The 144179-nt window shown below is 39.5% G+C and overlaps 2 protein-coding genes across 2 annotated transcripts; one reads left to right on the top strand and one right to left on the bottom strand.

Moving 5' to 3' along the window:
* The first annotated feature begins 78366 nt into the window (after positions 1 to 78366).
* Positions 78367 to 83076, top strand: LOC127425327 (interleukin enhancer-binding factor 2 homolog). The gene is made up of 14 exons (XM_051671180.1): positions 78367 to 78472; positions 78972 to 79031; positions 79129 to 79171; positions 79265 to 79369; positions 79578 to 79655; positions 79778 to 79880; positions 80019 to 80084; positions 80247 to 80363; positions 80448 to 80526; positions 80621 to 80708; positions 80805 to 80866; positions 82232 to 82346; positions 82417 to 82507; positions 82607 to 83076. The coding sequence occupies exons 1-14, from the start codon at positions 78468 to 78470 to the stop codon at positions 82756 to 82758; spliced, it is 1164 nt and encodes a 387-aa protein (XP_051527140.1). The 5' UTR covers positions 78367 to 78467; the 3' UTR covers positions 82759 to 83076.
* A 4761-nt stretch (positions 83077 to 87837) lies between these two features.
* On the bottom strand, positions 87838 to 125659 carry LOC127425321 (disks large-associated protein 3-like). The gene is made up of 10 exons (XM_051671171.1): positions 124613 to 125659; positions 111671 to 111891; positions 110914 to 111016; positions 108526 to 108715; positions 103246 to 103754; positions 103035 to 103129; positions 98273 to 98748; positions 96808 to 96899; positions 88685 to 88831; positions 87838 to 88142 (listed from the first exon to the last, which is right to left on the bottom strand). Exons 1-10 carry the CDS (start codon positions 125657 to 125659, stop codon positions 87843 to 87845), a joined length of 3180 nt encoding a protein of 1059 aa, XP_051527131.1. The 3' UTR covers positions 87838 to 87842.
* Between the last annotated feature and the right edge of the window lie 18520 nt (positions 125660 to 144179).

Genomic DNA, 144179 nt, shown 5'->3' with positions numbered 1-144179 from the left:
ACTGATCATGAAACAACAGTTGTAGGTTAATTAGCTTTATGTATTAGGATTATCTAATATTGACATCCTGGTAGGAGCATTGTTTTCTACCAGAAAGTCACCATCTGAGCTCAAGGACAAATGTAATCAATAGCACAGCTCTCCAAGTCCTCTTATATTACAGAGCACATGTTACTAATAGTGTGAGATGTCTCTGAATATAAATGGATCGGGATTAACTGAAAATCGCCCCTGCGCTGACAACCAGTGATCTCTCCCCAAGAACAAAAATCCAGCTCATCCCAAAACTGATTATGAGTGACTTAAAACCAAAATTCGTATGAATATTTTACAATACTAAAATTATAAATAAGGTACATTTCACAAGCAATGAAAATAATGAACATTGCTCATTAAATATTTGTACACTGTAAAAGCAGCTAATTGAGGGCTACTCATGGAGAAAAATGGATGTTAATACATGCAACCAACATTACTCCCTCTTGAGTAGTCACATGTTCACTATTAGGTGGGGCATAAAGGCTAAATATGCTGTTCTGCTGCAGTGGCTGCTCTTTTCGTCCATCCTGAACTCCACTACCACCTCATGCAGTTCAAGATAAAGAGAAAAAAAAACAAACAAAAAAAACAACAACAAATACTCTTGATTCTACATCAGTCAGTATGTTTACATGCACTAAAAGTTCAATTTCAGTCAGACTAAAACAATAATTTGTCTGTTTAAAATAAGGCTAATCTACCGGTCTCATAGAATCACATCACTATTAATGCTATTAGTCAATACATTTTTTTAATCACGATTAATCACATATTTTATAGTTAATTGCAATTAATCATAGATTTTTAAAATGCTGAAATTTAAATCTTTGTATACTTATTTTCCTGTCAAATGCATCTTGTTCCTATTTTGAAAAGAAAAGCAAACAATATGTGACAATAATATTTTATAAACACTTTCCAAACAAAGCATTCCACAGTATAAAGAAAACATTATTAAGAAATGCACTAAAATAGCATCAATTCAAGTAACATAAAAAGTAACATATTTCCCAAAGTGTAAGTGGGAGGTTGACTAATTGAAAGAACTAGCCCCCATAGGTTGCCTGTTCATTGCAATAGGCATCAAAATCTTTTAAAACCTCATCATCCACAATGTTAATCGAGGCTTTCCACTTTGCTACAGCAATCGTGAAGCCGCATTTACATGATTCACACTACTTTAAACTCCACATGAAAAGAGCTTGCAGAGAACGTATTGTTTTTCTTTTAGCGCTGGCCATGTAATGATACTTCCTCCAAATTGTCCGATAATGATACTTCATCCAAATTGTCTGATGTAAGAAGTTAGCGCAACGCAACCCCAGGGAAATGCTGAGGCTTCACTCCAGCAAGACATGTGAATGTGGCTTATCACAAGTCCCATCTAGGTTTGTTTTGTCCAGAAATGGATGATTAAGAGGTCCTTTCTCCATCACTTGTTCATTGACACAGAATCACTGTTGTGTGTGTGTTTGTGGTGTGTATGTCAGTGTAATGTCCCTTGACATACTGCAAAGGTTCTGCCCTATTCCAACCAGTGTTTAGAACTTGCTCTGAGCTGAATAAAATGTCAGAATCTATTGTCAACATTTGTAAATGCATTTAATTAGTTAAAGAATAATTAATGTGTTAAAAATTTTTAATTAATTGCATGCGTTAATGCATTAATTTCAACAGATACAAAAGACCACAGTATGAGACCCGAAGACCACGCGGGTAAAATGTACCATAGGAACATCACAAAATGACATGGTTGCTTCAGTAATTGCATTTTTTATCTTACGTTTGCTTTTTATGACACTATCGGTAAGGTTTAGGTTTATATTTAGGGTAGGGAGGTAGGTTTTGTTGATTAAAACTCAATAGAGCATTAACCTTAAAAACCAAATCTGTTTTGGAGAACATTTAACTCCTTTTTATCACCACACAGTGGATATTTCACCTTGGATCTGCCATGATATGTGTAATAAACTACATAATGTATTTTTGCATAAATGTTGTCATGCAATCTAAATTGTTTTTTTGTTTTTTTTCTCCCCTATTTCTCCCCAATTCGGAATGCCCAATTCCCAATGCACTCTAAGTCCACATGGTGGCATAGTGACTTGCCTCAATCCAGGTGGTGGAGGACGAATCTCAGTTGCCTCCGCATCTGAGACTGTCAACCCACGCATCTTATCATGTGGCTTGTTGAACACGTTACCGAGGAGACATAGCACGTGAGGAGGCTTCACACCATTCACTGCAGCATCCACGCACAACTCACCACGTGCCCCACCAATATACACATTATAGTGACCACGAGGAGGTTACCCCATGTGACTCTACCCTCCCTAGCAACTGGGCCAATTTGGTTGCCTAGGAGACCTGGCTGGAGTCACTCAGCATGCCCTGGGATTCGAACTTGCGAACTCCAGGGGTGGTAGTCAGCGTCTTTACTCGCTGAGCTACCCAGGCCCAGCAATTTTAAATTTTTTATGAGACTGGAAATCATGCTAGTCCCGATTTTGGTGAAGTTGGACTAGCAGACCTAGATAATGCAACTGTAGCTTGGCCTCGTTTAGCATGTATTCACGTTAAGTGGACCACAATGGGCCTTGCCGTTGTGCACATGCATTGAAAATCAGGTGACGTGATGTGTTTTTAACACTTGCCTAGCAGACGTGATTTCTTCAAATATTCATATTCGTATTGTGTCATGTATAGTTACAAGCTACAGACTGTAGCTTGACTGCGCAAAAACCTTGATTATCATGTAGCTCATTTATAACTGCACATGTAAACTCAAACCTGCAGAGGCCTCCAATTCAGACATAAAGTGACTTGAGTAGGGCAAATACAAGCAGTAATACCTTCCAACGTCACTCTACAGCAAAATCAACTCCGATGACTTTGACATCTCTTGATGATTGGCCAGAATGGACAAGGCATTGAACAGGCTTAAGAGACTGAATTACCTCTCAATTTCTAATAAGAGGAAGTTCTGAAATATAGAAAGGCTATAGCAGCAGGCTGGAGACCATCGAGGTTAATAGGAGCCAGTTGTTTCTCCTTGCGGTGAACACTGGTAATTGATGTGCTGAGAACGGCACTCTAAATGGCAGACACAGAGTAGGATTGAACCAGCGAGTGATGGAGAGAGAAAGAGGCAAATGGAGACAGCTGCAGACTGGTAAAGCAAGTGATGGACTTAAAAGGGCACAAGACGTGTACTCTGTTAATGTATACTGATGTGCAACTCCAGAAACTATAGATACACTCAAAAAGTTATTGTTTGTCTGTAATCATACTCTGCATACTGGTTCTTGTTGATTTAACATTTATGATCTGCATCAAAGCAAGGCATTCCTAAAATGTGGGTCATGCAGCTTCCCATGTTCTGCATAGCAACCAATGAGCAGCAGCGGTTAGGGACCAGCATCCACTCACAAGTGAGCACACTAGACAAAAACACACACGCCTGCTTTATGCTAATATGTGGGAGTGTGCCTACTACAAAAAGATACATGATCAAAACACATTTATCAGCATGCAAAATAACTTGAATGTGCATATACTACCTGCTCAAGAGTTCAAGAGCTTTAGAGTGGTATTGAATGTAATTATCAGATATTAGTGTGGAACAGTAGTGAGGTCACTAAAACTGGACACATGTACAGTAATTATGTCCATATGGTGACAGATGGTTTACGGGTGAAGAGAGCCACCCATTTTAATTATCTTGTCTAACACACACGTGCACAAGCACGGATATGCATACAGATTATAAGGACATAGAGAAATTGAGAATGCTTTGATTAGAGGAAATGTTATCTGGATAGTTTGTCAAGGTTGTTTTAGCTAAATGTAACTTAGTTTACATATTCATGTAATGCATATGTTTAAGTACAAGTAAAAAGTAAACAGGTATGGTGTGCAGTAGGAGGGATACTGGAGGAATCAATCATATACTGTGAGTTAAGAGGCTATTTCCCTGTAAGATTGTGATAGGTCGGATCAAATGTAACTTCATTTAGAATGTGATTTAAACATTTAGAAGAAACAAATTATATGCACTCTGGTTGATTCACTGAATATCCTGCATTAACACCTGGCATGTGGTATTTAAAATGTCAGACTGCTTCCATTACTGCCAGTTGAATGATGTTAGTGATACATTTGACTTGTTGAATATGCATCTCTTCATATAGCTCAACTGCATGTGTGTTGTTTGAGATTACATGATCCAGCTCATAATTAATTCATTACTCAGCAAGTTTCTACAGACCTGCTGGCTCGCATATTCTCACCCCAGATGCAAACAGCTATTTTAATATGGGCGGTCTCTTGTTTGTTCCAAAGTGTGTTATTAAGAATTTGCTGTTAAGCAACTGATCACCTGATAATTTTAGGTATTAGATAATTATTTGGGAAAACATTAAGTGGCTCTACATCTAGACAGTAAACACCAATTTTCACTCGTGTGAATGTTGAGACAAGGATAAACACAGGGCTCATTCCTCTTCATGCCTTCAAATGCTGTTAACATGGTGGGGAATGAATAAATGGTATATTAGAGTAGCCTACAGTATGATGAACATATCTGTACTATTCTCATTAGCTGTACATTACTTTTTCATTGTTTTCTGGTCCTAATTTAAACATGTTTTGTCTCTTTCATTCTCATTGCTGATGTTGACAGAATTCATCATCATAAACTTGACGGACCATAGTCTGGGTAGACGGCATATTTAATTTGATGTGAATGAAAATTAGTCTGTGAGTGATAGAAGCACAACTCGTTACTAGTAAACTATAGCGGAGTAAACTTCTATAGTGGTAAATGGGAGACCACATCAAAAAATGTATTTTTGCATTCCCATTTGCTCAAAAAAAAAAAAAAAAACATCCACCATTAGGTTTTCACAACTGTACAAAAAAAGAAGAAAAAAAAAGAGAGAGAGAATGGTAGATCACGACAGACAGAAGAGAGAAAGATGCCAAATTTACTGTCACTCCTTTAGCAGCTGTAACTGAAACACCTTTGCAGCATTTTAATTAATGCCAGGGTAATATAGCACAACAAATAATGTTTTGAATTTACACTTAATAATAAAAAATAAAAAATAAAATTATAAAATGTTTGCTAGATTTACACTGTTAAAGGCGGAAACATATCACAGTCTGTGAAAAAGTTTTCATCCATTTAAAAAAAATATATATGTTGTCCACCCTGACTAAGGTCTATATATGCATTTCCATCTAAGCCATTTAAGAAACATCAACCAAGAAAATAAATGTAATTAATCTAATACACCTTTAGTGTTAAGGGGGTTTGTTCGCAATTTATGAGTTTCATTCCATTCATGCCTAAAATGTTTATCTTTTACCAAACTTGGCATGCTAAAAAAGCAAGCACAAAGAACTGAAAATGCATTAACATCTGAGTGCAACTTACTAGTTTAAGCAGGACAGTATTTCATCTTTTTCTAACCTGGATCATAGATCTTACCCTAATCCCTAAACCATAAAAACTCCACCACATTAACAGACTATAACTCTTTTGAAGTCAGAAGAGAGATACAGCTCTTTATAGGCAATTGTGCTGGGTGACATCACAGGTCAGAGCTAAAAAGGAAATTATAATGCTCTTCAGCCCTGACTCTGCACTCCAGACACTAATGCAGCCATTAATGTGGCCTATCAAAAAACACTCTAGTCCAGCAAATATGAAGTAAATCAAATTAATGCCATGGTTTCCTCTGACCATAAGGGTGCGCTTTTGCATTTCAATTGATCAGACAACTCTGTCTGCACACAGAGCAATTATAGCAATCTATCATCGGAGTGTCTTCAGTACCCTTTCAATAAATGTGGTTTACTGAAACCACTATGAAGTTCAGAAATGTCCTTTGCAATGTGTCAATCAAAGAGATGGAAAGAGTGATTCTGGTGCAGCTTTGCCTCTTTATCCTCGTGCGACCTTGAGTGAACATGCTTGGACGTTGTATTTTGGCTACGCTATACACAATGCATAATTTAAATCCATTTAAACCGACTGATCTCAGTTCAAAAGACTCTTTGCTGTCAGTAAAGGATTAAACTTTCAACATACAGAGATACGTGACAAAACAACATGGCATGAATCACAGCGAAGTTTGTCTTTGAGACAAATGCCAACAAAACTACATCTGGTAGGAAATCTAATTACGTTTTTACATTGAAACCTGTTTGACTCGAAAGATTAGAGTCTCATCATTGGAGTTCATCCAATATGCCATTTTTAAAATTTGAGTGATTTATCATGAAACGCCATGCTGCTAAACACAATGTATACTAATAGCGCATTTTTTCCATAGAAATTCTTAATTTACTGTGTTTTTACATTGAGAAAATGTATATGGTGCAAATAAGGTGCATTTCGAACTGTTCTAAGACCAGTGCAGACAGACAGCACACTGGAAGTGTGGTCATTCACTGAAATAGGGAGCAATTCCTATTTAGGATCCTATATAGCTCTCTATGCAGATAAGTGCATTCACTCCTTAAAATTTTATTTTTGGTAATCAGTGCAGATTCAGAATTTGTTATGTATAATTTTATTTTAACATGGTTGACAGTGATTAGATGATGCTGGCCATTATTTTAAATCAGATTTAATTTTGCTAATTGCTGATGTAATTTCTGTAACATCTCAAAAACATGAATGACCAACACTCCTGGAAACATAATAAAACATTTTATCAAAAAAAAAAAAAAAAAAAAAAAATTACTTTCTATAGCTTGGTGTTTTTTCTTAACTTAGTCTAGCTGTCCACATATGTTGCCATTATTTTTTTATTTGCACTAGAAATTTGTTTACTAGGTACTACTTGTTACAAATCAATAACGGAAATGGAAAATGCACAAAGCAGTCATGCTTGGGTCTCAGAAGGTTAATTCAAAACTCTTACACTGGAAACAAATGCTGGCACACTACAAGGCCAAAATAATATGAACACACAAGCCAACCACATATGTGCTTGCTGAACATTTAATTTCCTACCTTTGCTGCAATAACAGCTTCCACTCTTCTGGAAAGGCTTTCCACTAGATGTTGCTCCCATTCAGGCACAAGAACATCAGAGGTCAGGCACGGATATTGGGTGATGGGGTCTGGCTCGGAGTCTCCATTTGAATTAATCCCACAGGTGTTCAATGGGGTGCATGTCGGAGCTTTTTGCTGGCCAGTCAAGCTCTTCCACACCAAACTCAGTAAACCATTCCTCTATAGACCTTGCTTTGTGCACAGGGCAATTGCCATGCTGAAACAGAAAACGTATTATGCATTCTACTGAAAATGTTTGTCTAGCGAGATTGCATGGCTGGGTGTATATGAAATAGCCAAACCTGTTAATTAGGAGGTGTCCACATACTTTCAGCTATGTAGTGCATTTACTAGACTTTACAAAAAAAAAAAAAAAAAACATTAGCATACCAGGTCACGATCAACATAGAACAAACAGAATAAATGTCAAAACATGGCAAAAATGTATTGCTAAGAAAGTAGACATCCACATCTTATAATTTAATTTACAATAGGCAAACACATATGAACTACATTCCATGGCCTATTGCTGTGTGCAATTCCTTTAGTAAGCAAAAAGCAAGCAAGCATGGCTATCACTCAAAACCACTTTCTTTCTCTCACAAGACAATTGCTGTAATTAGGCTGATTAAAACTTATGGTTCTAGCTCCCTTTATTTGGCCTCAGAGGGAGAGTGTACAGCTGAAAATGAAAAAGGACTTTATCAGATCAGCATACTCTGCATTCATCACATGGGGCAGGTATGTAATTTAGTAGGGCCTGAAAGGGCCTGATATCACACAATGTTTGAATTACACTCTGCTGGTTATAAATCATTGTGATACTGCTTTCATACAAATATTTCATAGAAATGTGGTCCTAAGTGCTGTATAAAGTGTTAATTATGCCATATTTAAATCCATAAAGCCATATCCATTATTTCCTTTGGTGGACAAATTTAGTATATAAAAATTAAATGTGGAACATTTAGAATTTGGTGACAGAAATAGTGGTTGTCAAACATATTTATTATCACTGTGTATGTCTTTTCTTACACAGTGATAATATGCAAATGAATTGCACATTCCGGTGTCCACGTGTTCCATATGTATATTTAATTGGGGTTTTATCAATGCTGTAAATATCCACTGTACTCATACAATATAAAGTAATTTGACATAAACATTACCACAGGCATGGTGACCTCAGTTCATCTGGAAGTAAAACTATTAAAGACATTCATTCACACACGGATAGGCTAGAACAATAGATGGCTCTACAGTGGATATCTGAGCATAAACGCAGACACACACTTCAATATATGCTGAACTGGCATTATCGCCTCCTGTGCTTCAATGAATGCATGTTGTCACTCTCCAAGGTGCTGAATTGCTGGACTGGCCTGTAACATAAAAAGAGGAGACCATCATAGCATTTGTAGGCTTTCCCTTATCTGCGCAGTCACACGAGCAGACCTCACTAGAGGCACTGACCGCAAACAGAACACGAGATTCACGACGGGTGTTTTATGGGTTGACAGAAAAAGCTCCTTTTCGTTAGATTCAAGGGTCTGAATGTCAGTGTGTGTGAGAGAGATATAGAGTTGCCACATGTCTGGTTGGGTGAAAGTGTGTGTGTGTTCTCATATAATTTATACTTGTCCGCTCACCACTTCCTAGAAACAATAGGATCCGTACCCTTGAGGCACTGGACAGAAGGAGAATGTGATAAAGCCGTTGTTCTCTGGTCTAAATTGGCATTTCACATACTCCTTCACTTACACCAACAGCAGAACACAAAATTTTACAAACTGCCCTTCCTGACCAGGGGCACAGTCTGAATGAGTTTCCTCGGCAACAAGGCAAACCCAAAAAGCAGCCATGTACATCTTGGAAGAACAGGCAAGGAATTTCCTCCCTCCATGCTGAAAAACCACAATAAAAACACATTGAGACTGATGAAGAGCAAGATGAAAAGAGAGGGAGAGAGACAAAGAGAGTCTGGTTCTCATTAACCTCTCACAGCTAGTAATTGCACTGCAACTGGAAACATTGCTGAAAGAGAAGAAATGGAAAACAATAAAAGCACCTTGGAACTTCGGAATAGACACACAGTCATAAAACACACTCAAACATACTGCTGTAAAACATTCTATAGCATACTGTATACATATATATATACTATATATACTACATAGTCAAACACAAAGAAACACTCGGTTAGAAGATATAGAGTAAGCCAAACATTCTTACAAATATAGCTTCTTTATGGTTATTTTATAAATGGTTATTTGCAGTGCCTTGCATTCAGCAAATAGCTCTTTCCTTTTCAAGTACATAAAAAGGATTTCCTTTGGCAACATAGGAACCTAAACAAGTTTACAAGGCTATACAACCCATTTTGGAAACAAAGTTGTGTTTACAAGTTATCGAGTTGACTCAGCACACGGTTTTGTGGGTGAAATGATCACTTCAGATTTTGTCAGGTTAATGACATCAAATCTTTGAAACATATTCAGTTTTGAGGTACTTAATAGAGTGAAAACTAGATATACACGAGCAGAAGTGTTTTCTGTACCATGCTGTATACTATGGCTGCACCATATGGAGGAAAAATGTGATATGCAATAAGTTGTTTGAAAAATGCGATACGATAAACCTATGATGATGTCATCAGAGCGTGCAGAACATTGGAACCCCTACTGCCCAAATAAACTATAATAAAATTTTATTGGAATACAAAAAGGACCATCTTACCCAGATATTACAAACATAGTTGTCTGTTTAATTGCATATAGACTGCATATAATATATAGTTTTTTCCATTAGTTAAGCAGCAGATATTAAAGTTCGTCTTCAATTATTTGAATGTATTTTTAAAAAACATATGATTATAAAGTTAATTTGACCATATTGCAGATATCCTAAAATAATTGTTGTAAAATTGTGTTGTAAAATATTTTATTTTATTTTGACACTGTAATTCATGTTCGTATTAATTCCAAAAAAATTTCATTCAATGTGGGACTTTTATTTTGAAAAATGATCTCCAGAAGCGCTTGCCAACCTCTCTTATTATTATCTTCACACATACATTATGCAGAGCACAGGACAGTGCCTGTTAAAGCTACATATGCACAAATTGTGACATGCTCCATCATTTGAGTCAGATATAGTTTTTTGGAGAAACACGATTTTAGTCTCAGCTTTCAAATGATGTTAATTTTATCTCGAAATTCAAACAATAAATGTTGTAATCATGCTCTTTAATGGTGCACGTGACAGATTGCGGTAGCTGGCCATTCAAACAGAGTGGTGCACAACGCTCTCTTTCTCCAGCTTAGGGAATATCTCAAGCCCCGGAGCAGCACTCATGGGATCAGCGCCTATGTACGCTGCACGCACACACATACCAAGTGACAATCACACGTTCACTCTATTCTCTGCTATATGTGCCGCCTTGAACGTAACTGTACTAAAATCATTCTGTTATTGCAAGCCCTTGCGACATGCATATCCCTATATGTACATTTGGGATATTTCGATAAATTCGATATACTGTGCAGCCGAACTGTTTACTAACATGGAGAATGCTGCAGCAATTTTTTTCCACACTCCCCCTAGTGCCCACCCCTAAATGTCACGTAAAGACAAACTGTGATTGGTCGCTTTACATGCCAGTCAGAAGGCTATTCATGTCTAAATGGTCAGTTCTTGGCCAGGAAAAGCAGCAATACGGACCAGACTTTTTGCCGTCTAGTCAAAGGTGAGAGACTAGCTTTAACCTAACACTGCAAATAAAGGACTATTGGTAGACTTAAACCAAAATTAATTGGATACAACTATCATCCTTCTTGTTAACTTATTTGCATATCAGCATGGGTGTTTGGGGGGGGAAAAAATAAAAAAAATGCTTTGTCAATAAAAACAGATTAAAATGTAATGAGGTGTTGCTCAGGATATTGCAGTGGTTACTGCAACATCTTGGTAAAAAGAAAGTCATCTGTATTTATCTGATTACACAGACAGCAATAGAAAACCCCATTATGTTAATCAGGGGTGTGTCAACCCACAAGCAAACATTTTATTTAAAAATGCCACTCATGCAGAACCCAATTAGCCATATATTTACCAAACAAATAACAAATAATCAGTGAGAAATGAACAACATGTAAGCACTGTCTATCAGACAGTGAACTGCCCTGTATTTTCCTGAGCAGGATGTTTATGCAAGAGTGTGATGAGTGACAGCTCTCGACAGCAGAGGAGAAGAATGTGACCTTTGCTTGGGTCTGCTTGCAGTAAACATCTTGTCACATGTGCTGGTATGAAATATGACAGGTTTCAACTGAACCAGGAACAAATGTTGAGGAACAATTTCAGATTTATATAAAATGCTGCATGTGACTGTTTTATTTTTTATTTGTGAGTGTACATACAGCCATGTGCACACCACACAAACTTATACACTAAATTACATTATTCACTGACCTGCATAAAGGACCATAACAGTCTCACACTTGGGTTTAGTGCCAATATATGTTCCTCTATATAACATCTCTGGTTGCACGGGGGGGTTGGGGGTCTGTACATGAGAGACTATGCCTTGGGGCACAAGACCCGGACTGAAGTCTGCTAATGAGCCTCTTCTACACTGCTGATTCAGTCCATTCATTAAGATAAAACTGGCACTCCCACTGCACTCTGTGTCTCTTTCTGTGCCCACCTCTCCTAATAATATGACTGGCCCTATTCCACTTTTAATGATGAACATAAATGAACATAAAATAATAAAATAATTTGCTCTCACTTCCCTTGTCTTGGTCTCTTCTCAATTTATTTAGCAGGGCAGTATTATAGACCAAAAAGAGAAGTGTGTCTTGTTTACTACTTTAGTTTCAGATTTTAATCAGTGTGGGTAATTAAACCAACACAAGCACCTCTTGTCCATTGATATGTATGACTTTCAAAGGTTGTGTTCTTCTCGCATCTTTGGCTTGGTGTCAATTACAAATGCATAAACTATTTATGTATTTATTTATTTATTTATTTAAGTAATTCATAAGACTCCAGTGGTTAAATCTGTATCTTCAGAAGCGATATGATAGGTGTGGGTGAGAAAGAGATCAATATTTAAGTCTTTTTTTTTTCTTTTTTTTTTTACAATAAATACTTTCATGTTCACTTTCTTCTTCTTTTGTGTTTGGCCATTTGTTTTCTTTATGCATTTCTTTGTGCACCTATTGGGCATGCAGGATAATTTATGGTAAAAAATGACTTAAATATTGATATTGACAACTATAATATCGCTTCTGAGGACTTGGATTTAACCACTGGAGTCTTAAGGGTTACTTTTGTGCTAACTTTATTTGCTTTTTGGAGCTTGTTCTGGCCACCATTCAGTTGCATTGTATGGACCTACAGAGCTGAGATATTCTTCTAAAAAATCTTTGTTTGAGTTCAGCAGAAGAAAGAAAGTCATACACATCTGGGATGGCATGAGGGTGAGTAAATGATGAGAGAATGTTCATTTTTGGGTGAACTATAACTTCAATAGTTATAGCCTACTTATCTTCACAGATTCTACTAACTAGTCACAGATTCAAATTGTGCATTACACACTAAAACTATTTAAAGTCAATCTGGCCTCTGACTTCCCCCTCCCCGATGTAGATAGTTCCCTTAAGAAACAACATATTTAAATCAGTTATTTTCTAATACAGTATGTAAGATTTCAGTTAGTTGTAATATGTAATATTTGTAGTACGTAATATTTTCAGTTGAGTTCAGAAGGCTTTCAACCTGTGCTTTTCCAGAGAGATGAGCGGAGTAAGTGATGCTCTGCTGCTCTCTTGTGTTTTGATCGACGCTGGATTTGCTGGATTGATGCACGAAAACAAATAGGAAAACATTGTGCATCTCCTTCTGCTTGTTCCTCTGTTCAGCTTAGATCCCCCTCTCTCTTAGCTATTAACACACATCGCGCTTAAATATTAGAATAATTATTTGTACTGTTTAACTTTTGTAAAATTGATTAGACGCATTTATAATCAGAGCATGATCTGGCATTAGAGATATACTTCACCTGGATGAGATGTTTTTACAAGATTTTACATTTTAGATAATTACCTATCAAGCGGCCTACAGCGTCGTGGTTTTCCGTTGGATACGGAAGAACATTTTGCAATTTTGTAATATTTCTTTTACTGTTTCTTGTTCTTCCCATGTGTTTAGTTAAAAGTGTTTACCACAGCTCCATGAGCACAACTAATTCATCGTGAAGTTAATTTGATAGCCACTTTATATTATTACTAATGTGATATAAATATTTCTTTATATTCTTTATATTTCTGTTATCATTATAATATATGCAATATAAACTCTTTTTGTGGTCTGTGGTATTCCTGACAAGTCACCTTAAAAAACGTCTGCTAAATTAATGTCTACGTAAAAAAATAAAAATAAAAAACCTCAGTGCTTTTACAAGTCAACATATGCTTTATTTTCTTTTTCCATACACTGTGGAGCCCATGAAGAAAGCTAAATAAGATGTATGAAAAAGTTTTTGACATAGAAATATGTCACTATTTCCGTTCTGATTTATTTATTTTCTTTAAAATTATTTTATTATTATTATTATTATTATTATTGCAGAACAAAAACATTTATATACAAACACAAACAAAGAGGGTTACAATGTGCTCTCACTGATACAACAGTACCAAAGTAAAACAACAAAATAAAATAATAATAAAATACATATAAATACATTGTCGGGGGAATAAATGTTAAACATAATTATTTAGAGAAAAGGCTTCAAATACTCTATACAATCGTTTTGCTTTTTGCTTTTTTAATTCTTTTAGAGTCTCAATATATTGCAATATTGGTGGATGTTAGGTTAATTATTTGCCCATTTCTGTTTGTGAATATGGCATTTTCCATATATAAAATAAACTGAATACAAAAATTTAGTTCAAAACTCTTGTTCTTATATATATATATATATATATATATATATATATATATATATATATATATATATATATATATATATATATATATTATATATTCACCTGTTAGCCGAATCTTTAATTTTGTTAGTTTAAATATTAAATGTTCTATGTCACTCCATAATATTTTGGTATACATACATTCAAAAAATGAATGATTTATGGTCTCTTCCTCTATGTTACAGAAAACACATGTGATGTCCATGTCTTTGAAAAATATTGAGATTACTCGTTTCACTGGGTAAATTAAATGTATAACTTTATAAGTAATTTCTTTAACTTTATTGGTGAGACAGTATTTACTAGGCAATCTCCAAACATTCTTCCATTCAATTTTAAAATTCTTTGAATTCCAATATGCTTTGCATCTAGGTAACGAAGTATTTCTGCAGATTGTTCTAATAAAAAATAAAAAAAGTTACATTTCTTTTCTAAAAAGTTGACTCCATTCACTCTTATTTGTGTATTATTCATTGAAAGATTCATACCTCCAGAAGACATGTCACCTGATATTAGCTGAATAAGGCCATCCAGAATGGCATCAAATACTACTGCAAATTCCTTTGCAGTTATAGGAATCTGATAATGATGAAGGAATACATAGGAATTAAAAAGTTGTCCAATACTCTTAAATAACTTTCTCGCCAGTAAAATTCTGTTATCATACCAGTTTCTGAAAAATAATAACTTGTTCTTAAACTGAATATACTTGTTATTTAAAATAACAGATTTGTGTGGAGAGAAGTTGTGTTTGTACTTGAGCATCCAAGATAACAAAACCTGTTTATGGAAATAAGCTAACTTCACAGGAACCTTGTTTACATCAAAATTACATTTCAAGAAAAACTTCAAACCACCCATCTGTATTGTTTTTGTATTGTTGTACACTGGAAGCTCCTGTCACCAAGACAAATTCCTTGTATGTGTAAGCATACTTGGCAATAAAGCTGATTCTGATTCTTATCAGAAATCAAATTAGGGATGATATTCCATATTTTGTCTTTCCAAATAAAATAATTTTGTATCCACTTATTTTTAAAGACACAATTCGAGTATTAAAATCATGTATGTTTAAACCACCTTCTTCTATTGGATTGCATAAAATACCCTTTTTAATAAAGTGAGGTCTGTTCTTCCAAATTAAGTTAAATAATAGGGTATCTACTTCTTTTATAGTGGATCGTGGAACGTCTAATGCAAGTGCTGTAGACACCAAGCGTGATAACCCTTCCGTTTTGGAGAGCAATACTCTACCCTTCAATGATAGATCTCTCATTAACCATGCATTCAATTTTCACTTTATTCTTCCATTAATTGGAGCAAAATTCAAATTATTCCTCTCCTTTTGGTCTTTACAGATCTTGATTCCTAAATAATCGACCACCTCCTTCACCAGTATCCCATGTATATTATCCATGGTACATGTTTTCAAAGGAAACAAAACACATTTTTTAATGTTTAAGGACAAACCAGACTGTCACAGTGTGAACCTCTTTTGTCGCCTTTCTGTGTCCAAAGATTCTTATGTTGAAATTTTCCGGGACTCTTAGTTTGAAATGTAATTTTGTCTTCCTTGTCAAGCCTGTGTTCCTGATCTTATCCCTCATTGGCTGCGTTCCATTTCAAATTTGTATCCCCTTCCTTCGCAAACTTCACTCCATCTCATGGACCCGGATATACAGTGCATCCGGAAAGTATTCACAGCGCTTCACTTTTTCCACATTTTGTTATGTTACAGCCTTATTCCAAAATGGATTAAATTCATTATTTTCCTCAAAATTCTACAAACAATACCCCATAATGACAACGTGAAAGAAGTTTGTTTGAAATCTTTGCAAATTTATTAAAAATAAAAAATGAAAAAATCACATGTACATAAGTATTCACAGCCTTTGCCATGACACTCAAAATTGAGCTCAGGTGCATCCTGTTTCCACTGATCATCCTTGAGATGTTTCTACAACTTGATTGGAGTCCACCTGTGGTAAATTCAGTTGATTGGACATGATTTGGAAAGGCAAACACCTGTCTATATAAGGTCCCACAGTTAGCAGTGCATGTCAGAGCATGAAGTCCAAGGAATTGTCTGTAGACCTCCGAGACAGGATTGTATCGAGGCACAGATCTGGGGAAGGGTACAGAAAAATTTCTGCAGCATTGAAGGTCCGAATAAGCACAGTGGCCTCCATTATCCGTAAATGGAAGAAGTTTGGAACCACCAGGCTAGCCACCTCTTCCTAGAGCTGGCCGCCTGGCCAAACTGAGTGATCAGGGAAGAAGGGCCTTAGTCAGGGAGGTGACCAAGAACCCGATGGTCACTCTGACAGAGCTCCAGCATATCTCTGTGGAGAGAGGAGAACCTTCCAGAAGAACAACCATCTCTGCAGCACTCCACCAATCAGGCCTGTATGGTAGAGTGGTCAGACGGAAGCCACTCCTCAGTAAAAGGCACATGACAGCCCGCCTGGAGTTTGCCAAAAGGCACTTGAAGGACTCTCAGCCCATGAGAAGCAAAGATTGAACTCTTTGGCCTGAATGGCTAGTGTCATGTCTGGAGGAAACCAGGTACCGCTCATCACCTGGCCAATACCATTTCTACAGTGAAGCATGGTGGTGGCAGCATCATGCTGTGGGGATGTTTTTCAGCGGCAGGAGCTGGGAGACTAGTCAGGATCGAGGGAAAGATGAATGCAGCAATGTACAGAGACATCCTTGATGAAATCCTGCTCCAGAGCGCTCTGGACCTCAGACTGGGGCAAAGGTTCATCTTCCAACAGGACAACGAACCTAAGCAAACAGCCAAGATAACAAAGGAGTGACTCTGGGACAACTCTGTGAATGTCCTTGAGTGGCCCAGCCAGAGCCCAGACTTGAACCTCATTGAACATCTCTGGAGAGATCTGAAAATGGCTGTGCACCGACGCTCCCCATCCAACCTGATGGAGTTTGAGAGGTCCTGCAAAGAAGAATGGGAGAAACTGCCCAAAAATAGGTGTGCCAAGCTTGTAGCATCATACTCAAAAAGACTTGAGGCTGTAATTGGTGCCAAAGGTGCTTCCACAAAGTATTGAGCAAAGGCTGTGAATACTTATGTACATGTGATTTTTTTTTTTCGTTTTTTATTTTTAATAAACTTGCAAAGATTTCAAACAAACTTCTTTCACATTGTCATTATGGGGTATTGTTTGTAGAATTTTGAGGAAAATAATGAATTTAACCCATTTTGGAATAAGGCTGTAACATAACAAAATGTGGAAAAAGTGAAGCGCTGTGAATACTTTCCAGATGCACTGTACGTCACTGCTTCCGTTGCATGAGTGTCCACTACTGGCGGAAGATGTGCAGTGGGTTTAACTGGAACACCCTTAACACTTGGTCACTTGGAGCATGTTGAAGGCTGATGTCAATATGTGGAATTATTTAGTGATTTTTGCACCTGAGAAAACAATGTTCTTGGATATTGATTTCAGAGGCTTATGTATAAATCTTGTATTTTTAATTTTTTTTCATTAGAATGAATTGTTAGAAAGGATTAATCAAGATTTACACAAACAAAAATGTTAACATAACAATGAACACATAGGCTATAACTGTGTGACAAACAGATAGTTTAAGGTAGCTACAAGTATTATGCTGTTAAATCTCAATATAACTTTTCTAAACTACTTAATTGACATAACTTCACTTCCATCATATATTAGAGTTGTGTGGGGGCGGGGTTTATGAAGTGCAATCTGCTGTCATGTCACAATCGAGTTACATTGTGGGATATGGAGCTGCCTGAAGCGTACATTAGAGTAGACTCGCTCCCTCGGTCAAAATCGAGGTGTTGAGGGTCTGTCAGTAGAAACTTCCCTCGCTCACTGAACGAAGTGGAATGGACTTCTGAAATGGCGGCGGGGATTCCCCTGAGGGGAAGTGCTTAGGGGAGTTAGCGAGTGCATGCTAAAAGTGAAGTGGAACGCAACCATTGTTTCCAGCTGTCTCTCGTTTAGTCATTAGTCTACATGTGTATAGATAGCCCTCATGTTTCCCTTAGTCTTCGTCGGTTCTTGTTTGTTTGTTGGTGTGATTGTGAAAGAGTGTTACACTCATTGATAGTCAGTAAACTGCTGTGGCGTTTTCTTTCCTTTTGTACCAATGTTTGATTTTCATCGTTGTTTCTTCTTCATCATCTACTTTTGGAATTTTTTGGGGGGGGCTACTCTGGTTCCAGTGGTCTCCGAGCTCCCTTCAGTGGAGACTACTTCTCCCCAGCCTTGGTGGTCCTGGAGATCCCCTTCATTAAGCCTCCCAGGGCTCTGCCCCTCAAGCCTTCCATGGCTCTGCCTTCCTTCACTGAGCCTCCACCTTCCTTCACTGAGCCTCACAATGTGAACCCCTTTTGTCATCTTTCTGTGTCCAAAACTCTCATGTTGAAATATTCTGGGACTCTTAGTTTAAAATGTATTTCTGTATTTCTTGTCAAGCCTGTGTTCCTGATCTCATCCTTCATTGTTTCCAGCTGTCTCTCATTAGTCATTAATCTTCATGTGTATATATAGCCCTCATATTTTCCTTAGTCTTCGTTGTTTCTTGCTTGTTGGTGTGTTTGTGAAAGAGCGTTACGTTCATTGTTAGTCAGCAAACTGCTGTGGCATTTTGTTTCCTTTTTTACCAATGTTTTATTTTCATTGGTGTTTCTTCTTCTGAGTTAAATAAATATAAATAGTACAGTGTTTGGATCCATGCCTCTCTCCTTGTCCTTCCAAACAACGTGACACAGATAAAAAAATATTAAGACAATCAACTGCTTGATTTCGGTCTCGTTTTTCAAGAAAAGAGTATATCGTCTGGGAACATTTAAATTTTTTGTCTAAAATTTTAATATCTTTAAATCTATCTTTTTTTATATGAATGGCCATAGTCTGTGTGACTAATAAAAACAGTAAAGATTGGGCAGCCCTGTCTTATACCTATATTAATTTTAAACTGTGATGTTGTTCCAAATGGCAACTTAATTGAGCTGTTACATTTGTGGTATAAAGTTTGAACAGCTCGTTTAAAAAATTCTCTTTATCTTCAATAAACTCATTGTAATCAATTAAATCCAAAACAAGCCTTGTATTGTTACAAATGTGTCTACCCTTCATAAATTGACAGTCATCAATAATGGGATCAAGACCTATCTTTTATTTTTTCAGCAAATATCTGTGCAAAAACTTTAGCATTATTATCAATGTAATTGACTGCCAATTTTCTAAAAATAAAGGGTCCTTATTGGGTTTTGGTAATAAAGTTATCAAACCTTGCCTCAAAGAATTGGGTAAATAACCACATTGAATAGACTCTCTGAATACAGCAAACAATAAAGGTGATAAGTCATCTTAAAATGTTTTATAAAATTCACTAATTAAACCTTCATTTCCGGGTGACTTATTATCCTTTAGTTTGTTAATACAAGAAAGTACTTCACTTAATGATATCTCTTGGTCACACATTTTCATAGAGGACTCACTTAACTTTACAGCCTTATCTTGAATAGAATCTAAAAATGATTGAGCATCATCAATCTGGCATCTATAGAATACAATTTCTCATAAAATTTTGACACATACCTAGATATTTCCATAGAGTGTTCTGTTAACTGTCCCTCAATATTCAACTTAACCATAAATGTGAGTTCTATATTTCTTTTTTCCATGTTAGAAAAATATGTTTTGCTTTTCTCTCCTTTCTCTAACCATTTCTTCCTTGATCTAATTAAGGCACACTTTGCTTTATATTCATAAATTCTATCCAAATCTAACTGCAATTTTAATCATTTATTTTTCCCTTCTTTATCTAAGCTATAATTTCCAGAGAGACTTATGATTTCACTAATAATTCTTTCCTCATTTTCTCTTCAATGTTTTGCACTATCTCTTCATGGCCAAACCACTAATTTTCTATTTCATTAGTTCCCAAATTTTGCTGAAATAATTTAAGTTTGCATTCTTCCAACATTCTATAATAATATTTCTAGCATCTTCTCTGAACTAATCATCTGTCAATATGGTCTGATTCATTTTCCATTAAGTAACTGATTTCACATCACTGTTTTAGTTTTATTTAGTGAAAGAAAGATGGCTTTGTGGTCTGTAAGAACAGAAGGTTCTATAGAGACATCTTTAACATAATTTACTAAATTCCTTGAAATTAAACCATAATCTATGTAACGTTGCTAATGCTGGCAATGACAAAGACGAAGATGTGATGAAACCAAGTGCAGTTTATTATAAATCGTTATATCCAGAAATCCTAACTCTAAACATGAACAAAACATGGACTTGACAACTTTTGACTTGACCATAGAACCAACAACAATACATTCACAAACAATACGTGACAATCCATGATGGCAAACATGAGGGCTTAAATACAAGGACATGGGTAACGGGTAAACAAGACAACCAATCACAAGACTAATAACAAGACTAAATGAACTTTAACCATTGAAAAGACAAGACTGATAGCAAGGTAATAAAACAATAAACCAATGAAAACAAGACACATGAACAGGGGAAACACATGACAAGATCACATGAGGGAACAGGAAATCACATGACAAGACACCACATAACCTGAACAGGAACAGGAACCAAACTTTAAAATAAAAGAAATGAAAATAAGAACAAAACACATAAAACATGACAGACTGCTGAATAAGTTCTTTTTTAAACCATGTAAATTGAATTTTGTTGGGATTCTTATATCTTCAAATATCCATAAGATCAAGTGTTTAACATAAATTATACATTTTTGAAAAGACCTAACACTTGTACGAGGAGGAAAACAATCATTTTCAGAATCCCATATTGTGTTAAAATCCCCTCCAATTAGTAATTTAGCATTGCTAAACCTATCCACAAATTTTTGAATATGGTCTTCAAAATTAAGGAATAAGGCTTTATTTTCTGTGGTAAAGTTAGTTGCGTACCTATTTCCTAAAATAAAGATTACAGAGTCATTTTCTATTTCTTTAAATGTACCTTTTAAGATTGTAACACCTGCTGATCGATTATTCCCATATGACATCCAGACATCCCCCCACTGACTCTTCCAATAATTATAATCTGACAAAGATACATGTGTTTCTTGAATAAAATAAAAAAATTAAAATCACATTTTCTCCTGAGAAATAAAAAAAAACTTTTCTTTAACAAATCACAAATTCCCTGACATTTAAAGAACAAACCGACAAAGATACCAATATACTGTATTAAAAATTGCTTACAAAAAATGTTACCATAACAACCAATACCTGACCTTGATAAACTTAACTCAAAACCTTAAAATAACTCTGATTGTAGTGACTACAAATTAACTTTTCTGATCATAAACTCATATAACAAGTTGAAAGAAAAGCCTTTCTGTCTACAACCTTATCTGCCATCAAATGATGACCATATAATTTACTTACATGGATGAGCATCTATAATTGTCTCCATGTGCATTTCTTCTTCAAACTACCGTATATGCACCAAAGCGGCAGGTTGCAGAGTTAAACTTAAGAAATACTACAGCGATTGACTTTTTATGGCTTCTGTTGATCAATTGTAAGACCACACATTAGATGTCAATATTAGATAGAAAAGTGTCAACGAAAAATAACATTTAAGGTGATGGAACACATCACCTCAGCTCCTCAAAACTACCTCCACTCTGGTTAACATCTTGCGCGCCTCTCTCGTTTGCTTGCTTGTACAACATTCTGCCTAAGACCATCACGGTGTGTCATTTGAATGACGACAAAATGGATACCTTGAGCTGTACTAAAATGCTAATACATTAATGACATCACAAACTGGAACTTGCGTTACTCGGACGATGGCTAATACGCAGGGAACAAGGTAGGCTAATCGTAACAGGGGGATTAAATGGGAAAGGAGGAGGCGGGAACCGGCTGAACATTCAAAGTAATATTTAACGTAAAATAAAAACATAAAGACACAAAACACAAACGCACACGTGGCAGCTGCAAGTGGCTCTCTCGAACTGCCGCAACCGGCTGACTTTATCCCTCTCCTTGGCTGATTAGCCCGATTGGGGCCGGGCGTGCATAGTCATGGCCCGGCGCCACCCTCCTCCTCATCACACTAATATATTTCTAAACATGAGGACAAATTTCTGTAAATAATACAATTACTTATTTTGTGTTGAAATTAATAACACAAAACATATTTTCTATCTCTATCTCTAAATCCTTGTCCTGTGTTTGGCGAGTAGCATATTCTTTTAATTACACCTTTATGAACAGCAAAATGGGCCTTACATAAAATGTGTAATGCATGTTTTAATGAAAATCTAATCTCTAAATCAAGTGTGTTCAGTACCCATTAACATTCCAAAACAAAATGAAATGTACTTTCATGTAAGCTACTTGACACTGTAAATGCATAAATCTATCAGAAATGTTTATGAGCACATGTTAAAGTGAATAGCATGTTTTATATATAAAAACTCAGCAAAATAGAAATGTCCTCTCGCTTTCAACTGCTTTTATTTTCAGCAAACTTAACGTGTAAATATTTGTATGAACATAAAAAGATTCAACAACTAAGACATAAACTGAACAAGTTTCACAGACATGTGACTAACAGAAATGTAATAATGTGTCCCTGAAAAAAGAGGGGTCAAAATCAAAAGTAACAGTCAGTATCTGGTGTGGCCACCAGCTGCATTAAGTACTGCAGTGCATCTCCTCCTCATGGACTGCACCAGATTTGCCAGTTCTTGCTGTGAGATGTTACCCCACTCTTCCACCAAGCCACTTGCAAGTTCCCGGACATTTCTGGGGGGAATGGCCCTAGCCCTCACCCTCCGATCCAGCAGGTCCCAGATGTACTCAATGGGATTGAGATCCGGACTCTTCGCTGGCCATGGCAGAACACTGACATTCCTGTCTTGCAGGAAATCACGCACAGAACGAGCAGTACGGCTGGTGGCATTGTCATGCTGGAGGGTCATGTCAGGATGAGCCTGCAGGAAGGGTACCACATGAGGGAGGGGGATGTCTTCCCTGTAATGCACAGCATTGAGATTGCCTGCAATAACAACAAGCTCAGTCTGATGATGCTGTCACACAGGTGAGTTTGTGCCCATAGGCGACGTTGTTGCTGGTGATGTCTGGTACAACAGACCTCAGTCCAGCCTCTCTCACCCTATTGCAGACAGTCTGAGCACTGATGGAGAGATTGTGCATTTCTGGTGTGACTTGGGCAGTTGTTGTTTCCATCCTGTACCTGTCCTGTAGGTGTGATATTCTGATGTACCGATCCTGTGCAGGTGTTGTTACACGTGATCTGCCACTGCGAGGATGATCAGCTGTCCTTCCTGTCTCCCTGTAGCACTGTCTTAGGTGTCTCACAGTATGGACATTGCAATCTTTTGCCCTGGCCACATCTGCAGTCCTCATGCCTCCATGCAGCATTCCTAAGGCACATTCACGCAGAAGAGCAGGGACCCTGGGCATCTTTCTTTTGGTGTTTTTCAGAGTCAGTAGAAAGGTCTCTTTAGTGATAGTCCTATGTTTTTATAACTGTGACCTTAATTGCCTACTGTCTGTAAGCTGTTAGTGTCTTAATGACCGTTCCACAGGTGCATGTTCATTAATTGTTTATGGTTCATTGAACAAGCATGGAAAACATTGTTTAAACCCTTTACAATAAAGATCTGTAAAGTTATTTGGATTTTTACAAAATTATCTTTAAAATACAGTGTCCTGAAAAAGGGACGTTTCTTTTTTTGCTGAGTTTTATATATATATATATATATATATATATATATATATATATATATATATATATATATATATATATACACACATATATGAATATGAATACTGGTCTTTTCTCCTTCCATTCTGTGCATGACTCTCTCCATCTACACTTTTTTTGAGCATGCTCAATGGCAAGAAGGGTCATGTGACAACATTGAACCCAGGTGACCCAGACTGTAATTACAAAATCTGAATGTTATATTTCAATAAATTGGAAAATTGTATTTGCTTGTGTTAAAGTGAACACCATGAATTTTCTTTCTTAAAAAAATACTGTATCTCTGAATACTGGTCTTCTTTTCTGTGTATGACTCTCTCCATCTACATGCCACTTTTTGGACATGCTCAATGGCAGGAAGGGTCATTTTACAAGACTGAATTATGAGGTAACCCAAACTTTAATAAAAATACCTGAATGTTATATATGAATACATCAGGAAATTGTATTAATCTGTGTTAAAGTGAATAGCATGATTCTTTTTTCTTAAAAATCACTGTATCTTTGAATGCTGGTCTTCTCTTCTTTCTGTGCATGACTCTTTTAGTCAATATACCATTGTTTGAGTGGGTCTCAGTGGTAAATTCTGTGGCAAAAAGTGTCATGTGACAACATTAAATTATAAGGTAACCCTTTTTTTTTTTTTCAACATTTCATTAAAAGGTAACTTTTTCTTAATTATATATATGAATACACCAGAAAAGTGTACTAATTTGTGTTAAAGGGAATAGCATGATTCCTTGTTTTCTGAAGAATCACTGTATCACTGAATACTGGTATTCTTCCTTTCTGCGCATATCTCTCTTCATCAACATGCCACTTCTTTGAGCATGCTCAATTGCAAGAAGGGTCATGTGACACCATTAAATATTAGGTAACCCAAACTTTTATTCCAGAATCTGAATATTATTTATAAGTGCAACAAAACATGTTATTTTTTGTTAAAGTGTATAGCATGATTGGGTTTTTTTTTGTTGTTTTTTTTTTTTTTTCTCTGAACTCACTCTCATCTCTCCTTCCTTTTTGTGCATGCTACTGTTTGAGCGTGCTCAATGGCAGGAAGGGTCATGTCACACATTTTTTTCTTTGAAAAATAACTGTATCTCTGAATACTGGTCTTCTCTCCTTCCTTTTAAATTGTCTATTAACTCAGTTTGTTCAATTTATTCTATCAACTTGTCTAGGACACACCGTGACCTAACCAGACGTGTTGCAATAAGATTCCAGCAGCAAACATCTGTCTATTCACCCGATACAGCTAAGCGACACAGTGGAGATCACCTACACTTAAATGACTAATAAAATCAGAAGCAGAACAGTCTGATTATTGAACTTGAACTAATACACAGTATGCATATGGTCATGTGTTCCCTTACGATTCAGCACACTTGACATTGTGTCACTAAGCTGACACTATGCGGAGTGTCCTTCTATACAACCTAGTTGAAACCTTTCTACAATAATGCCAGGATTGGCTATGGCTGTCCGGTATAATAGCAGGCACACAAACACCATTCCTCAGAATTTTCTTCCTTCAAGACAGTGATTTATCTCTCATCTAGAAGCCTTTTATTACTTCGTTGTTCTCATACACTACTCAGCGGGTGGGATCTTCACGGCATTGAGAAGACTCTCCGCTCCCCTGCAGTGTTCCAGCGAACATTTACTCTGCCTTGCTGCTTGCCGCTTTGCTGTTGAACAGGCCGCTTCAGCATCCTGATTCCCCGCAGCGCTTCGGCAGGAGTTTTGTATCCTTATAAGCTATTGTTTACATTGTGTGTGTGTATATATATATATATATATATATATATATATATATAACTAAAAGAATCGTTTACGTGTTCGCGTCTTTTTAAAAATGTCGTCAGCATGACTGTGAGGGCACGTGTCTCAAGATGCTTCGCTCGCAAATCACCCTCGTTCTGTGGGATGATTCAGCCTACCGCGCCCTCCCACCTGCCTCTTCTGTGACCCCCAAGGGATCACACGAGGAGGCACGGCGGTAGCGCAAGGTTGAGCAGGATGAATTTCAGGTGGACCTCGTGCTGGTGCATGCCCCGCGAGCCCCTCAATCTCCATATACTGTGTCTATGCCGATACAGTATGTGCGTGCTGAGCTTTGGACCTCTGCAAAAGCAAACAACTTAATCTCGTTCGGAGGTTCTTATGCAATGGAGGACGTTGCCGCCCCTTGATTCACTTAAGGTGTATGTGTGTGTGCGATTATTAATATCAGACGGCCCCTCCCTCCATCCTTGGGGCACCAGCTAAGGAGTTTCACCTTAACAGTAATGGAACGATCCGAATGGACCATTCAATAAATACAAATTATGTAAATTGGAGGGAGTTGGTCATCTGAATAATCTGAAGGATTCAAGAGCACCCTAATCCTTTAGAGCTCTTCTACATCATCAACACAAGGAACACACAGTTGTAATAAAATTAGTTTTAGATAAACAAGAATAACTAACAAAAACTACAAAATGGTACGAATATGTTAAAAACAATATAAATTAATAATAGGTAAATAAACGTGCATAGGATGGAAAGATGCAAGTGGTTGAATTGGATGCTGCAATGTCAAAGTATGACTATTATCTTGTGGAAAGATAAATTGCTGTTTCTCTGTTAATTAATGAGGTGAAAACTTTATTTCTATTTAAAAAAATAACTCAGTTTATTTGCAAGACATTTGATACACAGGTTATGTAATCTAAAGAACATTAGAATATCAAAAACTGATAGTATACACTAACGCCAAGGTCTCTGGAAAGAGGTTTAGTAGTGATATTTATGTTCTCCTTGATCGATCGATGAGTTCGGTGATGCCGACATCTTCCACTGGGGCTCAGGGTCATGTTACAGTGGGGAAGGAGCTGAATTCAATTTCAACAGCCTTGGACACGAAGGAGATAAGGAATGCTGATCTCCTGGAAGCACCGAGAGGATTCTTGCGATCTGGAACACGCAGATATACAGCCCTTATATTGGTGCAAGATTCATCACTTGGAACACTGTATGATGCCTCACATGGCGCACCAATTATTATGTAGGGCTTTACTGGTTGTTTAGATCAGTGTTACTATCAGAAATAATTAATAATTATTTCTTTAGTTATTAATTCATATTTAAATTAAATAATAGAATCTAACTCATTAAAACCTCATACGGGGCTCCAGTAAATGTAGTGCGCTACGTTCAGGAGCGGGTTTGGTTATTAGCAATAATTAATAATTATCAAAGATAATTATCAATTATTAAAATCAATAGAACATTGATTTGAATCAATGTTAGCTCTTTTAATCCTTCACATCAACAATCAAAGATAACCATCAAATTCAATAGAATATTAATTATTAAAGATAATCATTAATTATTCAAATTAATGGAACATTGATTAAAATTAACATTAGCTTATTGATCCTTCATATTCAACAACCATCAAAGATAATTATCAAAAATCAATAGAATATTAATAAGGAATGATATCGCCGGGGCACCACCCTGGAATCAGGGACTAATAACCAGATAGTATAACAGTCTCAATAATAGATTGTTCTCTTAGGAAAATCGACATCCGAAGAATATCGATTTTCGAAAAGAAACAATGAAGGCTTGAATCCGAGCACTGGCATCCCCTGTCAGCATTTGACACAGGTGTATGCAAAACAAAACAAAACACTTCTCTTTGAGATAAAATAAAGTTTATTTATGCAGTAATATCAGTTCATAATCAATACAATGCAGTCAATAAACATCCAACTTCCAACTACAAACTAAACTGTGACAAAATTAGATATGGTAACCAAAATAATCCTATAACACATGAGAGGAAGGTGTGTGTGTATGTGTGAGAGAGAGAGAATGTGTGTGTGTGTGTGTGTGTGTGTGTGTGTGTGTGTGTGTATAAGGAGGGACGCGCACAAAATGGCGGACGTGACTCTCGTGAAGAGTATGTCACGCGAGATTTCTGGCCAGAGAATATGGCCGCGAATGTGGGCGGAGAGAAACCGGTCAATGGCGTCTGCCTGTTTACCACGTGTCTCCGCTTGTACGATAACTTAGGGACAAAGCTGAGCTTTATCACAAAGTTATCTACTAGCCAAAGTGTGTGCGAGAATGTTTGTGAGGGGTCGCGCGCGCATGCGTGCGGTTAGTACGAGAGAGAGAGAATAAAGTGACGGCACCAAAGCCGGTTTCGCGGTCGTTGGAGAGAAAGCAGCTGTTAGTTTATCACTCAGAGATGCGGTGGACGGCTCGTAAACCATCCCGCGGTCTTTGATTCTTTAATGGATAAACTCAGTGTGCCGGTCTCACCCACGATGTCAGAAATACACAACAGTCCAATGTGGTTGGACTACAACACAGCAGATCTCATTCGTGATAACAGTTCATTACAGTAATACCTTAAGTATTATTAGCAGCAATGAGCGGACTCGGCGGTCCGTAAACTGTACAAGCAATAACCTTGATACACAAGAATAACACACTATAATATTCTATCTCTGCCCAGACGTAAACCTCTTACTTGAATCGTATGAGGACGCAGATGAATGTGCGTTCATCCATCCTTTAACTCCGACTCGGTTCCTCGAGGCTCGGGTGATGACGGGATGCCGTTTCCTCGCTCTGTCGGTGGGCGGTACGGCTGCTGATTCTCGGCAGGCTGGCGGAGAAATCAGCGACGTCGACTTGATTGAAGATGGAAGAGAAATCTTTTATCTCTTCACTTCTGCAGGCAAACAGATGAAGATGCGGATTGCTCGGCGGTCTCCTTCGGATCCGTTAGAGTGTTCAGTGGAACACAGAGTAATCTCAACTCGTCCAGCGAGATGGAGATTGTATGGCCACAGTTTCATGTCAGATGTTACTTCCTTGTGCCACGAGGCTACACCTGAGAGCAGCGATGAGCTGCGTCTACACACGGCGAGCAAAGTTGCTGGAAGCAAATCCCGGAAAGATCTCAGAGTAAATTTCTACTCCCGTTGACATCATGGTTGAGGGACGTTCTGTCGTGTGCCTCATCCAATAGGAGTTGAGAGTTTGATCCTTTAGTGAGCAAGGCTTCATGAGATTTGTAGTCTGTTTTGGACTCCCTTTGTTTGATTTTGGCACGGTTTTTATCAGTAAGATTTATGACGGAGTGTGTGGGCCTCAGTTAGGTTTTACGACTGTGTTAGGCCTGCCTTTGTCTTCTATCTGAATACATGAGGCCCAACAACACGCAGATGCACAAAACTTGAAGAGAGGGTTTGCTCGACAGACTAAACCTTGTCGCTGTAATTATCTCCATGGGATAGGGATTCTGAACTTGCCATTGCAATAGTCTCTTGTAGTGAAACTTGGTCGATCTTCTACTGTCTCTCGGGTGGACACTGAGAACGTTGGGTGATCTGTTATCCTCTCTCTCTGTGGAGGCTTAGCACGTTGGATGGTTTGTATTCTGTTACATCTCCTACCACTCAGGCCAGAGATTCAGAATGTTGATTATTATTCTGTTATTGCTCCCGAACTCAAACAGCCAGGAACGCAGAATGTTGATTATTATTCTGTTATTGCTCCAGAACTCGAACAGTCGAGAACTCAGAACGAAGAAGTGTAATAGAAGTGTATCCTGTTAACAACCCTCTGGACAGGGACTCAGGACAAAGGTGTTTTAGAAGTGTATCCTGTTAATGACCCTCTGGACAAGGACTCAGTACAAAGGTGTAGTCATCTGGAGGATAGTTTTATACCTTCCTGATGAGGAGATTTCAGTTTGGCGCTTTGTTTCAGGGTTATGATTGGCTGCTGAGATTGGAGGAAGCCCGCACAGTGTGGCTCACCCTCCCTTCTCTGTGTGGAACATTTGCCTATTTTAAAGTACATTGTTAGAGCAGTGTCTTTAAAACTGATCTATGTATTGTTTCCTTTCCAAACCTCTTAAAAAATACTCTTGGCATTTTTCTGAAGATATAGAGACCAAACATAATATTGAAAGATTACATATTATGAATGCATTCATTTATACCACCATAGTTCAGTTTGTGTTAACTGAACTATTGTGCTAATTGAACAATGGCAATTTACATAAACAGTTCTGTGAACAAACATGGAGTGGATGTGTTGCAGTTGGTGTCCATGTAAGGAGTAAAAGTTTGTGTGTAAAGATTTGTCTTTGTGGCTTCTTTGTTTCACCTTTTTCCACATGGCAAGTTAATGCTGCTTTGAGAGGTCTTGAATAATTTTTATGTTCCTTCTCCCCTCTGGCCTTAGGTCAAACCTTAGGATGGTGGTTTAAGATGTTGCTAAGAAACCACTCATGGACCAATAAGAAATATTTTCCAATGTATTGGAAGATCTTTCCTGCCTTGTGAAGGGTGTCTGGCAGTTGTCTGAGCAGCTCATCTGATGGCTGGGCTTGGCATCTGTTTGTGTTGGTCCTGCCACGATCCAATCTAAATGGAGCCACTCTTATTTGCCTTGAAAGTTAGGGAGGGGCTCTGCCATAAACTGGCAGAGACATTCAAATAGCTCCCCACCGCTATGGACTTCAAGCCACGAAAGTCACTGCACAGGACATTGGCAAGTCAATGGGCAACCTAGTAGTTTTAATTGTCATATCTGGCTGACCCTCACAGAAATACGTGATGCGGAAAAAGCCGCTTTATTTGATGCTCCGGTGTCTCTGAGGCATCTTGGTAAGGATACAGTGCTGGCACTTCTTTACCCATTCCTCCACATCCTCTTGCATACCAGACCAAAAACACCTCTGCTTCAACAACCCCAAGGTCCGTTTGATGCCCTGGTGCTCCATATCGTCATGCACGCTCCGCATCACTTGTTCTTTTAAACACCCCGGCAACAACAGTTGCCAGCAGCTCTCCTCAGAAGGGTTGTCTACTACTCGATACAGCAACCCATTTCGTTCTCTTATAAGGCTCCACTGCTTCAGAAGGGACTTTACAGACCTGGACAGAGACTTTCTTTCCAGGTGAACTGGTCTCTTTTTCTTGACCCAGAACCCTCTAAATTCCCCCAGAACAGGGTCGCTTTTCTGAAGCTCAACCAGCTGTTCCCTAGTGTAACCGGGAAGCAAATGAGTATTACCTTGGAGACTAGTGACAGCTTCTCTGGCCTCCAATGCACGGATTTGCCTCAACCTGCTGCACTCAAGTCCCTTCAAAGTGAGTTCAGGTTCCAAGGCTGTACCTCGACTCAACACACTGCAAATCGCTACACACTTATCCCAGTCAGCATCAGGATCAGGTTCAGGCTCCCCTGCAAACTCCTGCCTAGGCAGAGCATCAGCTACAGCGTTACTCTTGCCTGGCCTGTACTTAACCTCAAACTTGAAGACAGACAGCCGAGCTACCCATCTCTGCTCGATCGCACCTAACTTGGCAGTTTGCAAGTGACAAAGCGGATTATTATCCGTAATCACCTCAAACCAAGATCCAAGTAAGTAGCCACAAAACTTCTCGACTACAGCCCACTTAAGGGCCAGTAGCTCGAGCATCATGCTACTGTAATTGCGATCATTCCTCTCTGCGTTACGCAACCTTCTGCTCGCGTACGCGATGACTCTCTTCTCATCACCCTGTTTCTGGTACAGGATGGCTTCCAAGCCATTCTGGCTCGCAACGGTTTTGAGGATGAAAGGACAAGTGAAGTCTGCGAAAACAAGTACAGGTGCTGTCGTCAAATTCCTCTTTAACTGAATGAATGCACGATCACACTCATCAGACCAGCCAGACCTAAAGTGACGACCACTCTTTGCACACCTGCCTTCACGCAAGCAAGCTGTGGCAGCGGGGGCGTGGTCAAGCATCTCTCCGGAGAGAGAGAAAGCGGTAAGGGCGCTTACACCTGAGCTAAATTATGTCTAACACCTGTCTCTAAATTCAGTGAGCACGGGGAGAGCGGCATAAAAGGAGCCACACCACCAGTAGAGAGGAGAGAGACCGGCATAAGAAATACAAGTCTAGCACGAAAGTGACTGTGAAATTGTGTGTAGTTAAGTCAACAAGTGTTCCTGCCAAGCTGTAAAAACTATAAACTGGATAAATTAAAGTACCCACCTGAACTGGGAAACCTCGCTTCTCACCTCCTCCTTTATCCCAAAAACTCTTACACTGGTGCCGAAACCCGGTAATTAAGTTTGGTTGAAGATGGATGGAAGTCGCCCCGTAGAATCCTCCCAGTTGGCGGAGATCCTCCAAGCCCTCGCTGGCCTACATCGGAGCCACCAGCAAACACTGCTTGAGCTCCGACAAGATCAAGATCGCCGGTTTGTCGAGCTCCTACGCACTCAAGCCGAGGACCGGCAAGCTATCCGGAGCCTCCTCAGCCAGGCGGTGTCCCCAGCCGTGACCCCGGACACTCACACGCCGTTACGCCCACCCACGTTACAGAAAATGGGGACGGCGGACGACCCCGAGGCCTTCCTGGATTTGTTTGAGCGAACCGCCGAGATCTGGGGCTGGCCGCTCGGCCAATGGGCGGCCCGACTTATCCCGCTGTTGTCCGGGGAAGCCCAGCTCTCGGCTCAACAACTGCCAGCAACGAGTCTCCTGGCCTACAGAGATTTAAAGAAAGCCATCCTGCAACGGGTTGGTCGGACTCTGGAGGAAAGTCGTCAACTCTTCCGAAGCTTGAAGTTGGAGAGCTCCGACCGCCCGTTTGCCTTCGCCCAATGGCTCCGTGATGCCTGCCGAAGATGGTTGCTAGCGGGGGACCGTGACGTCGACGGGATTATCGACCAGGTGGTACTAGAACAGTTAACACATCATCTGCCAAAAGGGACGGCGGAGTGGGTCCAGTGCCACCGCCCGGCGTCGCTGGAGGAAACCGTCCAGCTTGCGGAGGACCACACGGCGATCCCGAGGGCGGAAGAGCCCTCCTACACTCTCTCTCCTCCCTCTGTCTCATCCCCCTCCCCTCTCTCCTTTCGTTATGCTCTCTCTCCAGGTCCAGTTCCTGCCCCACGCAGACGAGGAGGACTTCAGCCCCTGAGACCAGTTCCCTGGGTGTGGGAGGCGACACCTTCCCCTATTCTGATGCCCCACCACTCTCCCCCTTGGGGGGGGCGCCCGCCGACGCATGTACGGGCGTAGCACCTGGGCCAGCCTGCTGGAGGTGCGGAGACCCGGGCCACTTCCGGGATCAGTGCCCTCTGATGGAGCTGGGGACGTTGGTTCGGGTCTCTGACCTCGCACAGGCTGCCCCCGACCGGGCTGGAGCATACAGGATACCGGTAAGTGTCAAGGGGGGTACTCACCAAGCGTTGGTGGACACCGGGTGTAATCAAACCACTATCCACCAACACTTGGTTCAACCTGAGGCATTGGTCACATCTAAAACGGTGAAAGTGAAATGTGTACACAGGGATATTCACAAGTATCCGGTGGTGACCCTGACGATTAAATTCCAGGGGAAAAAGCATAGAGTGGAGGCCGCGGTTAGTTCCCGCCTCACCCATCCGCTGATTTTGGGGACTGATTGGCCTGATTTTAGAGTTCTATTAAAGGGAATTTGCGCAGATGGGTCCTGTATGAAGTTAGGGAGATGTGCAATGTGCGATGCTCTGGCAGGGGAGGCGGAGCCAGGGCCGTCCTCGACAGCTCCACGTCATAATGACGAGAGAGGGGGAGAGGCTGCCCCTCACAACCCAACTTTTGATTCCACGGAGCCGTCGGGAAATGGTATTCCAGGCAGCTCATTATAATCCCATGGCGGGTCACTTAGGAGAAAGGAAAACACTGAACCATCTAATAGCCCGCTTCTATTGGCCGGGCATTGGCAGCGATGTCCACAGGTGGTGTGCGGCGTGCCGCGAATGCCAGCTGGTTAACCCGCCGGCCACCCCAAAAGCGCCATTGCGCCCTCTTCCCTTGATCGAGGTCCCCTTTGAGAGAATTGGAATAGACCTCGTTGGGCCATTAGAATGGTCAGCACGCGGACATCGCTTTGTACTGGTCCTAGTGGACTATGCAACGCGATATCCGGAAGCAGTGCCTCTTCGCAACATCTCAGCATGCAGTGTTTTGCGGAGACACTCTTCAAAATAATCTCCCGGGTGGGGATTCCGAAAGAAATCCTCACTGATCAGGGCACAACGTTTATGTCACGGACACTATGCGAGCTGTACGAGTTGTTGAGTATTAAATCGATTCGCACTAGCGTGTACCATCCTCAAACGGATGGCCTGGTGGAACGATTTAATAAAACTCTCAAAAACATGATTCATAAGTTTGTGCACGACGATGCTAGAAATTGGGATAAATGGCTCGACCCCCTGTTATTTGCAGTACGAGAGGTCCCGCAAGCCTCTACTGGCTTCTCCCCATTCGAGCTGCTGTATGGGCGACGCCCACGCGGTGTGCTTGATGTATTGCGAGAGGCCTAGGAGAAGGAACCTTCAAACAGTAAAAATGAAATTCAATACGTTCTTGATCTTAGAGCAAAACTCCACACTTTGGGGCAGCTAACACAGGAGAATTTGCTCCAAGCTCAAGAACGACAGTGCCGACTGTATGACAGGGGAACTCAGCTAAGGGAATTTGCACCAGGAGATAAAGTGCTTGTATTGCTTCCCACATCGAGCTCTAAATTACTCGCCAAGTGGCAAGGACCCTTTGAGGTCACACGACAAGTGGGAGATCTCGATTATGAAGTTAAATGAACCGATAGAGGGAGCGCATGTCAAATATACCACCTCAACCTCCTGAAATTGTGGAGGGAGGTGGTTCCCGTGACGTTGGCTACGGTAGTTCCCGAGAAGGCGGAGCTCGGACCGGAGGTGAGTTCAAAACATAAACAGTTCACCCCGGTCATTTGCGGAGACCACCTCTCACCGAGTCAACTCGCGGAGGTTTCTAGGTTGCAACAGGAGTTTGCGGATGTGTTCTCCCCTCTACCGGGATGTACAAACCTCATCCATCACCACATCGAGACCGAGCCGGGGGTTGTGGTACGTAGCCGCCCCTATCGATTACCCGAACACAAGAAGAAAATCGTTTGGGAGAAATTGGATGCAATGCTCGATATGGGGGTAATAGAAGAATCCCACAGCGATTGGTCCAGCCCAGTTGTTCTAGTACCTAAAGCGACGGGTCTGTACGATTCTGTGTGGATTATAGGAAAGTCAACGCGGTGTCTAAATTTGATGCATATCCAATGCCTCGTGTTGATGAGTTGCTCGATCGGTTGGGCACCGCTCGATTTTATTCGACATTGGATTTGACGAAGGGTTATTGGCAGATCCCCTTGACACCAATTTCCCGTGAAAAAACACCTTCTCCACACCATTTGGATTACACCAATTTGTGACACTTCCGTTCGGTTTGTTTGGAGCCCCGGCTATGTTTCAGCGTCTCATGGACCGAATCCTCAGACCGCATTCAGCTTACGCTGCTGCCTATTTAGATGACATCATCATTTATAGCAATGATTGGCAGCGGCACATGCAACATCTGAGGGCGGTTCTGAGATCGTTCGGGAGGAATTGGATGCAATGCTCGATATGGGGGTAATAGAAGAATCCCACAGCGATTGGTCCAGCCCAGTTGTTCTAGTACCTAAAGCGACGGGTCTGTACGATTCTGTGTGGATTATAGGAAAGTCAACGCAGTGTCTAAATTTGATGCGTATCCAATGCCTCGCGTTGATGATTTGCTCGATCGGTTGGGCACCGCTCGATTTTATTCGACATTGGATTTGACGAAGGGTTATTGGCAGATCCCCTTGACACCAATTTCCCGTGAAAAAACGCCTTCTCCACACCATTTGGATTACACCAATTTGTGACACTTCCGTTCGGTTTGTTTGGAGCCCCGGCTACGTTTCAGCGTCTCATGGACCGAATCCTTAGACCGCATTCAGCTTACGCCGCTCCCTATTTAGATGACATCATCATTTATAGCAATGATTGGCAGCGGCACATGCAACATCTGAGGGCGGTTCTGAGATCGCTGCACCGAACGGGACTCACAGCGAACCCGAAGAATTGCGCGATTGGACGGGTGGAGGTACGGTATCTGGGGTTCCACTTGGGCCACGGGCAGGTGCGTCCCCAAATTGACAAGACAGCGGCAATTGTGACCTGCCCGAGACCCAAGACCAAAAAGGGGGTGAGACAGTTCCTGGGGCTGGCTGGCTATTATAGAAGGTTCGTGCCTAATTATTCGGATGTCACCAGCCCGCTGACTGATCTCACTAAAAAGGGAGCTCCAGACCCGGTCCAGTGGACGGAGCAGTGTCAGCGGGCGTTCACGCAAGTTAAAGCTGCACTTTGCGGGGGGCCGCTTTTACATTCACCTGACTTCTCTCTCCCTTTTGTTTTACAGACAGATGCTTCAGACAGGGGGCTGGGTGCCGTACTCTCGCAGGTGGTAGGGGGGAGGAGCGCCCGGTGCTGTACATTAGCCGTAAGCTCTCCTTGAGGGGAACTAAGTACAGCACCGTAGAAAAGGAGTGTCTCGCCATCAAGTGGGTGGTCCTCACTCTCCGATACTACCTGTTGGGGCGGGCCTTCACCCTCTGTTCCAATCACGCCCCACTCCAGTGGCTCCACCGCATGAAAGATACCAATGCCCGGATCACCCGTTGGTATCTGGCTCTTCAGCCGTTTAAGTTCAAGGTGGTCCACAGACCGGGGGCGCAGATGGCTGATGCCGAATTCCTTTCCAGGAATGGGGGGGGAGTGGTAGGCAGGCCGAATGCCGCTCCGGCCTGAGTCGGGCGGTGGGGATATGTGGCAGCGGGGGCGTGGTCAAGCATCTCTCCGGAGAGAGAGAAAGCGGTAAGGGCGCTTACACCTGAGCTAAATTATGTCTAACACCTGTCTCTAATTTCAGTGAGCACGGGGAGAGCGGCATAAAAGGAGCCACACCGACAGTAGAGAGGAGAGAGACTGGCATAAGAAATACAAGTCTAGCACGAAAGTGACTGTGAAATTGTGTGTAGTTAAGTCAACAAGTTTTCCTGCCAAGCTGTAAAAACTATAAACTGGATAAATTAAAGCACCCACCTGAACTGGGAAACCTCGCTTCTCGCCTCCTCCTTTATCCCAAAAACTCTTACACAAGCATTTACCAGGTCATGTAAGGGTCCAGCTATCTTCGAGGAGCCCTCGATAAACTTCCTATAATAGCTGCAAAACCCTAGAAATGACCTCAGCTCTTTGACGGTTTCTGGGGCCTTCCAATTACTGACCGCAGCAACCTTGTCCGGGTCAGGAGAAATCCCTTGCACAGACACCTGGTGGCCAAGGAAATGCACAGAATCTTGGAGAAAACGGCACTTCCCCAGTTTGACCTTTAAACTGGTTTCTGCCAACCATTTCAGCACCATCTCTAATCTTTCCAGGTGTTCCTCAAATGTCTGTGAAAACAGCAAAATGTCATCTAGGTACACTATCAACACCTGAAAGATCAGATCGCTCATAAAAGACTGCATAAGCCGCTGAAAGGTCGATGGTCCATTGCAGACCCCAAGCGGTATCCTCCAGTACTCCAATAAACCAAAAGGTGTGGTAAATTCTGTCTTGGCCATATCTCCATCACTCACTGCGATCTGATGATACCCAGAAGCCAAGTCTACAGTTGAGAAAAACTTCGCTCCCCTGATGGCATCGAAGCTCTCGACAATTCTGGGTAGTGGAAATGCATCACGCCTCGTCTTGGCGTTGAGCTTCCGATAATCTACGCACAACCATAGCGACCCATCGGTTTTGTGCACCAGTACCACAAGCGAAGCCTAAGCACTCACGCTCTCTTGAATGACACCCTTCTTCAGCAACTTAGTGATGTGCTCTCTGACCTCCTGGTACTGATTTGGTGGAATTCGTCGGTAAAGCTGATTCACTGGTACGTCATCAGTCAGATGTTTCTCGTGCTGAACCTTATCGGTTTAACCCAAATCATCATCCTCCAGGGCAAACACACTTGAATACTTGCCCAACACGGCTTTTAACTGAACCTGCTGTTCAGGCGTGCCTCCCATGTCAATGTGGTCCCAGGGCCTGAGGCTCAGAACCATGACCTACACCCATAGTGACCCGTTCTGTGTCTGCGGAGATTCGCTGAAACCTCACTTCGCAAGACGAACCTGCACTGTAACCATCTACCAGAGACAACATACCTAGACGGTCCCTAGGCTGCAGCCAAATGTCTTCCTGAGACCGGTTAAGTACTCTCACTGGACACACAGGTAACTCTGACATGACCAAGGAGGGTACTACAACCAAACCTCCCGGTAAGGGTGTATTTGTTGGCTCTACCAACCACGCAGAACCATCCTTTTTACTGGATTCCATCCCCTTAATCAGGACGGTAGCTGCCAACCAAGCAGGCACATGAGCAGGAGTCCTGCCCACGACCCGAGCAAATGAAACTCGCTCAACTAACTCAACCGATTGTGTCCACTGGAAGACTTCCCTCCAGTCGTAATCAAGCCTACCACCCAGCGTGGTGTCAAATTCAGCTTGAACTATCTGTCGTCACTTACTGATAATGTTCATTCCGATGAGCACGGCTACAGACGATGGTCTAGGAGTTTCTCTAATGATCAAAAAACCACACTCAGGCAGGGTCATCCCTATAACCTCCACGTCCAGCTCCATGTAACCCAAATAGGGAATGTCTAAACCGTTGGCTGCTGTGATCTTCAGCCAACCTGAGGTAGACAACACATCACTCTCATCCCTAAACAGATGCTCTCGGAAGAACCCCTCAGTAATAGTACTGACCTGACTACCAGTGTCTAGCAAGCATGACACTGGCACACCCTTGATTTTCAAGTCCACCATCGGGCATGTTCCAACAGCCATTTCAAGGAACCTGTCCCGACTAGTTCCCTGAGGTGGTGAACCAGAGACTACCCCTTGGGCAGCCTGACTCAGTGCAACAGAAGGACCTTGTTTTTCTTGCCCTGCCGTAGTCCTGGCAGCACTCTTGGGTCATCCGCCCCGTCTCATGGTGCAATGTCTAGCGATATGCCCAACCCCACTGCATCTGAGACAGATAGGTTCTCCCTCCTCTGTAAACCTGGGAGGAGGCTTTGACACAGGGGCATAATTCTGAGGAACAGACACTGACCATTGCGCAGTTAACTCCTTGACTGCCATCATGAGCTCTGAAATAGTCTGTTCTTGCTCACTTATTCTCTTGTCCTGCCGGGAAATCACCTGAAAAATATCATTCAACAGAGTAGATGTTTGCTTCCAGACCCGACAGAAGTACCTCCAGTTTCACTTAGCACTTCTGAATGAACTGGTCGACTATTCACTACTCTGGTCGGCCTGCTTTCCTCCATGCACCAAAGAAAAGCCTCATTTCGAATCTCAAGCAAGGTCAAGTGGGGCTTTTCTCAGATTATTTTAAGCAGCTCTCGCCTTAACGCAGCATCTCGCGCACCCTCCACGAACTGATCGCGCAAAATCCCCTGCATTGCAACAGAACTTAAAAGGCGAGAGAGAGCATGAGAGTAATTTCGAAGATCTTCCCCCTCCAATTGTTTGCGGTTGTAAAATGTTTGCAACAATTGAGTCCCGCTACGCTGTTCCCCGAATGCCTCCCGCAGGAAAGTAAACAAATCACTGGCCTGTCTGGACTGGTTTCCAACACATAAACGTACCTCTTCCAGTGCAGGCCCTCTCAAAAGTGAGATGATAAAATCAAGCTGTTCTTCTTGTGTCTGGTCTCTGGCCTGTAGGACCCTTTTCACCTCCTCAATAAACTCCTCTACAGACCTTCCATCTTTGTTATACTCCCCGCTAAAAGGTTGAACATGGCGTTCACGAGGAACATAAATGTAGGAATGGGTTGAGTTACCCCCACCAACAGCACTATTGGCCAGAGTACTGTTCCTCCAATCACTAAACTCTTGAATTTGACCCCTCATTTGCTCTTTGACATCCATCTCCCACAGCCCCAACAACAGGGACATGTACCCCCTCTTCAGGCATTTCGTCAAGAGTCTGACATTTTCTACCCAAGTAGGTCAAAAAGCATTAACTCAGAATTAACTCAACTCAGTTCAAGATAAATGTTCCTGGTGCAAACTTCAGCCTCACAGTCCTTTTCAGTAGCTCAGACACACTCACACTGGTGCACAGTTCCTGGATGCAGCCGTGAAAACCTGGGAGCTACCACGTCGACAGAAGGAACCCCATCAAGCCGGACCAGTATGCTCAGCAGCAGTCACGCCTGGCACATTGGAAACCCGATCATTCCCACGCTGACCATCTCATCCGCAACCACGATCCTCCACACTCTGGACGTCCTCTCTGCCTCTCTCACTCTCTGCAAATTATTCACCACTGCCGTATTGTCTACCTAAACTATACCTCCCGACGAAGAAAAAAAAAATCAGATTGAATAAACGACCCCACTCCTGGTACCAATATGTGTGATTTAGATTTACCACCAGGAACACATTAAGTTTATTCAAATAAAACAATTTATTCCCAAATGTTATCTTAATTGACAAGAAACAGTTCAGGTTTTCAGCGTCCACAAAAAAACCCAAAAAAGAGAAAGTAGTAAAGCAAATCTGATAAACAAATAATGTTCACAGAGCTGGTGATACAGTTAAACCTCCTCACAGCTTTACATCACTGAGTGCAATTACCTCTGTGATACACTGTACGTTTGAGTATCACAGTCCGCTTGTGTGTAACAAACCCAATACTCTTAAACACAGCAATACAAGAATACTACCATCTCAAAATGCAAATAAAATATGAAAATACAAAAATACGATAGTAATGCAACATGATATCAAAATGTCACAATACAATACGGCAGTGGGAATACTGTACAAGTAGAACAAAACAACATCAGTAAATTTTTTATATTACCCACTTACACATCACATGAGAAAAATGAGAGAAAATATCACTCACATAACGATCAGCTCCTATGTACCAGCACATTCACTTCAGGAGGGCTGAAATCCCCAACATTATGTTGTACACTGTGTAAACAATCACATCAAGTACAAATCACATGAAAAGCACATGAAACATTTGAAAAACTAAATGTATAACATTCCTTAATGCCAAATGAACAGGCCTACACCGCATGGCATTGACGTCATATCATCGCAGACATTACACACAAAATAACTTTTCAAATATGACAGTTCTCTGAATTAACACAACAAAATATATATCCAGAAATGGTATTTATCCAAAATATGATCATAAAACATTATAATTACCACTGAATGATCTCCAATTCTCCACAATTTCCCGAGAGTGAACATCTCTCTCGCACTGCTCGCTGCACGTCTCACAAAATGATCGTGTGCGAGAACGCATGCACATTGTCTCAAACGCAACACACATAATGCCACCTGTTGACGACTCCAGGGAAATACAGACAACCACTGTTTTTCCTGTGTTTATAATTCACTGAAAATTTTAAATGACAATGAAATAACAGTTTTAAACATGCAGGTAGAGAAACAAATTTTAAGTATTTACCACCCAGTTACATACATTTGTAGACTACTGATGATTTGTCAGTGTCTTATTTATTATGTTTATTTTCAAACAGTCCACGTTACTTTCATGATAATACAAATCTGGGCTTCATCTATATACTTTATAGAAGTGTTCTGTAATATATGCATTTGCATTGTACCCCTTACTAAAATCAGACATCAGTATTCTGTTGTAGTTTATTTGTCTTGCATGTAGTTCATGTGTGAAAGATCAGAATAGAAAAGTGATCATTATATGAGTTATTTAACCTTAAATATCAGCCTTTTTGTTCCTCACATTTTAAGTATTAACAAACACACACACACACACACACACACACACACACACACACATACACAAATGTTGGTTTAGCTATCCTTATGAGGACCCTCCATAGACATAATGTTTTTTATACTGTACAAACTATAGATTCTATCCCCTAAACCTAACCCTCACAGAAACCTTTTTGCATTTTTACATTTTCAAAAAAACATAATTTGATATGCCATTTCTCTTGTGAGGACCGCTGGCTGGTCCTCACAATGTAGGTGATCTCAGGTTTCACTATCCTTGTGGGGACATTTGATCCCCACAAGGATAGTAAAACCTGTACACACACACACACGCACACACACACGCACACGCACACGCACACGCACACACACACACACACACACACACAAATAATACAGAGACCTATAAAGTATTTTTTGTCATTTCCTGTAGCTATTATCAGGTATTATTATATTAATTTCCATTATAAGACACTCAATTCGTACATATAAAAAATAAATAAATAAATAAATAAAATAAAAAATATATATATATATATATATATATATATATATATATATATATATATATATATATATATATAATTTTAAAAAATAGTTCACGGTAATGTATGAGCATATTGACCTATATCACGTGACATCACTGTCTGACCATGCTGGGGATCTGGGGATCATGTTATCTGGTCATGTATGCGTGCATGTAAATAATTTTACTTGCCTTTTCAGCAGATTTGTTCAATGTGAATTGCCAAGGAGCAAAGAAAAGACGTTTTGCACATTATTAAAAATGTAGGCTATATATAGGTTATATATATATATATATATATATATATCGACACTGTCCGTCGAAAAACACAAATGTCCACTTTTGGCAATTGTGTTTTTTCACCATAGAAGGAATGCAACAAATGACCTCTTCCTACTGTTTGAATTGTGCATCGAAATGACCAATGAAAAGATGTTTAATCAGGTTGTATGTTTAACAAGTATCTTGATTTTTGGAGATACATGTTTTTCATCAGACAGCTAAGATATATACATTTAAAATTACTTTCGAGCTGTTTACATTGCTTTGATATTGTCCAAGAGAGAGATGGATTACATCGACACTTGTTTGCTCTTCCTTGCATTCCCGAATGTCATCCTTGAATTTTGCCACCTGAATTTCTCAACCCGTATTCAACAACCTGAATATTGAGACCTGAATTTCACAAACTGAATTTGTTTTAGGTGAATTCACACAAAATATTTTCAAATATTTAAAATTAACAACAACATTTTTTGATAACATGAATGAATTTGGAGGCTTTTCAAATTCAAGTTCTGGTGATATAAAAATGACACCATATGTTATGGTTTAAATTTTACCGTGAAGCACTTTGGCCAACTCTGTAGTTTTAAATGCTTTATAAATAAAGTTTGAGTTGAGATTAAAGCACAAATGCTGTGATTTAATTATATAAATATGTAGTTTACATGTGCTGCGTGGTTCACACCGGATGAGTGCTCTGCTCTGTCATCTGATACAATGCGAATGATTCTCAGTGTCTGTGGAGTTTCCGGTGTTCGGATTTATACATTCAAAATATGCAGCTCATCCACGCTAAGATTGCAGCCCTTAGCGGTTTAATAAATCACACTAGGACATGTCACGATTTTAATTTGATACATTTTCCATTTCAGTGTAAAAGGAGTAACAGAGCATGCTTTCAGAATAAGCCTATGAGCATTTTAAAGCCTTTTTTTTTTTTTTTTTTTTTTTTTTTGAGTTAGAAGCTTTATCTGCTCTCTCAGGCTCAGGACCTCAGCATGAACCTTCTCTAGACTGTTCCTCCTTCTCCTACCAGTACTCTCCTTGCACTTTTCTTCATCAGCAGCTCTACATTCATTTCTCACTTTCTGTAGGTTTGCCTTTGCTTTGTCAAGCTCAAGCAAGCCAGTTTGTATGATTTTCATTTTATTCTCTGTTTCATCCTTCTTCCCCTGTAGTTCAGCTCTCATGATGTTTAGTTCATCTCGTTCTAGTGTCATGGAATCCATCTGTTGGAGAATGTCTTGTTGGGCAGTTTCAAATATTTGGGTCTGTGCATTTGATTGGGTTACTCTATCTGTTTTTGGCATTTGTATGCCAGTCAGTTTCAGACTGCTTTCTTTGTCTGTCTATTTCTGTTCTAGCAAATCTTTAGTATCTTGTACTTTTTCCAAGGCTATTTTTGTATGACTTCCTTGGTACCTTCTGCACCCTTGTCTGCTTCTTCAAGGATCTTTAGCCTTCCTGTTGTAGTTCATTGATCTTGTGTTGAATTCATTTTCAGCTTCTGGAATGTTTCCCTGATGTTCTCTATTTCTTTATTGTTCTCATCCAGGTACTTAAAGAGTTCCTCTTTGTCTTGTGTAAGTTTTAGCAGTCTTTTCTCATCTCTTGACCTCTCATTCATGGCTTCTTCCATAATCCTCTCAATATCCTCTGACTTTCTTTGAATGTCATCTTTTGCTCCTGCCAGTTCATCTCTCTACTTTTTTTTTTATTATTGCCTTCATTTTCTCCAAATCTTCAATTTATTTCTTTAAATATTCCGCCAGAAAACCAAATTCTTGCCTTTCTGTCTGCACTTCAGATGAGCCCTCTGACTTTGTCACTGTAGAAACATTAGTGTGTTGTTTTGTCTTTGTTCTTGCCATTTCTTCTTATTCCTTTTCTTTAGTGTCATCTCTTTTCTTCATGTCATCCAAAGACATTTGGGTTTCAGCATCTATTTAAATTGTCTTCCTCTGTCTCTGGTGATATGTCTGGGGTACATCTGTTTTTTTGTTTCTTTACTAGTCCATCCTCTCTCATGGCATCAGCGGCTTTCTTTGAATGGTTGTCTGTTTCCATTTATGCTTCATGTCTATTTACTTGAATCTCTTTGTTTAACATCTCATGTTCAGATGTCTTTCTGTTTGTTTGCTCTGTTAGATTTAACTTTGTTTTGTGCTCTAAAATTTGGATAGCCATTGCTTCTGTTTCTTACTTTTGTTTTCAGTTTTATTTTTTTTTATTTTTTTTAAATGCCTTCCAAATCCTCTTTTTCTTTCTGTATCATGTCCTTTTTTGTTGCAGAAAAGTTTTCTTATGTTGAATGCTTTGTTTGCTGAGTTCCATCTGTTCCTTTAATGTGTTTAAATCATCTTTGTCTGTTTTGATCTGATGTTTTTTGCTCTCAGTTATCTTTTTGGATGTATTCTGTATATATTTATGTACTGTTAGCAGTGAAATGTCCTTTTGGTTTGCCTCGATTTTGGTCTCCTGTTCACTTCTGATTCTCAGCTCCATGTTTTCCCTTTGCATCTTGTCAGCCATGCTTTCCTCCTCTTCCTCTTCTCTTATTGTCCCATATTCTCTTCCTTTTGTTATGAAGACGGAGTATTCCTTTTGTTTTTCTATTTACTCCTCAACTCTCACTTTCACGTTGAAATGTCACCTGTTTTACCTACATCAGACAGTGATGTTTGTGTAGCAGAAGTAACCAAGATGACTGCCAGCCTCTTTGTCAGTTGTTGACTCTCCATCTCTTACAGGGCCTCTCATTGATTTTCTATCAGCTTTTTTGTTTTTTATTAGTTCCTCTCTTTACATTTGAAGCTCAGATATGAGTTTGTGGACTTCATCTCAATCCCTTTGTATCTGTTCTCTGGGAGAGGCCTCTTCCAACAGTTCAACATGTGGTCCCTTTGGTTTAAATTCCTCTTTTCATTTTTCAAAGTTTTCCTTGTCTTTGTCTAGTTTGTGTACAATTTTCTCAACTATCTCCTTTTCTTTCAAAGTCTGCTCTTTCATGATTGTTAATTCTGCAGCCTCTCTTTCAATTTTAGCCTTGGATTGTGTCAGATCTTTCCTCTTGTCGTGCATTTTTTGCTTTTCAAGTCTTATCTCCATCTGTTGAGCATTCAGTTCTGCTGTTGCTTTCTCTAATTCCTTCATTAGGTGGTCTGTCATGTTCTTGCTCCTTTCAATTTATTTTTGTTAAATCAATATCCTTTCCATCTTCTCATCAAGTTCCTCCCTTTCCTTATTTGTTTTTGCTCTCATTTCTTCTTCCATTGCTATATTACTCATCTCTTTTTTTCCTTGAGTTTTGTCATTTGCTGCTCCAGGTCATCAGTTCTTCTCAGTAACTCTTCCCTTTCTGTGTCAATGTCCTTTTTCTCTTTCTCCAGAAGCTCTATCTTGGTTTCAATATTTTTGGTTTGCTCTGATATATCAACATTATTCTCTCTAGTTCATTCCTTTTCCTGTTTGTTTCTTTTATAACGTTCTCAAATTCCATGTTTGCCTTTTTAAGCTTTTCTTCTATCTCTGTTATCCAGAACGTCCTGCAGGAAAGCCTTTGATTGCTCAAACTCTTTTCTCTCTTTCTGTAGTTTTTCTTTCTCAAGTTGTATTTCTTTTTGTAGTGCAACTAGTTTGACCTTCATGTGTTCCAACTTCTGCCTTAATTTGTCAAGTTCTTCTTAATTTTGTTTTCTTGTTTGTCTCTAACAAATAGCGAGTAGCATTTATCTTCATGTCTTCTTCCATTTGTTGCATTTTACACTGAAGTTCATTCTGCATCACATCAAGTCTTTTTCTACTTTCTTGAAGTTCCTCTTTTTCTTTAATAATTTGATTTTCCAATGTGTCCAACTTTTGCCTTTTCTGGTTTATTTCATTTTGTTCCTGTTCAGCTTTAGTCTTCAGTTCCAAGATTTTGGCTTTGATCTGCTCTAGACTTTTTCTTTGGTCTTCGATATTCTGCTGTTCTATGATGCCATCTTCTTTCTGTTTTTTTAACATGAACTTTAAATTCATCAATTCTCTGTTGTAACTGTGACAATTTATTATTAATTTCTTCTCTTTCCTGTTCTAGAAAATCTCTGGAGTTCTGTAAGTCCTGTTTTGTTCAGTTATGTCTACGCTTATTTTGTCCAATTTTTCTTTCTTCTGCTTGTTTCTTTGATGACTCTCTCAATTTATTATTTGTCCTTTTGCAGGTGGGTTTCTATTTCTTTCAGTGTTTCCCACTCATGCATTATTTTTTCCTCTATGGCCCTCATTTGTTCTCTTTCTTTTTTGCAGTTCAGCCTTAGTTTGAGCAATAAAATCTTTCTCATCTGTGATATTTTGTCTCTCAAGTTCAGTTTCTTCTTTTTGGAATTTTATATAATTTGTCTGTTCTTCCACCTCATCCAATCATTTATGTACTCTTTCCTTTTTTTTTTTTTTTTTGCAATTGTATCCTTCTCTAGCTCTTATTTTTTTTTTTTTTTTTTTTTTTTTGTCAAGTTCTGATCTCTTGAGTTTGATTGCCTCTCTGATGTCTTCCTCCATTGGCTCCTTTTCTTTCATTATTTCAGACCTCATGTTCTGCAGGTCAGTTTTTTCCTGTTCAATCACTTTCCTGTTATCATCAAATTTCTGCAGCTCATTATATATTTCAGTCTTTTCTCTTTCCAGTTCTCTTTTTATCTGATCAAATAAATCCCTCTCCATCTTTGCTTTTATAGTCATCTCTTCTCCTGTCTGTTTTCTCTATGCTTCATATTCAATCCTCATCTTATCCAGATCATTCCTCTCCTCATTAATGGCTCTAAAACTCTCTTTTAGTCTTTGTTGCTATTGATTTATTTCAGTCTTTCTCAGCTCAAGCAAATACTTTTCAGTCTGTAACATATATTTGACTTTTTCCACTTCTTCCCTTTGTTTTTGTATTTCTTCTTTGAGTTTTTCATGTGCAGCTCCAGGTCGTCAGTTTGTCTCTGTAACACTATTTTTCCAGGTCAATGTTCTTTCTCTCTTTCTCCAGAAGCTCTTTCTTGGTCTGAATCTTTTGGTTTTGTTCTGATATATCAATAAATATTCTCTGGAGTTCATTCCTTTTCCTGTTTGTTTCTTCTGTGACACTCTCATATTCCTTGTTTTCCTTTTTAAGTTTTTCTTCTATCTCTGTTTCTTGTTGTTCCTTTCTGGTCTTTTCTAGAACATTCCTCATGAACTCAGCCCTTGATTGCTCAAACTCTTTTTTTGTCTTCCTGCATTTAGTTACTCAACAAGCTGATCAGTTTCTTCTCTCTTTTGCCCAACCTTCATTGTCATGTCCTCTTCCGTTTGTTGTCTTTGGCACTGAAGTTCATTCTGCAATATATCAAGTTAATTTCTCTCCTCTCTCATGTCTTTCAGAATATCATCCAGTTTTTGCTGCTGTTGGTTTATTTCAGCAGCTCTTGTCTCAAGTGTGGTGGTTTCATTTAAATCCTTGTTTCTACTTTCTTGTAGTTCCTTTTTGTCTTTAATAATTTGTTCTTGTATTGTGTCCAACTCTTGCCTTTTTAGGTTTATATCATGATGTTTCTGCTCAGCTTTAGTCTTCAATTCCAGGATCTCGGCTTTGAAATGCACTAGACTATTTCTTTGGTTTTCGATGTTCTGCTGTTCTGTGGTGCCATCTTCTGTTTTTTTACATGAACTTCAAAATCAAGAATGCTTTGTTGTAATATTTTTTTCTTCTCTTTCTTGATCTAGAAGGTCTCTGGAATTCTTCAACTCCTGGTTTGTTTAATCACTGGTTTGTCTGCACTTATCTTTTTCAAGTCCTCTTTTCTTCTTCTTGTTTCTTCAATGCACTCTCAATTTCTTATTTTTCCTTTTGTAGATTGCCTTCTGTTTCCTTCAAGTTTTTCCTCTCCTCCTTTATTTCCTCCTCCATGTACCTCATTCGTTGACTTTCTTTTTTCAGTTCAGCCCTACGTTGAGCCAGTACATTTTTTTTCCATCAGTGATCTTTTGTCTCTCATGTTCAATTCCTTCTTGTTGTACTTTTATAACATGTATCTGTTCTTCCACTTCATCCTTTAACTTCTGTACTGTGTCCTTGGTGTTTTCAATTTCATATTTTTCTAGCACAGTTTCTTCCATTTTCTGGTCAAGTTCTGATCTCTCCAGTTTGATTGCCTTTCCGATGTCTTCTTCCATTTGCTCCTTGTCTTTCATTATTTCAGACCTTATCTTCTCTAGGTCAGTTCTTTCCTATTCAGTTGCTTTCTTGTTATCGTCTAGATTCTTCTGCTCATGATCAATTTCAGTCTTTTCTCTTTCCAGTTCACTCTTTAACTGATCAATTTCATCCCTCTCCATCTCTTCTCCCATCTGTTTTCTGTATGCTTCATATTCAATTTTCATCTTATCCAGTTCACTCCTCTCCTCGTTCAAGGCTCGTAAACTCTCTTCCAGTCTTTGTTGCTGTCAATTCATTTTAGTCTTTTCAGTCTGTAACATATATTTGACATCTTCCATTACATCCCTTTGTTTTAGTATTTCCTTCAGAAGAATGTCCACTTTCCACTTCTTCTTCGTGTGCTCTTTTTCCTTCTCTAATTCTTCTCTCTGTTTTGAGATCTCATCATCTTTCTGCCTAAAAAACTTCATGTCTTCCTCCATTGCTATTTTGTCTGTTTCTTCCTTTTCCCTAAGTTTTGTTCTTTGCATCTCCAGGTCATCAGCTATTATCTGTAGCTCTGTCCATTCTCTTGCAATGTCTTTTCTCTCTTTCTGCATCGTATCAAATTTGTTTCTCTCTTCTTTCATCTCTTTCAGATTCCCATCCAGTTTTTGCTGCTGTTGGTTTATCTCAGCTACTTTCATGCCAAGACTGGCTTTTTCAATCAAAACCTTACTTTTACATTCATGTAGTTCCTCTTTGTCATTTGTTCTCGCAATATGTCCAACTCTTGTCTTTTTTGGTTTATGTTGTGATGTTCCTGCTCAGCTTTATTCTTAAATTCCAGTATTTCAGCTTTGGACTGCTCTAGACTTTTTCTTTGTTTCTCTATGTTCTGTTGTTCTATGATGCCATTTTCCCTCTGTTTTCTGATTTGAGCTTCAAATTAATCCATTCTCTGTTGTATAATTGAATATGTATTTCTTCTCTTTACTCTTGTAGATGGTCTTTGCAGTTCTGCAACTCCTGTTTATGTTCAGTTATTTCTCTGCTCATCTTTTCTAAATCTGCTTTTCATCTCTCTATGTCTTCAATAACACTCTTAATTTGTCCTTTGTTATCCTTTATCCTTTGTTTTTCAAATTCAAGTTCTTCTTTCAGTTTATTCAGTATGTCCTTATTCTTGTCATATTCTAGCTTTTCTCTTTCCAGTTCTCCCTTTAACTGATCAAGTGCTTCTCTCTCCATCTTTGCTTTTATTCTCATCTCTTCTTCCATTTGTTGTATATATGCTGCATATTTAAACCTCACCTTATCCAGATCACTCCTCTCCTCATTCATGGCTTTTAAACTGTCCTTCAGTCTTTGCTGCTTTCGATTAATTTCAGTCTTTCCAATATATAGCTTATGTTTTTCTTCTTCCATTTCATCCCTTTGCTTTTTATATCTTTCTGAAGCATGTCCAATTCGCTCCACTTCTTCATGTTGCCATCTTTTTCCTTTATTAATTCATCTCTCTGTTGCAAGATTTGCAGCTCCAGGTCATCAGCTCTTCTCTGTAGCTCTGTTTCTCTAGAAGGTCGTTTTTGGTTTCAGTCTTTTGATTTTGCTCTGTTATGTCAACAGCAGTCTTTTCCAGTTCACTCCTCTTTCTGTTTGTTTCCTCCATAGTAACGTCACCCCTGGTCATGTGTCTGTCTGCGGGAGAGGGAAAGCGGTAAGGCTCGTCACCTGGGCTGTAATTACCCTAACACATGTCTCTCATTATAGTGATGGGGGAGGGAGACCTGATAAGGCTCACCAGAGCATCAGAGGAGGAGAGAGAGAGTGGCCCAGAGCAGCAGTGGAGGAAAGACCCGCAACTAAAGCCAGAGACTGTCATTGAAAGCGCTATTTTGAGTTGGCCACTAAGAGCTGTTTTTCTTTGTGTGTGTGAACCTAAAGTGTGTGAATGAACACTCAACTGTTCGCTGTCTTCTGACTCCTCCATTGCCCACGACACTTAACATTATCACAGTCTCTCTTCATCTTTTCAAAACTTTCTCTTTTTTTTTTTTTTCTATATTTTCTAATTTAACTTTAGCTTCATTTCTCTGTTGTTCAGTCCAAATTTGCAGTTTGTCCTTTTTCTGCTTCATTTCTTCCTTTTCATTCTCAATGTCATGGTGGACCTTCTCAAGCAATCAAAGTAACTATCATTTCTTTGTTTTTGAAATTCTATCTCAGATTGCATCTTTTTGATAACACTTTTTCTCCTATTGGTTTTCTCAAAAACATTATCTAAATGTTTAGTCTGAAGCTGAGCAACAATTACATCTACTTCCATGTTTTTCCTCTCTGTTTCATTAATGATATTCTCTACTTCCCCTTGAAGTTTACTTCTTTTTCCTCAAGAATATTTTCCTGGTTTTACAGGATTTTTCTTTCAAGTTTAATTGACTGAATCTGACTATGTATCTCTATTTGCATTTGTTCAATGTCTTCTCTTTCTTTCCTGGTCATGCATTTGATGTTTTCAGTTTCTTCTTTGGCTTTGTGAAGGTATTGTGCTAAATTAGCAAGTTCCTGTTTCTCCTTCAACAATTAATATTAAGTTCCATCATCTGTTTCTGAAATTTCAATCATCTTTTGTTCCAGATGTTTTCTCTCCTTCTTATTGTCCTCTCTGGTTTTATCATTCTCTTGCTGTTGGTTGAGTACCTCAGCATGTCTTTTCTGAATGTTGGATTTTTCCATTATTTTCTTCATATTCTCATTTTCATCTCGCTCTTTCTTTATCTCTGCCCTTAAAAGTTCTAGTTGGTTGCTTATTGCCATTAAGCTATTTCTTTCTTTCTCTGTTGCTTCCTTTTCTGTAACAAGTTCATCTTTCATCTGCTCAAGGGCAAGTCTCTCCTTTTTGAATCTCACTCTATCTTTCTGAATCAAGCTCTCTTTTCATCATTATTTGACTATGCACTTCCTCTTTATCTCTCGCAATCTCTTTTTTCTGTTTTCCATCTCCATCTTTTCCTTCTCAGGCATGATTTCCGTTTTCTCATATTATTGCATTTGTCTCTTCATCTCCTTCATAATCGTATCAGTGTCCCTCATTTTCCTTTCAGTCTCTTCCTTGAAAATTTTAATTTCATCTCTCTCTTTTTGGAGTTTGGATTTCATGTATTCAACTTTGTCCTTCTCCTTTGGATTAGCATCAATTTCCCTCTGCATCTTAACGTTAGCCTTCTCAAGGTATTTTTTGGCATTTAGAGTTTTTTGGTTATTTATATCTATTTATTTTTTCTTTCTTTCCAGTCCAACCCTCATTAGCAATAGTTCTTCCATTTCTATGTCAATCTGTTCTTTCCTGTTTTCAAGGTCCTCCCTGTATTTCTGTAATTCACTGTGCAGTTTATCGTTGTTTTATTTCTGTTTCTCTAATAGTCTGACTTCTTCCTTCATTCTCTGCTTTTCCTCTTCAGTATCTAACTAACATTCCTCTCTCCTTTTGGATAATACTCTAGATCTTATTGGACTCTGCCCTTATCTGTTCCAGTACATTCTTATCATATTGGATATTTTGCTTTTTATGTTTTAAATTTTGTAATTGCCTCTCCAGATCAGTCTTGGTGTTTTCAATATCTTATTTTTCTTGGTCCATCCATGTTTTACTGAGTTCAATCAGCTCTTTTTCTTTATGTCCTTGATCAGCTTTCTGTATTCATTCCTTTCTCTCTTCATTGTTTCATCCATTTCCATTAATTGTTGTCTCTCCTCTTCAGTTTTAGATTCCTTTCTTTCTGATTACTTTTAATCTCTTTCTGCATTTCATTAATTTTATCTTGAGTCTGTGTCAGCTTCTGTTTCTCTTTCATGAAAGTTTGCATTCTGTTGTCAAGTTCACTTTCCTTTCTGCGCAGCTCTGCTTGAAGTGTGACCAGTTTCTGTCTTTCTGAAAGTATGTTCATTCTCTTTTTCAATAGCATCTCACTCTCTTCTGCAGTATCCCCTCTCATCTGTTCTAGAATATCTCTCTGATTTTGAATCTTGAAAATTGAATTTGTTACCAATTCATTCTTTTCTCTCTGTTGTAAGGTTTTTGTTTCCAGGTCCTCCGTTTCTCTCACTAGCTTTTCTTTCTTAAGTTGCAGATCAGTTTTTTCCATTTCATAAGCATCCCTGTCATTTTTCAGTCGTGTCTTGTCATCTTGCAGTTCAGCTCTCATTATATCCAAATCTTTCTTCTCAATCTCCATTTCTCTAATGGTTTTCTCCATATGCTTTCTTTGAATGTATAGTTTCATACATAGGTCTGTTAACCTAGTCTATGACCTCAGATTTCTTCTGAAGCTCAGCACAGGCATCTTTAAGCTCTGTTTTGTCCTTTTCAATGTTTTGTTTCATGATATCTACCTCCTGAGTCTGTTCTCTTAAACTATCTTTCTCTTGTTCAATCAAATCTCTCTCCTTGCTGACCATCTGCTTCATTCCTTCCACATGCTCTTTTTCTTTGTTTAGTTTACTCCTCATCTCCTTATCTTACCCTCTATTTTTCTAGTATCTCTGATTTTGTCTTCAAGTTCAACCCTCTTGTTTTCTAGCTCCATCCTCATCTTTTCTAGATTGTCCCCTTCTTTCTCAAAGGCAGTGCTCATCTCATGCTTTTGTTGGTTGATTTCAGCTTGTTGGTCTTCTAACTAATCCTTCTCCATGATCAAATCTTGTCTTAAAGATTCAACAAAATCACTCTGTCTTTGAAGTTCAGCTCTAACTCTTGCCTTTTTTGCTTTGCATTGTCCTTCTCTTTTTCAGTATTTTCTCTCTTACTCTGTATTTCCATACTGATCTAGTCAAGGATCTCTTTATTTTTCTCTGTTTTGTTTATAGTTCTGGCCTCGTCCTCCAACTCATTTTTCTGCTTCTCCAGTATCTGCTCTCACCTCTTTACCACAGAAGTTACTGCTTCCAGTTCACTCTTTTTCTTTTCATTCAGTGCTTTCATTTCTTTTATGGTTTGCCTCTGTTTTTTGTATTTCTTTCATTACTTGTTCCAGATCACTCTTATTTCTCAGGAGTTCCCCATTGACCATTTGAAGTTCTTCCTTCCCTATCTGTCACTCACTCAACGTTGTGTCGATGTAGTGACACTAGGGGTCACTCTTGGGAGCCCAAAACACCTCTGGTCTTTGAAAAAAGGCCAATGAAAATTGGCAAGTGGTATAAAAGGAGCTGGTATGCAACCACTCATTCAGATTTTCTCTTCAGAGCCGAACGGTCGATGCTCACTGAGCTGAATTCCCACGGCTGTTCATTCACCTCTGTTGGATCTGCATTTCAGTGGCTTCTCCCCCCTCTGCACTGGGGCACTGCAGAGAACACTCCTGGGCACTTTGGCAGAAATAAAAGAGTATATTCTAAAAAAGAGTATATTTCTCTAAAAGAGCAGCACGCACGGAACGTCTTTTTAAAGATGCCATCCGGGAAGGAGGGTTCCCTCCTTCCCGGAGGAGGGAAACCTCCGCTCTCCCCTGAAACCTTGTGGTTCAATGATTGGTTCCTGGGCTCGTGGCGCCGCTCACAGCCATGCCCCGCCCCAGTTCCTTTCTTCCCGGAAGTGCAGGAGGAGCTGAAAAGGTCGTGGGAGGCACCTTTTACTGCCCGGCACCTTGATGTACCCTGCCCTCCATGTGAAATTTCAGAAATAATTTCCCTGATTTTCACAACCTCTAAAATGAGCCTTTGAATGTTAGCATTTGTACTTTCGCCGTCTTCTAGTTTGGTAGTTCTCTGCATTAAGAGTTCAAAATCCTCTTTAGCAATTTGAATGTTGTTCCTTAGCAGCTCCTGCTCTTTTTTTCTCTGTGTTGATCTCCTCTCTGACCTTTGCTATCTCAGTCTTCATTCTCTCCATCCGCTACTTGTCTCATCTTCTGATCCAGATCCCTCTTTTCTAAGATGATCTCAGAACTCAGGACTTCGAGTTCTCTCTTCTTGTGCATCATTTTTCTTTTTAAAGAAATTTTCTAATTATTCTTTCTCTCTCTGTATTCCCATCAGTTACACCTCACCTGATGATAATTCTGGCTTTCTTCTTTCAGTGTCTCTTTCACTTTTTAATATATCAGACCTAATTTTTTCTAGCTCATAACTCTGACGGTTTATATCTGCTTTACTTTTCTCAAGCTGTATCTGCGGTTGATGCAACTCAGTCTTCAGCCCTGTCAGTTTGTTTATTTGTCTCTTCACTTCTTCCGCCGTGCTCTCACTTTCTTCAATAGCAACATCTTACTGGTCATCCATGCTTAATGCTTCCACTGCCATTCCCTCTGTCATTTCAGAGGAACTCTTAATTAATTTCCTTTTCCTGGAAAATGTGTCTTCTGTTTTCTCACTTGCTGTCTCTTCTAGAAGGCTTTCCAGAATCTCTGATTTCTTCTATAAGTCAGCCTTTGCTTTCTCCAGTAGTTCATTTTCATCATGTAGTTTTTATTTCTTAGTTTTAACACAATTTCTTGTCTTTGTCTCTCCAGAGCAGCTCTGTTTTGCTCAAGATCACATTCTCTCATTTCAACAAGTCTTTGCTATTCTCATTTTGCTGTCTTTCATGTTGTATCTAATTTTTCTGCTGCTCATAATTTCTTTCATTTTCTGTCTAATGGCTTCAACTTCCAGCTTCATGTTCTCAAATTCAAGTCTTTCTTTCCTAGTGGTATTGACTTCATCTTTCATTTTACTAAGAACTTCTCTAATATGCTGAACTTCCTGGATCAGCCTCTCCCTTGTAAGCACTCATTTCTTGTTCTTCCTCTACTTCAAACTCAGCACCTCTCTCCATCCTTTTTCCCAGATCATGTTCTGTTTTACAAGCCATTTCCCCCATCTTTGCAACCTCTTGAATAAGCTTCTGTAACTCAATGTTCATCTGTTCTCTCTTCTATGTGATATTCAACGCCTCTTTTGCTATTTGCATCTCACCCCACTCTGAACTTAATATAAACCTTTCCGTTTTGAGTTTCTCATTAGCATTTTCTAAGTCAGCCCTTATTTTCTCATCTATTTTTCTTGCTACCTGTCTCATCCTTTGATCAAGATCTTTCCTCTTGCTATCAGTTTTATCCTGAAGAAGCTTCAGTTCTCCCAACTCATGTTTTGTCTTTTGAATCTTGTCCTTTAATTCCTCACTTTGTTTCTGTATTTCAGACCTCATTTTTATTGCCTGTCTTTCAAGATCAGAATCCTCCCTATCTCAGTTTTTACCTTCTGTAGATCTAGTTTGCCTTCTTTAAGCGTTTTGGCATAAGTTTCCAACTCTCCCTTTTGTTGCTGTATCCGAGTGTTTGCTCTGTCAAGGTCTGCACTTACTACGCACTCTTTAGACTCTCTCTCAAGTGTATCTTTCCATCTCTCACTCTTTATCTCTTGCACTGACTTTTCTATAGCCTCAGCTTTCCTTTGGAGCTCAGTGTTTATTTGCTCTTGATCATCCCTTTCATCTTGAATATTCTGTTTGTGGATTTTCATCTCCTCCAAGTCTTTATTCAGGTTTGATTTATTTTGTTCCATGTCATATATATCTTTTCCAGCTGTTTCTTGCCTTTCTCAATTGATTATTTCTTCTCCAACATTTTCTTCCTTATGTGGTCCACATTGTCAGTGTCTTTCTTTAGCTTTCACTCAAATTGATCTCCATTAGCTGCTTCTGCTCTAACATCTCAGCCTTTTCTCTCTCAAGGTCAATGTTTTGTCCTTGTCCTTTGAATCATCTGATCAAGAGCATCTCTCTCTTTCTGCAGCTTGGTATGAGTGATGCCATTCTCTTCTGACTGCACAGCACAGTGCCTTTTGGAATCTTTCATAGTTTTCTCCAGATCCAACCATTGCTTTGCAATCATCTCTTTGTCTACAGCAATGGCTTGTTTCATTCTTTGTATCTCAGCTTGCATTTCATTCAGGTTGTCAGTTTTTTCATTTTGGTCTCCTCAACAAGATGCTGTCTCTCTTTTTCCAGCTCTGCTGCAACCCTCTGTCCTTCTATGTGAATGTCTAGCTTTAGCTTCAGATTATCTTCTTTCTCTTTTTGAATTTTAGCCCTCATGTTATACATGTCATCTTTCTCATTTTCAAAAGCTTGTCTCTGATTTCTTAGTTTTTTGAAGTCTCTAGCCAACTCAGCTCTCTTTTGTTCCAAATTCTTCATATTGTTTTTTTCCATTATAATGTTGTTTTTCATGTCATCTATTTCCTTTTGTTGATTTTTAAGTTCCACTTTCATTTGATCTAGTTCATTCTCTTAGTGCTTTATTTTTTCATTCTCATCTTCAATATGAGCTATTTGTCTCATGTTGTTTCTATTCATCTGCTCAAGAATTTCTATATCACCTTGTATCTCAGCTCTTCTTCATTGTAGATCCTCCTGAGCTTTGCTAATCTCTGCCTTGGTTTTCTCCAGCTCTGACGTTTCTTCTTGAAGCAGTTCTTTGTCAGATTGAATTGCTTTCCTTTGCTTCTCTCTTGAGCTCTTCCTTCATTTTAGTCTCTTCAGGAAGACTTCTAATGTCATCTCACTGTTTTTGAAGTTGGGCTACCATCTCTTTCTGTTGCTGTCTTTCATTGTTTGTCTCCTCACTTAGTTTCTCAAAGTCCTCCATTTTTCTTTTAAGGTCAGTTTTCATCTTATATCTCTTCCTTCTCATTCTGAATGATTTTCCATTTTTATCTAACATTCTCTCTATATCCACTTTCTGTCTCTCCATGATATCCAAACCTCTGGTCAGCAATTGTCTGTCTTGTTCAATTGCATCTTTTTCTTCAAGTAACTTTATTTTCAATTGCTTTGAGTTCTCCTTCTCCAGATTGTCCATATCACTTTCCATATTCCTCTTTTGTGCCATCAATTCAACCCTTTCTTTTTCTATGTTCATCATTTCTGTCTTTGTGAATTCCATTAGATCATCAACCTCTCTTTGTAAATTATCAGTGTCAGTCTATCTCTGGTCAAGCTGATTCATTTCCATTATGATAATGTTCTTCAGCTCATCCATTTCCTGTTGTTGTACAAGTTCACTTTCTCTGCATGATCAAATTTTATTCTCTTTTTCAATACTTTCCACTTGTTTAAAGATTTCCACCCACATTTCTTCAATAGTGTACTTCTCTCTCTTTATCTCTGCCATTGTCATTCATTATTTTCCATTTGTTCTGCAAGCAATTTCTCTCTTGATATTCTCAAGATCAGCCTTCTCCATTTCAAACTCAGTTGCCACTCTTTGTTGATTGTATTTCTGCACATTAATCTCCTCACTAAGATGTTCAATACTCCTTCTCGCTTTTTGAAGTTGAGCTGCCATTTCTTCTAGTTTCTGTATTTCATTCTGGGTGCCCTGCTTTTGGTCTCTTACAAAGCATCATTTATCTGATCCAACTTCTCACTCTCATCTTCTACAAACTGCTTCTCAAACTTAATCTCATCTTTATCAGGTAAGTCTGGCTTCAGTCTCTCAGTGTCTGTCTCTAATGCATCTTTCAAATGGAAGTGTAATTCTTTCAGGAAGACTTGCAGACTTAAGTAAAGTTTAAATGACATTTATTTGATGAATATGACACAGTCATGTCTCTTTGGCATAAGCCCCGTCTGGCGGTTAGAAGAAGTTGTACTCGGAACCTTCAGATCTTGCCGGAGATAAAAGGCAGGGGCAAGGAGCCTACTCCCACGCAGGGGTGCGTTTCCCAAAATTATGTAAATGAAAATGTAAATGTAAATGTAACAAACATTTGCAAACTGCATCGCAAAGTTGTGTAGTTGGAACTACAGCTCTCCACCTGTGGTTAGAAGCATAGTTCCTTGGTAGTTTGCGGTGTAGACGTCATTGATTTAGCCGTGGATGGGGTGTGTTCTATTCAGAGTTATCAACCCTATGCCCTATTCCTTTCAGATACTTCACCATCCACTTTGAAAGCTTTGAAAGGCTTAAAGTTGTGGTGTTCAATTATCATGTAATTTATTTTTTAAGTTATTTTTATTGGAAAATCTGTATTGAAACTTGTGTGACTGTCACAATTGTTCTCCCTTCGAAGTGCCCTCCGAAGGCATTATTTATGCCATTTGGAATGCAGGATTGGCTTTGTTTCCACATAGAAAAGGTGAGAAAAGTGCTATGTAAGTGTAAAATTCATTAATTCACATTTCAAAATATTACACTCTCTTATATGTAAAACATTATTTCCCAAATCACAGTATAATTTTATATAGCCAATATGCCCAAATAAATGAACAATAATTGTAGAAATATGTACATGGACATAAATCTGTGTCATGTTCACAGAAGTAGAATATAATAGAATATGGAATATTCTCAATATATTTGTTATAGAATACAGTATATGTACAGTTTGCTTCTCGTTTGCAGCAGTCTTTCAATTAATGTTTGTAGGGAAAAAACATAGACCAAGTTAGGCAATTACATAAATTGTTTATTAACATAAGTTATGTCAGTCAGATGAAATAATAGAAAATACAGTAACCAAACTGTATTTAAAAAATATTAATAATTTGTTTTATTCTGAATTAAATGTTCTCTGACGTCTTTTCCTGCATTCTGCCTTGATGTGGTTTCAGAGGGTCATCATCATCTGCAGCATCATCTTCGTCAACATCTTCATCATCATCAGCACCAGCACAAACCCCCTCTTCCTCCTCAGGAAGTTGAACATTTTCCCTGACTGCAATGTTGTTGAGAATTGCAGTAAACACTACAACAGCACAGGTTTTGGAGCGGTTCATCTTCAGGCCGCCACTGGACTTACTGATGCAGTGAAAACGTATCCACACTCCTATAGCCCTCTCCATTATAGAGCGTGTCCTTCCATGGGCCTTATTGAACCTTTCCTCTGAAATGGTGGCTGGATGCTCCACAGGTATCAAGAGGTATGGGTGAAGAGGACATTCACTGTCTCCCAGATGCCAGCTGTCACCAAATTGTTGAATTGGCCCACTTAAAAGAGTCATGTGTGCTTCCAGGCCATTTTGCCACAATGTCAGTGAAGACACCCAGGTGATCACACACTACTTGAACATTAATGGCTGGATAGCCCTTCCTGCAAATGTACAAGGGCTCATTCACCACAGGACTTGCCACTGGAATAAGGGTGCCATCGATGATGCCAATCACTGGGGATGTTGGCAATATTATGGAACTGTTGATTGGCCAGCTGGTTTTCTTGAGGAGGAAGTCAGCATGGTTTTCATAAGCTGTAACAGCAAGGTGTTACTGCTGTCACAGCCTTGCTGACCAAAGACTTGCTCAGCTATAGGCCATCACCAACTACCTCCATAAAAATTCCCACAGCATAATAACACAGTGCAGCTAAGAACTGCATTGCTGGACTTAAGGTATAGTTTCTTGTTTTGACCCTCTCAAGGATCTTGGTCCTTGAAAGCCGGATTATTCTTATGATGTCGTCATTGGATAGAGCGTCAAGCGGGGTGAACGTTGTCCTTTTGTAGGCATTTATTTACACTGCCTGAGTTCTGCCTCACATTCTGTGGTCAAGCTGTAGAATACTTTGTAAAACCGCCATTGCTGAGCATTTGAAACACGCATAAATATTGTTTTTATTAGGAAAGTCATTAGTACACCATTCTAAATTAACTAGCTAACCATGAGTGATTCATCAATAATATGTGACATTAACAGGGCACAGTTTAATTTGATTATCACATTTCTCATATTGTAATTCTGTTAATCTGTTAATTGGTTTTTGGTTTTAAAATAGGCTGTTTTCATGTTGTGGCTTGGGAGATATGAGAATTAAGCCTCTCTTAAGAATTGTCTGAATATTTAAATAAAGGATATATATATATTATCATTATATTGTGTATTGAGAAAATCTTTACATAGTTAAGAAATGTTTACAAAGTTTACAAACTTTAGTTACTTGACTGTTGTAGTGTATGTGATGGTAGGTCACCACTGCAAAACAATAAAGGTTTGTACTTCATTCCATATGATTCATAATCATACTTATTTAATTTATTAATGACATTATTCTGGTAGTTGATAAAGAAGGGATGACAGGGATTCATGGTAGACACGATTCACACAATAATTGTGTACATTTTGATCTGACATGCTACTGTGATGCATTAAGTTACAAGTATCACATTTATGTGCTCATTTCCACATCTACAACTACTAGATGAATGCCATGTGTATTAGAAAAGCACTAACACAAAACGCGTTACAAAATGAGTATTTTTGGTCATCAAATGGGATATTATATTTTGTATTTATTCAGATGGTGAACGGTGTTAACTTCTCTGTCACTGAAAAGCAAGTTGAAAATCGTATGCTTGTTGCCATGCAGCACCACACAGCTTCACCAGAGCCCCATTTTCCAGACCCAGTCTTTATCTTTCACTCCATTTATATTTAATTCTATATCTCTCATTGTGTCAAGAATAAAAGTGGCATTCTTATTGGTTTTTGAAGAGTGTGCATATGTATGTTCTTAAGTGCGGTAAAGTGAGGTAAGAGGGAAACCCCACTATTGCAGCTTAATGCTGCGAAAGGTCGCAATGAAAACAAACACACAAGCAACAGAGGAAATGTGAAAATAAAGCGAAACAATGGAGAACAGAAAATAGTGAAGTAGTCCTCAGATGCCATGTTCGTTATTAACAGCAGCATCGTGGGGAAATATCATTGCTATGGAGCTGCTTACTGACCAAACCGCTTGTATACTGTAGTAAAGAGTACGGTACTTACAAAGTGCATATAAACATAAACGTGTCTTAAGCAGTGGTCTCAAAATAAACCATGTAAATGAGCTGTTATAATTTGATATCCATTCAATCTCTGCAGAAGTTATTACTCCATCCCCTGAGTAACGTCATTAACAACAGCTCTACATTGTTGAACCAATGGTGGTTCAGCAATGAGTTATGTTGTTGTATGGGAAACGCACCCCAGGATGGGACTAAACCTGTGGCGGTGGGGTGGTGGAGGTTGCCGTGTTGGCACTGAAACAGCAATGTGATAGATTGTAAGCAGACTTATAAAGCGATGGCTGGTGCATGATTTGCTAGGAGTTACCTAGCTATTGTTATGATGTACAGCTGCAAGTCTTCCCGCTAGAACTACGCTGCTCTTAAATTTCCTTCATTTGCTCCATCTTGACTCTTTGTCCATCAGGGTCAGTCCTCTCCTTTTCTGATACTCCCTTGGCTGCATCGTCTTCACTCTGTAGAAAAACCATTGCAGCCTCTGTTTTCCCAAGCAGACACTCTTCTTGTGAGATTTCAAACCTCAAGCAATCTACATCTTCCTGCTGATTTTTTAACATCTGCTCTCATTCTCTCAAGATCATCCTTTTTACTCCTTAACTGTTCCTTTTCATTTTCAATGGTCATCCTTTCGGTTTTGATTGTCTCCCTCATCTGCTCAAGAGTGTTTCTCTCTTGCTGTATCTCGACTATTGTGATCTCAAGTTTTGCCTTTTGTTCAGCAAGTTGGTTTTCAGGATCTTCCTTGGCCCGGGATATCTCAGCTTTTGTTTTCTCCAGATCAGACTATTCCCTTTTGAGCAAGTCCCTGTCTCTCTCAATTGCTTGTTGTTCCTTTTATATTTTATCATAGGTGTCATCCAAAATATCCCTCTTCATATTTGTGTCCTCAGTGAGATTATTGATATCACGTCTTTCTTTTTGGAGTCGAGTTGCCATGTCCTCCACCCTCTGTCTTTCATGTTGTGTCTCTAGTTTTAGAGAATAGAAGAATGTTATCATCTTCAAGTCTTGAGTCAGATTCTTTCTCTTTTGGTCTACATAATCACTTTCTTTCTGTAGCAATATATAAGTAAGTCTTGCTTAAGAATCTCCAAATTCTTGGGCCTGGGTAGCTCAGCGAGTATTGACACTGACTAAGACCCCTGGAGTTGCGAGTTCAAATGCAGGGTGTGCTGAGTGACTCCAGCCAGGTCTCCTAAGCAACCAAATTGACCCGGTTGCTAGGGAGGGTAGAGTCACATGGGGCGATTAGTGGTTCTCTCTCTCAATGGGACACATTGTAAGTTGTGTGTGGATCGCGGAGAATAGCATGAGCCTCCGCATGCAGAAAGATGCATGGATTGACTGTCTCAGAAGCGGAGGCAACTGAGACTTGTCCGCCGCCAACCAGATTGAGGTGAGTAACCGTGCCACCAAGAGGACCTACTAAGTAATGGGAATTGGGCATTCCATATTGGGAGAAAAGGGGATAAAATTAAAGAATAATAAAAAAAAAGAATCTCCAAATGCTGAGTTTTTTCTTCCATCTCTTCTTTATCCTTATCTAACTGGCTTCTCTTATTCTTTATTAAGTCCATAATATAATTTCTGTCTATTTTTATAATGGCTCTTTCATTATCTAGTTCATTTTGCTGATTGTGGATATCACCTTGCAGTTGTTCGAGTTCATTTTTTTTTCTTTTTGTCTTATTCGTTCCTCTTGATTTTTAATGTCATGCATTTGTTTTGTAATGTTTGCACTCATCTGCTCTAGAGTGTCTCTTTCTTTCTGTATCTCTGCCAGTTGTATCTCATGCTTTCTCTTTGCTCAGCAATTTGATTTTCAAGGTCTTCTTTGACTTTAGGCATTTTACTTTTGGTTTTCTGCAGATGTTTATCTTTCTCAAGCATGTCTTTATCAGATTGAACGGTATTCATTTTTGTTATCAATATCAGCGTTCATTTCATCCAAGACCTTGTGTTTTCTTTTTATCTCCTCCATGACATCATTGATATCATCTCTCTTCTTTTGGAGTTGAGCTGCCATTTCCTCCAACCTCTGTCTTTCATGTTGTATCTCTAGTTTTAGCCTCTGAACCATGTGTGCTTCTTTTTGCTGGTCAGTTTTAATTTGTTCCATCACTTCCTTCTCATTCTGAAAAGCTTCTCTTTCAAGTTTCAAGCTCTTTTTTGTTTTAGATCTTCCATATTTCTCTTGAGCAATTGCCAGTCATTTTCCAGTAATTCCTTTTCAGTCAATACCTCTTTCAAGTGTAGATCCATATGTTCAGATTTTCTTTTCAATTCAGCCCTCATTTCCTGTTTTTCCCTGATGTTTGCAGCTTTCACTTTCAAGAAGGCTCTTTTTGTTCTTAATTAATTCCACAATCTCATTCACCTCTTTCTGTTGTTTTTGTATTTCATCCTTTCTCATTTCAAGCTGGTTCTTCTATCTAGTGATGATTTTATTGACATTCCGTGTCTGTCACTCACTCAACATTGTGTCGATGTAGTGACCCTAGGGGTTCGTTCTCACAGTGAGAACATGCCCATGAGAACTTTGCGGTCACGGCTCTATTCCTTTTTCATGAAGCAGAGATCGACCGCGGTTGCTTCCCAACCCGGTCCGTCCTGTGTTGAAACACAGGTGGCTGGAACGGCAAGTGCCGTGGGCGATTTGGAAGTGGATATGGGAGTTTTTCCACCGGCTCAGTCCCCGTGGACCTCCCATCCCCCAGCACGCTCATTCTGCCCATTTGATTTCATGAGCGAGGCAAGCAGTCCACCTCAGGGCGGATATAATGTCTCGTTCGGGGCTCGTGATGAGGATGAGTCGTCGGTCGCAGCTATAGAGGGTTGGCTCCTGCTTTCAGAAGCAGACGAATCTACTGAGCTCCCGCTATCGGGCGGTAGAGCTCAGAATGAAGTGGACGCTGAGTTGGCAGCCGTGCTTGCCTGGGCAGCTGCGAACATCAGGCTTGAGTGGAACCCTCCGCCCTGCCCTGAGCATTCGTGGCTGGATGATTGGTTTCTGGGCTCAGAGCGCGACTCACCTTTCTTCCCGGAAGTGGAAGTCGTGGAAGGTGCATTTCTCCGCCCGTACACGCTTCGTGGGCTCGTCCACCCTGACTACCCTTGATGGGGGAGCGGCCAAGGGATATGTCGAGCTTCCCCAGGTAGAGCATGCTGTAGCAGTGCACTTGTACCCGCAGGGCACAGCCACCTGGAGGAACCGACCAAGGCTTCCTTCCAAGGCATGTATGTTTCTTCGTCATTAGTGGTGGAGGCTTACAATGCCATGGGTCATGCAGCCTCTGCCCTGCATGCCATGGCCATCCTGCAGGTTCACCAGGCCAAGGTGCTTAAGGATCTGCACAAGGGTAGGACTGACCCAGGGCTCATGCAGGAATTGCGTACCGCAACCGACATCGCTCTATGGGCGACGAAAGTCATGGCGCATGCCCTGGGTCAGATGATGTCCACTTTGGTGTTTCAAGAGTGACACCTGTGCCTCAATCTTGCAGAGATACGTGGCGTCGAGAAGGTTCGCTTTCTCAATGTGCCCATATCCCAAGGGGGGCTCTTTGGCGACACTGTCGAGGACTTCGCCCATCAGTTCTCGATGGTAAAGAAGCAGACGGAGGCCATCAAACACATCCTGCCATGGTGCGACTCAACCGCCTACAGGCCTCCGAAATCCTGCGCACCGTCTGCCTCTCGCCAAGGCTGTCCTCCTGCGGCGTCGGCCCCAGCTCCCCCACCTCCGATGGCCCTTACGTCGACCTCTGAGAAGAAGATCCTCCCGCAGGAAGGCGGCACCGCCTGCCCATCAGCTGTCCGCCAACAAACCCGGACGGGCTTCGAAGTGGCCCTGAGACAGGCGACCCAGGGATGAGGTTGCTGACTCTAACTGGCCTGATCCAGGCGAGCATACACCCCTGGGCCAGTGCGAGGTGAGTACGCTTCACTCACAACATCACCGTGTGCCCTCTGGACCCCGGCACCCAATTTGTCAGTAAAAGAGCAGTTTCCTCACTCCCTGGGTCATTCTTTTATACTTCCTGGCCCTCTCGTTGTGACAGCAAGGCGCTGAGATACTTTCCGGTCAACGAGCGGGATGCGGGTATCTCGCGTTCCCTTGTTTCTGTCGAAAGGAAGCCGGAAATCAGGTAAGTTCGGCAGTTCTCGGGACCGCTCTCCCACCCCAGCCACAGGCCACCATTGCGGGCTGGTGGAACAGCACGCCTTCCCCAGATGATCTTCCCGGCCAGGTAACTGCTCTGCCTCACCATGCACCACCCACCCCGGGTGTGATAAAACCAATCATCCCCCTGGTGCCATTAGGGCAGAGGCTGGGATCCTGGTTAGCGCTTTCCAGCCCGTTGCGATGGCTCATCAGGACGATCCGTCTTGGCTATGTGATCCAGTTTGCCGGAGAGCCGCCCAGGTTCAGTGGCATCCTCTCCACCATGGTGCGAGGCGAGGATGCCTCGATCCTTCGGGTGGAGGTCACCACCCTTCTGGTGAAGGGAGCGATAGAGCCCATCCCCTTAGCTGAGACACACAAGGGCTTTTACAGCCCTTATTTTATTATGCCCAAGAGAGGGGGTGGATTGCGCCCTATTCTGGATCTACACGCCTTGAACAGAGCCTTACACAGGCTTCCATTCAAGATGTTGACACAGAAGCGCATCCTGGCATCAGTACAACATCAGGATTGGTTCGCAGCCATCGACCTGAAGGACGTGTACTTTTATGTATTGATCCTTCCTTCGGTTTGCCTTCGAGGGACAGGCGTACCAGTACAAGGTCCTCCCTTTTGGTCTGTCCCTGTCTCCTCGCATCTTTACCAAAGTTGCAGAGGCTGTCCTGGCCCCGCTAAGGGGGAAGGGCATTCACATCCTCAATTATCTTGACGACTGGCTGATCCTAGCTCACTTGCGAGATCTATTGTGTGCGCACAGGGACCTCGTGCTTCAGCACCTCGACCAACTGTGGCTTCAGGTCAACTGGGAAAAGAGCAAGCTCTCCCCCATGCAGAGCATCTCTTTTCTCGTTATGGAGTTGGACTTAGTCACCATGATGGCATGCCTTACGAACGACTGTGCACAGTCGGTGCTAGCCTGCCTGAAAACCTTCAGGCAGAGGACAGCGGTGCTGCTGAAACAATTTCAGAGGCTCCTGTGGCATATGGCATCCTCGGTGGTGGTACTTCCCCTCGGGTTGATGCATACGAGACCGCTCCAGCACTGGCTACAGACTCGAGTCTGGGCATGGCACCATGGCACCCAGCGTGTGACTATCACGCCACGGTGCCTCCACACCTTCAGCCCTTGGTCAGATCTGGCATTTCTACAGGCAGGGGTTCCCTTAGAGCAGGTCTCTAGGCACGTCATGGTCATGACAGATGCCTCGAATTTGGGCTGGGGTGCCGTGTGCAAGGGGCAGGCAGTATTGGGGCTCTGGATGGGGCCCCGCCTGCAATGGCACATCAACTGCCTAGAGTTGCTGGCAGTATTGCTGGCCCTGCGGAGGCTTCAGCCGTTGATTCAGGGCAAGCACGTGTTGGTCTGTACGGACAACACAGTGACCGTGGCGTACATAAACCGCCAGGGCGGCGTACACTCATGTCGCATGTCGCAACTCGCCCACCGCCTCCTCCTTTGGAGACAGTAGATGTTGAAGTCTCTGCAAGCCACTCTGCAAGCCACGGACATCCTCAATTGTGCAGCGGATGTGCTCTCATTACAGATAACGCTCCGCAGAGAGTGGAGACTCCACCCCCATGCAGTCCAGCTAATTTAGGAGAGATTCAGGGAGGTGCAGGTGGACCTGTTCGCTTCCTGAGAGTCCTCTCATTGCCCCCTTTGGTACTCCCTGTCTGCCTTGGCGCACAGCTGGCCTTGGGGGTAAGTACGCATATCCCCCAGTGAGCCTCCTTGCACAGACATTGTGCAAAGTCAGGGAGGATGGGGAGCAAGTCCTGATGGTTGCGCCGTACTGGCGCAACTGGACTTGGTTCTCAGACCTGATGCTCCCTGGCGTATTCCCCTGAGGTGGGACCTTCTCACTCAGGGGCAGGGCACACTCCGGCACCTGCAGCCAGACTTCTGGAACCTCCATGTCTGGCTCCTGGATGGGACGCGGAGGACATAGCAGGCCTTCTACCAGCTTCACTCAGGCCAGAGCCCCCTCCACGAGGCGGCTGTATGCTCTGAAGTGGCATCTTTTTGTGAACTGGTGTTCTTCCCATGGGGAAGATCCACAGAGGTGCGCGGTCGGGTCTGTGTTGTCCTTCCTACAGGAGGGGCTGTAGAGACGGCTGTCTCCCTCCACCCTGAAAGTGTACATAGCTGCTATAGCAGCGTATCATGTTACACTGGATGGGAGACCCTCGCGGCAGCACGACCTGATCATTAGGTTCCTTAAGGGCACGAGGAGATTGAATCCTCCAAGGCCGCGCCTGATTCATGAGAGCCACTTTTTTCTTTTCAATTCCCTCTGCTAGACTGTCAGCAGTGTCTCTCTGTTTCTTGGTTTGCTGTTTCCAAAAGCTTCTTTCTTTCATTCTATCTCTTTAGTTTTATCTTCTCGATATCTTCAGCTTCTTTTTGTAGCTTGGCTTTCATCTGCTCAAACTTGCCCTTCTCTTCCTCAGTCTTTTGTTTTTGAAGTTTAATGTCCTCAAACTCTTTAATTACATCAAGCTTGTTTTTTCCAACTCATCCATATCAGTTTTCATCTTCTTGCTGTTATCAATTACTTCCTTTTCATCAAACAGCTCTTTTCCTAGTATAGCTCTAACTTTTCACTCTCCTTTTTCAGTTAATTCCTCAAATTGATCTTCATTTGCTGTCTTTGATAAATTAGTTCTACCCTTTCCTTCTCAATATCATCCCTCTCCTTTTTTAATTTCACTTCAGTGTCATTCGCTTCTTTTATCTGTTGATCTATTTTAGCCTGTATGTTTTCAAGCTCACTTTTCTCCTTGGCAGTCATCTTCTTTTTATCATCTATCTCTGTTTGTTGTTTCTGAATTTATTTTTGCAGACTTTCTTTCATTTTCTCAACATTCTGCTTGTCATTCTCCATTTCTTGCCTTAGGTTCTCAATGTTTTCAGCTTCTCTTAAGAGCTCAGCTTTCAACTCCTGCAGTTCCAGTTTCTCTTTGTCAAAAGCTTGTTTCTGGTAGTTTAACGTCTCAAACTCCTCAGCTAAGATGCTTCTCTTTTGTTTCATGTCGTCCAGATCTTGGTCCAGCATTTTCATGCTGTTTCAATAGATTCCTTTTCTCTTGAAATTTCTTGTTTTATCAGCTCCACTGTTTCACTTTCCCTTTTTAGCCCCAAATGCATGTCATATACTATTTGTATTTCCTGGATTATATCAGCCCTTTCTTCATCAAGTCTATTTCTCACTTCTATCAGATCATCTAATTCTTTCTTTTGCTCTTCCATTTCAGCCTGTCTCTCATGAAGCTGACTTCTCTCTTTCAGGATAATAACCTTAATATCTTCTATTTCTTTTTGTTTAGTATTAATTTGTGAGGTACGTATATTCAGTTCATTCTCTTTTAGTCTTAATTTTTCCCTCTCTATTTTAACATCTTCTTTTTCTTGTGCGATGTTCATCTTCATTTGCTGAAGAGCATTTCTTTCCTTCTCTATTTCTGACTGAGCAGTATCATTCTTGTCTCTTCTTTCAGCCATTTCCTTTTCTATATCTTCTTTTGCTCTTGCTATCTCTGTTTTACTTTTTTCCAGTTCAGACATCTGCTGTTCTAGCATATGTTTTTCCATCTCAATTGCTTGTTTTTGTTTTTCTAGCTCAAAGCACATCATCTCAAGGGCATTTTTTCTGTCATTTTCCTTATTGTGAAGTTTCTCCACTTTGCCTTTCATACCGTCCTTTTTATTCATCACCTTTTTTTTTACTCTCTCGATATTGTTTGCCTCTCTCTGGAGCTCAGCTTTCTCCTTCTGCATCTCTTTCTCAAAAGATTGCCTCTTTTAGTAGCTCTACTTTCTTCTGCTCCATGACTTCCCGATCCATTTCCAGTGATTTTATGTGGTTTTCAAATAATTCTTGTTGAGTTATATTTGTCCTTAGGAGCTCCAAATCTTCATAGTCCCTTCTCAGTTCATCACTCAAATTCTTCTCCATTTCCTGTCTCTCTACCTCCAATTCTGCACCTATTCTGTTACTTTCCGTCTTTACGTATTCCACTGTTTCATATGCAGCTTTCCACTGTTGATCTATTTCAGCATGTGTCTGCTGAACTTGACACTTTTCTAGCCTCAAGCTGTTCTTCAAGTCATCCATTTCTTTTTGTTTGTTTTCAATCTCTGATTCTCTTTGTTTTAGATCATTTTCTCTGAGTCTTAACTTTTCTTTCTCACTTTCAAGACTATATATTTGTTTTGAGATGATTTCATTCATCTGCTCAAGATCATCACTTCTTTCTTTATCTCTACCAATATAGTGTTGATCGCTTTTTGCTTAGCAAGTTGGTCTTCAAGATCTCTTCAAGATGAGTCTGGCCATCTCTGCCTTATTTTTCTCCAGCTCAGATTTTTCCTTTTCTAGCACGTCTCTCTCAGACTCGTTTGCTCGCCTTTCTTTTTCAACCTCCACTTGTATCTCATCCAGAGCTTTTGACCTCATTTTAATATCTTCAACGAGACTATCAGTCTTTCTCTTTGAACCTGGGCTTCCATGTGTATCACTTTCTTTATGTCCTTTTGAACAGCTTTCCTTAGATTTTCAATGTCACCTGCGTCGTTTTGCAGGTTAGCCTTCATTTCCTTTAGCATGTCAGATGTTCTTTTCTGCTTCTCTATATCAGCTTGCATCTTATCTAGTTCATCTCTCTTTTTCTTTGTCTCCTCTGCAAGACCCACTCTGACAACCCTCTCTTTTTGAAGTTGTACTGCAGTCTCTTCAAGTTTCTCTTTCACCCAGTGTATCTCGTCTTAGCTTCTCAGTATCTTCTGCAACTCTTTGCAGGACAGCTATCATCTTTGATACTTTGTCTCTGCAGTTTAATCTCCTCTGTCTCTCTTTCCAAATGGATTTTCTTTTGCTCCAGATCCTCTATATGGTTCTTTAAGGTTATTCTGCAGTCCTTAACAAGTTGCTTCTCATTTAGCAACTCTTTTCTCACCTGATCTACGGTTTCAATTTTCCTTTTAACCCTTTAAAGCCTGAGCCCAAAATTCCGAAAATTCCATTCTGTGCCAGAATATGATATTCATATCCAAATTAATATTATATTCATATTCATATAACATCACACACCTGAACTGTATATACCATATTGAAGAGAAGAACTAGGGCTTTCAAATGATATAAATATATGTATGATTATTTAAGGCTAATCATGCTTTATCAATAAGATTTCACACAGCAATTTTTACAAAAATCTTCTTCGGCCACCATACTTCATCAGACAACTGCATTTTCAACCATTTTAATTACAAGCTAGAGGGAAACTAAGAGTGTTTGAAATATACATAATTTTGTGGGCAGTGTAGAATAGCAGAGAGATTAGAAATATAATCTGTTGTTTAAAAGTTATGACCATTCTAGTGATTAGTGGGAAAACGGAATAAAACAAACATTTAGAATGTTAAGAGATATTTCACATGACCACTCCTCAAATACTCCGTTTGAGCACCTGTAATAATAAATTGAGATTGCATCTGAAATTGAAGGACACAACACTAAAATATACATTTTATGTGTTCAATAAAACACACACTTTATTTAATTTGAAAATTAGAATTACAAACGAATTACACAGCAAAACTAAATAAATCTTTCGAACTATCTACAGTAAATACATTTTTAATAAAGAGTGCAGGAACAGAATATATATAAATTCATAAATATTCAACAACTGCAATATCTGTGGAGAGAAGAGAGGGAGAAAAGAGGGGAGGGGGAGGACGACAACACCAGTAAACACAGCCCAACCTAGGCCTCTTCACGAAAATGGTCACACTCAGCTGAGTGCCAAGATTGAAAACAGTTCCTATCGCGAATCCAGCAAAGTCTTTTGACATTACATTCCGACACGCAACAAGCTACTTTAGTTTCATTTTCAGTCCTACTTTTCCGATAGCATAGCCAACTCTTCACATTTAGGGACATGGGCTGTGTGGAGTGATGATGAAGGAGGGACTATAGGCTTTAGTGTATGCAAAGGGAAACTTGCCTGAATATCGATACCTCCCAGCTGACGAGCCAGGTTTTCTCTGAAATCTATCTGGGTTAAGTTCACCAGTCTACGCTCATCCCCTGGTGCCGCATAAATGTGTTGCCATTCCTTAAACAATATGAAACTATTGACGACGGCAATGTCTATGAAGTGGGAAAAAAAGAGTCTTCCACCACTTCTGAGTTTTTTGTAGGATGTCGTATGATTTTATTATTTGGTCTGACCTATTAACACCGCCCATGTTTTTTAATAATCGCTGATGACAGTGGGCTGGAGGGCTACTTCTTTTGTCCAGTCGCCATCATTTTTTACAAACCTAGTAATTTCAGTTGAGCCATTCGCATTGTGGAAATTGGAGAGGCATGTAACTGCACGCATGTCCTTCCACTGAATTACAAGTATATTCCCCTCAATCCTACACCACCTCATATCCCCACGAGCTGTCTTGCGTTCCCATCTTTTGATTCTGCAGGAAACAGTTTACGATTCACCCTGCATGTCCCACAGGCATTAGTTCCCATTTCTAACAACTTAACTATAAGAGCTGGGGATGTGTATAAGTTGTCAAACCAAACATTGTGGCCCTGGTCTATGAATGGCTGCAGTAACGATTCAACTACTTTGGTGGCCAAGTCAGTGACATGCCCATCATGACTACCTGTGTAAACATTAAAGTCGAGAGTATACCCAGAGTCTGATGTTGCAATTACCCATAATTTAAAACCCCACCGAGTTGGCTTGCCTTTCATGTATTGTTTAAAATCCTGACCGAGCTTTAGACTTGACCAAACGTTCATCTATTGTGAGATTTTGGTTAGGCTGAAAGAGCTGCTGGCATTTTTGTTTGAGGTGGTCCATAAGATAACGCAACTTCCTAAGGTGATCCTGATTATCCTCTGTGGTAGGGTCTACAACATGTAGAGCTGTTAAAAGAGCCTTGTAGCGGTCACGCAACATAAATCCCCTCCCCCACAAGCCCTGAAGTGACTTGGTTCCCCAATGATGATGGGAATCAAGGAGAATTGAATACCCCATGTTAGCTGGAATATGAAGGACAGTTTAGAATGAGCTCCCACCCCTGACGGTTTGTAAAGCTGCATATCTCAGCAACTACAGCCTGAGTAAAAAACAGCATGAAAAAGTCAATTTCTCGCAACATCATATGAGAGGTTGACCAAACGGCCTGATGCACGCTACCTAAGTCAATACCGAATGGACGGCTAGGCTTAAATGGGAGAGGTTTTGGTGCTTGTGAATTGATATCAGAGTACGAGGGATAAGAAACAGAGTCAGGGAAGCGTTTACACTTTCTAGCTGACTTGGGACCTGTGCGAGAATGGCTAGCCATACCCAAAATAATAAGAGTAACAGTGTTAGTGGTACTGTGAGTATCAGTCATATGAGAAATAGAAACAAACAATACATACACATGCATATATACCAAGTTGATGGTCTTGGCTGGGGATCAGGTTCCATCTCATTCTCCATCTCCTCGTTGTCATAAAAAAAAAAAAAAAAAAAGGTCTGACACTGAACAGCGTCAAAAAAATAAAAAAAAAAGGTCTGAACAGCGTCTGATCTCTGCCTCACATTACTTCAGGCGGACTTTTCACAAGCGACAAAATTGACAAAAATGTTATTGGTATTTAGTTAAAAATGTACATAGTATTGCTAGCTAATATTTATTTAGCAAGTTTGCTTAAAAATAGAGGCTAGCTGCCTGTCCGATGAACGCAGACAGTCATGTAATTTTTTTTTAGCATTACTCCTACAAATAAATGCTTCGTAACTAAAACGACTTTCAATAGACAATATTGACAACACATGTTAATAACTTGTCTTACCTCGAAAGATTGCCTCAGTTTTCAATTTGAAGCAGTAAGTCCAACACTGGAGGTAATCTCCCGGGATATCCTCTCTGGCTCTACCCAGGCAAATGGAGGATGACGATGATGATGATGACGATACATTTATTATTCACAGCCAGTAACCCCTTAACCAATCATATGTGCTTTTAGCTTATATTGTCATGAGTATCTGGCAGTTTTCAGAAATAAAATCGGTGATTGGACGGCGAAGATACTGAGACAGGAACCAAGGGAATAATTGTTCCCAAATTTGAATGCTCCGGCTAGTAAGGGTTAAATGCATCTTTCAAATTGCTCTCTATTTGCTCTATCCTTTCCATTATTGCTGCCCTCTCTCTGTCAATATTGTCCTTTTCTTTTTGTGAGAACTGCATCATATTATCCATCTCTTTTTGCCTTTCAGCTATTTTGTCCTGGCTTTTGTCAAGCTGATTTTGTTTGATGAAGATAATACTCTGCAAGTCTTCAATATTTGTTTTGTTTGTTTGTTTTTTATTTAGTTCCACCTGCATTTGTTGCAGTTCATTTTCTCATTCCTTAATGTTTCCATTCTCTTTCTCAATAGCATCCTTCATCTGCTTAAGAGTATCCCTTTCTGTTTTTATTTTCTTTAATTTAAGCTCATTTTTCTCTCTCAGGTTTTCTAGTTCATTCTTTTACTTTCTGATCTCTGCCTGAATATTTTTGATGTCACACTTTTCGTTTTCAAGCATGTCTTTATCATATTTTATCTCTTGCCTCTGTTTATCTATTTCAATGTACATTTTCTCCAAGACTTCTCTCCTTCTATTTACCTCCTCTGTAAAGTGTCCTTGTTCCTCCCTCTCTTGTTTAAGCTGTTTTTCCAATTTCTCCATACTCTGTCTTTCTCTCTGTATATCTTGTTTTAAACTCTCTATATCATCACTTTCTGTTTGTAGCTCATGTTCTCCAATCTTCTCTTCTCATCCTCCACCATTTTCTCCAAGCTTCTATGTTTTCTATTGCTCTAGAAAAGGTGACTTTTGGATTATCCTCCATGGTTTGCTTTTGTTGCTCCATATCCCATTTTATTTATCTCTCTCTTGTTCTAATTCTGTTTTTATCATGTCTTCTTTCTTACTATTCTTTGCAATCTGAGCTTGTAGGTCATCCCATCCTTTCTGTATGTCTAGCTTTGTCTTTCCCAGCTCTTCCTTTTTTCTGTCAAGAGCATCTTTTAAACGTTTCAATTCTTGTTTTGCAGCTATAATTGTAATTCAAGGTCTGCTGCAGATAAAGTTGCAGTTTTTAAGTTGGCTTCCTTGAATGAAAGTTCATTCTCAGTTTTATTTCTGCCATTTGTCTAGTGCACTTCTTTGTGCAAGTTTGTCTTCTTTAAGATACTCTATAGTCTGTCGCTCTTTATCCAGCTCCTTCATGGTCAAGATGATCTCATACTGGTCTAATCTCCATAATTCTTGATTTGAATGCCCTTTCCAATTTATATTTCTCTCTATGTAGATTTGATTCAATACTGTCCAATTCTTGTTTTCTTTGATCCAGCAGTTCCTTCTCTCTCCATATTATATCTAAACCTCTTTGATTATCTTCTCTTTCTGATAACTGTCTAGCTCATGTTTAGACAGACCAACAATAATTGGATATTTGTTTGACATTCTTCATCTGGAACTCTTCACTTCTGCAGTAGGCAGTGTGTCTCAAAAGCATAGACAACTTGTTATATTAAAATATATTATTATAATTAAATTCCACCATGAAAGTCTGCACATGACAGCCCCGTACAGTTGCGAGGATTTAATTTATAAATGATCTTTTCGTTTAGAAATTAGATTACTTACAACAATATTAACATTACCAGATGTACCCCTAACACTTAAAAAGGACAGACATAATAATAATTTCCCCATGTTTCCCGTTTTCCTCAATACATTCCTTCGCTTCCACCATGTAACACTGAGCAAACAGCATAGATGGTTTAGAAAGACAAACAATTAAAAAAATAAATACATAAAAAATAACTCCAGCTGTTACACAAAAACGAATGCCATATCAAACATATGTAACCTGATTTTGTCTTGATTAAGGTTTGCAAACACTTAAATAAATAATAAATGTATTATTCAGCTATATAGCAACAGAGAAAGCATTAAAAGCATAAGATTACATGTTTACTGATAGTGGCAAAAAAAAAAAATTTGAAGAGAGAAGAAAAAATTTTGGAAGAGAGAAATAAAATATTTAGGAAGAGAGAAAAAAATTTAAGACTTAGGCTCAGGAAGGAACTAAGACACTATTTATTTATTTATTTATTTATTTTCACTCTTATTTATTTATTTATTTATTTATTTTGCCACCGTGCGGTTCAGAGCTTCCGTAGTTACTGACTCGTGTTGCCTTCGCTATTATCTGCTCCTTTAATTCCTGGAAGTCTCCAACTGTTATGTAGAAGAACATACAAAGTGCATTTATAAACAATGCATGGCACCATTACAAAAATATAAACTTTGTTAAAATTATGCATTGCAGCAAACTTCTTTAGTCTCTGGATTCTGCCATGGCTGCTTGCTAAATTTTTAAAAGGCTGTTGTGTGTGTGAATTGTGATCTTAAATTCATACAGATTAATTACAGAACAGTACTGTATATCTACATGAATAATATACTTAAATGTACAACAACAACAAAAAACAAAAATGTTACATAAAATGTCAATACAATACAGTGACATGCAGATTAAGTGACATGTAGTGACATGATTAGATTAATTTGATGGTTCATATGTTCTGGCTCAACAATTATGAACTGTCCGTTTAAAATATATTGTAGAGAATCAACTGCCATGTACAGTAGATGATCATACATAGTTTACCATCTATAAGCAACTTTGGATATGCATGGCATATAGTAATTTGTTGGGGGTGGGGGTCAAATTTGTTGGGGGATATTTTTTTGGGGTGGGGTGGGGGGGGTGAAACTATTATTTCGCAGAACTGCCACTCACTGGATTTTTTTGGTTTTTTGGCACCATTCTGAGTAAATTCTAGAGACTGTGGTGTGTGAAAATCCCAGGAGATCAGCAGTTACAGAAATACTCAGACCAGCCCATCTGGCACCAACAATCATGCCACGGTCCAAATCATTGAGTTCACATTTTTCCCCATTCTGATGGTTGATGTGAACTTGAACTAAAACTCATGACCCATATCTGCATGATTTCAGGCACTGCACTGCTGCCACACGATTGGCTGATTAGATAATTGCATGGATGATTGTTGGTGCCAGATGGGCTGGTTTGAGTATTTCTATAACTGCTGATCTCCTGTGATTTTCACACACAACAGTCTCTAGAATTTATTCAGAATGGTGCCAAAAAAACAAAAAACATCCAGTGAGCGGCAGTTCTGCAAATGGAAATGCCTTGTTGATGAGAGAGATCAACAGAGAATTACTAGACTGGTCAGAACTGACAAAGTGTACGGTAACTGCTCTGTACAGAGATGGCACGAGGGAGGGGCTAGCATATGCTTCGGCCTCCTCAAGAAAGTCCATTGCACCCCTGTAGCACCCCCAGCAAATGTTTGTAACAGCCAGCAGGTTATTCTCTGTATGAAGATTGTATTAAGAAACATTTTCCTGACAATATTTTAGCAGTCATGCTGTGTGTCCCGTATTTCTGTTGCTTGTTTAGAATCAGAACTAGTGATGCCCAATTTATAACGAATTACTAATTTGAGTAGATTCCTTCAAAGAAAAAGTCAAATGGTTTAGCAAAATAGTCCAAATCATTCAGACAGCTCACACACTGTATCATTTGGAACATTTCTCACTCCGTAAAAACAGAAATGAAATAAACAAAACAGAAAACAATCAAGTGTAATATTTACTGTCATGATACACAGAGCAGATGAGGAGGTAAACTTAACAGTTGAAACTGTATTAAGTGCACTTCAACTTCAGGCTCACTACAACGCTCTCTCAGTAATGGTGGAGCAGCCACCATAACCTCACAACCGTGGAGCCCTTCTACCCAGGTCAGCCTGCAAAGTTAGCAAAAAAAGCATAACGCAGCAGTTCACTGGCGAGGAGACGAGAGACAAGAATAATAAACTGCTTTTGTGAGGAAACAGCGCATAACTTAACAAATTGGCCACCTGTCCACTAATCTTCAACATGTTTTACTCTCAACGATCCTATTGGAGTGAACAATGTGTGGAGTTTACTACGATAAAAATGGCCTGTTTTATAAGAGATGTCACAGACGATTTTGCAACATGTAGCCTAGGTGTCAGTTTACGGCTCACCCCGTTCATACTGTGACAGCGATATTTTGAATCAAAACCTGCAAGTGCATCCTTCGTTTGACAGCAATGAATAAAATCTTCATTAAGTTCAACACCTGCGTGTGCAGCTTTTGAACAACTGAAGGTAAAGCCATTTTTCCAACCAAACAGGTATCAAAGCTCCCCCTGTCAATGATTTAGCACCTCTTCAGCACCAGCAATCAAATTTTTGATTTGCTGGCACCGCCCCTGTTCACCGTTTTTATTGATTGAATGATGACTGGTTCGAACTGACAAAGTCTATGGTAACTCAGATAACCACTCTGTACAATTATGGTGAGACGAATATCATCTCATAATGCTATTCTGAGATGCGGGTTGATGCTGTTTTGGTGGCACGAGTGGGACCTACACAATATTAAGCAGGGGGTTTTAATGTTGTGGCTGATCAGTGTGTGTATTACTTAGAGAAATGCAATTAGGAGCATTTGTAAAAGACTTTTAGCCACTACTGTAAATCAAAACAATGTATATTTGCTTAATGTATATAAGAAATGTTTAGACCAAATTATATTTTTTTATTTTTTATTTTTAACTCAGTTGTTTGTTCGATCGGGACTTTTATTGTAAACAGTTTTATTAGACACTTTTATTATGAAAAGCATCTTCAGTTAAGAGACGGATACTAGAGACGGAGCGTTGCAGTCGGAGGCAGATCACTTCTCACCAACGTGTGTTTTTGTTAAACTGCCAAAACGTCTTACGCAATGAGGTATAAACGATGCAATCTTTTTATTGTTATTATTTGTATCCTTCGGAAATTAATATTACATTTTTTAATAATGATTTAATAGTTGAAGTTCTTTGAAACTGTGAGATTGTTTTGATTTTGTTGTTGTTAAGCTAGCTAGCTAGCTATCTAGCTAGCCGGATTCATGCGTGTTAGCATGCTGCTATGCTAGCCGCCGTGCCATTGATGGATTTTAAATAAAATGCATGTTATTTGAATATATGTATAGAAACCGATTTGCATTGGTACATTGGGAATTAATTCCTTATATTTCGAACATTTTTAAATGCATATAACTGAATAGCTAGTCTGTTAATGCGCGAGTGAGTGAGTGCATGAATTGAGCTTTGTTCATCTTCGGATAGCTGTTTATTTGACCAGATTTTTCGGCATGCATTTTGTTTTGAGCAAAGATAATTTCCTAGGATTAAATGCTTATATATAAAACGATTATTAAACATCCTCCTTGTTTTTCCTCCAGAGGAGATCGCGGCAGGGGTCGGGGCGGCCGATTTGGCTCCCGGGGAGGTCTGATCCAAGGGTGAATTGTTTACTGTCTATATTTGCAATAAATATTTGTACATCTAATGTCTGCTCACTTATGTTTTGAATTAACGTTGTTGACCATGTACATTCAGGTACCGGCCCTTTGTCCCTCACATACCATTTGACTTCTATGTTGTAAGTGCATGTCTACATTTGATTCCTTTTTACTATATGAAACGATACACCTATATAGCAACTGGCATGTAAATGAGTATGTATGTGTTGCAGTGTGAGATGGCCTTCCCTCGAGTGAAACCAGCCTCTGATGAGACCGCTTTCAGTGAGTGCCTGCTGAAAAGGAACCAAGACCTCACTCCTACCCCTACTGAACAGGTACAGTTTTACTCTAAGTTGGTAATTCAATAGACATTCCTGTGAGTCCTGTCCAAGTAGGCTGTGTCATAGATCAGCTAAAGATTGTTGCTCTGTAGGCAGTTTTGCAAACATCTGCCATATTTCAATTAAGAATAGTTATATTTCAAAGAGACTTTCGTATTTGCCTAATAATTCCCGCTCATGATTTTTAATTCCTCTGTTGCAGGCTTCAATTTTGTCCCTGGTCACTAAGATTAACAACGTCATAGACAACCTTATCGTGGCTCCTGGAAACTTTGAAGTGGTGAGCAGTATGTGTTAAATCACACCAAACTGTTGTCCAAATGACATTACAATAATATAAATATTCTTTATTTTTGCAGTACTAAATACTGATTTTTATCAATTACTTTCTCCCTATTACAGCAAATTGAGGAAGTTAGGCAGGTGGGCTCATATAAAAAAGGCACTATGATGACGGGACACAATGTAGCCGACCTTGTAGTTATCTTGAAGATCTTGCCTACCTGTAAGTTGCATTGAGTTTTGTTGTAGTGCTTTGTAGTTTTCAATGTATGTAGTGATATCTGTGCTGCTGAACGGGCCACTGTAAGACCAAGTGTGCTTGGCTAATTGATAGCTTGTGTGTGTGTGTGTGTGTGTGTAGTGGAAGCTGTTGCTGCTTTGGGAAACAAAGTAGTGGAGACCCTGCGTACCCAGGACCCTTCTGAAGGTGAGTATGGGTTTTAATCTGACATTCCAATCAGAGAGGGCTCTAAATAAAGCACCTTCAAAAAACCATACAATTGAAGCTCAATTTATGAAACTCAGTACAGTACTATATTTTGGATTACACTTATGGCATTCACAGTTAAATGTGTTCCCCTCTTTTCAGTTCTCTCCATGCTGACCAATGAGACCGGTTTTGAGATCAGCTCTGCCGATGCCACGGTGAAAATCCTCATCACCACAGTTCCACCCAACCTGCGCAAACTGGATCCAGAGCTTCACCGTATGTCCTGTCCTCAAACTATTGTTCTTTTTGCGTTCATTACTGAGGTATTTTACTTATTAATCATCTTTCTTTATTTTACAGTGGACATCAAGGTTCTGCAAAGTGCTCTGGCTGCCATTCGCCATGCTCGCTGGTTTGAGGAGAACGCCTCTCAGTCGACGTAAGATTCTCCCCTGCACATTTTAACGGCTTTTAATTAAATGACAAAAGTGTCTTTGTTATCTGTGACATATTTTGGTTTCTGTGTTAATCAGCGTGAAAGTTCTGATCCGCTTGCTGAAAGACCTACGAGTCCGATTCCCTGGATTTGAGCCTCTCACGCCCTGGATTCTGGATCTGTTGGTGAGCACCAGTATAAAAAAAATTCTGAAGTTATTCTTGTAAACTTTTCTACTGTGCACTAGTGGATTGACTCTTCTAATGTTTCTGTGGTCTTAGGGACATTCTGCTGTTATGAACAACCCCTCCAGGCAGCCATTAGCACTCAACGTTGCTTACAGGCAAGTCTGTGTTTTCTGGTTTGAACCAGTTGTAATTATGGGTGCCAATTTCATTTTGGAACTTGAGTTAAAGGAATATTCCAGGTTCAATACAAGTTGAGCTCAATCTAAAGCATTTGTGGCATAATGTTGATTACCACAAAAAATAATTCCGACTCGTTCCTCTTCTTTTAAAAAATAAAAGCAAAAATCAAGGTTCCAGTGAGGCACTTACAATGGAAGTGAATGGGGGCCAATTTTTTTTTATGTTAAAATTCTATGGGTGTAACGATCCATCGATCAGGATCAATGCAACAATCCAATGACCAATGATCAAATGTTTTCTATACAATGCATAAATATCAATAGAGACTTTTTTTTTTTTAAGATGTACTTTTTTTTTTTTTTAATACTCGTCAGCCACGTCCGTACGCATTTCCGACAGGCGATGAAGCAACCATGTTACATTCACTTTATGAGCACTAAATGCACTTTTCATGTGGGACACGGATGTGTGCAGGGTCTTTGAAGCCAAATTGCGCTCTACTATCTGTGTGGCGTGCGCACACGTCAACCGGGCTTCCCCCGAAATGTGGGCTTCATTGATAGGATCCGTGCGAGCGCATCAACCGGGCACTCCTTAAAATGTGAGCCCTTGTGGCAACATCTGAAGTACCTTGTTTTGTTGTGGATGTCCCAGTGTGTGTACAGAGAGCTGAATAAAATAATCAAATTATGTTTTGGTTGCATTTGAGGGCAAAATAAATAAATGTAATTGATTATGTAAAATATGCACATAATATCAGAATATCGATCACAGGCCATCGGATCACAGGCCAAGATAATTGATTTAAGATCGTGTTGTGGTGAAACGTCCGATTTACACCCCTGTAAAATACTTACATTTTCAAAAGTATAACCACAAGACATAGAGGATATGTGTGTAAACATGATTTTAGTGTGATAATCACTTATCCTTTGCTGTGTAAAGTTATAGCCAATTTCACAACTTCATTACCATTACGATGTAATGTCATCAAACCCTAAAATGTCTGTAAAAATGACAATATAAACAACTTTACAGCTCAAATAATACAAGTTTTAACTAATTAATTGCAGTTTAAAAGAATTAATGCAAGTGCTTTTATAAAATAAGCTTCACATTTGTGTTTTAACTCTCCAAAAATTGGCAACGTTCACTTCCATTGTAAGGGCCTCACTGTAACCTAGATTTTTTTTTTTTTTTTTTTTTTTTTAATAAAGAAAAGGAGGAATGAGTCCAAATAGATTTTTGTAGTAATCAGCATTATGCCACAAATGCTGTCGATTTAGCTTAACTTGTATTGAATCTGTTACATTCTTTTTAAAATGATGTGTGTATTGCAGGCGCTGTCTTCAGATGCTCGCTGCAGGTCTTTTCCTGCCAGGCTCTGTCGGAATCACTGATCCATGTGAGAGCGGAAACTTCCGTGTGCACACTGTCATGACCTTGGAGCAGCAGGTAAGGTATAGATTTTAAATTTTCATCATTGTATCTTTAAAACACAATCTTATTTATCTTTTGTCTTCAGGACATGGTGTGCTTCACAGCCCAAACACTGGTGAGGGTGCTTTCTCATGGAGGACACCGCAAGATCTTGGGCCTTGAAGGAGATGCTAGTTGTAAGTGTTTTTTTTTCCTCCCAGTTTAAACTGGACACCTTCCATTTGCCTTTGTATGTCATTTATCTATGAGACTAAAGTTATTGATGCCATCTGCAGACCTCACCACCGAGATGTCCACGTGGGATGGAGTGATTGTCACCCCATCTGAAAAAGCCTATGAGAAGCCCCCAGAGCGCAAGGAAGAGGAAGATGAAGCTTTGGAGGAAGGAGGAGAGGGAGAAGATGAAAGCATGGAGACCCAAGAATAATTTGGCTTTTTCTATTTTTTATTTAATTTGTTTTTATCAAAGCTGTTTCTGATATCCATGCATTTTACCCTAAATTCCCCTGTACATCTAAATTGGTGTCTCCCCCAGTACTGCACCGCTTACAAGTCTATTTCAGTAAGTGGCAAACAAGCTAAATCAAGGACCAAAAGGCAATAACTGGCCCATTTCTGTCTTTGTACCCCAAACAATGCTAATACGGTTGTGTCAATGGAGGGAAATAGAAATTTCCGTATTTTTTTTTTTTTTCTTCTGTGGTTTGTACGTTTTATCGCTGAACAATTAAAGTTTTTATTTCCACCTTTGTCCTAGAAGTCTGCTACTTTTTTTCTATTGCCTGAGAGTGTTATTAGCCAGATGTGTTTATATTGAAATTTCTTTTAGGAAAATAAAAACACTAAGTTGACAGCAGTTATTTTACATTGCTAAAATAGCTTTATAATCATTTCTAGAAAATGTTTACAACCATTGACTATTACATTCTGTGTATAGGTTTACCACATCACAGTGTGCCATCTCTGAATAAATGCTAGTAGAAATTGAGCTGTACATATCAGTGGCATGTAAACAAAGACTAAAATTAAGTTTAACACTTTACAATAACGTTCCATTAGTTAACAATGAACAATACTTAAGCATTTATTAATGTCAATTTCAACAAACAGTAATACGTTTTTAAAATCAAATGTTTTGTGAACATTAGTTAATGCACTGAGCTAACAATGAATATTTTTTATAAACTAATATGAAGTATAAATAAAAAAAATTATGAACAAAATGTTAATTGTTTGTTCATGGTACCTAATGCATCAAATAATGGAACCTTATTTTAAAGTGTTACCAAATTAAGATTAAACACGTGATTCATGTACACTTCAGATGTGCCGTTAATATGGTTTACACACTTTTAACAAATCAGTGAAAGTTCCAGATTTATTTTAGATCAGTAAATTATATATGGAATAAGGTGATGTAGCTGTAAGCTTTTGCAATTTCCCCAGCTTGTTAAAAGTAACAATGTAAAAAGCATAGGTACAAAATCAAATTATTACTTTTGCACTGTATCAAACAAATATATGAATAATTAAAAAAAAAAAAAAAAACAAGCAAAGAAAATACAACCTTTTGTTGTGATAATAACAATAAATAGTATCATTAAAATGTTTATAATGAAGTGTTCTAAATGAGCAATGAACATAAAAAAATGCTACATCACAAACTGCCACATATTCTCTTTTTTTTTCCCCCATTAAGAGAGGGGGAAGTATGCTCAGTTGTGGATTTATGTGTTCATTTCATGTTTTCTGTCCTGGCATGTGATATCTCGCATGCAACTGCTAAGAGATCGAGTGAACTGTTATTTTTCCATTTTGAAAACTTCTTTTTTTTTCCTCCAGTGAAGTAGTTTCTACATTAGCAGCAATTACAAACAAAATAATAAAATCTAAAAAGGGTGGCTCTTTACACACTACCACCCTTGAGAATACAGAATAGATTTTCTCATAGTCATAATTGCAATAAATATTATATCTGAAATTATTAATACCAGTAGTCATAACAATCCATTGAATATTAATAATAGTAACAACTTCAATTGCAACAGATATATTTACTATACATAATAAAACAGAACGTGAAAAGGTATTTGTAATTACACAGTAATTGTTTGTAAGTCTACGACCCACATAATTTCCAGTGATCAGTAATGCAGTAGTATAAAATCAAATGTAAACTCTACGTCACAGTTACACACTGCTACAAGCTCCTCTGTGCTACTAAGATGTATTCGTCACTTATTCTAGCTAAATCAGATTATGGCAAATACAGGGGCTACACAACACATTCAGCAACATTTTTCAGACTAATTTTTGTGTTCGATGGAGCCTTGGCAAAGAGGTTGAGCCATCCATCCTGACCTATTAAGAGACTTTGTAACAATCCATATACCATCCAAGTCATGGGTTGACATGGGATGCTATGCATGATGTAGAGAGACACCATTTTAGTTATGTATTTGCTTGAAGGTTCCATCAACCATCCATTTACATTGGGAAACATGTTGGTTAGAAATGCCACCAAACTTTTGACATCCCAAGCAGTTAGACTGATGCCTGTGCCAACTACAAGCAGGTACTTAAAATAGCAAACAAATTCAACCCTTCAAAAGGCTTGGTGTGGGGAAAGTGTGGTCGGTCTTGCTTCAAATGAAATTTTCCATTGGTGTATCAAAAACATATGGCCCTGATAAGATATCATCCTATTCCTCTCACTGGAAAGTCGTACATAGTCTGTCTTTCCACATTTTGAGAAGGCAGGAATCCCTCACAGTGGAAGAGGAAATAGTCTTTTGTGCTTTTCTGTCTTAGACTTGCTGTGTCTGAAAACATTGTGTCATGTGATGTATTACAACTGTATTAAAGCTTAAAAAAATAAGTATCCATAAAATGGATCCAAAAAATGCTTAAGACCTGACTCTATAATGATGTTTCAGAAATAAATATATGGATAAAATAAATTAGTTAATAAATATATCATAAATTATAAAAATAAAATAAAAAACAAAAGAGTTGATAGGCTATACATACTGCATACAGCTGAAACAAATGTTAGAGCATTAATTTTGATTGTTAGAAAATCAAATGAGTGTAGATAGAGAAATGTGGATGCAGTTTTTTCTAAATAAATAGATAGATACAGTAAATACTCTGTCTTTTTTTGTCTAGACAGGGAATACAGATCTACAGCTTGATAGAAGAGTTTGTTCTTTTTTTCATGGATTAATACAAGCATGCAAGTTACATAGAAACATCCAGTGTGGGGTGGTTATTAGCTGGATGGGGTGTAACAAATAAAATTTTTAGAACAATACATATTTTGTGTGAGCTATATATTCCGTATTGAATATAATACTGAATAGTTTGTTTAAAAAAGAAAGCCACAGATAGTGCTGTTAGGCACATGTCAAGACATAGAAAACAGATTATATATTTGCCCGTGGACAACATGGCAAGTGGTCATCGACGGTCTGTTCTTCTGTTGTCAAAAGTCATTAGCCAGTCCATTTCTAAGTTGACACAAGAAATGAGAGTAAATGCGCACAAATTTATAGCTGTGAATGTTTCCCAAAGTTAAACTCTTTACTCTTTTTTTAGGTTCACTCTGTTAAGTTAAACTATAGTAAGTCCACAGAGCTATTGCTTCCCTCCCTTGTCATTTCTAAAACTCATTTATAACATATTTAAACACCACATTTGACAACATACAATTATATTCTAATCTAAAAATGTACTTTATAAAATATACATCTCCCAATAAAATATTTTCCATCTTATTCCATGTTCAAACATACCAAGAAAAAAAAAATCTTCCATTTTATGTAACAGTTGTTTGCAAAGAGGATCTCGTTTCTAGTGCTGCAAAGTCGGCATCTTATCTCATTTAATCTACAGTGTATGGGAAGATGAATGACACAAACACATACTCCATCAATCCTATCACGTTGTATATTCATGAAGGTTTCATTTCTATTATGAACACACACACAAAGACAAAAAAAAAAAAAAAAAAAAAACATTTAAGCCAGTTTTTAAGATTTACACATTTCAAATCTCAATCAAACTGAATCTTTAAATAATCTACATTATTATAGTTAAGCATAAAAGTAAAGCATTCAGTTAAATAATTCACATTATGCTTAATTAATTTTGATAAAGAATAATCAATTCAGGTTGATGGATACAATTCATACAATTAAAATGCATAAATCTTAAAGATAGACTGAAATATTTTGTCTGCACTCAAAAAATATTTCAGTCTATCACCTCCAAAAACACCTTTAAATATTCAACCAATTAACTTTCTTTTGGTGTAATGTGGACATAGAATTTTTCTACAAATAGATCAATAATACTGTGAATCAATAATACTGTGACCCTCGGGTAAACCTGGATAATAAGATTATAGGAGAATATAGAGGGAAAACAATAAAAAATAAGATAATAATAATAATAATAATAAACAATTAAAACAAAGTTGTAAAAAAAGAAAGAAAGAAAGAAAAAAGACCAGTGTCAAAAACTAAAGTGGGAAAACTTCTTCCTTTCTCTATCTGGAGCGGAGAACAAATCAGAGTAAAAAATAAATAAACAAATAAATAAAATTGAGAATTAAATGAAAGCAAAATGCAAGCCACAATGATTATACATTACAGTATAAAAATAAATAAATAAAAAAAACTCAGAGGTGAGAAATGAACAAGATGCTTCCCTTTCTTTCTGAATGATAATTTTTTTCAGTGTGCAGGTCAAGTGTGAAATTGAGGATTGTCTTCTGCACTCCTGTGGACCAACACATTGATGTAAAAAATAAAAATAAAAAAGTCTTATAATGAACACAGTCCTGTTTCAGGAAGCTTGGCTGTTGCCTTCAGAGGTTAAATGTTTTTGTTGTGTTTATTCTCCTGTGTTTTCTCATAAGCCTGAACATAACTGTAGCATGATATTGCACTAAAGAGGAGATAGATCCCTGTTGAATTTCTAAAACTATCAAAAAGACATTTACTTATACTTTAGAGGTTGCTTTCATGTGTTTTACTACTGTACTGCACTGACATTCAGCATCAGGCCCACGTTTACCACAAAAGAGCCTGAGCTTGCACACTGCAATGCTCCCCTTTGGTCACAGGAGTGCGCTCGTGTCACAGTGAAAGGGGTTATGTTTACCTTACGTCCACCACACTGTGGATTCTTGCTACTTCTGAACCTATCCAAAGACTATTATTTAATGCAATTAGATAGTTTAAAGATCCTCTAATAAATTATATTGCACCCGTATGTTTATTTGTTGGTGTGGTTTAGTTAAGCAGTCCTTAGATTTTTGTTTAGTTTATTTTGTGGATTTAAAAGTCTCGATCATGTACTACTTGGTTGTGCTGGTTGAGCCCTTTTTTTCTGAGAAAAATAACAAAACATGTATGTTTAAGCTCACACTGGCACACTAAAGTGAGAAATTGCGACCACTTTGTCACAGAGAAGAGTTTCAGTGGTTGTTTAGGGGGGTTTGATGATTCAGAGTCTCGTCTGAGCCTCTGTAATGTAGATCTCGATGCTATCTGCGCTCTCTGTGGCAGAATTCTGGCGGAAAGAAGCAGAGCGTTTGGTCTGGAGAAGTCTGCGCCGTGACTCCAGCTTCTGGCGGTCGCCCGTGTCCAACGATTTCTCCCGCTCGGGCACGCTACGCCCACGCGAGACCACCAGCATACCTCCACCACCGCCCACCCCGGCCTCAGTCGTGCTGTCGGCCCGCAGGCTGCCCGTCACACCACCAGCCGGCTTCTTTGGTAATGGAGGTGGAACCTTTTTGTCCTCCTGAGTGGAATAGCAGGAGAGTGGCATGACAGCAAGGATGACCAATGCGGGGATGGACGGAAAACGCGGGGAAGGACACCGGACACGCACACGTACAAGCAAAGGATATGTCAAAGAGAGGATGGAGACCAGGACAGATACAGAGCAGGAACGGCACCATGAAGTTGCAAAATAATAATGATATTGGATTAGTGTATTCAGGGTGAAACATGACATTGTGAAAGCAGCAGACAGGAAAAAAAAGAAAAGAAAAGAAAACAGAGAAATTAGTAATTACAGCTCTAAAAAGGTGAAATATTTGTTAGGCTTTAATATTTAAAAGCAATGAACAGCTCTCTAGGCAGTAAACCAGCTGTTGATTGTTATTCCAGAATATGCAGGTCTTTAATTATCTAGAGTTTAGTTCCTTTTTTGCTCTTGTGTTTGGTTGATGGCAGAGAGCTGCTGGGGCCCAACACATGAGCTGTTCTCCTGCCCACTGCTGGTTTAGCACTGAAATGGTGCTGTGGAGGGACCGGAGCAAAGCAGATCTCCCCTCTCACCTTCTTCTCAGGAGGCAACCTCCAGCCTGAGTCCTTCAGCTGCTGGAGGTCCTGAAATTTCACTCGAACATCTTCAATGGCGAGCTGGAGGAGCTCCCAGTAATTGGCCAGATCCTGAGTGGCGGGCTGAGGGTATGATGAGGGGTCCTATGAGAAGAGTGGGATATATTATTTAGTAATCATGCAGAAACAATTAGGGACAGACATTGTACAGAAAGAAACCCCTAAAGAGGGTAAGGTGATTACTGTTGGGAAATTAGATAATACTGACCAATAATATTGGCTCATACAAAAAACATATCTTTTCGTATGAGCCAAGTCATATGATTTATAGTTGTCTTGAGACTAAAGCCCCTTTCATACATGCAATCTGGTAAATTGAAGTAAACCGTTAGACCACTTTTACTGGTAAATGTTCCACATCTGCTATTCACACATGCAATGGTTTCCGCCTTTTTTTTTTCCATTCTGCGAACATTCACACATCAGCTCCAAAATGCCATTAAACTCTGAGATGTAGTTTGTTTTTCATCAGTCGACAAATTTCTACATCCTCTCGGATGACGAGATGCATTTATAGGCTGGATTACACTATACCACTTTTAAAATATGACCAGAATAATGTTTTAATAAACAAATAATTTTGTTAATGGTTGCAGACAAAAACTGGGCATCAAACACCAAACAACTGAGAATGATTCCGACTTTCAAGTCAATCTGATCACAAACTCACATGGAAACACATGCACTGTTCTAGGAGACACATGGCCTATGTAAACAAACATGGATGTTCAGGAGTGCTGTCACTGATGTTGCTTCTTCTCTGTTCCGAGTGTCCAAAGAAACGGGCAGAGTGCTATTGGGTGCAGTCTTTGATGGCAAGATGGAGACTGCAGCGCGAGTTGGAGGTAAGTGGCGTTAAATGTTTTATCCACTTTGAGCACTTGTTTGTCATCTCCATTTCTTTGAGCTTCAGTGTTGTGGCCACACACGGTCGATTTTCATTGTCTGCTCACCATATGACTTCAGGTTTGAGTCGTGGAGCATCAAACACTAAAAGATTTCCTCTATAATCGGGTCTTAAAAACCAAATAGTTTTGATATTATCCAACAAAATGGAATGATTTCCCTTTCTGTCCAATCTGATGAAATGTTTTGACACCAGAGTAACTGAATCATCTCTGTTTTACGTCAGCGCGTATTGACTGGTATTTTCAAACACGTTGTGTTCACACACCTCTAAACAGAAATTGCAGTTAATTTTCTGGAAAAGGCTATATGTGTGAAAGCGACTTATGTGGGAATGGCACCTCAACAGAAGAATAATTAATCTTTGGGGTTAATTTGACCCCATTCAATGTTTAACACCTCTAAATACATGATTGACCTTTTTTTTTTTTGCTTCTTATTTAATGACTTTTCCTAATTTAATGGGGACAACTGGGTAAAAATAAAATTAACATGACGATATGTTTTCAATGTCCTGTAAACATTTTGTAGCGTCAGTGTTCTTTGGGGTCAATTTCACCCCAGGCTATTTTAGCTGTATAAAACATATAAGAAATATCAAAATTTTACATACATTTGTTTTGTTGTTTTTTTTATGATATTGAGATCACTATAACATTCCTAAAGCAGAGGGAAAAACGTCCCTCTGCTTTAGGGCCCTAACCTAACATAACCATACCTGTAGTATTGCGAGAACCACTGATAGTTCACATGACATGGGGGAGGGGAAAACATAATTCTCACGAGGACATTGATAGTTCACCCAACATAGGGGAGGAGCAAACATGTAAAATCTTGCACAGCAGCCTTCTAAACCATTTCTCTTGGTGCTCTGTGGGCTCTCTCTTTATGCTCTCTCTCAATTGAAAATGACCTCTAAGCAAAGGTTTTCTGTCAATGAGGATTTGTCACAGTTCTTTGACAGCGAAAGTGACATAGAGGAGAATGTGTCTGAGACAGAGGATAATGTTGAGGAGTACCCTAATTATGAGGCATCCTCCTCTAATGAGAATGAGACTCTTAGTGTTGACCCTCCTGTTTTCTCTCAACCACCAGCAGACACATTACCTTCCAAAAATGGAAAGTTATTATGGTCCCTCTCCCCACTTGAATGACAGGGTAGACTTAGCATTGCTAATGTCATCAAAATGGTTCCAGGCCCCACCAGATATGCTGTCAGCCATGTACAAGACATAAAATCAGCATTTAAGCTCTTCGTAACACCATCAATCGAAAAGGATATACTTGAGATGACAAACTTAGAGGGGAGGCGTGTGTATGGGGACAGTTGGAAAGACTTGGATGTGACCCACTTGCAAGCCTACATTGGATTGCTCATTTTAGCAGGAGTGTACAGGTCAAAAGGGGAAGCAACAGCAAGCCTTTGGAATGATGACATTGAAAGGGCAATATTTCCAGCCACCATGTCTCTAAAGACATTCCATGTTTTCTCCCGTGTCATACACTTTGATGACAGAGAAACAAGGCAGGGCCAAGAGGAGCGTGACAAACTTGCAGCAATACAGGATGTATGGAACAAGTGGGTCCAGCGATTACCCTTTCTTTACAATCCAGGCCCCCACGTCACTGTGGATGAATGTCTGGTTGCATTTCGTGGGCGCTGTCCCTTCAGACAATACATACCAAGCAAATCAGCCAAATACGATATCAAAATATGGGCAGCATGTGATACACAGTCCAGCTTTGCCTGGAAAATGCAGGTGTACACTGGTAAATCCCTTGTGGAAGCACCTGAAAAAAATCAGGGCATGAGGGTGGTACTAGACATGGCTGAAGGACTGAATGGTCATAACATTACTTGTGATAATTTTTTCACATCATATGCCCTGAGTGAGGAACTGCTGAAAAGGAAGGTTACCATGATGGGGACAGTGAGAAAAAACAAGCCAGAGCTTCCCTCTGAGCTTCTTGCGATGAAGAACAGGAAGGTAACTGTGGAGCGGGACGTGGTCATGTGTCTGTCATTGGGGAGAGAGAAAGCGGTAAGGGCCATCACCTGGTGATTACTAATGCTTAACACCTGTGTCTCATTACAGTGACGATGGAGACGGGCTTGAAAAGGCTGCCAAGAATGCCGGAGAGACAGAGAGAGTCAGCGACAGAGAAACACAAAGTTGTGAAGCTGAAGTGTATATTTATTGTTAAGCTAAAGCCTATGTTTGTTGTGAAGCTAGTGTATACGTTGATTGTGAAGCTGAAAAGCCAAAACTCTGATTGTGAAGCTGAAAACGCTGAATAAAAAGCTGACTTACCTGGACTTCCACCCCGCTTCCCGCTTCCTTCTTACTGGAACGTTTACACTGGTGCCGAAACCCGGGATAAGGAAGAAGTCTGGTTGCCATGGACACATCACCACTGGATGAACTCATCCGTGCCCTGGCTAGCATCCAGGAGACCCATCGTCAAGCCCTTCTTGCCCAGGAGCGGCACTACCAGGAGCTTCTCCAAGCTCAGGCAGAGGATCGGTAGGCCTTCCGGAGCAGGCTGGCTCCAGGCGGAACCTCCGCCACGACCCCGGAGGTAGCGAAGCAGCCACACATCCTACTTTCCAAGATGGGCCCCCAGGATAATCCGGAGGCATTCATGGGCATCTTCGAGCAGTCAGCCACCGCCTCCGGCTGAGGACCGCCTGGACTACGTGAAGCTGAAGACCGCTGTCCTGCAACAGGTTGGCCGCACCCCAGAACATTACCGCCAGCGGTTCTGCTCCCTCACGCTGAGCTAAGTCGGCCACCTGTTTGCATTTGCCCAGCAGCTCCGTGATGCATGCCGAAGATGGGTGCTAGCCAGAGAAGTCCCCGGCGTGGAATATGTCATCGAGCTGATGGTGCTGGAGCAGCTAACTTTTTGCCTGCCCAGAAGAACCACGGAATGGGTGCAGTGCCATCGCCCCACATCAGTGGATGATGGCGTCTAGCTGGCCGAAGCCCACATGGTGGCCTACCCGGAAACCAGCAAACAGTCCAGATCTCTCTCTCTCTCTATCTCTCCCTCTTGCTGCTCCTCCTCCTCTTGCCCCTCCCTCTCCTCCCTCTCCTCCCTCTCGCCCTATACGTGCCATCCAAAGCGGCGCCCCGCCTTCGTGGGCTGCACTACTCACCGGTCCCCTCCCCTACCCCTCTCTGTCATCCTTCCCAGGTTGATGTCTCCACCACCACAAGTGCAGCCGGGAAGCCTGGGCCAGTCTGCCAGAGTTGCGGGGAACTGAGACACGTCCAAAGCCGGTGTCCAGTAAGGGAGGCGGAGACATAGATCCGGGCACCCGACATGCCACATACTGCCCCCGATCGAGCAGGGACGTACCGTATACTGGTAAAAATTAAGGGCTGTAAATACCAAGCCCTGGTGGATTCGAGTTGTAATCAAACCCAAAGCAAAAATGAAATTCCTTGATCTTCGAGCAAAGCTACAAACACTGGGTCAGTTTTCACAACAAAATTTGCTCCAAGCTCAAGAGACACAAAGCCGGCTGTATAATGGGGTACCCAGCTATGGGAATTTGCACCGGGAGACAAAGTACTTGTATTACTCCCCACCATTGCTCGCCAAGTGGCAAGGACCCTTTGAGGTTACACTGCGAGTCGGGGATCTTGATTATGAGGTTAAGCGAACGGATAGAGGCGGAGCATGCCAAATTTACCACCTCAACCTCCTTAAATTATGGAGAGAGGCAGTCCCCGTGTCCATGGCGACGTTAGTTCCGGAGAGGGCGGAGATCGGTCTGGAGGTGAAGTTCAAAGCCGACCCATTCACCCCGGTCCCTTGTGGAGACCACCTCTCACTGTCCCATCTCACGGAGGTGGCCAAATTGCTAAATGAGTTTGCAGACATGTTCTCTTGTACTAACCTCATACAACACCATATCGAGACTCCACCAGGAGTGGTAGTGTGTAGTTGGCCGTACCGCTTGCCCGAACATAAGAAAAAAGTGATTCAGGACGAATTATAGGCAATGCTCGAGATGGGGGTAATAGAAGAATTGCACAGCGATTGGGCCAGCCTGGTTGTTCTTGTACCTAAGAGTGACGGGTAAGTCCGGTTCTGTGTTGATTACCGAAAAGTTAACATGGTATCTAAATTTGACGCGTACCCAATGCCCCGAATTGACGAACTGCTCTATCGGTTGGGTGCGGCACAATTTTATTCGACACTGGATTTAACTAAGGGATATTGGCAGATCCCCTTAACTCCATTATCCAGAGAAAAAACTGTCTTTTCCACACCGTTCGGATTACACCAATTCGTCCCTCTTCTGTTTGGTTTGTTCGGGGCTCCCGCTACGTTCCAGTGCCTCATGGACAGGATTCTCTGGCCACATGCTGCATATGCCACGACCTATTTAGATGATATCATTATATACAGTAATGAATGGCAGAGGCATATGCAGCATCTGAGAGCCGTGCTGAGGTCGCTGAGGCGGGCGGGGCTCACGGCAAACCCGAAAAAGTGCGCAATTGGGCGGGTGGAAGTATGGTATCTGGGCTTCCACTTGGGTCATGGGCAGGTACGTTCCCAAATTGATAAGACCGCAGCGCTAGCGGTCCAAAAAGGAGGTGAGGCAGTTTATGGGGCTGGCTGGCTATTAGAGAAGGTTTGTTCCTAGTTTTTCTGATGTCACCAGCCCCTTGACTGATATCACTAAAAAGTGGGCACCAGATCCAGTCCAGTGGAAGGAGGCGTGCCAACAGGCTTTCACGAGAGTGAAATCTGCACTCTGTGGCGGGCTGCTTTTACATGCTCCTAACTTCTCTCTCCCCTTTATTTTACAGACGGATGCATCAGAGAGGGGGTTGGGGCCATGCTCTCGCAGGAGGTGGAGGGGGTGGAGCGCCCCGTGCATTAGTCGTAAGCTCTCTTTGAGAGAGACTAAGTACAGTACCATAGAGAAAGAGTGGGTGGTCCAAACCCTCCGCTACTACCTACTGGGGCGGGCCTTCATCCTCCACTCGGATCACGCCCCGCTTCAGTGGCTCCACAGCATGAAGGATACCAATGCGCGGATCACTCGTTGGTACCTGGCACTTCAGCCCTTCAAATTTAAGGTCGTCCACAGGCCGGGGCCACAGATGGTTGTGGCTGACTTCCTCTCCAGGAATGGGGGGTGGGGGGGGGGGGGGGTTAGCAGGCCGGATGTTGCCCGGGCCTGAGTCGGGCAGTGGGAGTATGTGGAGCGGGACAAGGTCGTGTGTCTGTCATTGGGGAGAGAGGAAGCGGTAAGGGCCATCATTACTGATTACTGAAGCTTAACACCTGTGTCTCATTACAGTGACAATGGAGACAGGCTTAAAAAGGCTGTCAGTGACAGAGAAACACAAAGTTGTGAAGCTGAAGTGTATATTTATTGTGAAGCTAAAGCATATGTTTGTTGTGAAGCTAAAGTGTATACATCGATTGTGAAGCTGAAAAGCCAAAACTCTGATTGTGAAGCTGAAAACGCTGAATTAAAAAGCTGACTTACCTGGACTGCCACCCCGCTTCCCGCTTCCTTCTTGCTGGAATATTTACAGTAACATCTTCAATATTTGCCTTCACTGGTAGAGCCACTGTTGTCTCCTGTTGCCCCAAGAAAGGGAAAAAAAATGTCCTGCTGATGAGCACCATGCACAAAGATGCTGTCCTGAACACCAGAGAAGACAGAAAACCACGAATGGTCTTGGACTACAATGAGACAAAGTGAGGGGTTGATAATCTGGACAAGGTCACAGCTACCTAAAACTGCCGACGCATGACTGCCCGTTGGCCCTTTGTCATTTTCTTCAACATCATTGATGTGAGCGCCTATAATGCCTTTGTATTATGGATTGAAATAAACAAGGATTGGAACAGCGGAAAACTGAGTCGAAGGAGGATTTTCCTGGAGCAGCTGGGTTACATGCTGTTGAAACCTCATATCGAGAGAAGACGGTGCCTTCCAAGAGCATCAACAGCTGCTGCAACTGTTGTGAAGGACATCCAAATGGAGACACACACCCCAGTGGTTCAAACTGCAGGCTGGAAACGTGGCAGGTGCCAGGTCTGTCCCAACAGAAATGACTCCAAGACCAGCAACACCTGTGTGAAATGCAAGAAATACGTCTGCAAGGAGCACGCACACACTCTCTGCACATCTTGTGCACAGTAGTGCAGACAAATGTCTGGACTGTACCTTCTGGTGGGCTGTAGGAAAAATAATGTGCTGTTCATATTCTGTCTATGCTGTTCGTACTCATTTTGGTGACTACGTAACTTTGTTTTTTTTCAATCTCACACATACATATTTGCATACATAGCACTTACAGTAGCATAGAACAATCCCTGACACAATGCTCAAATGTACTTTTTATAGGTGTTTTTTTGTAAATAAAGAACTATTATGTGTCCCTTACTGCTGTTCTGATGATGATGATGTTTTGTTTTACAAATTAAATCCTTCTAAATGTTTGAAATTGTGTTTGTTTTTCCTGGGGTCAAATTGATCCCGAACATAATACATGCCATATCCTTGATAACAGAAATTGTTCTTCTTTCCAAATATTATAAATAACAAAAATCTGTACTTAGAAATAATATAAAGCCATTAAAATACCAAAAAGATCTTTCTTTCCAATTTTAGGTCATTCAGTAAGATTTTATGGTGATTTGCATATTTTTCCATAGTCGTGCAATAGGTATTCTGGATGTATGGGGGGGGTTATGTTTTATTTAAAGGGCTATTTAGGTAGTCAACAAAGAAACATAAAGTACCTGACACATAAACTTGGGTAAAAATCTTTTTTTGGAGGTTTAAATTGCTGTGGTCAAATTGACCCCAAGGATAAAAGATGTTAGTAAATTTGAGGATAACAGAAGGGTTAAATGTGCTACATTTTACTTCAAGTTTTCAATTTGATTAGAATTTTGTGAAGAAAGTAACAATAGTAAAAGTAGCCATTCTATTTTATATAAAATAGAATGGCTACTTTTACTATTGTTACTTTATATATATAAGTTGTATGTCCTTACAAAGTATTCTATTTATTTACAAGACCCTGTAAACAAAACTTCAATACAAATGCTGAAATCCCTTATGTTTAGACGTCGTGTGCTGAATATATAGTTTACTGCAAAGCACTCACCACACTCTGTTGGCACATCCTGAAGAACTGCTGGACTCTCTGTGACATGAGCATCTGAGCACTGCCAACAGCGCATCTGATGAGCTCCAGCACTGAACCACACAAACAGAAACAAATAAAGACACTCAGCATAAAGATCAGCATTTAGACCAGATGAAAAAAGAACTGTACTTTGAGAAATCCTCATCACAATGGATTAGCACAGGTGGTGTTTCTCATCACAGCTTGCACTTCAGAAATCAGGACGCTAGCATGACAGTGTTACAAAATGGACTATACTGCTATGTTTCAAAACCTAGTGAGCTGTTTACGGACAAAGCATTTTAAGGCATCATTTAGTAGGTGGGCTCCCAACTCAAAGAACATTCCAAAAGATACCGTCTTTTGGCCAAATTCTAAGGCAGCATTGCAAGTACCCTTCCCAGAAATCCTAGAATGCAGTGAAAAAAATAAATCCAATATGGTGACCGAAGCAAAAGAAATGTTGATCATTACAAAAAAATTGTTAAATATTACAATGACCTTTAAGTGCCATGATAAAATAAACAAAATCTTTAATGTAAATATAGTTTGAGAATAACATTAAGAGATTAAACTACTGTAGAATAATTATGAGAATAAAGTAACAAATGACAAGAATAAAGTCGTAGCATTATGTGATTAAAGTCATAACATTAAGTAAATAAATTAGTAATGTTACAAGCATAAACCATAGCATTATGAGAATAAAGTCATAAGGAAAGTACTTCGGTAGAGAACAGCAAAGTGGAGCAGATGTAACCATCGATACCCTTCGAGTTGACCATTGGTTGCCTTTTCAGATGGCGCAAGAGGCAATTTCCTGAAGGCCTGTCTGGTACCATAGTTAAGATAGTTTGCGGTTTGAAATTCAGACAATATAATAATATTATTATACTAAAATAATATTGTAATGCTACAACTTTAATTTCATAATTATATGATTTTATTCTTGAAATATTGTGACTTTAATCTTGTAATGCTGTCTTTATTGCAGTAATTTTGACTGTATTCTCAAAATCTTACTTTATTCTCATAATATTACAACTGTATTCTCGAAATCATAGTTTTTTTTATTTTATTTATTTTTTAACTTGCCACTAAAATGCCATCATAAAATATAATTAAAAACAGATTTTACCCATATTTTTTACTCAAAACTTGTGTGAGCCATGAACATTTATGCTTATTAGATTATCACGTTGTAACTCACGTGCTATTTGTATGGCGTGTGGAGATTCTGGCTATGTAGAGCATTCCAAATTAGTCACTATGAAGTTCCATGATCTTTTGGATGCTACCTTTGAAGCCAGCTTTATATGTCGGCAGGAGGCACCAAGGCAGCTCACTAGGTTTTGGAATAGAGCTAACGCCTTTATTCCCCTCTTTGTCACCTGCCACTGTCCCTGCCTCCCCAAAGCCCTCTGTTCTGTTCCTGCATACTCACCCTCTTCTGGCAGCTCGTTTGTCTCTGCTTCTCTCTCCATATTCTGGCACCATCCCTCCATCCTCTCCACCTCTGTCTGCAAGAGACGAAGGAAGAATTCTCCATCCCGTAAGCAGGGCGAGGCTCTGCCTGAGTCAGGGAGGCTCCGAGGGCCCTCGTTCCAGCCTTCCACTCCCCGCTCAGGGGCCAGTGGCAGGGGGGAGTGAGAGCGAGGCAGGGCTCTCAGTTCTGGACCGAGCTCAGTGGTGTAACCACTGTGGTAATCCTCACGGTAGGCCCACTGGCCCTGTGTGTGCACTGTGCGGTACTCTGCAAACTGGTCAGCTGATTCTGGTTCAGAAGAGTGGCACTGGAATGAGCAGCCGAACTGTAGACCCTTGTCCTGAGTGGGTACAGTCAGCCCACCGAAACCCTCCGTCTCAAGATCAGCCTGGACACTCGCGGTCACACTGTTGGAGCGTTTGAAACGAGCTCTTCTGGAAACAAACAACAACAGGTACATTTTGTGTAGTGGTAGATGATATATTGGCAAGGCAGCTTAATCGACTGATATTGGACATTTTGAGATAATCAACATTAGCCAGTAACCATGCTGCTGGCCATTTAACAGAAATCTGACATTCGTAGTTAACATTTTCTCTGAAAATGTTTAGAGAATTAGGTCAGTATTGTGTAAAATAAACATTCATTTAATTTTAGCAATTTTGTGTGCATCTCAGTTGCTAGCATTTAATTGTATATATTATACACTACCTGTCAAATGTCTTCAGTTCCATACTTCTGTTTGTGTTATTTCATAGTTTTGATGACTTTACAACTATATTAAAATGTGGAAAATAGTAATAATAAAATGAGTAGGTGTGCCTAAACTTTAGACTGGTAGTGCATACTGTATATTGGCATTATATCAGCCTCTGGCCATCCTTTTTCCTATGTATCACCATTGGTTATTGAAACAGTCATTTCGTATGACAGCAAATAAATTGATGCTCAAAGGGTGAAACTGGAGGTAGACGTTTTAAGTTTCTATTTAAAGTCATCTGTTTCCTGACAAACATTGTGCAATAGCTTAAATAAATGTGACATAGTTAATATTGATTAAAAAATGTGTCAATAAAAAAAAAAATAAAATAATAATATATATATATATATATATATATATATATATATATATATATATATATATATATATATATATATATATATATATATATATGACCCTATTGCATTACTAAGGCACTTTCAAAGCAAAGGTTTTAAAGCTTTGTTAACACCAAGCTCCCTAACAGCTCTTACTCAAAACCAAAAGCATTTCTGCTAAATCAAGGAAATGCCTGACAAGTATAATTAATGATCACAAGACTTATACGAGCTCATGTGTGGATGAGTGACAATGACATCATTTCACAAGTGTTCCCGGCACATACGCCCCATACGTGTGCATGTGCATTTGTTTGCATGTGTGTGAACCTTCCACCTGCACCTCTTGCTCATCTAACACTGTGACACATTCACACTCCACCCCACATCAGAAATAAACCAACCATCCCTCACTGCTTTTTCACTAATTAGGAGAACAAAGTGAGATATCAGAGTTGGAGTTAGAGTTTTGTGGATTTTAGTCAATGCCTATTACCTTTGAGGCCTTCTATATGCTAGCATACTTTACTAAAAGTTGACAAAATTAACTTTGTGCAGGATCATGTACAGTCAGCCAGTCATTATCATCCTAAAGGGGTTTATTTTGTGATAATCACTGGCAGACTATACATTATGCCACATAATATCCTGCTACTTTCCATACAAGTAAATAAATGGACATTCAATATTGATCCGATTTGAAAATATTTAATCATTTGAGTAGAAAGAGACTGCAGAATGCGATGAGAAATATGCACAGTGTAGGAAATTGGTTGCCAAGTTTAGTGGTCATTATACTGAAATATCAGACAAAAAAAATGCTGCAACTGACCAATCAGAATCAAGTATTCCAGAGAGCTGTGTAATAATACGCATTTAAAATGTTAACATCTTGGGGTCAGTCCATCTCTGTGCCATCTTTGTGTCATGGCGCACAACATCTGCGCAATCTCTAGAGCACATTACAAGGTACATTTTGTACATTCTTGTTCCTTAGACTTAGAACTTAAGTCCAAGTGTAATGCTCAAGATTGCTCAAAGTTACACATTTAGGGTCAATTTATAATGGGAAGGGTTCGAGTCTCAGTCTTTCTTTAGGGTGTACCTAGGTAAGTATATTGTGCATGCAGAACATTTCAGGTTTGAGACTGCTCTTATTTTTTTATGGGGGCGAGAAAGTGCCATTTTTAACATTTCCCTCATTTTCGGGTTGAATATTTCTGGTGATAGGAACCGGAAATTTTCACAGAAATAAGTCCTCTATAGTAGCATCCTGCTGTAAAATTTGAGTTTGAGATTCCACTGGTCACAGAGCTAGGACTAGTAGAAATCTGGGGAAAAGCCTGCTTTATTCATGCATTTTGAGAAAACAAGATGTAATATAAGCATAACATAATAACAAAAATGAACAGTATTTTACATGTTTATATGTACATGATTTATTGGAAGCTGTGATATTTCCTCACTCAGTGTCTCTGAAATGTTGTAGGAGCATCCGGTGACAGTAGTCAATTCAGCAGGTTTTAGTTTTCTGAGAACATTGATCATGGGAACCCAAACTTTGTCCTCAGTAGACATTTTGAATGATGTTCTTGGTCCATGTGGGTGGAAGAATTTTACAAAAACATCACAGTTTTCCATGCTAATGTCCTCAATCAATGGTGTGTCTTTAACGCATTGAGTTTCTCAGCCAGAGAAACAGAGAATCCATCCTTAGGGAGAATGACAGTGACCATATCTGTAATCATAACTGCTTAAATGTGATGTTATCAGGAAGTGTGTCATCTTTGTCTGACTCTTCAAGCATCTGCTGTAAGGCTTCTATACCTGGATACTGGTCACACTTGTTGAGCATGCAGTCATAAATGTTTATGTCACAGACTGTAAGTTCCAGCAGGTCCTTGTAGTCCACGTTTAGCTTTGTTGACTCAACCATCAGCTTGATGTTCTGATGTTGTGTTCAGACACAAGCAGTGTGAGTTCCAGATGCTCCTGCAAGCACACACTATTTTGGCCTCAGTTCACAAAATTTTGATCTCCCTATCTTTAACTCTGGGTGCTGATTTTTAAACTCCACATACAGTTCAAGTTTACTTAAATTTGAACTTTTAGAAGAACCCTGTGATAGATCATGCTTTACTGTTGCCAATTTCAAAAGTAGTAACATTTTAGACCTCACTGACAAGCATAAGCTATTGTATGTCAATCATATACATAATTACTGTAAAATACTGTTCATTTGTATTATTTGTTATGCTTATATTACATCTGTTCATTTCTCAAAATGCATGAATAAAGTAGGCTTTTCTCCAGATTTCTACCAACCCTAGCTCTGTAACCAGTGGAATCTCAAACTCAAAAAGCAGAATGCCACTATAAAGGATTTATTTTCTTTTTTTGTGTGTGTCAAATTAAATGCTCTCAAGAATGAGAATGTCCCTCCCCTTAATTAAACCTGCCCATGACTACAAATTGCAAGTAGCAAATCATGGTTCATGGCACTGACATAAACTAAAGCCTACTGGCTATTTAAAAAAAGTATGAGCCTTTCAATATATCCCACCCCAACTTCCTTTTTTAATAGGAAAAACATGAACACAGGTAAGAAAACTGGGCTGCGCCTGAAAGCTAAGGCAGCTGCCTTACTGTCTCACTGCCCTGTCAGTAAATAGCCGCATTTCCACTATCGGGCCAAATGAGGGTGTGCTAGTGCTTGTCAGGGCCAGTTGTATACCCACTGTCCCTTCCAGGGCATAATCGCGCCTCTTTGGGGCCAACGGTCGAGTGCCCAGTGATTACCCTTGGGCCAAAGAAGGCCAACTGGGAATTGAGGCGGGGTCAATGAGTTTCGCTGAGTCAAGTCTGGCTTTCCACAAAGCAAAGACCAAAATAAGCAAACAAACGGCAGCTTCAGTCTCCATCATGTTCATTTCGAGTGCTAGCTAGTCTCCAGAGTCTGATACCTCAGCTAGAACTTCCCTCTTGCTTGTAAAATGGGCGGGGTGTGTGACGTTGGCACCAGGGCGGTGTATTAAGGGCAGATTTTTTGGCAATGCTGCAGGGCAATTGGCCAGACGGTGGGAATGCATATCGATTTTGGTCTTGCAGCTTGAGCCCTGGCTCACACAGACACTGTAGTGGAAATGCGGCTAATGACTTCACAGACATCAATTTGCATATGAAGGCACCTCCTAAGGACACTAGGTGGATAGTCTTCCAAAGCACCATAACATCATGTCTAATGACCTTAAACTAATTCAAGTGAGCCTAAGATTGTTTATTTTTCATGAATTAAGTTGTTCTAAGTTGATTTTTTTGTTGTTGAAAAACTGGACCTTTATTAACTAATTACTGCTTTCACATGCTCCATGTTTATTCTTTCAACCAACCAGCAAACTGTGCATTCAGGATTTTGGGATTTCAAAGTCAGCAAAGCTGGATATAGGCTCCCTTCAAAAACTGATTAGATGAAAGCATCCCAGAAGACAAGATACTGGATTTTGATGTGCCTTGATGCCATGCTCCACTTACAGTCTCCGAAGGCAGCATTTATAAGCTTTCGGACACAACCCTGCACTCATCAAGACATTTCATGTGCAATGAAACAACAAGCAAGGTTCACCTCTTGTCATCCTCTACTTGAACCCCTATGGAGTGCACCTCTCGCAGCGCTTTGCCTTCTGGGTCTGAGTCGGACAATGTCTCTGAGCTGTCCACCTGTCCACACAGAGAGGTATTTAACAAAGCAGTTAGACCAAGACACACCGAGATATAATAACTTTAAAGCAGCTGGGCACTCTGAACAGTGCTCATGGGATAGTGTCCTTTTATACCTGCACTGCTATTGAGGGTCTCCATTTCCTTCCCCTTCCATCCTGTTTGAAGTCCTCTCCTCCAGCCAGAGCTTTGGCCAGGGACATGCTGTTCTGTGGAAGAGAGGCAGATTTGCCCAGGCTGCATCCAGCCCGGTCCCTGGATACCCTTGGTCCCTCCAGCAGGTTATCAGCTGAGCTGCTGTGTTTTGGTTTCATCGGAACATGTCCACTAGTGAAGCTGACTGTCTGAAGGGCCCTGCCATTCAAGCTCTCTGCAGAGTTGCTGCTCTGTCTGACCCGCGCTGGTCCTCCGCCCAGATAGTGGCTACTTCTAGAGGTACGGCCCCCGCTGCTCTCCGTCAGGTCCACTGAGTTACTATGCTGTCTGGGGCGGACCAGAGCGGGCTGCCCTGTGCTCTGGAAGTAAGCATCCTGAGTGGACTCAGTGCTGCTCTGAGCAGTCACAGAGATCATTGGCTTGGACATTCGTGGGGGCAGAGGAGGGGGTCCTTTCCTGTATGTGAATACTATAAAGACAAAGACAGGATTTGTTACACACTACTCAATTATGTCATTCATTTGAAAGAAGAAAGGCTATTCACAAACTCAGAAATAACAAAACAAGCTTTTCGTTGGGGTTAACTTAGATCTATGCTCAAGAAGGTAAACCATTAGCTTTAATCATAAATCAGAAGAATATTGAAGATAAGTGAGGATACACCAGCTTTCAACTTTACAATGCCTGCCAGACGGTTCAAGTACAACTGTATGGCCCATTTTCTCTGTATTTCTAAAAGTATTTGGATGCTTAAACTACACTTAAAATGTATTGATTTCATTGCATTAGATAACAAAATATCAAACGCAACTGCAAGTCACAGCTGCAAACTAATAATTGTACACTCTTTCACAGAACTAACTTCATTTTACTGAGCCATTTTTCCAAACTTTTTAGCAACTGGTCTCAAATACATTTTAGTGAATGTATTAAATCAGTTATCCTCAAGATCACACAAGTGTCCCAGTAGAGTGAACACAGGTCTTGTTCGTCACATTGATTATGGACATGTTCCTTTATGTTAGACAAGAAAATGTCCAAATACTTTGTCTTAAATTTGAACAGCACATCTATTGTTTTTATCATTTTAAACCTAACAAACTTCTTTTTGTGAAATTATTTGCATGAAAAGTGTAACGTTTTGTCTTTCTTTAAAGGTGCAATATGTAAAAATGTTCATGTAATATTCGCCCTTTTTTGCCAATGTGTGAACGGCTTGTAACGCAACTTAAAAAATGAGCCCTTCCCAGACTTTCTAGGTTGCCTATTAAAGCCTGTAGACTGATTTTCATGCGAAGGGAGCGGGTCACTTTTGCTGGGAAAATCCAAAGGATGTAATGTTTATGCGTGCTCCCGAGAGCCTTGCCTCAGACAGTAATAGCGTCTCTTCCACTATTCAGCAGCGTAGGTAATGTTATCTTAGAGATGGAATCCAGCAAACATCCGGCTCCCAGCACAACATCGACTCCTATACAAACTCAGAGCAACCCATAAAAAAAAGTCAATGACACTGTTTCGATTTCCTTCTGAATTTGTTGTACACCCTACTCCTGGTGAACAAGGTTTGAAATGAACACCTGCCAAATGCAGAATTTTCATGTGGAGTATTTTGCTGATGTACCAGCCACTGTGGAAGGTGAATGTGGCAGGGCGGAGGGTGGGGCCGGGTCGTGATTTCGCACACACGGCCCCTAATTAGGCTGATTAAGCCTGAGACGGATAAGGCCGACCGGAGACGGCAGTGCGACAGAGAAAGAGTTACGGACAGCTGTCCGACACCTGTTTATGTTTGTGTCTTTTTGGTTCAGTTTATTATTAAACTATCATTTATATTCTCCTCCTTTCCCTTTTACGTGTTACAGTGACTTGTAAGACTTCTCAGGGTGATATATTACAAGAAATTAGACACAAAGACGCACGTTTGATTAACCATAATTATATTTTGAAGAACAGACGAAAGAAAAGCCACCGATACATGTCTGATTTTATATGTGCGCAGTGAGCTCTGCTGTTCATGAGTGCAATGAAAGCACTTCTCCAAGACACGCACATTCATAGAGTTCTGGGCCTCGTTTCCCAATAACTATTGATCTTAGCTGTTAAGAGCATTTTCTATGAGCGATTTTATGAACATTCGTAATTTTTTATGTGCACCCAGGGTGTGATATAGCACCCGCCACCCGCAAAATGAAACGAGGCTCAATACAGTACGCCAGCTCCTGGTCCAAAGGTATTTCATGCACGAGTAATTTTGCTCATCTACCCGCAACAGGTGGGTGACCTGTAAGACGTCTCGGAATGACACATGACGACAAATGCTGTTAGTCAAAAAGACGTGCTTGAAGAAACACACTTTATAATATTTATAAGAACAGACAAAAGAAAAGCCGCCAGTGCTCGTGTCTGATTCTCTGTTTGTTCAGAGGCGTGCAACGGGACCCTGTCTCGTGGAGAAAGCGCATGTAAAGAGTTATCACTCCTTTTTCTCTGTTTCATTTGACCGAAAACTGTATGGAAGAATAATGTAACCTATGAGAATGCTGCAAATGATCTCCGATCATCTTGTGAGGTACTGTGAGTTGAATTCACTTTATTTCCACAGACCAGTTCGCTTTTACACATTGTGAACGCAACTCTGCAGGTTCAGTAATATAAAAAGGTATCTTTGTACTAAAGAAACAAAGACAAAAGTGATTAAATCATAAAGTAATACAAGACACGTTCACCTTGAACCTAAAATTGAGTTCTATTTTCTTTTCTTTAGGCAGCATAAACTGTTACCAAAATGCAATACAAACACATTCGATAAGAACACACATTTGGCAGCATCTTTTGGGAACACAAGGGAATTTATTAGGCTTATTTATTATGATGATTATTATAATTATCTTTACATTTATAATTGTCTTTAGTTCTTAATTTGTAGGCTATACGTAATTTTTCACCTGTTGTGATACTTGCGTGATGGCAAATGGGGCCGTTGGAGAAATGTTTGGATTTGGGGAGGTGGTTATATATAAGATTTTTTAATCACTTTGTTATTTTAATTGCTTTTTTTGTTTCATTTCAAGTGCAATTTGAATTTAGAAATGTCTTTTAAGTTTTTCGTGTTTCAATAAATTAATAAATTTTTTAAAGCAAAATCAATAAAGTAAAAATATTCACCGACATTGGGGGTTGACCATATGATCGGATATCGCGATATTTTAAATGCGATTATCATTAAAATATTTTTTACATATCGCCCAGAGCAAAAGGGAAGTTACATTTTTCATGAACAATTGTAAAATTAAGTAATTTTATGGAGACCCGCACAAACATGTGTACTCAATTCAATGTTACTTATTACTTGTTGCACATGTTTGTGTTTGAGTAGTCTATGGGCAATATAAACATTTTATTTGATTGAAAAACGTTTTTGAAAATAATAAATTATTCGTTTGTGGTATGGCTCTTTCGGAAAAATGCATCAACCAAAAATTAAAAAATTGACTCCTTAGTGAAAAAAGGTTCCCGGCCCCTGCAATAGTGCATCGATATATCAGAATGACAGTTGTGATAGAATCACATCAATACTGAATTGTGTCAACATATTTATAATGTAGTCTATTTTATAAACAGCTACTGTTATCATCCGCCAAATTTAGCTAACAGCTATTGATAAAGCTGGCTAGCTAGCTAACGCCGACATAGGCTATTATATAAATGCAGTCAATGTATCATACAAAGAAAAGTGATTACTTCAATCTACAGTCTCGCATAGTCAGACCTATATCCACACTTTGTTTAAGTCCTGTTCCAGCACTGGAGAGTCAAATATAATATACAGTCTCAAAGTTTGTAGTAAAACAATCATAACTGTGTCATTTTAATTATGCTACCTCATCTGTCAGCATGATGCCAGTGAATCACGTTGTCTGTTTGTAAGTTACGTCATTGTTTTGGTCGATGCTCGCTCGCTCGCATCCCTATGGAGTATGTGCATGAGCGCGAGCACGAGCAACAGGTAGCTGGCTGCAGTTCACAGGTGTCATTAATAACAAGGGTTTCTGAATCTTACATACTGCACCTTTAAAATAATGGCCACTTGGTTTAATATTTTGTTTATGACATTAATAAATGTGTGGAGCCAAATACTTTTTGGGGCCACTGTACATATTATTTCATTGGTATTAACAAAGTGGCATGCTAAATGTTTCATGTACAATAGAAAAAATATGAGAGAGATAATACGGAGAACTGTAAAACTCTAAAAGAATTCAGAGAAATGGTGGGAATCCATAAAAAACATAGAAAATATAGAATATAGAAACATGAACTACACATATACATTTTAGCTTGAAATTCCCACTTGAGTATTATCATTCAAAAAAGATTTAGAAATATCCTAATGACTTAAATAACAACCGCATATACACATGCACACACACACAAGCGCATGAGAGCAGAGATACAAAATTCTGTGGGACACACTCTGAGATTAAAGGAGTTTTTAAAAAGCATGCATAAGCCCTTCTTCTATCTCTCTTCTCCTCTCCTCATCCCTCTCTCTTAAAGACACTCAGACGGTGTGTGTCGTGAATGTTGCCTTGGGAAGCTGCAGATGGATGCTTTTGACACTTCACAAGGGCTTTAATAAATCTCTTGAGGTTTTTGACTCTAAACGAGAGAATAAGAGACAATGGAGAAAAAAAAAAGACATAAAGCCATCTACATGATGCACAGAGAGAGAGAGAGAGAGAGAGAGAGAGAGAAAGAGAGAGATTTACATTTATGCAATGAGCAGACGCTTTATCAAAAGTGATTTACATTGCATTTAAAATAAATATTCTGTCAGTATGTGTGTTTCCTGGGAATTGAATCCATGACCTTGATACTACCTGTGCCATGCTCTACCAGTTGACCAACAGAGTGCAACTGCAATCATGCCCATCATGTTGACTACAGCATAAGGGACGGACGAGGAGACTGAACAGTCTCATGGGAATTTGAGCAGTTTACAGTGTTCACAATGTAACATTTGTTTACAGTCTTCATATACTGAGAGAGGAGAGGTACAAAGGAAGCCGTTTTGATCTAAATCCCTTAGCTGAAGTTATGTTTCCCCAGCTATTCCTATGAGACTGATCCAAAAACTCATTAATTCACAAAATCTAATCCTTGTGACAGCATAGAGACTAGGAAACCCACACACCAGACTCTCTCATACACATAAACACATGCTGATGATGACCCATCACCTGCTTCACCCTTCATGCTCCCCTGTGGGCCAGACATGGAGAACACAGACAGGCAGTCATCATCCTGGGAGCAGCCGGCTTGGATGGCCCTTACGTAGCTGTGACTGCGGGTACGGAAGCATCCGGGTAGATCTAGTGCCTCGACAGCTTGTGATTCCATCTCTCCAAACAGGTTCAGAGTGTCTCCAAACTAGAACACAAACACACACAGCTAGCTTTTTAAATTATGGTCCACATGCAGATCAAGGTGTTAGCAGATATAAGCAAAATGATTATGTAACAGTAAAAAGGTTTTCCTTTAACTAAATAAAGCAGTCGGGGAGTCGGCGGTAGTTGAGGGTTATGATTTTATGAATGGAAACAATTAACAATAAGATTGTTTACATTAACATATGCACATGTACAACATGTATTACATATTTTAAATGGGTATCATGAATTAAAAATGAATAATTATTTCAAGCATTTGTTTATCTTTATTAATGTTGTTAATGTTATACTATACTTTAAATTGTTCATTGTTAATTCATGTTAATTCATCATTACGTCATGCAGACATGAACATAAACCAAGTTTAATGAATGCTGCAAATGTATTGTTCCTATTAATTATTGTGTTAAAGGTGCACTCAGTTACCTTTTGCTTGTGTCATCTAGGACTTGCAGTGACACCTAGTGGCTTGGATGCAGCATCATTCAAAATCAATAGTTTTCAGTCAAAGATGCCATTGTAGAAATTCACTATTCACAAACAGCCATGATTAATTTAATCCAAGAGTCAAAGTGTCCAATAACAGGCTGGTTACTGAGATTAAGCAAGTAGTATTTGGCTGGACATGTGATTCTAACATGGCAGCCCCCTGAGGGGACCCTCTCCATGCAGAATAAAACAGCTTTTATAAGGTTCCCGATATGACTGGATTCTTCATTTCATGTGAGTGCTTGTGATTTTATATATATGTTTAAAATTATAGTTCATTTGTTTAGGAATAAAACTTTTTTAATGAGGAAAAAATTACTGAGTGCACCTTTAACTATTGTATTAACTAATGTTAACATATACTGTACAACCTTATTGCAAAGTGTTAAATAATTAAAAAGCAAACATACAATGCTTCCATGGATACACTAGAAGCAAATATCATGTTCTTTCTCAAGAACTCCTAAAAGGGCTCTAGTATTTGGTGTAAATATCACTCCATGCTGCTTTCATTCATTATCATTATAGGGCCTAAATAATGCTGGTTTTCAATGAAGCTGTGAAGCTTCTCATGAGTGAAGAGTGTCACAAGATCTCTCTCTCTCTCTCTCTCTCTCTCTCTCTCTCACTCTCTCTCTCTCTCTCTCTCTCTCTCTCTCTCAAAGAGGTAATAAACATTATTTTTACTTTCACTTTATCAAAATCAGCAAAGATTTCACCGTACGCACACACACACACACACACACACACACACACACACACACGTTTTGGTGCAGCTATCATTATGATGACTCTCCATAGACATAATGATTTTTATACTGTACAAACTATAGATTCTATCCTCTAACACTAACCCTACCCCTAAACCTAACTCTTACAAAAAACTTTCTGCATTTTTACATTTTCAATAAAACACTGTTTTGTATGTTTTTTAAGCGATTTGATTTATAATAGCATAATACCCTTGTAATTACCAGTTTGTAACCTAAAACAAGTCCTTGTAAACCGCTTAACCCTGCCCACACACACACACACACACACACACATACACACACACACACAGTATCAGCTTATAAGTAATAAATAAGTATCAGCTTATTTTAAGTACTGTAAATCCTTACAGTAAAGCTAAGAATTCACTGTATATCTTCTATACACGAGTAGTACCACAACTGACATATGAGCCCTGTCCAGTTAAAATGCTACTATATATGTCTGTGTTTAGTGTGAAAACATGTTAGGTAAGCCTATGTCAATTTTCATGATCATAATAGATTTTCTACTGAAAATCTATTGAATTCTATATGGGTCATTTTTTGACTGGAAGATCAAAGTTGTCATTATTTTTAAACATAGCAGAAGGGTTAATTAGTAGGGGCTGGACTCCCCCTATAATATCTGCAAATAGATTCAACTTTAAATATCTTGTAAATGTGACATGACCACTACATTGTAAAAAGTGGTAACAAGCAATTGTTACATTAGGATCTATTTCTACTTGACCTAACCCTTAAAATGTCTATTTTTGACTTGACTAAAATCAGTTAATTCATAGCATTTTTTGGGATACCTGACCATTTTTTTTTTTTTTTTTTTTACAGTGTATGTATAATATCAGCAAGAGCTCACAGTGTAAGCTAGAGTAATGATGACTTTAGTCAGGACTCAGGCAGTGTGAATGTGTTATACCTGAGAGCTGGTCAGAGAACGTGTATAGCTGCGGGACCGGACATGGCTTTTTGGAGTTGTACGGCTGTTCGGGTAGGCATCTGTACACTGTTTACAGGAATACCTGAGGAGAAGTGTTTTCTATTAAATCGACAACTGGCATCAGAGCTGCTTGATTCTATTAAACAAAGCACATAAACCTTAACAAATTTAATTTCTGAAACATACATGAATAAGTACATGAGCGCAAACTCTTCTAGATACCTAAAATATATTTTAATGTGTCGTTGCAATCTGAAATGTGTCAGAACAGAATTTATAGCACAACACAATTATGCGTTGCATTTTCAATGTTGCCATGAGGGGCGTTATAGTGGGCATTTACGTAAATTGTCTTCTTCTGTGGTAGGTTTTCTCTTTCAGGTCAACTACTGTAATGGTGAATTATAAAATTACAATTGGAAGAGAATCTTGCTGAGCACGTAAGCTGAAGTTAGTTCAACTGTCGACATGCTTTTCGCTAGCGACTTGCACTACACATCCATTTTGATGGCACAGACATTTTGAAGGTAACTCTTTTGCCCACTTGAGTACTGAGGTATACTACCACCACTATAATGCAGGAATGCATACTACAGTAAATTTGTACAATGGGACCATATGCTTGCAATGTACTGACTAATCATCTATGTTTGCATATTTCTGGCTTACATCTCGAAACATTAACGTAAAATGGTCACCAAAACCTAAAATAAAACTAACTAATGTGACAACTGACTTGGATGTGGAGGAGGAGCGCTGGTCCATGCTGACAGAGCGACGGAAGGCTTCTCTCTGGGCGATGAGGGCTGATTTGGGAGAGGCTTTGGGGCTGGTGTCTGAGTCAGCACTGTCATCGTCCCCCATGGCCTTGATGTAGCTGCCACTGCGCATACGTCTGCAGGGGATCTCCCCACCACTATTGGATGGACCACCACCACACCATTCATCTGAGGGCACCTGCAAGAGTTACACATGACTGTATTTTCAGTATGGACTTTTAGGGTGACCTGACATCTCTGTTTTGTCCAACTGAAGCTGTCTTCAGAAATGTCCCATTTTTGACTATGCATTCAAAACAGTCCCTCAAAGTGAAATAATACCTAGTATGTCAATAAATACCCAGCATCATAGCCTATAGGTTATCATCTGAATCGTGTGGTGGTTGTTTTGATCCACAGAGGGGGCTGCTCGCTATAGCAAGCATTAGCTTGAGCAGAACTAGGGTGTCCAACATGATCACACAGACGTCAACATGCTGCTACCGAATGTTCCAGTACTCTGACATCGACCCCATTCTGTCGATTTACTGACAAGCAGCATTTCTTATCAAACATCTTTGCATCAGTTCAAACTTGTTTACCTATTATTGTGGTGCGACTGATAGCACCTTGTGTCAGCAGTCTCAGAGACCAAGGTACTCGTCCCGTGTTGAAACCAGGAAGTAATCGCATAATCACTGATATGTGTGATTCAGAGGTTGCATTTTCCCTCTAAGATTCCATTTTTACTCCACTGACAGTTAGGTTTAGGTTTGGGGGTAGAGTTAATAATATATGCATACCTCTTCACTGTATTACATCATTTATAACAAAAGCTATTTGCTTTACAACTTGCTTTACAACCCCCACACCCTCTGTGGAAATTTTTTACCAGAAATGGAAGCTCACATGTGCCCGTACATTCAAAAACATTTCCTGCTGCAGCCACTGGGGGTAGTAGTTTGAATTTCAGGAAGCACAGGCTGAGTTCATAAGTGTGCTTTGATGACTAAATCTTATTGAAATAGTAAGACCATAGTTCATCACAGTACTATATTTGCCATGGTCAAAATGCACAAAACCGGAATCGACCCGCTTTTAAATCTATAGATAATAACATTGGAAGATTCAATGATATCTTGACCGCTGAACTTGAAAGGTCCTGGTTTTCATTTTGGATATCTTGTCACCTTAAGGTCTCTCCACTCCAATGAAACTGAGGAAGGCATTTCTATTTAAATATGAACAGATCACTGATATTGGAGGAAATACAATGTTACTGCATCAGAAATAAAGCCTTTATAGAGCTGTGGCTTATTGGCTGTGAAGCAGGGGGTTGGTTGACCAGGGGGAACACAGGGTTGAACTGAGTGCAGCTGAGTAAAATGAAATTTGATTGGCTGACAGGATGAAAGGCACCAGCTGCACATTTAGAGTTGTCATCGCATTCAAGAGCTGCCCCTCGGCTGAGGCATTGACTGAGCACAGATGTGGGGAGATAGCAGGTTATGGAGGGGAGACACAAGATTACTTATTTTCATGAACTCTGCTCTCCAGAGCCATGTCATTTTCTGATACCATCACTGTGTATTATTGCTCTTTTTCCCCCCATATTTGCTTTCTGTCACATATTTTGTACATATATAAAATAGCTGTGTCTTACGAGCCATTGTGGGCTATGCAGCCACTATAAGTTGGCTAGACATTTAATGAGAGAACTAATAACTCTATCAATCCACACCGAGGAGACAGCGTCAGTATTGTGTATTCTTGACAGCAGGATGTTCTCTCTTAAACTTGCAATGCTACTTACTGTTTATCTTTTCTCTGGGCTACATGTTTGCTTATCATTCAGGTTTCCCAGAGTGGAGATAAGAATACTGAATTTATAAATTATCCATCTGAAGTTAATTAGTGCACCTGAGATCGTAGGTAAAGAGTTATCAAGGGGGCTGTTACACAATGGCAAGGTCTCATGGGTTTAATATTTCTGTGTGAACAATATAGGCTTTGAAAGTATGATGGTGGCTTAGCAGTGGGAACAATTGCTTTATGCATCCTTTCTCACCCCTCTATTTCAGAGACATTAGACAATAATCCCCCCTGGCTCACCCACCAAATTACCAAGGGGAGATGTAGTTGCCCACCCACACATTTGTTTTCTATCATGGTGGGCACTTTCCCTACTAAAAAGACCAGATTAACCAGCATGCAATTCCTATGCTTGTCTAGGCTAGATTATGTTGGCTAGTGCTGATTTGGTGCTGGTCGAGATGGTGGACCAGCATAGCCATACTTTTCACTTGCCAAACCTAGCTGGGGAAGCTGGTTGAACAGCATGGTCTTTCTGATGAAGCAGGAGAAGCTAGTTTAAACACCAGCACCCAAAACACAACATATGCTGGTGACCAGCAATGATGGTCTTTTCAGCAAGATCCCCTTGACTTCTGTTGTTTTAATATTGAGCTTTTGGTATTTTTAATTCTCTAAACCAGTCTTTTCTACATTTTTACAATTTCATTCTATTTTCATTATGACATTATATTTATTAAGTTGTTTTCCATGCGTCCATTGTCCGCCATTGTCTGGTCCCCACAATGTAAATTATTTAATGGTTTCATCAGAAAGACAATGCTGGTCAACAAGCTTCACCAGCAAGGTTTAGTTGGTGAAAAGCATAGCTATGCTGGTCAATCAGCTAGACCAGCACCAAACCAGCACCAACCAGCATGGGAATTGCATGCTGGTTAATCTTTTCAGCAGGGTTACTATCCTTGTGGGTGGCATTTGGTCCCTACAATGTATAATGATCCTGACCCACACAGATATAAATGTTTAATCAGCTAGCTACATGAGGACATAACAAAGATTTCAATTGCATTATATAAAGCTAATTAGAATTACGACCAGGATTGGGCTGTAACGGAATATATGTAACAACATTACGTATTCAGAATACAAAAATAAAGTAATTGTATTCCGCCCTCATTACATTTTTCAACACCTGTATTCAGAATACAGTTACTTTATAACATTTTGTTAGAATACTTTTAGAATAATTCTCTCATAATGAACACAAAATAGGGCAGACGTGAAAGAAAGAAAAAACATAAATCAAGTAAGAAACAGTTTTTCTAAATAGCACACAAGCGCATGCTACACACTTGCTCTCTCTTCCTTTAGAGCAGCTGCAGTGTGTGTGCAGTGTGTTCACGCTTTCACAACAAAGTTTGCTAATTTGAAAACACAATCACAGGTTAAAACCATAGAATCACGGGTTGCGTATTTTAGGATACTTTAAAAATGGACTGAGGTCACCAAAATGCTTTGTAGGCACTTAAGAATAAAAATACAACATCTTATTAATGTATGGCACACCGTCTTAACAATCAGCGCACTGCAGCTGTGCACCAGTATCAATACAGTTGGCAAAGTCTTTTTCACAAATATAATATTCGCACACTTGATAACTTGTTTACACTGATTTTTGCTGTTTATATGCATTTAAGCAGTTGCAAATGCGGCTTCTGTGTAAAGACGTAGTAAAGCCTGACGGCTCTTGATAAGCATTTGGTAAGTCACGTCCACATCAGAAAATTGCAGAATGATCTGTTGAAAAATAGCAGTTACTAACGAAAATAATATGAATAGGTAAAATATGGGAGAAAGTACTCCAAAGACTGAAAGAGGGAAAAGGACTTGAAGTAGATCAGAGTCCAAACGATGACTAGTATAGCTAGTGTAAACTAAATAGCTAGTGTAATATGTGTGGCTTATAGACATATGGGCGGCTAGTTCAGTGGGATACATATTGTAACATACAGGCATTTTAAGAAATAGAAATAAAAATAATAAATAGGCCCAAATATGGAAATATTCAAGCAAACCTATTTAAAATAATTAAAATACTTGTTGTCACATGACCTCACTATATTGTTTAATTTCTGCTAGTGACATCAGGTCGAAAATAAATATGGTTTATTTGCATTTCTTATCAAATTTAGTGTCAAAATGTATTATATTATATTTGTATTATATTCAAATAATGGGTTAAGAAAATGATTAAAATGTTGTTAAAATATTAAAATAATGTAGTTGACCACAAACTGCCTTATGTTTTCTTCTGCCTTATATAAAGACAAACATTAGTGTCCAACTCCACATCTAATTTAAAGAAACTAGCTATTTAGATTCACTTAGATGTTAATAGTGGAGATGTAGCAGTTCAGATAAGATTATAATGACATATCACACGTAATTCCTCTAACAATGCTTTGCCTCAAACATATGTATTCTAAAAGTATTCTAAAAGTATTCTGAATGCGTTGCTTTTTTATGTGATGTATTCGGAATACATTACTGCATACATTTAAGAAATAAATTTTAGTAGCTCATAATACTTTTTTAAAGTTTTCTGCCCAAACCTGATTACTACAGAGCCTTGCTCAAACCCTATTCCTCAATTTTGAATCTTGAGCTAAACTGGACTCTCTTGGAGAACCTCAGAATCTATCTGTCTAATCCTTAGTGTCTGTCTACCCTTCTCTTTACTTTTTCTCAGAATTCCATTATGTTAGGAGGCTCTCTCTTTTAATGCAGTTGGGAAAATGCAGAGTGCAAAATGGGTGCCAAAAAATAAATAAAAATAAAAATAAAAAAACACTTTAACAATGATTAGCGTTTGTCAAATTTCAGTACAAAAGTAAAATAATGTGTTAGTATAGACATTTATTGAAACACACAAACAAAAATCTTTGATATTGTTGACCTTTCTGGTCATAACCAACCCCACGTTTCCAACTTCTTGCCATATTAGCAAATATGCACATTGACATAAAAAGAAAATATATAGAAATACAAGCAAGTGGTTTGTCTTTTTATTTAAACTGACACAGTGTGAACATAACCCCTGTGATCACAATATTTTTTTCCCTTTAAAGTATTTTTATTTCAATTTTTCAGTTCCATAAAAACTATTCCATAAAAATAAATAAAATAAAATCTTTGTGAAAAGGACATCAACGTCCTTTCAAGTAATGAGCACTTCAAGGACAAGTTAAAGTCTCCTCATATGTATTACTTTATCTTCTGTTTTGTGTTTGTCAGTAGGTGATACACTTAAAATGTCAATCTTGTCATCATGATTTTGTACAAAAAAAAAAAAAACTGATAATTGAAAAAGGTGATTAGAAATATCAGATTTGAATTCCCTTTGTAATAAGCATCTTGTAGTTTCACAACCGTATAAGCTTGTAATGTCAAATTAATATGTGAAATCATAAACAATGTTACCTTTCTGAATTACACAAAAAAATAATTAATTTAGCTTGGGATGACACATTCCAATTTATTAACACTTAAACACATAATTTGTCTAAAATAATGTTTAAAATTTAGCAACAAAATATTTTAATCACCTTATCAAACTGGAAAAGGTCCCATTTCATATAATGACTCCATGTTCCTGCAAACATGTAACTGTAATATCACTGCATTCATTTAAGATAGTTTGTCAAATAACTGCCCTTCTGACCTTTTTAAGATCATACTATTCTTTTTCCCTACAGCCCCTAGTATTCGTTCTGATTGTATTGACACATTTCACTTCCTCCTGCTCCCCTGCTAATTGCGACACAGACCGGTTGACTTGTAACAGAGGACTCATCTCCTACATCCCCCTGTTTTCAGATCAGATCAAAAAACTGCTCTCCAGAGATGAGCCCCCTACCAAGCTGGAACCCACTGCTGTGTTTCTTCCTCCCCAGGGGCTCATGGTAGCTAACTCAGCTGCTCTGCCTTCAGCTATCACTGTTAGACCACATGCAGCTTCTTTAGGCCCAGTTGATTTTTATGATGAAACAAAGATTTAAAATGGGGAGTATATAATGATTAGTTATATGGCTGTCAGTGTTAGTGAGGCTACTTTGAAACTGTAGTTTCCGATGCTGCAGTACAAGATATCCGTTATTTAAAGAAGTATTTAATTAAAGTAAGTTTACTCAAAGTCATATTTCATATTTTAGTAGTAGCTACCCTTTAATAAAGTAGTGAGATACACTTAGGGCTGCCACCCATCCCATAAAATACGGGATCGTCCCGGTCCCGTATTTAAAGATAAAATTATGCGATTTGTCCCTGGTCAGATGGTGTCACGGAGAAATCGTTCCAGATCGGCAGTTTAACATTGAAATAAGTTGGAAAATTTGCCTACGGTGGGTAAGGGACTGTCTGAAAAGTCCACAAATGATGGTAAAACTGTAGAGTTTTTTCTATATAAATGTTCAGTAAGATCAAACAATGTATGAATACAATCATAAAGACAAGTACAGGTGAAAGAAAAAAATAAACAAATAAAATAACTAAAAATTATAAAAAAAATTAAAAATATGTATAAACCATCCAAAATGTGTACATAAATAAGATAAAGAAGACAAATAATTGAAAAAATTAAAATAAATATATTTATAACATATAAATGATGTATTTTTTTAATTTTTTTTATAAGTCATGGGTCAGGAAATTTCTAATTTTAGCATATAAGAAAGGATAACATTTTTTATTAATAATGCATATTAACTAGCATATTTAGCATATTATTGCTAAAACTGTGGAGGATGTGATTAGGGGCCGTGATTCCAATGTTACATATGAGAGGGAGAGAGGGAACAACTTCAGAGAGTGCACTTGATAACTGCCTCTGCTCACTTGGCAGTAAAGCTGCATGTGTTATACACTGTGACAAAAAACAACGTTGCATTTTGCCACACTACATAACTCGCTGTAAAAATTAGCTTGTTACTGAAAACAATAAGCAGAAAGTGGTGACTGACCATATATTTATGTGCACTACACTTGGTAGGGAGGGTGTGCAAGTTTATTGGTTGTCTCGCCATGACAACGTTGCTAAAAAAAGAATGTGACAGACCAAATGTGTGTGTGTGTGATACTGTATGGCAAAGCTGATGTTCTGTATAATTGGAGCATGCATGTTCTAATATTACAGGAAGTTAAATTAGTGTTCGGGCAAGACCTCCCTGCACGTTCCCGTCGCCCTGGGCAACAAAAGAAAAGAATGTGAGAGATAGCACAGTTGGTAATGTCCAATTGGCAGAATGGACTTTTCTTTCTCCTACTCAGGAGCCTGGGGACAGAGCAACTATTAAATGGGGTGGGCCTGATGCTTATTGTTCTTCTTCACAGCAGCTTCCTTATTTCATGCACCAGGTGTTTGAGGTCCAGGCATGATGCAACAGAGTTGAGCTGCCACAAAAACATAACCATGCTCCAGGCCACAAGCTATTGAAATTACCAGTCCCCATATAGCCTGATCTTTACTTCCCTTGAGGACACAGTATTTTACAGCCCATAGACACTTTTCTCCCTTTGTAATTTGTAATAGGGCTGATCAATATAGTAAAAAAAAAATACTGTATATTTCTCTATTTTTCAGCCTTTTGAAAAAATATTTGAAACACATCTTGATATTTATGTATTTGGTCTGAAACAGCTTAAAAGCTTAAAAAAAAAAAAAAAAAAAAAATCAATCAGGGGGAACCATCATTTTAAAAGACATTGTAGTTGGCAAATACAGTAGATTCAAAATGTTACATACAAGAACTTAAAAACAGTACAAAAAAACTACTTTAAAATAATCAAGGCATTATTTTAACACTGTTTTTCACTAAATTATTACAAGGAAGAATTATATTTAATATTTTTATTTTTATTTATATGTACCAATATCCTCCTGAGACCCGTGCTGTGTGCCATTTCCATTTCCCTTTTTGATTTGTAGTTAGTAGCACCTAATAAACAAATAAACAAAAATAAAAATAAAAACTTTCTAGAGCAAATGGTTTTCCTAAACATGTATGGCAACATATGTGGACAGCAAGACTAAGTTGTGACATTTTAAATAATATCAAGCTATAGAAAGTAAGATTTTTTAAATCAAATAGTTTATTATTTTTCCAGGAGTGTTGGTTATTCATGTTTTTGAGACATTACAGGCGAAATTAGTATCATTAATTCTGATTCAGAGTAATGGCCAGCATCATCCAATCACTGCCAACCATGTTAAAATTAAATTTTACATTATAAATTCTGAATCTAATTACTGATTACCATTGTCACATGTCTGCCAAACATGTTGAGTGGTCCAAACATCATCTGCAGCCTGAAACTGAACTTTTGCTTGGATTTTTGTAGTGAATGCACTTAGCTGCATAGGAAAGCTATAGGATGCTCCCTTGCTCCCTATATTGTGAATAACTTACCCTCCAGTGTGCTGTCTGTCTGCACTGGTCTCTGAACAGTTTGAAATGGACCTTATTTTCATCCTAACTCCATATAAAGCTTCTGAAATATATATATATATATTTTTTTTCAGGTTTTGGATGAATCCCTTGATTCTCAATGTGATAATGCACAGTAAATAGAGGATTTCTAAGGAAAAAAATTTTTACACATCAGTGTACATTGTGTTTAACAGCGTGGCGTTTTGCAATAAATAGCTCAGATTTAAATAGAATGGCATATCAGATTAATCTTTTGACTTCCATTGTAAAAACTTAATTTGGTTTCGTACCAGATGTTGTTTTATTGGCATTTCTCCCAAAGACAAACTCCACTGCGCCATGTTGTTTGGTCATATGACTCCATACATTGAAAGTTTAACCCTTTACTGACAGCACAGAGTCTGCTGAACTGAGATCAGTCCGTTTAAATGATTTTAAATTATGCATTGCGTATAGTGAAGCCAAAATAAAATGTCCACACATGTGTATGCGGGATCACATGAGGATAAATAACACTATTTACCCATTACCATTACCCATTTACCCATTATTTACACTATATCTTACTAAAACACTTGTTTTGTAAATGCTTAGCGAGTATTTTTGAGTGATGACGCAAATGAAACGTTGAGCCAGTACTTTAAATCGATTCACTTTAATGAACAATCTGAACTCTATAATGGAGATGAATTAAACTTATCGACTCTAACTCTTTTATTTTTTATTTTTCTAGTTTTGCTAACAGCTTTAAAGTTCAAATCAGAGAGGGTTTTAAAATGTTTCAGTCTTAACACTTTTGTACTCATGAGTCATGAGACAAGGAAGGATCACATCTTTAGGAAACTTAATGGCCAAATAAAAAGACCATTGAAATCATTGTGATTTTCACAATGTTGCTTAATTTTATATCGCCAGCAAAATCAAGACTGAACGGCAGCTAGAGAAAATTAAAGTTTTGAGATTTAACAATTCAGCAAATTAAACTTCAGTATTTGGTTTGGTTTGAATCAGTATGTATAGTGTCTAATAATGCATTGGAAATGAATACTTAAGTTTATCTTGCCATAAAGTTTTAAATGAATTGAATCTGCCCATTTGATTCATATTATTTAAAAAAGAAGTCCACTGGAAAATGCCAGAAGATTTAGACAAACTTTTAATTTCAGTATGTAGACAAATTTTATGGCATGTATACATATACTTGCATCAAAGATTTATACCTGTAAAAAATTGTCTAATTTAACTATCCTCAAAAAACATAAAATTTTAGCATGTACATATTTCAATAATTAAAATAACAACTTTCTTGCAAGCTATTTGAGACGTATAAAGTAAATATACATATGATTATATTTTAATGTTTGTTTTAATGTACAATGTACCATGATTAATCGCGATAATCACAGAAAACTGTGCGATTAGTTAGTTAAAACATTTTTATTGATTAACAGCCCTAGTGTAAACACTTGCTTTATAAAACATGTGCTTCATGTGAAAACATCTAAATTAACTGGTTCATTCAAGTCAAAAATATTATTTCAAGTGGCTGACTCAACCTGACTACATCACAGTAGGTTACATAAACTAAAGTAATTTTAAGGGTTCAAATAAATAAAACTCCTTAAGGTAGCAATGTCTCCACGTTTTTCAGTGTAGCTTTGTGACATTTCTTTAAACAACAGAACTCAGACTGGAATATTGTGAATCTGTAGCCTTTATTTTATAAGTGGTATTCAACTATGTATCACTTGGAGTACAACCTCCAAGAGCTAGAGAACCTGTCTTTGTAGAAACATGACCATAAGTCACTCAGCACAATGTGGCAAAAGAAAATGCTCCTCATTTAACCTGTTGTCATGTCAGATAAATGTGTATTTGTGAGAGCACAACCAAGTATGTACACACAGCACATGGGTCTAACAGTCTTTATGTGTGAGAAGAAAGAGAAAGACAGAAAGGAAGACAGTATTTGAGGCCAATTATATTGTGCTCATTCATCAAGGAAGCAGCAGGTCATCCAGCTCTGGGCAAAACTTCCAGTTTTGTCCGTTTATGTCTGTCAAGACATAAACTTTCCTTTACAAAAGGCACACTGACAGTATCATGGTACAGTGATGGTAGCAGATGGTAATACCATGGTACTTTCATAAATGCCATGGTAATTAATGATTAGCATATTTATTTACAATCATACTTGGTACTCTAATTTGCTTTAAAGAGTACTATGGTATAAATATAGTACATTTCCAAAAAAATAAAATAAATGAAAAAATTATGGTATTACCATGATAGAAAAAACAAAACAAAAAAAAAAAATAGTAATGCCACGATACTCTTATGTTAGAGTCAATATTCCTGTATTTGACATGCCTTAATAGTGTGTTTGATAAACATAAAGAAAATTGATTTTATGATGCAACAGCCTATTTATAGCTGTGAAGCCATTATCTTACACATTGCACCATTAAATGTTTAATTATGATATCATGCTAAGAAGTGTCTTGCTTTGTAGGACACTTGATATCACAAAGCAGGATGTCAATGATGTGTGTGTAATTGAGCATATGAGTGGGAGAAATGAAGCACATAGCTCACTGTTGACATCGATAGCAGCGTGTGTATGTGTTCACAGTGTGTTTTGTGAAGGCCAAGGGTTATTGTGTTGTTTTCCTGCATCCCCCCCATGCTGTTTTTCACCCTTTCACACAGAGTTGACAGGGGCTGGAAATAGCATCAGCCTTCTATTCTTCACAGCGTACATAACAATAACAAACATAATCATCAAGTTATTCTTTTCTTTCACTCAAAGAAATTGTCATTTAGTGCAGATCCCCGTCTTTTTTTTTTTTTTTTTACAATGAAATGAATCTGCAAGTCAATAAGGACAGCAGAGTAATTGTGTTTCAGAATAGAGACTCCACATAAATATTAAAATGTTGGGGTTACTGCACTGAAATGACTATGGGTTCACATGTTGTAAAAGTGCAATGTGCAATGGTAAAGTGATGGTTTTTGGACATGTGCATTGGCAAAATTATGGTTTTTGGACATGTGCAATGGTAGTACTATGATTACTGGACACGTGCAATGGTAAAGTGATGGTTTTTGGACGTGCAATGGTAAAATTATGATTTGTGGACATGCAATGGTACTACTATGATTGTTGGACATTTGCAATGGTAAAGTTATAATTTGTGGACATGTGCAACGGTAATACCATGGTTTTTGGACACGTACAATGGTATTACCATGGTTTTTGGACATCTACAATGGCACTATGGATTTTATACCTCTACCATGGTAATAACAGGGTTTTTGAAAGTGTGCAATGGTAATTCCATGGTTTTTGAACATGTAAAATGGTAAACCCATTATTTTTGGACAAGTACCATTGATACTACCATGATTACTGCACAACTACCATAGTTATACCATGTTTTTGAACATGTAAAATGGTAATACCATGGCTTTTGGACATGGACAACGGTAATATGGTTTTTGGACATGTACAATGGTAATAACATGTTTTTTGAATATGTAAAATGGTAAAACAATGGTTTTTGGACATGTACCAATGGTAATACCATGGTTTTTGGGCATGCACAATTGTAATATGGTTTTTGGACATGTACAAGGGTAATACCATGATTTTTTAATATGTAAAATGGTAAAACTATGGTTTTTGGACATGAACCATTGTCACTACCATGATTATTACACATCAACCATAGCTATATCCTGTTTTTGAACATGTAAAATGGTAATACCATGGTTTTTGGACATGGACAATGGTAATATGGTTTTTGGACATGTACAATGGTAATAACATGGGTTTTGAATATGTAAAATAGTAAAACCATGGTTTGTGGACATGTACCATTGGTACTACCATGAGTATTGCACATCTACAATTATTATACCCTGTTTTTGGACATGTATAATGGTAATACCATGCATTTTGAACATGCAAAATGGTAATACCATGGTTTTTGGGCATGTACAATTGTAATTTGTTTTTTGGACATGTACAAGGGTAATACCATGGTTTTTTAAATGTGTAAAATGGTAAAACTATGTTTTTTGGACATGTACAATTGACACTACCATGATTATTGCACTTCAGCCATAGATATACCCTGTTTTTGGACATGCACCAAAGTAACACCATGATTTTTGGACATGCACCATGGTAATACCACCAGTTTTGGACATGTTAATACAATGGTCTTGTACTATGTAAATACCATGATATATGAACATAGTTATCATTCAGTATCATGGTATGTGTAAAAGTACTATAGTAATTCATTCTGATACCATCACTGTAGCACAGTACTACCACAGCACCATTTTTATAAGAGGAGCTAATGATATTTTCTATCCCATAACCCTACCCCTCAACATAATCCTCACAAAATCCTTTTTGAATTTTTATATTTTCTAGACATTATGTATTATGTATATAAAACTATTTTCCTCATGAAAAGCTGATTTCAGTTATGAAAATAATTACATTTCGTCAAAATGTAGCTGATTTTAGGTTTTACTATACTTATGACATTTGGTCCCCACAATGTAGACAAAACCTTACCCATACTCACACACACATACACACAAACTTGCCTGCAGATAGTGGATTGATCGTTCCTTCATTTTGGGATCCAGGGGGACCAGTGCTTTTTCATATCCCCCTCCTCCGCCTCCTCCTCCACAGGTGGATGGATAGACTTCTCTAGCCTGACTGACCGTCATAGCTGACCATGTGCTCCTCTTCAGAGAGTGTCCACTGTCTCCTGCCATTGCTATGCTGGTGCAGGCCAAGCACTCTCCAGGAGGAGGTGGTTTAGCTTTCCTCAGAGTCAGCTCCTGAATGGCAGCATCCAGGGTCTCATGTCCAGTGGCATACCCACGACCCCCCCTGCCTGCACCCACTAGAAAGCTGCTGTCACTGTCCAGGTTGTCATCGGAGCTCCACCACCCAGCCGTCTTGCTGCGGTGGCGAGAACTTCGCGACTCATGGCGAGAGTCTCCGCTCTTACTTCGTTCTCGGCTCTTGTTGCGGCGGGCAGAGCGAGACTGGTGTGTTCCAGAATAATGATGTCCTCCCCCTTCCTCCCCTCCACTGCGGTGCCCCCTTTCCCTGTCCCGATACTCTCCCCCACGGGTGCCATTAAACTCTCGTTTAGAGGGTGCCTCCAGTGAGTGAGACTTGGCAAAGAGACGCTGCACAGAGTTTACCAGATGTCGTATGCGACTTGGACTTTCACTGCGCTGCTCCCCACTGGATGTGCGTTGGTACTGCAAGGTGTGAAAGCCATCAGGTTGGAAGGGCAGCTGTTTCTCAAACTGGTCCAGGAGGTTGGATGGGATGCGGTGCATCTTTCCGCCGTGGCCATGGCCGTGCCCTGCTGAGGATACACACTCCTCACATGTGGAGTCGTAGGGCTGTGGGTGAGTGGGGTGTGAGCGGGGGAAGGTTCCTCCCCCGGATGGGGCCAATGCCAGGGGCTCGGGAGGTCCGCCGGGCGGGTAGTAGGGGTGGTCATTGTGCCCCTGGTAGTGGTCAGGATGGTGCATGTAGTCCCGTGTAGCGTCGCAGTCCTCTGGCATGCAGTAGCAAGGACCAGAGGAGTGTTGCGACAGACTACGACTCACCTGGTAGCCCTTCATGGCCGGGGCATGGTGGGCCGCCCGGGCCGAAAGGGGGCGCTGTGGGCGTGACAGGGCTGTGCCGGAGTCAACTATAGATGCAGAGAAGAAAAGAGAATGTATTGATGAGGAAACTGAACAAAATTTTATGTTGCACTCAGCATTGTTATTAATGTTAACAAAAACATTTAACCCTTAAACGCATACCTCAGGTCTTTAGTTACCCTGGACCTCATTCCACCCCCTGAACCTCATCCAATTTTTGGAGTTATGCCCACACCTCTTTAGTATTTCTCAATATCTCACTTATAAATAGAGTTTTTTAGAGTAAAAAATATAATAAATAAAAAAAAAAAAAAAAAATACAAAGGTTATAATTATTTAAGTACCAAAAGTGTAGAGTCATTAGAGCCCCTAGGCATGTAAGAGTGTCCTATTTAAGTGTACTATCACAGGATATATATTTGATTGTTTATTAAAAAAGGAATGAGTCCTATATTCATACAAATACATACTATATCACATTGATTTTCTGTGCAACAATGAATTAAAAACAATGGTAAATTATCAGTATTCCATATGCGTGTAAACATACATTTTATACATGCTATTTCTTACTCAGGTGGCACTTTTGTTTCAGTGATTGACTCAATTTTCATTTGACATTGCTATTTGATGAAAAAAAAAGATTTAAGTAAACTATAGCAAGTGTAACACATGAACAGTAGAAAATACATATGTGTAATATATGTGTGTAACTTATGTGTAGCTTATGTGTATCTTATGTGTAGCTCAATATGTTTTTGATAGCCAGTTGCGTCTCAGGAAATTTCATTGTGAAGGTAATGAATCCTGTTCTAGATTTGTCCTGATTTGTTGCATTTTCTCTTTGATATAAGAAAAATAAAACATCTATATATATATATATATATATATATATATATATATATATATATATATATATATATATATATATATATACATGATTTTCTAATTGTCTTGCAAATATTTCAAAAATCTGGTAATTTTGTTGATCCATTTGTGATAGATATAAGTACCAGGTCTCTAAAGACCCGGATATGTAAGGGTTTGGTGAAATTCTCATGCATTTAAGGGTTAATGTACTGAGCCCCTAAAGGGTTAAGGTAGTGGGAAAAAAAATTGTTGGGTGGGGAAAAAAAATAAGCAAATGCTTTTACGTTCTCTTGCAAAACTTTGCGTTCCCCCGAGAATTTTTGCATGCTCTCGCAAAACTTTAGCATTATCTTGCAAATTATTTTGCGTTCTCTCCCAAACCTTTTGCGTTCTTTCGCAAATTAGTTTGTGTTCTCGCAAAATGTGTGTCAGTCTTCTGCTAGCTCTCCTATGTGTATTCCAGCATTCTTCCAGCTTTTGAGTTCAACAAGAAGAGAAAACCAGTGCAATGAAAGAGTGAAGCCCAAAAGACAATACTTAGGCAATGCACAAATCCTAATCTTCAATTTATGAATGTATGAAAATAAAGACAACACAGTTAAAGTTACATTAAACGCGAGTGGTCTAAATGAAATGGAATGCTGCTGCGCAAAATTGAATCACATATTATAATTGTTTTTGTTGTTGTTGTGATGGTGTTTCCCTCTCCATTAATAAAGCAATAAATGCTTCATTATGTGTGGTGACTGAAGGTTTTAGGCTTTAAAATAACTGCAATTCGGAACTCACTTTTAAATCATTCATATTTACGTTTGGAACAACCCTTTAGTTTAGCTACATCTCCCTTCAGAGTGCCCTGTGGAGGCATCATTTATGCAGTCAGTGTTGAATGATTGGCTCACTCATAACACAACTGTCGCCATCTTCTGGTGCATGATGAATGGACACATAAACATATGTACATACATATAAATTAATAGTTGATATTTGAGCATATGATTTTCAAAATCAATTAGGCCTGTAGTTTGGGAGAACATTGTATGGCGCCTTGGGCGAAACACGCTTCAACACTTAGGCAACTGCCCATGTCGCCCGTGCCTAAATCCGCCACTGCTCTGTATTAATGTAAACTAAATGAAAAACATTTAATTAACTGAAAAATATAAAAATGCAAAGAAATAAATCAATAAAAAAGGAAGAAAACTAAAATAAAAGTTTATGACCCCAAAACTAACTAACTAAAATAAAATAAAATGATATAAAATCAATATTAGTTTTTGATACATTGTATTATATGTGTATTATATTATAAAATGGAAAAACCTTTACAACTCGCATTTATTAAACATAAAAATGCCACTAGATAACAAAAAACACTAGACGGTTATGAGAAATATAACATTGTTAACCATGAACGATATTAACATACAGTATTATCTTGGCAGCTGTAAAATGCTAAAAATAAAACTAAATCAACTGAAACTAGAATATATTGAAAAACTAAATTAAATAAAATTAATTGAGGGGACAAATTGAAAATAAAATAGAAAAAAAACTAAATTCAAAACAATTACAGCTCTGTAGTACATTCAATAATGAATAAATGGTTAATTAACAGCAAATTATATAGGAATGTGCTACATATTCAAACAATGTTACAACTACAACTCAGGTAGCTGACAATGCAGAACAAGCACGTTTTTATCCGTTGGGCATTGCCATGTTGCAATCGACCCTGAAAACCAATGACTGAAGGTGGGCAAATGCTGTGCAGAAATGACTCTTTCCTTTTTCTTTTTATTAATTCACTCTCTGTCTTTCACTGGAGTGAGTCATTGTATCATTATCTCTCAAAATCTGCTCATTTGGCAGAGCAGGCAATGCTTCTCTGCTAATTCAACCCATAATCTAGTTCATGGTCATGGCTGATAAATCTGCTTATTGTTTCACAATCTACACACAATCTACACCCATTTTGGGATCTCTGTGATAAAAAAAAAAAAAAAAAAACCTGAAAAGAAACAGAGCGAAAAGGGAAAAGACTCAAAAAAAGCTTGTCAGCCAGTAGCCTTTTAGATGGGCCTGGTCTTTGAAGTAGGTGATTTTCAAAACGAAACTATTGCAGACAGATGTTGAGGTGATCATTAGATGGAGATTAGCCTGTTACTTTTAATGAGCTAAGATTGCACAGCTAGCTTGATCCTTTTTTGTCATGATCTCAGAGCTCAAAATAACATGGTGCTTACTCTTCTTGTTAAATGTTGAATGTTGTACACTGATGTTACTGCTTGTCTGTGTACGTGTGTGTGTACCTGAGAGAAAGAACAAAAGTTCTAGAGGAACACCAAATTGTAACACAGAGTCAGGTAATTTAGTTGAGGCTGCTGTCAATCAATGTCACTGGATTCCACTTCAGGCGCCAGTTGGCCTCCATTTGCCTCCTGTAGCATCATCATAACCCCCCCACCCCCACAAGCCCAACACCAGAAAGAAGAAAAAGGGCATGAAACCCATTTACACTGAGCTTTTCTTCATGAGCTCAGAGTCTCTCCAATCACAAACTCTCTCTCTCTTCGTTTCTTCCTCTCCTCTGTCTCTCTCGTTCTTGCATCTGACCTACTTATTTTACTTCAGTATATGAGGCTGCCTAACTGTCTGTCTGTTTCATCGCCAGCTGCTTGAATGCCAGTATCTTTATTCGTCTCTCTGTCTGTATCTTTATGCCTCTTGCTACGCCTGTCTCGCTATTTAGACTTCCAGCCATGTAGTACTTCCTTGCCAACACATTAACATAGGCCAGCCATGTGGAGCAACCAAACCCTTCCATTCACATATAAACACGAAAAAACAAAACAAAAACAAACATCATATTACTACTGCATCTAAAAATATTACAGGCTAGTGCACTAATTAACATTAGTGTGTACTAACATTAGACCCCAGTCTGGGCACATTTAAACATTTAAAACTGCCATCTCAACAAGCATTATGCAAGTTTGACGTCAGTGATGCTCAATGCGTCAAGTGACCGATTTTGATGATAATGTTTGGATGTACCTGTATATTTTGGAATAAGATGTGACTTCCTTCACAGAAAAGAAGATTTTCAGCAATGAAAACATTCTGTTTCACTCTGGAACTATTGCATGGATTCAGAAGACTTTAAATGCAGCATAAGTTGATCATTTTTTAAAATATATTATTGTGAATGTACTTATTTCTGCTTGTTATGTCTTTTATATTTTCAGTTGGTTATATTGTTGTTATATTATTGGTTAGGTTCATGCATAGCGGTAGGGCTAGGTGTTCGAAAATATCTATATTACAGTGTTATGTAAATAAAATAATTGTGACTACATTTACCTGCCTGTCACATGTTTTATATTGTTAATAAGTTAGTGTAGGAATGGGGTTGGGTTAGGGGATCTAAAATATCGATGCGATAGTATAATGTAGCTCCTAAACTCATTTTTATGAGTATAATGAAACATATTGCGGTTAAACGTGCACAATTAATCCGAAGATTGCAGAGCCTGTGATGGAACTGAACTGAGACGAGAACGATGACAATTTGATGATGCAGGCAAAAAATCGCTACGGTGACGACTTCGTTATAAGGCTGCTCTGTTCAAAGATTTAGTGTCATGAACCTGGGAAATATCAGCAAAACCAGTGACTTGTTCTTCTGCAGAGATATCAGCCTCGTACCTTGTAAACACGACATCGTTTCCAAGCTGGTTGATAAAAACGTGCACCCAGCTCACAGAAATTGCGTAGCAGCCACCAAATCAGATTGGGACTGTCAAGTTCGGCCAAGCATATGTAGTGAAATCTGATACTTTAAAATCTGAGTTTGGTATCATCCTGCAGGAAAATTTCCTCCTCATTCACTCAAGGTTATAGCATTTGTGTATGGGTTTACAGACTGATGGCTGCCATGCCAAACAAATGTGAAGGATTAATTTTGTTGTTTGGCTTGAGTTTTGAGAAACCAGAGAGGAAATGTACCAAACTAAAATATTACAGGTCAATAGTAATGAAAGAAATGACTATAATATCAGGCAGCAGCAGATTGGTACAGGTCTTTATTATGAATATGCGAGCCAAATCTAAGCTCTGTCGTCTGTGTTGGAGACACTATGCTATTTATATTAAACTCTTTCACTACAGAGACAATGCTAGTGATGTAAGTCTTCCACACGGCTAGTTAAGAATGCACACACTGTCCTCATAATAGCCCAGGCCATTGTGCCTTTTCCAAAAGAGACTATACCTAAATCAAGCACAGTAATACAAAGAAGCAGATACTGTACTTTCCAGGCTTACTCTCACATAACCTAACACCCATTTGGTCCCTGCGATGGTCCCATTCAGCTCTACAAGCTTATAATGATCTCTCTCGTTAAATATTTAGATTTGTTCAACAGATAGAGGGCTTCGTTTAATTTTCTGTAATTGGACTGGGGGGGTTGTCATTACGGAGGAGAGAACAAGGCAGAGCTGATAGGAGAAAATTGGACAATTCACTTTAGACCTATAAAACAGCAGAGGGAAAACTGCTGACCCAGGTTAGGTATATTAGCAGTGGTCGATTTCTAAAACAATTTCAAGGAGGATAGTGTTGTCAAAGATTTTTATTTTTTTTATTTTATTTTTTTACTTCAAGTTCAGTCTTGAGGTTCTAAAGGTTTCCGCTCTGTTTTATGGGTTTTATGGTCAACATAAACAACAAAATAACTACCTACATGCTGGTTATACCACGACTTTGATATGGTGGACAAAAGTGTTTTTAAATATGAATTATATTTTAGAACACAACTATTTCACTGCTTTATTTATTATTATTATTATTTTTTTAAAGAAATAACAATACAAGATTATTATGCACTAGTCTTACCAACATTTCTTTTTTCAGGAATTTCAGCTTTTAATGAGACTGTGTCTCTGGACACCACATGCCATTTTTCACTTTTAAGCCCCAGAAAGAAATATCAATTTGACTTGAAAATATGCTCATCATAGAAGAGGTGTATTCAAGTAAATGGTTTGTGTAAAATGTTATTTATTTATTTATTATTATGAAATATGTGTTTTTAATTTAATAGATCTGGACAAAAATGAACATCACTTCATTGACCCTTAAGACACATGGCCATAATATGCACCTGAAATTGTAATTGTATTTTATGATGAATTCTGTGAAAAGAATCCACGTTATGATAAAATGTTTTTTTTCTTCTCGCCCACTGTCACAGACATGCATTTTTTCTACTCCAATGACCGAACTAGTAAAGGGAGTTTGGGCTGTTTCTATGAAGGATTTTGTGTTCTACACACAAAAGCATTTTATGGATGAAACCCTGAAAATTGTTTGAGTTAAAAACATGTACATGTTGTAACTGTACGCTCGTCATAGCAATATCTTGCTTTCTGTTCTCTTTTCTTTTTTTTTTAAAGAAAGACAAATGAATTCCTCGAACTGTTCTCTTGGCCATTTTTGAAAGTGCTTGAAACTTTTGAAAACTTGCATTACCTTCAGTGGCATCAGTTTCATGTGAACACTAGGATGGACAAATCAACCCATCGCTAAACTCCGACATACCTGCCAGTGTTTTCAGAAAACCGGCGCCTTTTCACCATGGAGAGAGAGAGAGCTTGCTCAAGGTTGCCTGATTGCGTGACTAAAGTGTCACCCTGGCAGAATATTTTCAAACTGTACAATTGTCAAGATTTAACTGGGGGATTTCACCTATAGAAATCTGGGAACCTCACACATGTCGAAATCTAATTCTGACCGCCAAATCGCCATTATTTAAAGTCTGTTATTTATCAAACGTAGAAAATTTAATATTTTACTTGCATGATTAGTTCTAAGTAATACATGACACAATTAATTGAAAGGGAATGGAAAAGGGGGATGGTGGTTTTTTGGTATTTGTTGCAACAAGGGGAATGCCATCCCCATGCAGCCCCCATCAACTCGAGGCCTGTATATTAGGCATTGTAATTGTACGTTTTTTGCCCTGGATATTTTTCTAAACAGAAGTAGAAATCTGCACTAAACATTGCTTAAGGTTACAGCTGTATAAGGAATGCAAGCTTCTACATACATTTTGAATGAGATTTTACTGACAAACATGGTTTCTTAACCTAGTTCTCGCATTTGAAATTCACATATAGCTGGCCTTTACAGAGGAAGCTAATGAAAAATGCAAAGAACCAACACAGAGAAAAAGGAGAGTGCGGGTGGGGAGAGATGACAGATATCTGCTGGCCATTCCAGTAGTGTTTACCAGGGTCCAATGGTATTAATGCATGTTGATTTTCAAGTGCAAGCTACATTTGTGGTGCAATAACAAACAGACTTTAAGAGATAATTGTCATTTAGGCTGGAAGCATTGATTATAGGACAAGCACAGCAAAAAATCGTCATGGTTACTGGTGTTACCTCCGTTCCCTGATGGAGGGAACGAGACATTGGTGTCGATGTAGTGACACTAGGGGTCACTCTTGGGAGCCCGAGACACCTCTGGTCTTTGATAAAAAGCCAATGAAAATTGGCGAGTGGTATTTGCATGCCATTCCCCCGAACATACGGGTATAAAAGGAGCTGGTATGCAACCACTCATTCAGGTTTTACGCTGAGGAGCCGATATAGGGTCCGGCCATTTCAGCGGGTAGTTCAGACAAAAGAGCTGCTCAGAGAGTCTAAAGCTCTGCGTGCGATCCAAATAGATGCGTAAAGCACGCACCGGACACAGCAACGCCAGGGCTGGGTCTGCCTCCTCCTGGGGCAGCGCTTGCAGGTTCACCACCTGGTCCCTAAAAGGAGTGGTGGGAACCTTGGGCACATAGCCCGGTCGGGGTCTCAGGATCACGTGGGAATAACCCGGACCGAACCCTAGGCACGTTTCGCTGATAGAGAACGCTTGCAGGTCACCTACCCTCTTGATGGAAGTGAGCGCAGTCAGGAGGGCAGTCTTCAGGGAGAGTGCCTTCAGCTCGACTGACTGCAAAGGCTCAAAGGGGGCTCTCTGTAGGCCCTGAAGAACTACGGAGAGGTCCCATGAGGGAACGAAGAGCGGTCTGGAGGGATTCAGCCTCCTAGCGCCTCTTAGGAACCTGATGATCAGATCGTGCTTCCCTAAGGACTTACCATCAACTGCGTCGTGGTGTGCTGCTATGGCAGCAACGTACACCTTCAAGGTGGAAGGGGACAGCCTCCCTTCCAACCTCTCCTGCAGGAAGGAAAGCACTGATCTGACTGCGCATCTCTGGGGGTCTTCGTGTCGAGAAGAACACCACTTAGCGAACAGAGACCACTTCAAGGCATACAGGCGCCTCGTAGAGGGGGCCCTAGCCTGAGTGATCGTGTCTACCACCGCGGGTGGTAGGCCACCTAGGTCTTCCGCGTCCCGTCCAGGGGCCAGACATGGAGATTCCAGAGGTCTGGGCGTGGGTGCCAGAGGGTGCCCCGTCCCTGAGAAAGAAGGTCCTTTCCTCAGGGGAATTTGCCAGGGGGGAGCTGTCGCGAGGAGCGTGAGGTCCGAGAACCATGTCTGGGTGGGCCAGTAGGGCGCTACCAGGATGACCTGCTCCTCGTCCTCCCTGACTTTGCACAGTGTCTGTGCAAGTAGGCTCACTGGGGGAAATGCGTATTTGTGAATGCCAGGTGGCCAGCTGTGTGCCAATGCGTCTATGCCGAGAGGAGCCTCGGTGAGGGCGTACCAGAGCGGGCAGTGGGAGGATTCTTGGGAGGCGAACAGGTCCACCTGAGCCTGACCGAATCGACTCCAAATCAGCTGGACCACCTGGGGGTGGAGTCTCCACTCTCCCCTGCGGGGAACCTGCCGTGACAGCGCGTCCGCTGTAACGTTGAGGTTGCCCGGGATGTGAGTTGCTCGCAGCGACTTGAGGTGCTGCTGACTCCGGAGGAGGAGACGGCGGGCGAGTTGTGACATACAGCGGGAGCGCAGACCGCCTTGGCGGTTGACATATGCTACCGCTGCCGTGCTGTCTGTCTTTAAAATTTCACAAATTAGTCTCGCTGTCCACATATGTGGACATTAATTTTTAGAAAACTATTTGCTCTCTCTACTTTTTAATTTTAAATTTATTTATTTATTTATTTTGCTTGTTTATTAGGTGCTACTAGTTACAAATCAAAAAGGGAAATGGAAAATGCACACAGCAGTCACACTCAGGTCTCAGGAGGTTAAACAAATCGTTCTGTTGGGTGGAATCTTTTCAATTAATGGTTTAATACAATTAAAAAAACATGAGTGATTAATTCACATATTTGACTGAATACAACTCACTCACTGTCATGGCTCCAGTGAGTTTGTCAGTTTGTTCTGTGTGTTTTGTTATTTTCTCTACCTCATATCTTGCAGGTGCTGCCAGCATGCATGATCAGTGTTTCCATGGGAACATTGATTGTTCCCAGGGGAACGCTGATCATACCACTAATTAGCATGCTAGCAGCACCTGGTTCTTCACTAATTCACTCCCTTCTTAAGCCCTTCATGTTCTCAGTATCTTTGCTAGATTGTTGTTTGATGTGAAGTAACTTACCTCACTCTCTCTGCCTAGTTGGTCCTGTCTCGTGTATCTGTTTGGTTGCCCGTCTCTGCCTGCGTGTCAGGAGTGTTGGTTGCCTTCCTGTCTGTTGAGCGTTGTTCTCTGCACCTCACTACACTTCAACGGAGGATTCCACCGAATCTGATCCAGACTTTCACAACGCACACATTCGCCTATGAACACACTCTTCACGGATTTGCCCATTGTGCGGCCATGGCGCGCACACATCCTCAAACCCCTCCCCGCAACTGCAGCCGGTGCCGGGATCCTCAGTCTTCGCCAGCACAGTGAAAGTTAATATTTATTGTTAATAAATCCTTTGAGCTGTTCCTCTGCTCTTGGGTCTCTTTGTCTTGCTCTCTGGCAGAACAATCTAGCCACGATGGACCCAGCAGAGGAATCTACTCTTTGCTCCGCCCTCTCTCAGCAGTGAGCTTTATTGGGACGTCAGCAGGATCAAATCTCCACATCTAACCGGGCTCTGGAGATGATGGCATCGCAGCTCACTGAACTCACCTCTGTCGTGCGCCACTCCACCTACCTCCCGATGCTGGTCCCACTCAGGAAGCATCCTCATTGGCTCCGGCGGTTTCCCATGTTTCTGGGCGCTCAGAGGCTCGTATCCCTCCTCCAATCCTGCTTTCAGGTGAGGTGGGATCCTGTAGCACATTCCTTTCACAGTGTTCCCCATTCTTCACGTTACAGCCCTCTGCTTTCCTGTCGGAGACAATGAAGCTGGCTTGTGTGATCACACTCCTCACTGGAAGGGCCGGCGAATGGGGGACTGCCATGTGGAACAACAGACATCCCTGTTGCGCCTCTTTTCATGCTTTCTCCACAGAGCTCTGCTGAGTTTTAAATTGCTCGGCTCAAGGTCGGGAGGCAGCGAGGGTCTTATCCGGACTGTCTCAAGGAGATCGAGTCTCAGATTATGCTATCGAGTTTTGCACCTTGGGTGGTTCTTGTGAGTGGAATGACCATGCCATGTGGGACAGGTTTCTGTATGGGCTTTCTGACGACATCCAGGACAAAATGTATTCTTTGGATCTGCCTCCTGGCCCTACGCTGTCACCTCCGCTCTCCACCTACTTGGGCGGCGGGCCATCCTACCCAGGCTGCTTCTTTGGCCAGGTCACCAAAATCACTGTCCGACAGAGAGCCCATGCAAGTCAGAAGAACTCACATAGGGAGAAGCAGTGATGCCTCATTAATGGACTATGCTTTCATTGTGCCCAGTCTGGTCATCTCTCTGCTTCCTGTCTGGTAAAAGATACCGCTTGTCAATAGGAATGGGGTTACTGGCGAGCGCAACACCTTTGGAAAAAAAACCCTGTACTTCTCCCGGCCTGGCTGCAGTATGGATCTACCTGTCACATGGTCCCAGCTCTGGTGGATTCCGGAGCTGAAGGGAACTTTATGGACATTGACTTGGCTTCCAAATGGCGGCTTCCTATGGTCCAGTTGGATGAACCTATCACTGCCCACACCCTCAGTGGCACAACCCTGTCTGTCATTACCCAGTCCACCAAGCCAGTCACCTTCGTCTCTGGAAATCATACGGAGCAGTTGTCCTTTTACCTGATCCAATCTCCTTCAGCACCGGTAGTGTTGGGGCATCCTTGGTTGGTAACGCACAATCCAAGCATAGACTGGTCAACCAACACTGTTCTTGCTTGGAATCCTTACTGTTTGATGCACTGTCTTAATTCTGCTGTCTCCCATGTCCAGCCTTGTGTTACGTTGCAGGATGAACCGGCAGATTTATCCGGAGTACCGATGACAAACCATGACTTGAGGGCAGTGTTAAGCTGGTCCCGTGCCGCGACCCTTCCTCCTCATCGCCCGTACGACTGTGCGATTGAATTGCTTCCTGGCACCTCACCTCCCTGGGGATGGTTGTATTTGCTCTCGGCTCCTGATAAGGAGGCCATGAACAGGTATATCAATGATTCTCTGGCATTTCGTCTCGTCCACCCTTCCTTGTCGCAGGCAGGGGTGGGGTTCTTCTTTGTGGAGAAGGAGGATGGCTCACTTAGACTATCTAAGTATAGATATAGATTATATAGATTATCATATAGATTATTGAGGGCTGAATGACATCATGGTGAAGAATCGCTATCCTTTGCCGTTGATGTCCTCAGCTTTCGAACTTTTGCAGGGAGCTTCCGTCTTTACGAAGTTGGACTTATGCAATGCTTATCACCTTGTCCGGATTAGGAGGGGGGATGAGTGGAAGACAGCTTTTAACACCCATAGGGGGCACTTTGAATATCTGGTCATGCCTTTCGGATTGGTCAACGCACCCGCCATCTTCATGGGGCTCGTAAATGACATGCTTAGAGACATGGTTGATCATTTTGTGTTTGTCTATCTTGATGATATTCTGATCTTCTCCCAGAATATCCAGGACCATGTTCAGCACATCAGGCAGGTGCTTCAGCGACTGCTAGAGAATCGGCTGTTTGTCAAGGCGAGAAGTGCGCTTTTCATGCACAGCCGGTTCCGCTCCTGGGGTTCATCGTTTCGTCCGAGGGAGTGCATGGACCCTGCTAAAGTCAGAGCCATCTCCGATTGGCCAACCCCAGATTCTCTAAAGGCATTGCAGAGGTTTCTGGGGTTCGCTAATTTCTATCAGAGATTCATTAGGAATTACAGCCAACTCGCCATGCCTCTGACGGATCTCACCTACACCCACACTGACTTTTGTTGGTCCCTGCGGGCTGAGGCCGCATTTTTTAAATTAAAGGAGTGGTTTTCCCCCGCACCCATCCTTGTAACTCCCGACCCTGCAAGTCAGTTCGGGGTGGAGGTGGATGTGTCTGAGGTTGGTGTTGGAGCGGTCCTGTCGCAGCGCTGTTCCTCAGATGGAAAGATGCATCCATGTGCCTTTTTTTCGCACCAATTAACACCATCAGAATGGAACTATGACGTTGGTAACTGAGAACTGCTGGTTGTCCGTTTGGCCTTGGGCAAGTGGCGTCATTGGTTAGAGGGTTCAGGGGACACTCACTCAATGATCTGTTTGCAGCGTTAATAGGAACATTATCAGTAGCTATTTTTCCATCCAAGTTACAAATTACATTTATGCGAAAAATCTGAACAATTGCAAGAACAAAGTGTGAAAAAAGCTGCGTTTCCATCAAAATCGTCACATCTGGGGAAATTGTACTCTTTTTTTTTTTTTTAAATAAAATATTCATGTTTTATTGCATGCAGACAAAACACTGTAAATAACTTTTTCTCAGTTTTGGGAGCACAGTGTGTGTGCGTTTCTCCATCCTTATGACTTTACCATGCGGATATTTTATATTTGTCAAAAGTGTTAATTTTTCAAGTGCTCTGTAGCACAGTTCATTTTTTATTAAACTTATTTTTCTCTGTAAACTCTTTACAGGCTTTGGATTTTTAGGACACCGGTATTTCAGATTGACCAGAGCAATATTTCAGATGTGAGGATTGATGCGCTGGTTGGTCCAGTTATGAACTAGTTATTCTGTCACATGCCTTTTTTGATGCACATCTTGTATTCCTAATAAATTCAATAGAAGTTTATTCAGTAAATGTGTTTATGCACATTTCTTCTTATTGAAAAAAAAAGTATCCACCTCAAGCGAGCGTATACCATTTTAATGCGCATTTTGGAGATTTTATTCGCATCTTGGTGTTTCCATCCAGCTGATTTCATGCAATATCCCAAAATCCGCATAAAAATATGTGGATGGAAACCCAGCTAGTGAGTAATGAATTTCAGTCTGTTTCTCACAGAAAGCTATTATATGACTTCAGAAGACTTGGAATATAGCATACAAGTTGTATGAACCACTTCCATAACACTTTTATGGTGCATTTTTTGTCATTTTGGAGTTTGACAGCCTAGTCCTCATCAACTTTTATTATATGGAAAAGAGTGGCCAGGATATTTTTGGTTTCACGGAAGATAAGGAAGTGAGAATAACAGAATTAAAATTTTTGGGTGAACTATTACATTAACATATAGCTGTGAACTTAAACTTGCTATGCCTGGACTATGAAAACACATAGAAATCTGGATGTACTTGTATACTGTGTGTGTACACAGTGAGACCATTACATGTATATACTCAACACAGGTGAGGGGCTTTAATATGATTTCTCTCTAAATCCCTGTCCTCTCCTGCTCTGAAAGAGATAAGCTTTTGCTTCATCCCTTTCCTGGCTTTCTCGATCCTTCACCTGCAGCATGGAGAGATGGACAGTAACAGATAAATGAGAATTCATACCCTGAGGGCATTCTCTCTCTCTCTCTCTCTCTCTCTCTCTCTCTCTCTCTCTCTCTCTCTCTCTCTCTCTTGCTTAATTTTCCCACACTTTCTTCTACCTCTCTACTCTCTGCAGGTGAGGCTAGATGTTCCTGAGAAGAAAAGGCTTTGAGACTGTGTCCTTCTTGGGAAAAGAGGCACCCAAAAGAAGGATTGCGAACAATCAAACTGAAAGTTGATAAAGATATGATGAAATGTTTAAAAGATGAAGAAAGCACATGACCTTTCCTGCCTGAAGCATCATTTCTGTCCAGCGTTGTGCAGCAGGGATGCTTACAGGGTCAATGGATACTCAGGGCTTAGTTTAGACCTCTGTGTATGCATACAGGGCCATACTTTGTTGTAAGGGAATATAGTACACTTTATAGTAAATGCTGAAATGTTAACATTTACAAGGTGTAATTTATATGTAATAAATCATTACTGGAACAAAACTAAGAAGGTCACACTAACTTTAGTCTTTGCTTCAGAAATGGCCACACACGAGCTGTGTGTTTTACTCACTGTATGTACTTTAAATCATGGTAGCTTAAAAAAAAAAAAATCTCAAGCAAAATGGTTGCTGAACTTGCCAAGTTTTAATAAATTGCTTGTGTTTTGATTAGTGCTGTCAGTCGATACTTTTTTATTGCGATTATTCACATAATTTTTCATAGTTAATCACGATTAATCAAAGATTTTTACAGTGTGGAAATTTGACTCTGTTTACTTCTTTTCCTGTAAAAATTATATTATTTATTTCTTAGGAAAGCAAGCAAAACAATATATAACAATAATGCATAATTAACATTTTCCAAACGTTTCCCCAAAATCTAAGTTGGAGGTTTACTAATTGAATGAACTAGTCCACATAAATTGTGCATTAATTACAATGCACATTAAGTCACTTAAACCCTTATCCTCCACAATATGAATTGACCAGCAGGCTGTGGCTATCTACTGTGGATATGGAGCGCACATGATTCGCGTAAGGGCATCAAGCAGCGCTTTAAACTCCACATAAAAACGCTGCAGAGTTATGCTTTTAGCGCTGACACTGCACTGATAATGATACTTCATCCGAATTGTCCAGTATTTATTAGCTGATGCTTCGAAAAATCAGCGGCAATGGGTTCAAAGTTCAAATTAATTGCATTTTTAGCAGAACATCGACATACCCTCCAAGGGAGAACTCCAACAAGCTAGTCGGCCGCAATGGTTCCTCATGAGTGCCATATATCGTGTATTTTGCTGTTTAGGTGATAGTTAAGACTTGACATGCTTTTGTGTTAATTAAACTGCACCCTACAAAGGCTGCAAAGTACTTGATTACTGTCACAAGCCCCATCTGAGTTTGTTTTGTAAAACAAATAGCATAAAGAGGTACTTTCTCCATCACTTGATCATTGATACGGAATCGCTGTGATTGTGTCTCAATCAGCTCCCTAGCTCCCTTTGTCGTGGATCAATATATCGTGAACAAGAATTCGAGCACTGGCAAGGGTGTTCAACTACTGAACATTGTGACACATATGACTTAATCACCTGCGACACGTTTACGAGCTAACGCATTAAAACACGGCTGGTATTAATCAACAACATTGCTGTATAAATGTTGTGCATTTTCGTTTAAAATATTCACATGTACAGTGTTATTATGAAAGATAAATGAGAACTAAATAAATAAAAACATAAAGGAGTGTATTTTAACCTTCTTCTAACTACTGTAATATTTCCTTTTTATGATCATTATGAATGAAAGACATAACAAACAACATCTCTTAAATAAGACTTTGATTTCATAGTTTTACACTTGTGCTCGTCTTCTAATGACTTGAAAGACTTCAGAAGACATGACAACGTTTCCGTGAAGCAACAATGCTCCCTGTTTTTTACGCTGCATTCCGGGAAATTTTAGGGAGCGGATGTTTCAGTGCACTGGATCAGTATTGTGATTGGGACAGCCCTTGAAATGATCGACTCCCTGGTCAGTGCCCTGACTACTAAACTAGGGAGCTGATTGAGATGCACCCTGTGTGTCTGTTTGCGATTTGTCTGTGCAATAATATCCCAGGACACATCGCAAAGGTTCCGCCCTACTCCAAACAGTTTTCAGAACTCACACGGAATGAAATGTCAGAATGCAATGTACATTTTTTTGTAAATGCGTTATTCACATTAAAGAAAATCTAACGTGTTAAACATTTTAAATTAACTGCATGCATTAATACATTAATTTTGACAGCTCTAGTTTTAATATAGGAGCTTTGCCCAGGCTTGTGTCTTAAGGTTTGCAAATTCCTCAAGTGAAATTGCATATTCCATTTTGCTATTAGAGCTGTGTTTCTGAAATATTCAGTACTTATTGCATATGATAAAAGGACTCTGTCTCTGTCCAAAAAATATCAACACATAGATGCCTCTAATTTCTTTGGGGTTACTGAATAGAACGCTGTGCCATAATTTAAATTACCTTTCACTTCGTCGCAGAATAAACTACAGTATACGGTAGATATTAATCCTATAGTCAAAAGTCTAGCTCGCAAGACTAATTTTGAATTACAGAGCAGAATTGCAGACCTGAATGATTTTATTAGTGACAAAAATAGCCAGGCATTAATAAAAATATTCATAACTTTCCTAAAAACATTCAAGGCTTAGACAGTGACAGTGTTAGATGTATGGATTAAGTTATCAAACAAATTATGTGAAATGTGTATTGGAACACATTAACTGGTCATCAGGAAAGACTATTTATTAAAGGCCAATGGCCTTTGGCCCACCGATTACCCTTGGGCCAAACAATGCCAACTGGGGTTTGAGGTGGGGTCAGTGTCAAAGGCGGAGTCAGGTCAGAGGGTCAGCGCCAAGATCGCCGAACTTGCCAGGTTGTGTATCCAGTGCACAATGTAACAGGTTCTGGAAAAATTAAAAAATTGTGGGCAAAGTACAAATCTGTTAAAAAGCACAATGGACAAAGTGGTGCCCAAAGGAAAACTTTCCATGGTTCGAGATCATGGACGGTGTGCTGGGATATCATCCCACTGTTAGTGGAAAGACCACTCGTGACACCATGTCAGTTACAGTCGGTGAGTTGTCAATGCTAACTTATCTTGCTAGGTAGCTAATGTTTACATACAATATAAACTTGATATTCTAGATAACTAGATAACATGATAACTCAGCTTGAGCTTCCCTCTTGCTTGTGAAATGGGTGGAGTTTGTGACATTGGCACCAGGGTGGTGTATTAAGGGCAGGTTTTAGGGAAACACTACAGTGCTATTGGCTAGATGGTGGGAACGCAGATCGATTTTGGTCTCACGGCTCAAGGTCAACACACCTACAAACATATTCCTCCTTTCATATAGAGAAAAGAGGGGAAAGAGAGACAGCACATCCAACCCCCCCCAGCCCTCCACCCAGAGCGGTATAGAGGGAAAAAACAAGGCTAAAAAAATGGGAAGAGCATTGAAGGACAAAATGTAAGGTCAAACACTAGGTGGTAGTAGAGGGAGAATACAGTGATAACTGTAAAAAGTAATCCGAAAACTGAAAAGAAATGTGTGTGTACAAGATGTGATGAGACTATAGAACATGCCAACAACCACTTGACCAGTCTGTTTTGCTCTTTTTGATCTAGTAGCCTGTTGTAGGCTTGTGCATTGGTGCAGACTTATTGACTATTCATACATACACACTTTCGCACATGCACACACACACACACACACACACACACACACACACACACTGGGCAAAGTAAAGTCATGAATATTTTTATTAATTAAAGTCTTTTCTTCCTTTTCACACACTGTTATCCATCCCAGAGAGTACAATGAGCCCAGGTGCACTTGTGTTAATGGATGTTATGCTCATTATTCATATGACGGGCCTGTGCACTATTAGCAGTTTGAGTGGGACAGAGGGTTGAGAAGGATTTATACAGCCTCCTGCTCTCTTTACTGACTGCTTCACTGAGCAAACACTCGTTTAGCAGTGCAGATACAAGGATGTTGAACCACGACCACTTTGGAGAGAATTCACTAACAATTTCAAAGAAAAAACCTGAATCTTACTAGTTTAACCATCCTATGCATTTGGGTCATTTTTGACTGGGGAGAGGTAGATAATAATATTTAAATACCACATAGTTTTTAGTACGGGAACCGAACTTTGTGACTTTGTCAAGACTATCAAAATACACTATATATATATATATATATATATATATATATATATATATATATATATATATATATATATATATACATATATATATATATTATTTATTTATTTATTTTTTAAATATTTTTAATCAAATTGTTTAAGAGATATAACCATTTAAAAAAAAACAATATTACATCTTTTGCCTACCCAGGCATCAATTGTGGTTTTACATATTATATTATGTAGATTTTTTTTTTTTTTACATCTATGAATTCGATTTTTTTCTCATAAAAACTTCACTTACATTTAGCCTCTTTCCCATACTCTCTCACACACATCTTGTTTGCAAACGTGCACACACACACGCAGTCACACACAGCACACACACAAACATTTATTTACGAAACAGACATGACAGATGTAACAAACATAACAAATAAAAAAAATCAAAGGTACTACGGCCTAAAGGGGGTGTGGCGAGAGCAAAATTTCATGCACACATTAGTCTAAATAGGACTTGAAAGAGGAAATTGTCCACATTGTCCAAATTTACAGCCATCTGATGCCGAACCAGCTTGCAGCATCCTCACGAATCAACATTCGG

The sequence above is a fragment of the Myxocyprinus asiaticus genome, chromosome 34, assembly GCF_019703515.2.
Source record: "Myxocyprinus asiaticus isolate MX2 ecotype Aquarium Trade chromosome 34, UBuf_Myxa_2, whole genome shotgun sequence".
In the NCBI taxonomy this organism is placed as follows: Eukaryota; Metazoa; Chordata; class Actinopteri; order Cypriniformes; family Catostomidae; genus Myxocyprinus; species Myxocyprinus asiaticus.
The sequence above is the reverse complement of the archived record's forward strand: the minus strand, read 5'-3'. Positions and strand labels throughout refer to the sequence as shown.

Coding starts and splice junctions, on each gene's coding strand:
- LOC127425321 (XM_051671171.1), bottom strand. CDS start 125,659: ATGAAGGGCTACCAGGTGAGTCGTAGTCTGTCGCAACACTCCTCTGGT. Junction 111,892..124,612: donor GATCAATCCACTATCTGCAG/GCAAGTTTGTGT, acceptor TAACTCTTGCAG/GTGCCCTCAGATGAATGGTG. Junction 88,832..96,807: donor GGATGTGCCAACAGAGTGTG/GTGAGTGCTTTG, acceptor CTCTTCTCATAG/GACCCCTCATCATACCCTCA.
- LOC127425327 (XM_051671180.1), top strand. Junction 79,032..79,128: donor CGGGGAGGTCTGATCCAAGG/GTGAATTGTTTA, acceptor ATGTACATTCAG/GTACCGGCCCTTTGTCCCTC. Junction 80,085..80,246: donor TACCCAGGACCCTTCTGAAG/GTGAGTATGGGT, acceptor CCCTCTTTTCAG/TTCTCTCCATGCTGACCAAT.